At 41.2% G+C, this 120,883-nt stretch overlaps 2 protein-coding genes across 2 annotated transcripts; one reads left to right on the top strand and one right to left on the bottom strand.

The window, feature by feature from the left end:
* Positions 1-8,165: 8,165 nt before the first annotated feature.
* THEMIS (thymocyte selection associated) lies at positions 8,166-92,679 on the top strand. The gene is made up of 7 exons (XM_037392992.1): positions 8,166-8,302; positions 23,871-24,029; positions 32,898-33,356; positions 36,753-37,798; positions 77,667-77,820; positions 85,974-86,128; positions 90,555-92,679. Exons 1-6 carry the CDS (start codon positions 8,212-8,214, stop codon positions 86,117-86,119), a joined length of 2,055 nt encoding a protein of 684 aa, XP_037248889.1. The 5' UTR covers positions 8,166-8,211; the 3' UTR covers positions 86,120-86,128; positions 90,555-92,679.
* Positions 92,680-100,797: 8,118 nt separating this feature from the next.
* On the bottom strand, positions 100,798-114,259 carry C6H6orf58 (chromosome 6 C6orf58 homolog). The gene is given in 7 exon segments (XM_037391779.1): positions 100,798-100,857; positions 100,860-100,981; positions 103,485-103,723; positions 104,147-104,280; positions 105,476-105,660; positions 109,727-109,813; positions 113,938-114,259. Coding segments are annotated over 7 exon segments (1,149 nt in total).
* Between the last annotated feature and the right edge of the window lie 6,624 nt (positions 114,260-120,883).

Raw genomic sequence — 120,883 nt, 5'->3', positions numbered from 1 at the left:
CAATTAAGTTTGTTCTCAAACTTTCTGAAGCTGTTTCTGAAAATCAGGCCAATTGGATTGTGTGCTTGGCAGACTATCTTTCTGTGTACCTTTTTAGAAAGGTTCCTATTAATGGTTTTAAAAAAAGCAACAAAAAAAAAAAAAAAAAAGAGAGGAATGCTTGGTTCTGTATGTATTTTAAAATGACAGCTGATATTTCAGTTGCAATAAGAACAGGAAAACATATTCAGTGCCACTGCTTTATCATTAATTTGAAAGTCAGACAACATATCTGTCATTTAAAATAAATATTAAGGATGACAAAAAAATTCAAGGTAACCATTATTAAAATAAATGTTTTGTTGATTTCTTTTCCCAGCTGCTTAGACTAAACTCTGGGTTCTAATGCTCACATAAAAAGGGATTATTAGTGCTCGTTCTTCTGGTAACGTAGACATTAGAGAGTTAAGGAGTGCAAGATGCCAGTTTTAATTCTAGTTCTGTTAAAGCTCTTTGCTGTCAGGGAAAGTCAAACTGTTTTGCTTCTCTTATGTAGAAAATTGTGAGTTGATAGGTGAAACTTCAGGAATAATTAGTGAAAGTAGATGTGTAAATTCCATTGGGGGAATCAATCTTTCCAAAATATATTTAAATTAATTCAGTGTCCTATTCTTTGAACAGTGGCATGGTGCAAAAAAAAATTATTTTGGATTCCTTTAACAGCATCTAGAAACCTACATTGCCTCTTTAAAAATAAATTACAGCACACCCCACTCAAGAAATCACAAAGGGAGAAAGTGATATTTAAAATTAATTCAAAAAAAATCTGCAACATGTCTTCAACTGTCAAAAATGCACTGAAGATATGCCAACCATATTTCAAAACACTTTTTGTAATTTGAAGATATCTCAAGTAATTTTGACTCCCAAAGTAAATCTTTAATGGACCTGTACTTCTCCCTAAAACTGTGGGATTTCTTTTTTTTTTTTTTTTTTTTTTGTGTCCCTGCCTTCCTTTCTTTTACCTCCTCAAAGAAACCAACAACCCACAGAAACTAGGTATTTAATGAAATCTGCAGAGATGGTTAGGTTTGACTTTTTTCTTTTACTTTTTCTTTTTTTTTTTCAGAGAGAGTAGATAGTTCTGTGCTAGGAGTAGTCAAGTTGGGCTTTGGAGATTTGGACCTAAGCCAGGGCTTTGCCATAGATAATCCATGTAGCCCTGGATAAATTGTAAATTCTCTGCTTTCAGTCTGCTTTGGCAAAATGATGGAAGATAGAGACCGAAATTGCTTAATATTCGCTTAGCTATTGGAATGCTCCAGGTTGGTCAACTGCCTGGATTGACTTTACAGTGTGACACCATGTACAGAGATATTAATATTCTCATGGGAATACTGAATTCATGTTCTGTGCTGTTAAATTAAAAGCCTTAACACCAGCTGAGGATCACCAGGATGGCTCATTTTGTATAAGCACCCATTTTGACAGGTTCCTCTTTGTATTGTAAAGGCCCAGAGCTCCTACTGTATTAAACATTTGCAACTGGCTTTACTTTCAAAATATTTTATAAACATTTAAGGATCAATCATCTTAATATATTTATAAAGATAGGTGCCATTAATTAATACCTGTCAACAGACGGAGGAATTTTTAGCTTGAGCTTTTGAGTCTATACTAGTGCAGAACTTAGAAATCTCAGATCATGTCCTTTTCTCTGTGGTTGAACAAAACAGCAGCACTTGAACCTTTCAGGGCTTTGAATGTCCAATTCATACACAGTACCAAAACTTTAAATGTATTTATTAAGGCCATGGTGTTAATCCCACTTACCGGCAGCTGGAGAGAGAGTTCTGGAAATACATTTCCTATAGTTTACTGCTGTATGTAAACCTATTACTCTTTCTTGAAGAAGTTTGGGAAAGATGCATGTCAATATTCTTTGCAAGACTGTAACTTAAAATGCCATTATCAGCACAGTGTTTATATGGGAAGCCACAACCAACCGAAAGCCATAACTCTTCCTTATTAAAAGCCTACTCCAACCCCTGTTAAAATCAATGGAGGGACCTTTCTGACTCCAACAGGTACAGAACTGCTCAATAAAATGTAGAAAATCCCCACAGGTTATTGTTTAGTCCATAAAAAGTCAGCCAAAAACTTACTGTTTTTCAAAATCTGATGTGTGTACATATGCTTCGGTTCTTTTAAAAGCACTAGGGGATCCTGGTTCTTCAATAGACCATTCACTCGAGTCAAACACTGGCAAACAACCCTCTGGGCTCAGGAGCTTTTTACTAACAGCCTTTTGTTCACACCTGCTAAGCCATTTAAATTTCATATGAAGAGCACGTCTAAGATCTCTCTGCCGAGCTGTAACGAAATGTCAAAGAACCCAAAACGTAGTTCCTGGAAACGTAAAGGAAAGTTCACAGTACAATCACAGGGCATTAAAATGTTCCAAGATTTTAAAGCCAGGAGCTATCACAATTCACTGGGGTGAGCGCCTGCTTTGTGAGGGTGTTAGGATTTTCAACCCAATCATTTTTGTACCAGGTCCAAAAACTTGGAGCTGAGCAAGATAATATCTTTAGAAGGGCAGATTTTATCTTTATCTATGGGCTTCAGCGGATGGTGAAATAGTATAAATATCTGTGGGTAATCATCCTTACTTTTTAACACAGCTCCTTATTTTAAATTTCAGCAGAATCTTGCTATGCTTTTGTCTGCAGGATTAAAAAGTCGTCTAACCACACTGACTCATACTAGGGGGAGTTTGAGCAGAGGCTGCCCATGGAAGCCAGAATGCTAAAAAAACCCCATCTTTAGGGGGTTATTGAAATATGCTGTGCAATTAGTGCTTTCTATTTTCAGGTGACATTAGAAGAAATTGTTGCAGGTGCTGGAGGATAAGTTATGCAAATATTAGGCTAACAAAGCTAGGTTCCTTTGGAAGGAATGATTTCAATGTTTAAGAGGTGATCATTTTGGCTTTACTGGGCAATTGATCCCATCCACCTATAGCAGTAAAACAAGCTTTTACACAAAGATCTACCCATCACATTGCAACTCATGTTTTGTTTCATTTAGGTCTTTGGCCAATTGAAACCCTGTCTCTGTGGAGATAAATCCAGGGGTACTATTGTAGGGGTTGGATTTTTTTGCTCGTGATGGGACAACTTGTTCAAGCTGCTGAGACCATCAGTTTACATCCCAAAGGCCAATGAAAATGCATGGTTGTCAGCAGAGGGTCAGGTGCTTCTTGAGTGAGTTGTCCAAAACCTGAGTGACGCTACTACAGGGGTCCTCAAACTTTTTAACCAGGGGGCCGGCGCGCGGATGCAGTGGCAGGCAGCCATCTGCGGCTGCTTGGTTTTCCCCCCCCCCCAACCCCCGGCGGGGGGATCTGTAAATACCGGGGGCCAGATTGAGGACCCTGGGGGGCCGTATCCGGCCCGTGGGCCATAGTTTGAGGACCCCTGCGCTACTAGAACTGGTGCTGACTAGGAGAGGAAGATCCCAGCTCCTGAAGTCTTCACAGCTTCTTTTCATGCTAGGGTTCACCTCTGGAGCAGTTTCAGTATAACACTGTTCACCTGACTTAGTTATTGAGCCAGTAGATTCCTATAATGAAGGGTGACATTACAGCCCATCACCTATAGGAATAGATGACCTATCTCCCTTTCTTTATCATAATTGTTCTTGATGTGTCCTATAGTCCTATATTTATTCAGAGCCTAAACATCCCAAGTGTCCACTTGTTCCCCTGGGAGATTATTTCACAGCTCAATGCACCTGTGTCAGGGAGGATTCCCTACAGTTTAGCCTGACTTTATTTTTAATGACAGGTGGAGTTCCCACCTTACACTGGAAAAAATATGTAAGTGAATTGAACTTCCTGCAGTACCTTGAGTTTGATTCAAAGACAGCATAACCATTCAATATAAACCTCACTCACACCCGCCTTCCAGGGCTTCATTGTTCCCAGTTTCCCTAAAGCATCTTCCTCTCTGGAATTACAGTTCTGCCAGCTCAAGCATCAAATATATTTCCCTTGTGTATATAAGCTCAATAAATGGGGCGTGTCTTCCTGTAGACATAATGCTTGGTTTCATATTTACAAGATCGTTTTAAAAAGTCCCTTCAACCAGCGCAACTAATGGCTGCATTTATCTGGAGAATGGTCTGAGCTTAAAAAAAACCCAACAAACCTTCACAGGCTTATTTGGAAACTTGAAACACTTTATTGGCTTCCTGAAAACCAGTGAGTAAAACAAGTGAGTATTCATCAGCATGGTAGAAAAATATTCTTAGAAATAGTTTTCAGAATTCTCTGTTTTGCCATTCATCCATTCTTCTGAATTAGCTGATGTCACTTTTCAGGCACATTCCCCTACAGCTGCTCCCTGGCCACCCCCGTGGGGGAATGCGCAGGGGCTTTTCCACGTGGGGAGATGTGGGTCCCTGTTTGTGCACGTCTTTCAGAGCAGCTGGAGCTGCTGGCACCATGGCTGCATGAGGGCTTATGGCCGCTTTGGCTTTTGCAGATTTCCCTGCCTGGCTTCACCTTCAGCCCGTTGTTGGCGGTAGGAGGTGCGGTGGCCAAACCAAATGCTGCCTGCAGACTCCTGCAGGGCATAGGTAATGTGGAGGTCCCGGTAAGCTCTCTGTCAATAACACAGTAACTCAGAAATGGAGGTGTGGTAAGGAGAGGTTTGTGGTCTCTGGTGTTTCAGTATGGGAAGAACAAGCTCAGATACCGCATCCTTTTAGTACAGTATACATGCATTTTTCAGCAGCTTGTCTTCATCTTCAATACTGAAACTTGGAGGAAGCAAAGGGAATTTTTCCAAGTCAAGATCCTCCTGAGGATTTAATCTCCAATAGAATAATCCCCGCAAATGGTCCCTTATTACCAGCAGTCCATGATGGGGTGTGTTAATCTTCCATTACGGGATTAAGGATGGTTTGGAGATGGCAAATTATTTTTCTCTGCACTTAGCATTGCACATCAAACTGGAAAAAGCTCCTGCAGAGCATTTGGGAGAACAAATCAGTGGTTCTCACTTACCAGTCTAGGTGCTAGCAGAGACACGGATGGCTCTGATAACATGTGAGCAGCGGGTAGCATTCCTGATTTGGACTGCAATTTCAGACAACTGCATATAATGCTCCTTCATTGCACCTAAGACGACTGGTTTTGCTGGGTTGTGTGATAAAAAGCTGATCTCTGCACACACAGAGGGGCTCAAAGGAACAACAGCAGGTGGGGGAACCCCAGAGGTACCCTGCCCAGGGTACTTCCAGGCACGTTACAGGAGAGCCATCAGCCCATTAATGGCTCATCTGAGGAAGCACAGAGGCATGGCACCAGCAGGGCACCCCGATAACCCATCAGAGAAAGGGGCCCTTCCCAGAGCCCCCCAGGGCATTGCAGAAGGGTGATCACATCTTGAGCTGGCCATGACACCCAGCACATGAGTTGAGGGGAGAGGCTTTCCAGAGCACCTTACAGACTGACAGGGACTATACTTAGAGTTATGGGACTCATTATGGGATGCAGGGCTATAGCCAAGTATAAGACTTGCTATGGGATGTTTGGGAGATGAACCAAAGATGGGAAAAGGGAGGGATGATGATAGTTTTGGGAGGAACGAGGGTGGGAAAATACCTTAAGGGCTTAAGGGGATAAAAGGAGCTTGTCACACATAAGCAGGCTGGGGGTCAGTACGCTTGTCTGGCCATGCCCTGTGCCACATCAGCACAGCCCACCCTGGCTTCTTATTCAGCTCCATTCCTGATTATTTTCCTGTGTGCACATGCACGCTGTGTGTATGGGGGTCTGAGTGCCAGCAGCTGGAGTGGGATGATGGGTCACAGGGCCATGTGGGTGCCAGCAGGGCAAGTGGCTTGGGAGCCAGGGGGTGTGGGGTGGGGAAGGGTGCTTACGTGTGCTAGGGGACTTTGTACCAGCCACGGTCATGGGGCTCTGGGCCCTGAGGGCTGCTGACATGCCCAGTGGCAGGAGGATGAGAGGCCAGTTACCAGGTGCACTGTGCCTAAGCCCAGCTCCTGGAAGGATCCCCACCGCATCTATACATATGTGTATGTTTCCCACTAACAGACTCATCCAGATCAGCCAGAGGGGGGCACAGGATGAGGCTGTTGGTGGTTGTGTAAGTGCTGTGGTTTCTCCATAGGTTGAGCTGATTTATGTGTATAGGTGCTGTATACGTGCGTGTGCATCCGTGCCTATAGGGAACACATGCTGCTGGTTGACCCTGGGAACATGGAGCTGCAGCTGCCTTCTCCATGCTGTTGGGCTGCTGCATTCAGCAACATAAAACAAGTTTTGTTCTGATTTTTCTTGTATGAAATCCACGCCTGGTTGGATTCAAGCAAATTTGAAAGCAGTTATTAATTTTTATGTGTGTTTGCAGTTTATGTTAAATGTTTTTTGTGGTACTGTTCCTGGCAACCTTATCAAAGTGAAGAGCCAAATACAAGTGAATTCAGGAGCAGTAGAAATGGGCTTAAAGGCTTTTTATCCATAGGCCAAAATGACCAAACCAATGTGGACAGGTAAAGTCCAGCTGCCATCACCAACACAATACCTGATAATTTGGGGAGCTGGTACATGAAGAAAATTTGCTGTGATTTCCTAGAGTAACACACATCATTTTAAAATGTATAAAGATGTCCCACTGAAATAGCTGGAACCACTCACACATTTCAATGCTCTGTGCCCTGTAAGAACCAGCTTTTTACAATATGGCTCTTTTGATTACCACTGAATGCATGTGATTTCCCCAGCTCTCTCCCAGATCAATCATATTTGCTTAGTTTCAAGTATGTGTTGTTGGGAGTAGAGAAGGAAGGATCTTTTATATTAAAATACTTGATGAGTCGTTGGCTGTGCATGTTCTCTAGTATGGCTTTCAATAACACCTGTCACACTGAGACCCAAAGTCCTGTTATTCAGCTTGCCTGCAGCACCTGCAACATTAACAAAAGGTAATAGTGAGCTCTGCACCTGCAGGCTCCCCCCTTATAAAACCTATTTCACATTCCCTAGAGCAATATTTGTTAAGCCCAAGCTAACAAACTCTTCAAACCCCATAGCTAGCCTGGCACCTCAAAAGCCTGGACACCCACTCCATTTTGAATTTTAATATGTGAGTTATATTGTCTCCTGTAAATTAATAAATACAGATGAAATGCAGCTACCATGCTTTTTGAAAACAAACACTTGGTTATCTCACTCACTGTTTTGTCCCAGCATCATGCTTCCTACTTTTCCTGACACCTTAGGGAAGCACAAGACCAGTGTAAGGGAACATGAAATCACAGTCACTTCAGTTTTCCTGGTGATCTGAGTCTGCTGCTTGTTTGCTCTTTGGTCTTGCTTTTCAGAAGACTGCTGCTGCAATAACAGCACTTGATCAGGCTCAGAACAGCAGAGTTGGGACCAGTGCTGGGGATCTGCCCTCAGCACAATCTGATTTTCACTTGGTACCATGCAGTAGCCTCTTGAAATTCATTCCCAGTTGCAGCATCTCAAATTCAAATCTCCACTGGTGACATTAACAGATCTTGGCCGTTTTGCATAACACCATGGTGGTTTAATGTCCATTTACATGATGAAGTAATTTGTATTCTATTTCTATGTCTTAAATCCAGGTACAATTTTTAAGACAGCAAAAAACATCAGAACAAAATGGTTTAATTTCTTTTCTTCCAAGGTTGTTTGTGGTTTTGAAGAGAACAGACACCAAACTATTTTGCTGTGCTCCAAGGGAAAAAAAGAAAAACCCACCCCCCACCCAGACATAATGTCTTCCCCCTCTTTAGGCAGGGCTGATATTCATGAAATATCTTCTTTTCACAGGGTCAATAACCATCACCAATGAGATGGAGTTTTGTGACAGATCCTCTGGCCCCCTCCGAAGCCCAGCACCACAGCACCCCCTACACCTCTCCCAGCTTGGCACAGACCCTCAGCGGGTACGGGTACCCCAACCTGGTGGCAGGGCCACCTGCTCAGCATCCCCCTGCCTCACCCCACTCCAGCTGCAGCCGTGGGAGGAAGTGGCCATTAAGGGGAAAAAGCAGAAGTACCGCCCCGTGCCACTCCCCCCGGGTGCAGCATGCACCAGGCTGCAAGAGTTGCTGCTTCGAAAGCTTTTCACTCGTCTTTATGTGCCAAACCCACATGCTGCCTTGCTGCAGACCATGGCATCTACTCTGGAGAAGTTCATTCATTCTCTGGACCCCAGAGCCCTTCCCAGGGTCCTCCAAATCCAGGCAGGCATCTATTTCCAAGGTGAGCATTGGGTACTTTCTGGCAGGGCTTTGCAAGTCCCTCTGACAACAGGTCTCCATTGGGACTGGGATGGGGGGGGCAGCAGGAGGATGGTGACAGAGCTGTCTCCCAGCAGTTTCCCACCAGCTGCAATTTTCCCTGTGAAGAACTAGCATAATGATCAATGGCTTTGAAAATATCTTTGGTATGGTGTGCATCTGGTTTTGTCACAGGCAGTGAGCAAGGAGCTGTAATTAGTCCTCATCATATCCTGGAAAGAATACTGGAATGAGTCATGAATTTGGTTTGCACTCATGCAGAGCCATCAGTCCAGCAATCACAAATCACCTCACAGAGGTTAATTGCTTAAGCCTAGCTCTGCTCTTCTGGGGTTGGCATGGAGAGGTGCTGTCTCAGAAATAAAGAACCAGGGAGTCTGGAAAGTGACTGTGAGGGACCATAACGTTTTCCTGAAGTTCTGCCCTGCATTTGGGGATACTTCAAGCGGTGCAACAATACAAAGGGATGGGTATGAGCCAGACAGGGTTTTCCTGCTGTGAATCTTTTTCTGATGTTTTTAGTTCTAGGCTTTCCTTGTGCTCAAAACACAGTGGAAGGGTGGTAAAGAGGCTTGCACTGGAGGGAAAAGTTCTGCACTCGGTCAGGGCATGGACTTTGTTTAATGACAGTGAAAACAGCATGTCAAGCCCATGTACCAACCTATGAAAAGAAAGTTACCTCCCTGCCATGGCAAGGGAAAATGTGGGGTCACATTAAATAAAACAGAGAGGGCTTCATGAAATGAACTGAAGCCTGTTTCAGCTTCAGCCAAATACCCACTTCAGGATCCACAATATCTATCTTTACATTAGTCTAAAAATCCCCATAGTGCCTCATAGTAGGAAAAGAGAGGAGGTGGCCGCTGTTCGCTGTGGCCGTGGAAGGTTTGAGCTGTGATCAGCAGCTGTGGCCGGAGTGGGTGATTCTTCCCTGTATAAGAACAACCTCTTGGGATGGAAAGAAAATGGGAATGGGCAGAATTAAGCTGAGATGGTAGCGTACTGTCCATGTTCTCCTGATTGCCCATCCTGGCTGCTCTGGAAACTGCCTAGGATGCACGAATAGTACTGATACACAAAAATACATTCTGGGAAATAAACAGCCAAAATTACCAAAAACTTTTGAAAATATGCTTTTCCCAACCTTTGACATGTGGCCTGTCTAAATTTTACATTTTAAACTGGCCCGAGAACTTGAACAGAATTAAGTTCTTGGTAAGGAGGCTATTACCTCAGTGATGAAGAGGGGAATTTAAAAAATAGGAAGATCACCTCCTTAAGTTAGAGTAGCCACCATATTTGTCTCTTTCCACACACCTAGGAAGCAGAGGTAATATAAATAGAGACTGTATGTATATGTACATGTATATATGTGTATATGTGTACACAAAATACTGTGAGATATATATGTATATACAAAATGCTATGACAAAATTATGGTAGCCCAGCTGTCGTCAGGTTTCTGAGTTCCTACAGTCTGCATCCTACTGCTAGTGGATGGTAAAACTCATACCAGTGCATCTGTGGAGCCAGGGTATTCAGCTTGTGGTTCAATTTACTGTGTAAACCCTTACACACAAGCCAAAAAAAACCCCCAGTGAAGACAGCCCACAGATCATTCTGCAGCAATGTCCTTGCATGTGAGAGACAGCTGATGAATGTCTACAATAAAAGAGCCTGCACAGCCCTGGGAGGGGGTGGTATGTGCTCTAGAGCCAGGAAAGTTTGCACTAAAAGCCAGAGCCATTGTGCTGCCCCGATGCTTCTTCAGTCTTCAGCAGCACACCTCTTCCTGTCCTCTGCTCCTGGTGGCTTCCTCTCAGCTGTGCTCCTAGGTGTTTTCACCAGCAGGCTAGATGCAGCACTAACATACATGCAAGTGTTTCTTGCTTATACAACGAGTAAGGCTGAATCAGACATGTCACTTGGGCCTTTGCCCTCACAGTCTGTGTATCCCCAGAATGCTTGCAAGTACCTAGAAACACCAACATCCACTAGCAGGTTGTGTTGGTTCCTCTCTCTTCTTCTTTGCTTCAGAGGAAGCTTGAGATGCTTGAGGCACTGTGCCTGATAAGTTTGCAGGATCTAGGGCTGCAGAAGACCTTCTCAGGCCAAACTCTCCCTTTTCCTCCCTTCCTCCTTCCCTGAGATCTCTGTCCATGTCAGACCTCTCCCGAACACTTTTCTCCCCTCCATACCTGGCAGCAGGGGTGAACACACTGTTCTGTGATTGCATTATGATTTATGTTGCATTTGCTGAAGCGAGAGTAGTACTTCAGACAGAGTCTGAGGTAACTCCTGTTATATTGCTAAACAGCAGAGTGGACCACTTTGTGCACTTTGAATTTCCATTAGGACCATTCTTTGGTCCTTCCTCAGGCAGATCCTCCTGTGCCCCCAACAACCCTTTTGATTTCTCTTACCACATGCAGTACACCGGCAATCACATTGCGGGTAATGGCAGGTCTATTGACAGAGAACACAGGTTTATTGCTATGGTTGCAGGGACCAAATCAGAGCATTTGTGCACTGATTGTAGTAGCTCCCACACAGCTACAAAGTCAGCCTTGTCAGCTGAGTCCTACTTGGATTAGTGGTTTTATCAAGTTGGATTTCATAGGAATCTTTAACCATTCTTAGCACAACAGGCAGATAGTGAGGGAGAATATTCATTTTTAAAGCATTACATGGGATTTTTTGAAACTGGTCAGTCACAAGAGATAATTAATTTTCTGGTGTAAGAATTTAAAATAGCGAGAATTTTTACATATGTACATGCTATGTATATTCCCCTCTCAACAACCCCAGAAAAAAAGTGCTAGGTTTCTTAATGTCAGCTTAACCAGGTCCATAGAATGGCTAATGGAGTAAATAACGGTCTACTAAATCCATTAGAGCTGTCACGTCAAAGTTGTACAGCCAACCAAAGAAAGCTATAGTAATTATGTGGTAAGATGACAGCAGTGTAATTCATTCACTGGTCTTCTGTGGTGGACTATGTCCTGTGGGGATGAAACTCTTCATTTACTCTATCTGGAAGCAACATTTTGCACACGCTGCACTTAGGTCTAAATGAATTTGCAAATATAGGACCTGCAAATTAGCCACACTTTTCTTGACAGTTTTTCAGTACCTCTGGAAGCATAAGGAAAGCATAATGCTGGAAGTCTTTGTAAGGATGGATGCATCTTTTTCCGTGTGGTGAGGTATTTTTATTAGAAGCTGCAAAGTCAAGCTCTAGGGAAAGAGTGGGAATTTGCTTGCTTTGGGCAAGGTGAAAGGTCTAAAAGATCCTATTCTTCCTTCATACCCATGTTACACCAAATGTAATCCAGGACTCTGTTTTGAGACCCAAGTCTTCCTGATGCAGTTCCTGGTGGAGAGTAAGTTGAAAACATATTGCTGCATGCACCCATTCCACCATTAATCTACTGGCCAACAAAAAATTATGTTCCTGCTGCTATTAATGGAATTGTGATATATTTAACTGTAGCTCCCCAAACTGCAAATGCACAGGACTTGTTTCCATTCAAAACACTTTCAGCTAGAGAAGCTGCAGGCAATTGACCTTTTGCTGTTGGTAGTGAATACTATGACCAAGACACCTTCCTGAGGAAGTTCTGTTCCTGTTCACCTCGCTGTTCCTGCCCTGAAACAGAGGAAAGGGTTTCTCTAGGATGACATCAGTGTTTTTCAAGCTATGCCTGGACTTTGGGGGTTGGTTAAATCCTTATCCTTGTCTCAGGCAGGATAGTCAAGGTTTGAGAAGCTTCTTCATACTCCCATGTTCCTCCTCCCCTTTCCATCCAGCGGTGTGTGGCTGCATAGTCAGTGCCCCAGCCTGCAGTCACCACCTACAACTGTCTGACACTATGCAGAGTCAGGAGCATGGAAGGTTAGTAATAGCCCCAAGTTCTTCTGAAGTGCTTTTCATTCATCACACTCAAAGGACCATACAGAAGTAGAGAAATTATTGTCATCTCTGGTTTGAAAGCAGAAACATGGGTGAAAGAATAGGGTGGTTCTGCAAACACCAGGGATGCCTCTCAGAGCAGTTGTTTAGGACTTTGCAGTCATAACATCATTGCTACAGAAACTGGACTGTTGAATTTCTGGAGGGAATAGGGAGTCTGATTATAAAATGAGAGCTAGTTTGCCAGATACAAATATCTTGGTAATCAGCACTGATTAGAAAAGAACTACAGTGCAGACTGAAGTACGTGACAATTTAATAGCTCATTAGAATATATTATTAAAAAAATTAAACTACTGAAAATCCATTGGAAACTGATTTGATTGATTGAATATCTTTCTTTGAACATTTTAGTAAATATTGATGCTTAGTGAGCTGAGTACTGTATGACCACTGATTTTTACAGATAGCATGCAAATATAGGCTTTCATCTTTATGTTGCAAAAATTATGTCTGTTTTAATACTGATATAATTATTTTATGGGTAATTGAATTTAATATTATGCAGGCTTAATTTAACCAGTGGCAGGACAGTAAAGAGTGTCAGATTTTAATCGTGAAAAATGCAAAACTGCTCAAGGTACCTATTCTGTTGGTGTTTCTTGCCATTAGCCATGTTCCCTACCCACAGCCTTCCCATTTTTGCTCCACCTAAATAGAAATCCCACATTGCCTTTTTTTATTCCCCTAAAGCTAAATGCACACATCAGCAATGGGATTAGGGCCCCAAGGACTGGGGCTTGCCAGAGTACAGCAAGATTTGGTAGCTCCTCTCTGCAGTTCAGCTGTTCAAAACCAGCATGTGTTGTGTAAATCCCAGTGCCAGGACATGTCCTTATGACAGCCCCGTGAAGCACATCAGGAAGGCGTACGCTCTGCCCTCGTTCTCTGAGGAGAAGGGAACTCTAAGCCAGCATGCTCCACCTCTGCAGGTTGGGAGTGCAGTGAAGCAGCATGCTGCGAATGTGGTGTTCCCCTCTCTGCTGCATCTCCTGGGGCTCTGGAAAGTGCCAGGTCTCTCCACACAGGGAGAAAATGGTGGGAAGAGGCAACAGTGGGGTCACATGCACACCTCTGGTTAATGACCTTCCAGACCTAAGGGAGTTAAAGATGCTTAGTATTGCCAGGTGGGGATCCCCCCTCTGGGCAGCTGCTTGGTGCTCTCTGACAGCTGCGTGAGGGGCAATGCCAAACAAAACCGCTTGGTATTTTCTCCTTCTTTGGTAACAATGAACAGTTCCATTTCAAAACTCCCTTTGGTGAACCATAAAGAACATGAACATGCTTAGGCTCGTGGTTCCTCTTGACTCTCCTTTGCTGGCTGTGTATCCATGTCTGCTCACCCTCTCTGCAGTTTCAATTTCACTCTTTCTGCTTCTGTTACTGGGAAATGGCATCTTTCCAGCATGTGCTTCTGTGAGCCTTTCAGGGGAGTGATGGGTTCTGCTGGCCATCAGCAGACTGCAGGAACCACTTGCGAAAGTCCTGTTAACCCTGTGACTGCAGCTAGGCAAACTGAATAGAAGAACACTTGTATATCAGGTCCCAGCTGCCCAAGTCCTAATTTAGACAAGAATAGCTCTCAACACTAGAAAACGATCATGTACGATTGTTGCGACGGAGGGAAGACACAGTCACTCAATATGAGTGATCAGCAGACTTCGTTTATTGTCTCTTACAGTCACCTTTTATGCCTTGTTATAATTAGCTCATACATATTACAAAAGTTAAGCTCATTATTGGTTAGTTGCCTAAATACCAAGACCGCCCCTAGTTTCTCTTCTGTAGTTATCTGTTCCCACCTGCAACATTCTTTTCCCACCGCAATCTTCCTGTTACTGTGTAACAAGAACAGCCAGGGATAGTGTATTTTTGCTTTACTTCAGATAAGCTGAGAGCGATGTGCATTTTTGCCCAGCCAGCTGGACTATGTCTATGTGACCCTTTTCAGCTAGCCAGTTACCCACATACGATGGAATGATGTTTTACTGTTTTTAAGACAACCTGAAGGGAACAAATTCTGCTCCCTTATCAGTGTGAAAAGCCAGTGAGTCAATGACAGCTAGAATATGCACTCTGTAATACATACGAATATAACAAGCAAGCTGCCTCTTTAGGATTAATAAAGGCACTTTTACTTATAAAAAGCAACAAGATAATTTAAATATAGGCTAAGGCATGGACAACTTTGAATGGCTTTGATGAAGATAGTTAGGGTTATATTCCTTAGAGGTGGAAGATCAGTAAAAATGACCTATGCATTTACTGGGGGAACTCTCAGCTGAATGCATGCCAAAGGGAGAATTGCACATGAAATTGGTGACATTTGTGATACAATGTTTGCACTTGCTAATTTGTCTCATTTTTTTAGAGACAGAAGCCAAATGTGTCTGTAAAAATGAAAGGGTTTTTCCCTTGAACATAGTTGTTTCCCTTCCTCTTGATTGAGCAGTTAGGAGCAAGAGTTCTAGGTACAGTCAGAGTAACAGATAGTTTGGATTCTTTTTTGCGGTCAGCAGCTGGAACATATTGGTAAATTTTCTCTATTAATATGTACCACTGAAACTCTCCTGCACTTTTTCAGGCTGATTCAAAAACATGTTTTATTCTGAACAAGAAGGAAAGTGCCCTTCAGTGAATGCAATATGAGAACAAAACCTGACTTTTATGGGTCAAATATTGCTCGTTTTATTCATGCCGCTGCCCTCAATGGATGACTCATCCAGACACAGTGAGAAAAATCTGACCCTGGGTAGCTGGTGCTGAGGGCAAAGCTGTTTCGAGGATCTCCTTGTGGGGATTTCCTTTCTGTGACATTAAACTTTGGGCCTTTCTGTGGATAGCATAGGAGATGGGCAGAATACCCAAACTGCCTGGCTTGCCTCAAAGCAGGGGTCAATCCTCTGCCTTGGCTTACTGAAGCTGCCCTCAATGTCCTGGGTTCCTGCAGTGCAGACGGCTCCCCAGCTGTTGCACTTTGGCCTCCAGGGATGCAAGGAAGAGGTCTGCAGCAGGAGGAGCCATGTTTTCCTACACATGAACCTGCTATTCTATAAAACCACCAAGACAATTTTCACAGACTTGGGCTCTAGGAAGATAAGGGGACAACTATATCAAATGACAGAGTAGGGAAGATCCTGGGATAAACATCTCATGATACACAAGCCTATGACCATGCACCATTTCTGAGTCTCAGGGCTTTTTGTAGGGTATTTTTTTCTTCCGTTACCTGGAGATCTATGCACATTGGAACATGGCATTAATCCAGGTTCACTGTTTCTGGTTAGCTCTGTTGGACGCACAGTAATGGTACAAGAGGCAGCATGCTGTGACCTCAGAAGGGCAAGATGCTTAAATATATTTCCAGTTCTGGGCTTCACGTGTGAAGTGCTCAACACTCTGGTCTGATCCTGCAACTTAATTTAAGCAGTCTTCTTAAACCTAGTACAACAAATCACAGATTTTCTGTTAAACATATACTTCAATAAACATCCTTTAGGTCAAAGTAATCAACGCTGCAATGAAAATGAAGAAAACTAAATAAATCACAAACAGTGAAAACAGTGACTAATGCTGTTCAAAATCAGCTTTTAGCATTCTCTTGTCTGCTGCAGTAATTCTGACTTGTGTGGGTAAACCCAAACAAAAGGTCAAGGGTGTTGCATTTGGAGTTGTGGTTTCACTTGCTCTTTCTATTATAGTGGGTGCTGCACGCACAGAGTTCTGCTGCCACATGCAGAGTGTGAGCCCTCTGGATAGATGAGAATCAGAAGGAAGTATAAAAAAAAAAAAGCATAAACCTATCAGGAAAGCAATAAATCAGAAACTGCAGAAGTAATTTTTTAAAAAATTCCATTATGATTGAAATGGCTTAAAGCACTTGACATTTAAAGTTTGACTCTATATGGCTAAAGATAAATCTTACAGCTTTTGTTTTTTGATGGTTTCGTGCTGGCAAAAATCAGACCCTCTGCAGCCTAATTAGATATGATCAAGACAAGATGCCTTCTTTGCGCAGAGCCTTTTGAAGGGAGTTTACCCCCATGGCAATTCAGCAGCTGAACTCCTCGGAGGATTTGTGTCCCAGACTGACCAAACCTGCACATTTTTGTTGCTTAGGACATGTTAGAGAGAGGAGAGCTGTTACAAACCCCAGTAAGTTGCTCTGTCACTTGATCGAGGATCTTGACGCAGATTCCTACCGACTTCATGACCACTGCTAGCCCTGGGCCTCTGGAGCACCATGTGGGCATGGGGCAGCTGGGCTTACTGGGGTCTGGATGGGTGCACCTTCTAGGAGTAGGGAGGAAGGGGTGGATAAGAGCCATACACGTACTTTATACTATTTGCAGCCACCCTCACAGCCTGGAATTGGAGAAAGAAGCTAGGGCATGCTTCCTGCTTTGCCTGCCTTGTGCGTGTGATAGTCAGCTTCTTTGTATCTTCCCCACAAGGTGTTAGTTCATTCAAGTTTAGTGGGGAAAGGCCAGTGTGCTGATTAGCATCTTTGGTTCGCAGGAGGTATCTGACTGAAAAACAAGGACACCTAACTTCTCACCATCAGACATCGGTTGCTTTTCCCTACTGCTTAATCACAGGATAATATGATTAAAGTTATTAAGCAAAACTCTCCTCCCTGAAACTTTAAAATAGGTCTCTCTTCTTGCCAAAGAGCATAAACTCTGAACAACTGGCTAACCCCCAAATAATGTCCATAAAGAATGATATCTTTTTTATTGACGCTAATTATAGATACATTATGCCCTTCATATTACTTTGGGAGCCTGCAGCAGCCTCAATAAAACTGTGATTTCAGCTGAGCTACGTCGTAGGGGAAAGCATGCTATTGCAATTCTGGCTGAATGGCTGCACCAGTGGGTCGTGCCTTTATGCCAAAGCAGAACCATTTCACCAGCCCCTGAAACAAAGCCATCTCTGATCTGGGAATACAGCACCCATATGGGCAACCGATGACAACTTAATAGTGGAGAAAGGAGCACTGGGAAACGGATGTTGGGACAAAGTTCTACTCTTTCAGGACACAGAGGGAGATCTTTCATCTCCCTGCAAAGCAGCCAGGTTCCCGATTCTTTGGATCTTTTTTCAAAGACCGCTCAGCCTGCCAGCTGCAATGAATTCAGTGGGTGCTACCGAGAGATGAAAGGGAGAATTTTCTCCTTCAAGGATTCAAGCTCACGGGGCTAGGGAGTCAATGCCTAGTGTTTGGCCTGCAAAGTCATTTGTTTTTGTTAGGAGAAAAGCTTGGTCTTTGTTAAAAAAGAAAAAGAGAACGGGGGATATTTGGAAGTGATTAGCAGTACCCTGTAGCAGACAGATGGTTAGACTGGGAGTCAGCCAGCCTGGGCTTGAGCTGCTCCAGCCCTGCTGAATGATCCTCTGTGCCACCTTAGTCAAGCCTTTTGTCTTGTTTGCATTGCTCTCCCCAGCCCTCCTCGCTAAACTGCCCAGAGGCGTGCAGCGCGAGAGGGATATATTATTGCTGTTTAGTCATGGGCCTGATTTTGAGCCATACTTGCTATCAGCATCAGTGAAGCGTTCACTCTGAGAGCAGTCACCGAATGGGCCTCTAAGCTTCTGCAAAGGAAAAGGGCCATATGACTGATATATTTGCTGTTCTATCAACCATTATAAAATATTTCTTTCAATGGTACTGTCATCCGCCCTGACATGAAGAATGACATTCTCCATCTCAGGCTTTCACTGTATTTTTGTTTTATATTGTTGTTTTTAATACAGAAAGACCCTTCTCGTACCTATAATGAGAAATAAAGGCTCATGTTAGGGCTCATGTTAGGGAGCATGGTGGTATGGCTGCTTAGCATTTTAGGAAAGATGGAGGAAAAAAGTATTGAACAAATTGTTATGGTTGCTTTGATGTGATCACAGCAGTTGCTAATATGGATTGTCAAAGTAGAGATGAGCTTATGAAGGGATAGAAATGTGTTTTTTATTGAACAAAGTAGCAATCCAGAAAAGGTGGTTTCAAAGGCAACAAACTCTTTAATTACAGCCTTCAGGGGCATTGCTTGATCATTGTAAATAAGCTGCTTTATTCTGGGTTCTGCTAAGATGTTTTTTTTGCATTACATTGCATACCTCTTTCTCAAATCAAAAAGATTCAGTCCTTAAGGTTACTCGATTTACATTTTCAACATCTTACACTTTCTTTGTGGCTTGAGTGGGAAAAACAACAGTTACCATTGTGCAACAACAAATATATGTGCTAAAAGGTCCGTTTTGATTTTAATTTTATTTTTCATTATATTGTGTTTATCAGTCCACGTCACACAGCTGAAGTAAAATCTTTCAGGGTCACATTGTCACACAGTGGGTATTTTCACAATGTTTTAAGACTAATTATCATGGTTCTTAAAGGAAAAAGAATTTTTATTGTCTCTTTTGAAAATCATGCAATTTCCCTCCTTCTCTTTTATCAGCAGAAATATCTGCTGCAAATGCCTAGATGACAAATCACACAGGTAACATTTTTCTTGTCTGAATGTAATCTTCATTGTACTATTCCAGGCAAACCGCCAAGCAATGGCTAAAATAAGGGCTAAGACAAGCTAGCTGCAGAAAAATACATAATTACAATCAATAATGTAAGTGAAATTGCACCCCAAAAAATGAATCTGTTCTAGTATGGCTAGCAGAGTTTCATTTTTTAATGGGGGGGGTGTGTGTGTGTTGGTTTTTTTTGTCATTGTTGTTTTGTTATCCTGGTATGGTTAAAAATGAGGCTTCTGCAGTCACGGTCTCAGGCCATTAGCCATCCTCCTCCCAATCTCGCACCCTCATAATCTTTCAAACTTTTGGTCTATTTCAAATGAATCTAATAAAGGAGGAGGTAATTAAAACACTACAAATTGCCCATGAAAATGGTCATCTAGGTAGATATCTATCTACGTGTATATATATATACATCTATCTGTCTGTCTGTCCACTCATATGTATGTTTTACTTCTGATAAGCTGTTGGAGGTTGGTCTCTGACTCCTTTAATTGGATGAAAAATGTGGTGGCATACCTCTGTTACTCAGTGGTTATATGAATAATTTGTCCAATTTCTCTTCTGGGATGAAAATTACCATCCTATGGCCATGAGTCCTGGGATTCTTGGGCACTCTCCGTTTGTATTCTGCTAAAAGCTTTCCTCTCTGCTAGAAGACTTAAAACATCCTTCCTAGCTGCTTAATACCATTTCCCTTCTTGATGATGCCAAAATATGCATATTTTTTTTCTTTCTTCTTCTTCTTTTAATTCTAGAAGGCGTTCACTTTCCTTGGTATTATTACAAAGCATTATCTCAGCCAGTGCATTATGTACCCATATAATAGTTTGCAATGTAATTTCTTTGACGGTAAGACAACCAGCTCCCTCGATTTACTTTTTTTGTTTCATTTTAATCAAAACCATGACTTTCTTTTGTAAGTTCTAATTTTATCTCACTTTTTCCTAGAACTGATACTTTTAGATATATGATCCATTTGTTTTCCTCAACAATGTTATGTTTTGTTCTCATGAAAGACCCTGAGAGTTAAGGTGCTGTGACAGCCTTGTGTGTCTATTCTGTGCACACTCTTCTGTGGCTTGCAGTGTGGCATTTATAATCCATCTTTTTTCTGAATGCATTATCTTGGCCCTTGATGTTTCAAACAGAGCCTGCAGCTCCATGTAATGCTTTTTGTAGACTCCAGCTTGCACTCCATATGCTTGCCTGCCTCAGGTACTTTCTCTCTTTTATGAGTGCAGATTTTCTTTTCTTGTGTATTTTACCCTTTTCTTGTAGTGTTTTAGATTCCCCATCATCTGTACAGTGCTAGGCTACTGTTTACCCTGTGTAGGTTGTTACCTGCATTTCTCATGGTTCGCAAATTTGGATTGCTTTGTCAAAAGCTAATTTTGGTGTCATCCAATCATCTATTTTTGAGCGTTTAGCAGAGCTAGTCTCTTCTCATGTGTATTGCCAGGCTGGATCTTCAGTCTTGGACCTGTCACTAACTGATCAGTGTTTTTACTTTTCTGCAAACTCCATTTATACTTTTTAATTTGCAATGGAGAGCAGGACTACTCAAACTCTCTGCCGTACAATTTGTAGTTAAGCTATTGTGTCTGAGGAAAAGTAAATCTGATAGAAGCAGTAAGTCCTTCAGAACCATCCATGATCAGAGACAGGGTACTCCTCTGATTTCTCTATTTAGAGGAGTCTATATAGAGATGACCACTCTGCTGCAGGTATAGACTGAAGTAGTGGCTAAGTATTCTTCAATCACACCATTGTTTTGAGTGGTGCAGCCTCTTAACTGCTCCCTTCTTCCCCTCGGGGCCGTTGCTTGGGTTGCTCTGCTCCAATTACCATGTTATTTGGAAATCAGCCAGAGCAGGGAGGTGGGGAACCCGCCTGGCTCAGTGCCTGTGTGGTATGGAGCAGCACCGCCTGCACCCAGCTGCATCAAGGGGAAAGCTTGCAAAGTCTGTCTAGCAGAGATGAAAGCAAACGTGCCCAAAACCCATAATTAGCGTAGCTACTGTCACATGTTAAATGATTTCTAGGGGTCTATTTTCAAGTGAGGTGATCTGGAGAAACTGCATCTAAACCTGCACTGAAGAAAAAAAGCCTCTAGAAGCCATGAGCTCCCATTTTGACTAGATTTTCACAAATGTTTTTTCAGAGGTGAGAATATTGGAATTCTTTGCTCATCTCTCCATGTTTCTATAATGCAGAGCTCATTGCGCTGGGTCCTCTGGGATTCCCTAATAATATGGTTGCTTGTGATCTCTACTGTGTCTGATGTGAGGAGCGAGGTGGTTCAGCACAAAAGGAATATTACCCTCTTCACGGCTGCTCAATCTTTATCTCCCTCTCACTCTAATATGAAATCAGTATTGCACATACACTTTTCTGACTGTCATAAAATATCCTACAGAGCTCAGCTAAAGCAATGAGAGCTATGATAATTCCTCATGTGTTTATTAGAGCAGCAGCCAGCCTACTGATGGGAGCTGCAGCAATATCCAGTGGAGACATCTGAGTTACTCAATGTTGAATTGCTCAGGGACCAAAGGGAGAGCAAACAACTATGCACTATCTTTACAATAAGAAAACCAGGCTGTTCTTTTTTAGTTAAAGGGAAGCAGCAATCTTGTCTTCTGCTGAGGTACCAGATTGGTTGGAAGCATGGATAAACAGCGTATTTCTTCACCTGGCTGTGGTTAATATTTGCGTGGCACTATAATCCAGAATACCTCTGTGCTAATCATCATCCTGCTGTGCAACAGAAAGTCAGTAGCCTGGTGTGGGAGTTCAGAGCCTAAGTACAGAAGTCCCCTTGATCCTATGTAGGGTTCTCAGCAAGTGAAACCAGGCAATGTTGTCACATCCAGCCTGCCAAAAGCATCTGCCACACGATATTTAAAAAAAAAAAAAATTAACTGGGATTCCTTCGACACAGGGTTTCAAACCTACATCAGTACCTGTCTTCTACAGGGGAGCAGCTGGGGATTTCCTGGCATCCGTCTCATTTGTGAGAGCATCGCACAAGTAACAGACAGGTTTGCCTTGGCATGTCTTCACAACAGACTACACAACCTGTTGATCATTGTTACCCTCCTTCACCTTCCTGTCCTGACACAAACCCATTGTTCTGTGGTGCCCTACTGATGCTTTGAGTTTAGCCTAAAACCAGAGCAACTTATGCTCAGGTCAGACTCCCAGTGACTTCCAGTGAGGCTGAGATGGTAACCAAGTGGTTGTCACCTGCAAGTGCTGCAGCAGAATTGATAAATATATCCCAGACTCAGTAGGAGATGCTTATTAGCCCAAGCTGTGGTCATGAGTGGAATTGATCTAATCTTGAGTAAGCATTAGGAAAATCATTCAGCTATTAGTTGCATTTCTGATATGACACTTGGAAAAAAAAAAAAAAAAAGGTGCCTTTTTTTTTCTCCCCACCAACTCAAGGAGAGCTGTGAGGTAAAGAATGTTACTTTCTGTGGGAAGTGAGTTCTGCAGGCAGTGGCAATACTTCAGTACAGGCCATCTCAACTATTAGTTGCTACTACACAACCAGAGGTCAGGTTTTAAATATTTCATTGCCTGAGACTGTTCTGGTTACTTACGTTAAAAGGAAAATAATAAGAAAAGACTTCAAACTGAACAAGATTTGAGAGAGGACTACTAAAGGTATTGTGAGAAGGGAAATTGGTCTTCTTAGCAGGTGAAAGGAATACGTTTCTTCTAAATTTTTGTCAAAAATGTGACCAGAGAAGGGCAAAACTAACCTTGCAAACCCTTTGGGAAAGGGAGAAATGAAAATGAGAAAAAGAGCATTTTCAGTAGCAGAGCAACATTAGTAGCAGAGCAAATGAATACACCCACCAATACACTGGGAGAGGAAATGAGAATAAGGTTTCTCACCACAAGGGAAATGAAATTCTGAGACGGGATTCCAGAAAGGGTACTTCTGTACTTCCACGTCACTTCAGGACCAGGCTCGATAAGTTCTTGGAATGAACTGCACGGTATTGCAAGAGCAGCAGCTATCATTAAAATCAACATTCTGATTTTCTGGGCTCAATGCAATTCTACCTACAAATGGAACACCATTTGTAGGCTGCTCTGCCTTTATATATAGTTAGTTGATCCCATGCCTCAAAGCTGCTGCTAACCTCCTGCAGCAACCAGGATGCATTTTCCTTCTGCACAGCTTGGCTTTTGGTTTGGTTTTGCTTTGTTCTTCTCCCCCTGCCCCCACTTCCGAAACAGCAGAGACTAACCACAGCTAGAATGGAGAAGGGAGAGTTCTTTTTGGCAGGGCAAGCTGCAGTCCCAGGTTTTGCTGGGGAAGCTCTGAAATACTTGATTGGATTGCCTTGTTCCTGCTCTCAAACTTCTGAACATCACAGACAAAACCCAAATTTTTTTGCTGCTGGGTCAGAATCAGTAGGCTTGTTTCAGTATGGGGCAGGGATTACCACTGTTAATTTGCCAGTTTTCCAATTTCTTATTCTTCAGGTTTTCAATTCTTCAGGTTTTCTGTTCCTACAGAAAGCTCAAATGCTGGTTGCACTTTGATGCCTCCTGGCTTCTCCCTGGGCACCTTCTAAGGTCTATTGGTTTTTGTCTTCTGATACAGTCTGTTGTTTCCTATGGGATATATTATGCCCTGCACCTTTCCTGCCCAAGTTCCACTGCCTGCTGATTTCAGGAGGCAGCTCCTGATGACCCAGGTGAACCTATGCTCTACCTCATTCTGTTTTGGTCTAAAGCTTGGAAATGCAGGTTTTTCAGACTTTCTCCTTACATGAATCAAAGAACAGTGTACACACAGAGCTGACCTAGAGATCACTGAAGCCACAAGATGGATTTTCTCATGACACTAAGGAAGAAATGAAAATTAGGTTAGTTATCACAGATAAATATTATTTCACATAACTTATTTTAAGTATTTTTTGCTTTCATTCAAAGAGGTAAAGACACTTGACAAAGTGAGAAAAAGCCAAATAATGCTTTTCTTTCCTTTTGTATTCCTTTTCAGGCTCCATCTATGAAATGTTTGGAAATGAATGCTGCCTGTCAACAGGAGAAGTCATTAAAGTTATTGGCTTCAAAATTAATAAGCTCATAGCAAGTATCTGTGAGAATAATGAAGTCAGCCGGTTTTCAGCCAAAGTGGAATTACCACTAAATTTTCCTGGTACAGTATTTCATCAATACATGTTTTTGAGGAATCATAACCCTGAGTAATCACCTTTGTTAATTATACTGATTTGCTGTCTTGATTTATATTTTTTCGACGTTACAACTCAGCTGTCAAGGATACAACTTTATCAGATGGCACAGGACACAATGAACTCATTCGTAAATTTCAACTTTTACGGTTCTTTTCAAGCCTGGATAGAAATTATTAATGTTATAGTGTTTGGTAGTAATGCTTTCTATATTTGAGGTCACTGTGTAAGAATTACTACAAAAATCTTCTTTTCAGTTCTTACGACTTTGCAGAACCTTGTCTGAGCTGAAATCTTCCTTTCTGTGTGCACAGACTAAAATTTCTTTATTATTACTATATTTTTATTTTATTATTTTGGTTATAAAACATTTTTAATGCTTTCTTACATTTTGTTTTTATTTTAATGATTTATTTTCATTCCAGTGGCCAAAGTGGCTGCTCTGTGCCTGGAAGAAGTATTAGAGGAAAATGGATGTGGTTTTCTGATTAAAAAACACTTCAGTTGTTCCACAGAGAAGTCCAAAAATATTCTTATATTGGTCTTGAAACCTGGCGTGTGGTACTGACTTGTTATTTGAAACAGATCTTCCTCTGTTCGTGTGGCCTTGTTAGGGAGAGCTTACCAAGCACTGTACCTAGTTCATCACATGTCATATTTATTCATTTTTCAGTTCTGCTCTCATCTCAATTCCTCTGCTGTTAGGGCCCAGCTGTGTTAAATAGGGAAGTGATTGGAGTGCAGAGGGAAAAGTGCTGGACTGTGATTATCCATGTCTAGGTTAGGAAACTGATAGAAAAAGACTGGACCTCAGAGCAGGGCAGAAGCATGAAGATTTGACATGCAAAGATCAGGGACTGGAGTTGTTGGTGGAGGTGGTTACTGGCACCAGAGCAGGACTACACTCACACAGAAATAAATACGTAGGGCAATTCCTATGCTGGGATTCTTGCAGGCAGCAGAGGTAATGGGAGCCCCTCAGGGAAAGGAGAGGAGCGGGCTGGAAAATAGCATGAGGAGGCCAGTGGGATGTGGGAGGGAGCCTGTACAGTAGGAAACACTGGGACAGAGCACACACAGGACACAGCAGCCCTCAAGAGACTGCATCCAGAACTCACTTTGGCCAGCAGTCTAGCTAATGCACTGAATGAGACTACAGTTTTGTAGATAAAGCAGAATGTAAACACTTAATTGACACTGTATTGTACTGTAAGCACATGGGAGGTTAAAATGACACTGCACAGGGAAACATAATATGAGTGTTTTCTAGTGTTTGAGTGCTTGACTTAGTAACCTCATAGATGTTCTTCTAACATATTGCTGGGCATGTGAGAATCTGTGCACATGCATAAAATATATATTAGGTTATACCACTGCCCAAACTGGTACGTGCTTTTTCTGCAGAGGGAGACAAGACACACTTCTTGAAGCAAATAAAATGTCAAAGCACATGGGAATGCGATGTTTCATCTGAATTCCACAGGAAAATACCTTCTACCATGCCTTCATTTTCCATCTCCAAAATACAGATTTCTCTCTGAAACAGTCCTATATATCTTTTTCTTTTCCCCAGAAGATCCTCAATTTACTTTCATGTTTTTCTTACTCACTGAATCAGAACCATTTGTATGACCACTTATTAAAAGACTTTTTTGGAATGCCATTTTCAAGTGCTAGTAGGGCCCAAATGTAGCGATCAAAGACATTTTAATTATCTATGGCTATCTAGAGATATTGAAGTACTGCTGTACTGTGAACTCTCAAGATACTTGGTATTTTTCTTGAAATCCAAGCTTCTTTGCTATTATTAAAATTTCTTCTACCTCTAAAATATTTACACATATAGGAAGTAATATTCTAAATCTTGATTGGCAGATGACTTAACATTTTAAGCCTAAAATATCCAACACAACTGAGTGATAAAAATAATCCTATATTTATTAATGTTGAATCTCCTGATTTTTAAAACACAATGACTTGTGATTTCGGGTGCTTGAATCTGGATTTGTTTGTATTCAAGTGATCAGTTTTACAACCTGGCACGTGAATGTTGTTGCCCTACTGAACACATTTTCAAATTCGGTCTAATTGCTACAATTTGTATGCATTCTTATGAACTTTCCCAACCACTGTTCTAGAAAACTAGGGTTTTTTCACTAGAAAAATAAACTCGGAGTTCATTTCACTGAAATTTATCATTATCATCCTCTATATGACATGTATTACTGCACATCAGCACTGAAAAGGGGCATAACAACACTTCTTATTAGCCCAACAGGGACCACTACTCTCGTTTCTCTCTTTTTATGTACTCTTACACATTCCAGAGCTTTTTTGTAAGATGTAAATGTCATTTCTCTAATTCAGTTCTTAGCAAAGAATGATTCTGCTTTACAAAAAGTCAAGATGTCCCTGTCTGCTTTTTCTCAACCTTCTTCCTTTTCACTTTATTACATACACTTGCTAAGCTCTGAATGAAACATCATATTAGAGCATTGCTGGTTTGCCCCTGTCTCCAGAACAAAGCACAGAACCAAACCGCAGATGATCTTTTTCACACTGCCATTGACTTACTTCAATAAAAATATTCACAGGTCTCTAGGAGGCTGGCACTGTATTTACATTGCATGTACAGCACTCTCTTGTCAGCATTGATGCAAAGAAATCTGTTGCTTTGATGTTATTTTCCATTTTCTCTCTTGTGAGTTATCATTTGCATGTGATGGGCTCATGTATCCTTTCACCATGTGCATACTGGCATAAGTAAGTAACGCTTCTATTTAGGTTACTCTGGGGACAGCATCTCTGCAAGTGAAGAACTGGGCTCACTGGCTTTAAATGAGCCTTACCCTTTGTCTTTTTGAATGCATTTGCAGTCTACAGAATTCTTTTTTTTCCTGCTCTGGCAAATCACATCCTTGATAAAAGCCTAATCTGCCCTTTGCATTAGAGAAACCACTGCAACCGCAAGTTCACTGTATTATTTCATTTGATCCTCATTCTAATTTGTTCTTTTTCATGCCTCGGAGGGCCAGGCTGTTCTTTCTATGCTCATACACTGGGTAAAATGGCTACGTGTAACAGCCTTTTGAACCACAATTTTCACTAACAAGTTAGCAGACAGATAATTTGCACAACACCTGAACTGTGTGCCAGCACAGTTTTTCATGTTGCTCTGTTATATTCCTTCTTCTGCCAAAGTATTGCTGGACTGTCCCTGTTCTCAGGGGGTCCCTGGCAGCTGCTGCTGCTCATTCCTACATGGTCTGACAGACACATAGCTGAGCACAACTGTCCCTTTGAGATCTCAGCCTCTGCGAGCCACAAGACAAGACACTTGCCTGTGGCCATGCAGCACATACATGGAGGAATAGGGGTTAAGTGCTAGAAGGCTCATCAGGATAGGAGATGGAGAGAGGGCCTTTGGGGCAGGGTGGGGAGAGGAGGATGCTGGAGCAGAGGAGGTAGCAGAGTGCATGGTACAGGTAAGGGAAAAAGAAGAGTAGCAATCTAGTCAGCTCCAAAGAAGTTGGGAACTGAGCTCTTCCCAGTCTTTTGCATTACTTTGGGGAACAGAAACTGCTAGTCAGGGACAGAAGGTTGTCATGGTTTAACCCCAGCTGGTAACTAAGTACCATGCAGCTGCTTGTTTACTCTCCCCAGCCCCCTCAGTGGGCTGGGGAGGAGAATCAGGGAAAAAGGTAAGACTCATGCATTAAGATAAGACCAATTTAATAATTGAAAAAATATAACAGTAATAATAACAAAAGTAATTGTAATGAAAAGGGAAGAGAAAGAGATAGGAATAAAACCCAAGGGGAAAAGACCCAAGGGATGTACAATACAGTTTCTCACCACCTGCTGACCAATGCCCAGCCAGTCACCCAAGAAGCAATCAGCAGCTCCCGGCTGTCACAGCACTATCAAAACTACCCAGCTACAACAAGGCTTTTACCATCCCACACCAGGTTAACTTCAATAAGTAGCTCCCACACCTTGCCTCAGTGCAGCCACCAATACCCCATAAGGTTTCAAAAGTTCATCTACTGTCCATGCTGTTTCTTCATCCTCTTCAGGCCAGTCCACCCTGCTTCTTGCCTCTGTTGCATCTGGATTCTTCTTCTCCAGGCTCCTCTTCCAGCCAGCCTCTCCTCATCCAGGCCTCCTTCTTCTCCCACAGCCTCTCCTTCGTCCAGGGTGTGGGCTCCCTCTGCTTCCCCCAGGCCTTTCTTCATCCAGTGCTCCTTTTTCATGCCCCTTAGAGCCATTTAACTACTTAGCAGGAACCAGCCACAGCTGCACCTTATCCACGTCAGCCAACCCACTGCCCCTGATGCCAGCCCACAGCTGTATATTATCACTGTTAATTAACCTGCCTTCAGTCCTCTACAATTCCTCTACACCTGGCAAACTCCCCCAGATTATATACTGAGCATGACATTCTGTGGTATGGAATATCCCTTTGGTAGTTGAGGTCAGCTGTCCTGGATCTGTTCCCTCCCTTCTCACTGGCAGAGCATGGGAAACTGAAAAGTCCTTGATCTAGAGTAAGTACTACTTAGCAACAACTAAAATGTCAGTGTGTTATCAATATTATTCTTGTACTAAATCCAAAACACAGCATTGTACCAGCTACTGAGAAGAAAATTAACTCTATCTCAGCTGTAAACCAGGACAAGATCTTTCTGCTGTTTTTCTTCCTTGAAGGCTACTTGCTGGTATACTAGGTGAGCCTAACTACCGGCTTTCTCAGTTTTCTGTGGGGAAAAGAGGAAAAAAATAATAATGAAAAGGATACTCCTTTCCTTCAGGACTCTTAAGACTAACAATGCACAGTTTATAAAGCTACAGGGAAGTATACTTTATCAGTCCATAACCGTTAAAAAAAGAGAGCTGAATATACTGTTCTGTAAAAAGGTGGTAAAAACATCTGTCAAAACATGCTTTCCTCAGCATTAAATGGGTGATCCTTGGGCTATATTTTTTCGCCCATAACGATTCAGAGTCCCAAATCCTCTCTCTCTAGCAATGTGTATGTCAATGCCTCAAACTTTTCTTGGAAATGATGGGCTGATTAGGCTTGGGGCTTACTAATTACCAAATTATGGCTAGGTAGACACTTCACCTAGAGATATACCCCTAGGTGCAGAGGGTTCATTGAGTGTGACAAGTATTATACATTCCTGTAATAATTATGTATGCATAGTTATTCTTGTCTCTATCTGAAATTTTCCCCAAAACTATTGGGCATCAGTGCCCTTTGGTTGTAGACCAGATTACACTTAGAAAGTGCATCTATGAGCCATAATGCCAGCTCTCAGTAAACCAGATGGACTTTTTTCCAGGTTTGCTATTGCCATCTGTCTTTCTCCCCAGTAGTCCATCAAGCTCTTTTAGAGAAGTCTGAGTGAATTTAAATCAGTCACTTTATGATTTATGAAAAAGTACAAAAATATTTGTGTTTGACCTCAAAATGTCCAAACTTTAGCATCTCAAACTTACCATACGTCTCCTACTCTAGATATTTCCTTGCTGTCTTAGGTTTGGAAAACATTTGGGTTTGTAACTTGATTCATATTGATTTTAGTAAGGTTCTGAATGGTTCCAGAAAATATTGTTTGGGGTTTGTGTTTTGGGTTTTCTTTTTTGGGTTCTTTTAAATATATATCATAGCAAGGAGACCATTTATGAGAAAATACCATGGCAGATTATGGCAGTTAAATAGGACCCACAGTGGTTTTCACCCATCATACCAAAACAACTTTTTATATATTCACCTATTTTCTGTATAGAAAGAAGCATATGGAACTTAACATACTCATAAGCATGCCCCTGCTTCGAGTATCATCAATACAGAAGCTAAGCACGCAAGGCCACATGGCTTTTTAGTTGGCTATGCAAGCATTCTGTTACCGAAATTAAGAAAACCAGCAGAATGGAAGGTGAAGACTTTTCTGCTCCCAACTCCGACAAAATCAGTCTGCCTGGGCCCATGGGGAAAATCAGTTGTCTCATTTTGTATGAGATCTTGTAATTATGCTTCCATGTAAAACCTGCTTTCCAACACAGGATGCTCATCAGTTTGTTGCCGCAATAACTGGCTTTCAGATAGCTCCATAGTCCCAACAAAATTAGTAGAGCCTGAGTCTACTGTCAAACTCATAGAAGAGAAGAATATTTATCATAGCTGTACATTGCCATTTTGTTGTATTTTCAACTAAGAAGGCTTTTTTGACATAGTTTATGAAGGCTTTTTAATGCAGTTCTGGATGTTTTCTAGGGGCAGTACATGTGCTCCTGTGTCACAGATGGGTAAACATAGTTATTGCCCTTGGGATACATCATATGTAGTTTGAATACATTTTTTAATGAAGAATATTCCTATTTGCTTTTTCCCAGCACTGCCAGAAGACGATGCCCATCTTGTGCTTGCAAAGCATGACACCAGAATGCTGTTTGGGGGATGCTGTCTTTTCCGCAATTTCAGTTTGTCGTTGCTGCCTTGTCACTGTGATGTTTTCTAAATGCTGGTGAACCAGTTTGTCTTGATCTGCACTGACAGCTCCAGTGGTGATTAGGACTGCGGTAGCTAACTTCCTTAATAATTGTGTTAGAAAGGGCTGTGAGGAACATTGTAAATACTAGTAAATAAGAGGTGCGTTGAAATTGTACTTTGTACTTGAGCAGCTACATTCATGGATGTGGCTTCCTTGCAGACAAGAAAAAAAGCCTGGAGACTTTCCCACAGTGCTGCAGTGAGGACATAATACATAGAGGATGTATTTGCAAAAAGGTACTAATTTCACAGAGGAAAAGCTAGCTGTCATATGCACAACTGTGAAGGAACAGACTGCAGAAAGCAGTTACATAGGCACAACTAGTGACTATTTCTGCAGTAGATCAAATAGACTATTACTGTTTAGGCTGCTGACAAGCCCTCAGAGCTGTTAGTTCCCACAGTTACTAGTGGCATTACAGGATACCTAGAACCAAACATGCATAATCTGGTGATAAATTCAGTAAAAAGCTACTCAACAGACAGAATCTTAATAATATCTCCTGTAACAAGAAGGGTGTTAAAGCTGTGAAGTTAAAGCAGCAGGTTGTGTTACAGTGAAGCCAGAACCACAGTAATCTGTGGCCAAAAAAAATATGGCTTTGTGGAGAGGGGAATGCTTTGATATATACTTTTTAAAGGATACAATCTTAAGGAACCCCTGCTTCCATGCAGGCCCCTCCGTTGTGTTGATTGTGGTCAGTGGTGAAAGTTAGTAAGGGAAAAGGTATAGGAGAAAATAAGCAATTTGGAGGTTATTTTTAATGGAAGCAATCCCCCACTCTAATTTGTTAAACAATCCCACAGTCAGGGGAGGCCTAGAGAAGGGAGTGAGTGTCTTTTCAGCATCCAGCAGGAACTGTGTTCTGGCAGAATCCCACCTTCCTGAGAGCCGGGTATCTGCTGGGTCTTCCTTACAGTCTGGTTCCCACAAGAAGAGAGCCATAGCCAGTGTGGGCTTGGTTCCCACACTGAATCACTGGGGGAAGTTGAATGGGACACATAAACCCCTGCAGACATGGCAGGAACCACTCATGGGAAGCGGAGCTGCCATGAAAGAGTTTCTAGTGCTGCCAAGCAGCACTCCTTGCGTGTCTATCCCGTGCCTTCTCCATAACTGGCAAGGTGGGAGTATTCCTTTACCACAGAGACACAGTGCCCTTTGTGTGGGCCAGGGGAGGCAGGAGTGTGGGACAGCAGGGACGTAGGATTTCTGCTAGTTGGCTTCAGGGGAAGGAAGGCGAAAAGGCATTGTATCTCCCAGGGAGCTTGGCTTCTTTGCCACTGTAGCTACTGATTAATTTGTGGCTAGCAAACCTGGCCTAAAAATAACCTCTACATTCAGTTACGTTCACTGGGAAGCAAGCCTTAGTCAATGCCTATCCCAGGAAACTGCGCGTAATTCCTTGAGGCAGCATTCACACTGCTGTGCCTTGGGAAGAAGACAGCTGAATCACACAGTTCAGCTAAACCCTACTGTTTAGTCCTCTAAACCATCCACTTCATCTTCTGCTATGAAAACACTTACGCAAACGTAGAAATGTACACGTTTTTCTTGTGATGTGAACTCCTAATGAGACAGCTCCAAGGGGCATGATTAACATGAAATAATCATGTCCCTAGGGGATAGGGAAGCTCAGATGCAGCTTCTGCCTTGTAGAACTTGACCACCTTAATTGCCTTGCGATGGCCAGAGTGCTACAACACCCAAACTTTGAATTACTCCATCTGGTGGTCTGGACTATCAGATATGCTAAAAACTACTTCTTTTGCTCATTCTTATCTGTAGGTGCTACTTTTTCTTTTGTGGTGTATATTTAAATATACTTGGTCTAGGAATCCCCAGTCTTGTGTGTGGAAGATATATAGCACTGATGTTTAGGCAGAAACATCCTGCATTTCACTGATAACAGTAGTCTTGCTCTTCTTCATACCATGTCTGCAATTATTTCTTAAGGGTTGTTTTCCTGAGAGGAACAGGTAAGAATTTAAGATGATTTTTCTTTTTTGTGTGGTAAAGAAAAATGTTAACGTGGACATAAAAGTGTTGGATGTCAGAAATTAGATGCAGAGTAGAAAGGGCTAATTCCAGCCACCTATACATTGTATCACATAGTTGATTTTATCTTCGTAGAGTCACATTTCTAGCAACCAAACTATCAGCTATGAATTGTTTGATGTGCTTTGCTCCCCATTTTTATTGCATTCACAGTCTAAAAATTTGTCATGGCTTGCTTTGTATGTTTCCCTTTTTATAATGCAAGTTTTCTGTTCTTAGGTCTTTATAAAGTTGTGGCAGATAAAACTCCATATGTCAGCATTGAAGAAATTACAACAAAAGTCTTTATTGGGCCAACAAGATTTGGCCATCCGTGTTTCTACAGCCCTGAGGATATAAAACTGACAAACCTCACTATCAAACACGGTGAGCAGATCACCTTCAACTCAGTGGAAGAGGTCAATGGAACGATGTCTGTGAACTGTGGCATAGTCAGAAATAACCAGTCTCATTCATTTACTTTGCCCCTTTCACAAGAAGGAAAATTCTATGAGTGTGAAGATGACCAGATATACACCCTAAAAGAGATTGCAGAATGGAAAATCCCTAAGTCCAGAGACCGGATTGTCAAACTTTCCAATACTTTACACATATGGGACTCCTCTAATCCACTTCCTGAGAATTTTGATGGCTGCTTGATTCTCACACCTGTCTATGAAGTGCAGGCAGTAATGAAATGTAAGTAGGAATCAAAGTCAATGTTCTGTTAAACTCAGTATAACAAAGTCCCCTTAAAGACACAAAACTTGCTTAAAATAGTCAGGAAGGATTCGGTTTGGTCAAGGATTCCTGATCTGTATTTGCCACTGATGCTAGTTTCAAGATGAAGAAAAAGAAAAATAATATTCCCTTTTTTATTCCTTTATCATCTGTTAATTCATATAGTTACCTTGCATTTCTTTCTGTTGCCATTTTATTAACCACTACATTTAAGTCATTATTGCAAATAAAATATATTGCATAGTGAAAAAGTGCAGCTTAGGAATTCTGTTCAGTTCTCAGATTCTGTTTCTCAGACTTTGGCCACAGAAAAGCCACTTGATCATTTATGGTTATGGCTAGGAGGTAGAAAAAGCATATAGATATACATGTTGTAACACACTCAACTACTGTTTATTTTTCAGGAGAAAGCAAACTCATATTTTTTTTACTCTATTGCAGAAAAAAATAGCGATAGAATATAAACAGAAAAGACTCATGGATAATTTCTGAAACTCCTAGGTTTGAGGAAACAGGAAGATATTAGAAAACCAATATATTTAAAAGGTGTAATTTGTGTTATCGGTTTTGATTAATATGTAAATAAATTATTTTTTCCATGTCACATTAACACTGTTCTGGTTGTTCCACCAAAACATTGAACCTGCTGGATACTGTTCTTAACAATGTCTATAACTATGTCTTACTTTAAACCTGGTTGTGAAATTAGTCATGGGAATAAAATTAGAAGGTGTGCAAGAGTAAAGATACACAGTGGAAGGCTCCTGAGTTATGGTGGCTTGAATAGCCGAGCTGCAGTAATAACCCGTGTGTGCATGTGTAGCATAACCCTCTCTGAACTGAGATATCTACCTAAGCAAAAAAACTTAAGCTAAAATGTTTGACCTTGCTTGAGGACAGCCTAGGCAGTAGCTGGAAATGTGATGCAATTCTACTTGTGATGCAACCATCCTGTTAAAAGTTTGCAGGATAGGAGCTTAACTCTTGGGAAGGTTTTGTTGTCTGTTACATTTACTAGAAGCAAACCAATGAGCTCCATAGAAGTGAAATCCTAACAGAAATATGCCATTCATGGGGATATCAAGCAAGAAATCTTTTCACAGTCGAGCTTTCTCTGATGATTGTTGTAAGTAAATGGATAAAAGAGAAAGAAGTAAAAGTGGATAAAGACTGTTAGCACAATACACTATAGCTGTTAAATGCTTATCATGAGACATTCAGCTGTGCTTGCTATGCGATTTAATGTATGAGTTCGGAAAGTATACCTTGCAAGATAAAATACTTTGTTTTCTACAACACTAGCTACATTCAGGAATCTAGCCCATCTCCTGAAGCTGGGTTCACTTAGGTGTGTATTCCTATGCCTACTTAGATATCTGTGTAGAATCAATAAGAATTCAATGTTTCTAAAAAGCTTTCTGAAGGTTCAGAAATGTTTGGTATTCACTTGTCTTCCAGATATTCCAGTAAAAGTTGCATTTGTTGATTTCATTTTCTGTTTCACAGTGCGTTCAACATTTAAGCAGCATTAAATATGTCCTAAATAATTATTTAATGCAAACTTGAAAAGTAGGCTTCATGGTACATCATTAACTATTTTCTTGTGGACCATGAAAAACAGATTTTCACCATTTTTAGAAGACCTATAAATAGACACAAGCAAAAGTATAAGAAATACTATCCATGATTCAATAAAAAAGATTCCTGATAAGAGGGATAGCAAACTACATTTTCACAGGCTGTGTGCAGGAAGCCTCTATACTTCTCATTCTTAATAATGCACAAATTATGTGTGTGAAACTCCCTCAAACACCCATAGAAAACTTTCATTTTCACTAGTTATTCCTCCTTTATTGGCTTCCCTTGTGTACTAAAGATGCTTGTCACCTGAAGGTGTCCAATAGGATAAAAGCAGAGCTGGAATAAACAGATCCTGAATCACTTATAAAAATCTGTCATAAAATACAACTGATACTGACTTTTAAGCGTAAAATATTGGTATGTCCTGCTACAAAGAAGTGTGAATCCAGGATATACTATCCTTGTGCGCGGGTCTATGCAGAATAAGTCTAACTGAAGAGAGTCCTTAAATATTATTTGCTTGTTAAATCTTACTGCCCTGGTCAGTGATCTGTGATGTCACTGATTTGGAGCCAGATTCTTAAACAAGTCTTAATTGCATAGTCAGATTTGTGCTTGGAAGTTTTACATACAAAATTTTGCAGGTTTGGTTGTGATAAAAAAGTTGTTGCTCCCTGTCAGACTGTTAAATGCAATGGCATGGTTCTGATAGTGAATAAAACCAGGTGCCACAGAAAAAGATGTAAGACTTCCACAGAGGGCCATCATAGCAGAAATTTCTTCATTCATTAACAATAAGCTTATGCTTTGTTATACAAAGGTTTTGCCTTTTTTTCTAAAGTGATATTATTTCCTCTTTCTTATGAGGAAAGGCTGAGAGAGCAGGGCCTGTTTAGCCTGGAGAATAAAAGGCTCAGGGGGACCTTATCAATGCATACCAGTATCTTAAGGACAAGTATATCAAGAGGACGGGGCTGGGCTCTTTTCAGTGGTGCCCAGTGACAGGACAAGGGGCAACGGGCACAAACTGCAGCACATGAAGTTCCACCTGAACAGGAGGAAAAACTTCTTTACTTTGAGGGTGACAGAGAGTCTGTGGAGCCTCCTCTGGAGATATTCAAAACCCACCTGGACATAACTCTATTCAACCTGCTGCAGGTGAATCTGCTTTTGCAGGAGGTTGGACTAGATGATCTCCAGAGGTGCCTTCCAACCCTGACTGATCTGTGACTCTGTGACATTAATAATTATAAATGTTTTCATTATTAGATATCAGAATAACTTATTTCTCCCAGACTGGCCACAGCAACAACATCTGTTAACAACCGGTTCAAAAGCTATTTATTTGTTAAAAATGTTCCCCCCCCCCATTTCTTTGGAGAAACCATAAATTACTGTGAAATAAAGGAACAGAACTACATCTTGTACTCAAGTAAAAGTTGATACAATAAACAGCTGATTAAACTTGGAGGTGCTGTGAGAAAGATAGTGAACTTGATATTTTACCCTCTCCTCTTTTTTTAAATTTTATTCACTTGCACACATTATTCTTATCTTGTTTCTCCTTTCCTTTGTGAGGTCTCCTGCATATCTGATAGCCATATATCTCAAGTTAAAAATTATATTTTGATTGGCCCTATTAATTGTGCTGGTTTACATATGAACGTGCATGCCCCAGGGAAGGTATTTTTAGTATCTGGCCAACAGGCCATGTGTATTTTATTCCAACGTCAGTTTGAAAATAAAAATTCATGTATTTCTTTTTCTTTTCAGTTCGAAAGGACATAGTTCATATCCTCTCAGATCTAGATATCGAGGTCAAGGATATAACAGACTGTTATGATATTAGCTCTTTCCTTCAGCCACTGTCTTTGGAAGATGTATTTGAGAGAACAAGCAAGGAATTTCCTATGACTGCTGAAATAATGGACGGGCCTTCAGGAAGCCAAAAACCTTGTAACTTACTGCATACAGGGAAAGAGATCGTCATCTACAAAAAGTACCAGGCAACAAGAGTCCTAGCCTCTGAGATCAGAAGCAATTCCCCGAAAAGACATTTTTTAATCCCTATGAGCTACAAAGGAAAGTTTAAGAGAAGACCTCGGGAGTTTCCAACAGCCTATGACTTAGAGATAGCAAAAAGTGAAAAGGAACAGCTTCATGTTGTAGCAACTAAAGCCTTTGATTCCCCTCATAAAGAGCTTTATTCTGTTTCTGTTGGAGATCAATTTTTAGTCCAGCAATGCCAGACTAGTGAAGTTCTGTATGAAGGAAGAAAGAAACTCATAGATGTTTTAGCTTGTGAACAAATACTGAGTGATACATACAAGAAAGTGCTCCTCCCTATGTACATGGAAGGTGGCTTTGTGGAAGTGATTCATGACAAGAAACGGTACCAGCTTTCTGAGATTTGCAAAGAATTTCGTCTGCCTTTTAATGTCAAAGTGTCCGTGAGGGACCTTTCTGTTGAGGAAGATATCTTGGCTGCCGTGCCGGGTCTGCAGTTAGAAGAAGAAATCACAGACTCTTATCTGCTGATCAGTAGTGCCAGCAGTCCGGTGGAAAGCTGGGAGATTCCTGTATATCGTTTAAACATGTCAGTCCATTTGCTCAGCAAAGATGTCCAGACAGTCGTCCCACCTGTGACTAAGACAACAGTGGAAGAAATCAGCGACGAGCAATACTATATGGTGCGAAGATATGAAAACCAAACCCTTCATCCACCACCCAGGCCTCCCAAAAAGCCAACAACACTTGCACCAAAACCTGTTTTTGCAGTGCCTAGGCAAGGTGTGTCTGATGTACTACAGGCTCCAAAGGTAAGGTATCACACCTTGTCTTCAAATGTCTTACAAGCATAGGTCATGTTCTGTGGGTTTACAGTCTCCATTTCACTGGCGTATCCCTATGGCATGTACACAGATGGCTCTCAGTTCTCTTTAATAGGCAAATTAGCCATTATAGACAACAATGGCTAAAATCTCCAGTGTGTGTTAATTGATCCATGAAAAACAACGGAACCATGCCAACTCACAGCAGAAAGCTTGGCCGTATAGTTTTGTGTGGATAATCCTTTACTGCACCAACGCAAAAGTGAAGGGGAGAGACTTGAAGTGGCCATGTTCAAATCTTTATTAAGAGAAAGCATATGTTTTCATATTGTAAAGATAATATTGCTCAGCTGGAAACAGTAGAATTAAATTCACAGAAAGTCAGGTTGTATAGATATTTTTGACTATATGGTTTTGCACTTACCCAAGTGGCAAACAGATCGGAAGCAAAAAGGGCAGCTGTTTTAGAATAGCACTTGATGTGAAGAAAGAAGTGCCCCTTCTAGGACAATTTTCTTTGTGGTTAACCTAACACAATGCATTTGTTCATAAATTTTTGTGTTGGATCTGGCTGAGATGGAGTTGATTTTCTTCACAGCAACCTGTAAGATATTGTGTTTTGGATTTGTGGCTAAACCAGCTTTGATAACAGAGTAGTGTTTTGGCTGTTGCACAGCAGCTTACTCACAGTGTCAGGGCCTCCTCTTTTTCCCAGGCTGCCCCACTCCTAGCCAGTAGGCTAGGGGTGGAAAAGGGGTTGGGAAGGGACATAGATGGGACAGTTGACCCCAGCAGAACAAAAGGATATTCCATGATGTACCATGCCATGCTCAGCAATAAAAACTGAGGGGGTGGTTGGTATGGGAAGGTGGCCATAGCTCAGAGGCTGGCTGGACATCAGTCTGTTTGTGGGAGGTGGTGACTGACTGCCCTTGCATCACTGGGGCGGGGGGGGTCCCCTTTTTCCTTCATTTACTAAACTGCCTTTATCTCAACCCATGAGTTTTCTGGCTTTTGCTTTTACTATTTTCACTCTGAAGAGATCATCAACTTGATGTCAAGGGGGAGTGAGCAAACACCTGGATGGGTGCTTAGCTGCTGACTGGGGTCAACCCACCACAATTTTCTTGCATACATTGAAAGAATCAAAGAAAAGCATCTTGATGGACTTTAATGAGAGATCAGGAGATATTTAATTTGGGTTGCAGTTGCGGTCATGTGCAAATACAAATTCCCTACAGGGGAAGAAGGAAAAACATTGGAAATACTTTCAGGTCTCTGTACTGTGATTTTGCTGCACTTTAATTGCAATGTAAGTAATGGAATTATATTTTGGGGAGTTCAGGAAAAGTTATTTTTTTGTGTTGCTATCAAATTAAGTTCCAGTTGTAGCTACCCTGGAAGGGGAGCTTTTGTGAGTACCCCTCCTTGCCTGCTGAAGGTGTTCCTCCCCTGAGTGCCAATTCCAAGCCTACACGTGGGCCCGCAGCTCCACATAGTCTGGGAGATGGTTACAATAGACCATAGGAGGAGTGAATGGGTAAGGCAGGTCACTCAGATAAGGGTAATACAGCAAAAAGCTGCATAATTTTCTTGTGTCTTTACGTGTACTGTGGAAACTTCTTTTCTGCTAATTTGTACAGTGAACTTTGCGGCAGCTTTTAAGCCATCCTGTTAGGCTAGGGAGGATATGCAATAAACTGGCTCCTGGAGCTAACAGGCAAGCTGTCAGCCTGGTACTGGCCTGGGGTACAGAACTGGGGAAGAATTCCCTAAAGTTGTGTTTCAGGTGAACCCATACCCTAGTCAGGAGGACTCAGACCTCCTGCAGTTACTGATAGCTGTGTGGAGAACAACAGGTAGATGCTCACTCTAGACTAGACATGCAAAAGATATTATTTTCCTGAAGTGAGGAGGGAACAATAAGGGCAGAAGAGGGATGATCTGAGGTTCCTTTGCACATCAATGAGCCAGAGCAACCTTAGACTGCAGCTGTCCAGACAAGAAGCACATTTAAGTAGCCTGTTCCAGAAGACATTTTTTTTGTCACATGCTTGTTATAAATAAGTAATAAACTGCTTAGTTACACAGATTTGTAAATCTCCTTCCCTGGAAAGGTGACACAAGTAGAGATCCCTTATTCATAAGATTAAACATCCTGAGCTGTAACATAACAGGTTTAAAGTTGCACAGAACGCATTATCTTTTCTAGCCCAAGCACCATGAATCCTCTGAGAGGATGTGGATGGTAGCAGATAGGCTTTGCCTTGGCCTCTTTGCCAGCAGTAGTGACAGGGAAGACTGCATTTTCTTCTACATGTATCAGGGATGTCTGAAGGGTTCAGAAAATTGGAAATTGTGCCAAAATGATAAATGGTCCTCTTTGCGTATTTTGTGACTATGCATAGACTTATTTGCATAAATAACAGACGAATGTCCTAATGAGCTGAACTTAAGCCTGACAAGGTGGCAGCCTGGAATAAGCTTTAGTGCTGCATGAATGCCCATGCTCCTCCTGCAGGCAGCTCCCTGCCTGGTGCTTAGGGACTCTGGCTGCTTGCTGGAGGATGGTGAATGTCTTCCTTGCCCAATACTTGGGAAGCTCTGCTTGGCTTGGTGCTCCAGGATTAAATGCTGCTGCTGCTGCATGAGTCCACAGAGGGCTAAGATCTGGCTGGTTTATGCCAATACCTGAGGATGCTCTGCAAGGGTGGGTCACCTCTAGCTACAGCTTGTGCTTTGATCGCCTCTTTGCTCACAGCAAGGCTGTGAGGGCAGAGAGGCTCCAGCTGTCTCTGCCTGCTGTTCTCTGACCTTGGTAAAAGGGAACGCTAGGGCCAGGAGCAAGACTTATGTTCCACTGTGTACTTCTGGTCATGTTAGTCACTGAATTGTATGAGATTAGCAGCCAGCACGGACTGGAACCTCAGATGAGTGTAAGAATGGCCTCCGCTTGCATGCAAGGTGCAATGCTGCAGAGACATGGATATTTGCACAGTTCAGCAAAGTCCAGAGACAACAGATGAATTCTCAAATATAATATAGCTGCATGAACCAAGCACTCTGCCCAGTCTCTTCACAGGGCTAATTAAGTTGTCTTGGCTCCTGCTGACACAGCTTTCACTTCCACAGCCTGGGGATCTCTCCTCTTTCCTCCACAGTACACTGTAGACTTTCCCTCTCATCTGATCATTTTGTTTGGGTAAGAAACCTCCAGACCACATATGTTTGCAATTTTGTATTATTTACTAATTAAATAAACAAAGACAAACCCCAAGAAACTATATGCAAACTAAACAAATAAAACAAAATAGTATGTATCAAATGATGAAATTAATCTGCTATTTCAGATATCAGATATCTATCTAATATCAAGACCAGATGGCAGATATCTGTCTAATAACCAATACCACCTGTACCCACAGGCACCCTCAGCTGAGGACAGTAATGACAAAACAATTGTACCCTTTGTCTAATGGTAAAATGTAGGATAAAAGCAGTCATTCACAAGAAATCCACATTTTCCTCACTGGAATCATTGGAATAAAGTCCTCAGGGGGCTCTAACTGCCATGTTGAATTAAATAGCTTAAGCCATTCAGTTTCTGATTTGTGAGCTTAGCTAGAAAGTGAGAAAGACCTAATAAAACCCTAGAAGTTAATGCTACTGACTTGATAATGGAGCGCCTCACTCTCTTGCCAAATTGTTCCTGGAGAGAAGCTCGGGTGGGAGGAACCAGTCAGGACCTTCTTGAAATTAAAATTATTTTTAAAACAAGCCAGAAGTGCCTGTTCTTTCCACAGTTAGAACCACCATGGTGAATATAACAAACTAAGTTTCCACTTAGTAACTCCAGAGTAATGTTTCAGGTGGGACCCTGAACGAGAGAGGCATGAAATTTTTTTTCTAAAATTTCCTTAGGCTTTTTAACTGCTATCTACTGTTTCTTACCCTTCCAGGGGAATAAAGCAGCAAAAGTTTTCTAGCTTTATTTTTGCCTATCACTTCAAGCAGTAAATATCCTACAGATTTAAGGTAATATATGTCCCTCGATGGCTTTGCTTTAAATTGAAACAATCAAACAAGGGCTCGTGCCAAATATTGCTCAGTGCATGTTAATACTGGGGGGACCGTAATCAAGGCATGGAAGGCCACAGTTCAGTCCTGCTACTCCTAATACCCTGAGGGCACTAAGTGCACTGCTTAAGGAATGAAAAAAAGGCAGGTTTTGGCTCCTGATCAACAGGAAAACAGGTTAGCTCCCTCCAATGCTATTTTCAGTGGCCTGCTTAGGCACGTATCCAGCCTGAGCAACAGTAGAATCAGTAAAATACTCACCAGCTTCAAGTTAGGATTGCTGCTAAATATCTTTATGAATGTGGAACTAGGAAAGTCAGTCACAGACAGTAACCTGCTCGGCGCTGGCAAGAAAGCTGAGAGAATTCCAGCCAGGGAAACAGGAATTCAATAAAATGGCAAGTATCAGAGCATGATAGTTAATAGTCATTCTGTGCTAAGGTCTATTATCCTTCAAAAAGTCATTACAGTGTTACGATATCAGGAACTTTCTTGCTTTCTTGCTTTGTATTTCAAAATTAAAATGAAAGAAAAATTATCACTTCCATCTGGCTTTGCAATTCTACAAACTGAACTATCGAAATCTTCCATTAACATATTTATCGCATCTGTCTTCACAGCAAAATGAAGACTTATCTGGAATTAAATTGATAAGACATAAGCTGCATTTTTCAGCAAATGAGTTTTCCTGCAGTGCCTCCTTTCCTTCCTCCTATTTCTTTTCTGCTTCCAGAGCATTTTTCATGTTTTTAGGGCCTTCATAGGGTAGATTTAACACAACTATTTCTGCTGTGTAGCAAGAAACTAACCTTCCTAAATAAATACATATTAGAAAATGCATATAGGACAGCCAGGAAGAAATAGGTAAGAGCAAGACTTCAGGAATTAATAATCTTTGGCACTGGAAATGAGGGAGGAAAGTGTGGTTCATTAGCAGATGCAAAAATGTGCATATGCAAATGTAAGAAAAGGGTTCTCTCTGACAGGTGCAGCACTGTGGATGCTGAGGTTGCAGCTGTGTTTCTTCCTGTCTCTTTTTCTTTGTCCTCACTGAAGAGGTTTCCTCTCTCCCTGGAGTCTCACCTCCCACCCCCCTCTGTCCCGCTCCTTCCTCACATCCCATGTACTCTTTCTCCCTGTTACTTCCCAATAGATTTGTAAGCCCCTAATAAACAGCATGGCAAGGCTGGAAGTGCAGCCCTTACAGATTAATGACCACCTCATGTTACCATTTTCTTGAAGTCTTTCAAAATCCCATCCCCACCACTGCCTCACCCAGGAGTCAGGCCCCCAAACCCTCCAAATTCTTGTGCTGCAGCTTCTTGCTCTCTGACCACCACATCCACACTGTGCCATAGGGTCCTTTTCATCCTAACACCTATCCTGTGCCACCTGTGCCTGATTTCCCCCAAACCCATGTGCCCTGGGTACCCCAACACTACGTTTGTCCTGTGCCCTTCAGCCTCCCCCAGCTTATATGACCTTGGTTCTCCAGTCTTCTCTATTGCTTTCCAACAGGCTTTTCTTTTCCTCTTCCTTGTTTCTTCCCAGCACATCTCCCCTGCTTGCTCTTCTCTCATGCAGTGAGATGAAGCCAAAGACACAGGCATCATCAGGTAGTAGCTGCAGGGACATCCCAAGTTGCACATCGATTTTCATCTCTTTCCCCAGCAGCACCTGTTCCAAACCTCAGCAGAGCATCAGTCTTCATCTGGGTTTTGGGGAGTAAAACTGGAGCAGGCTGTAGGTGCTGACAAGTGTCAAGCCATTTAATTCTCTTGTAGGCTGGACAGTCAGAGCTGAAGGACTTTGTATTGATGCTTTGTTGCAGAGATCCTTATAGTTATGTCCATAGCTGGGGGCCATATTCTGGCAACCTTTTATGCATCCAGATACTGTGCTGGGCTGAAGCCTGCATGTGTGCCATCCCACCTCATGTCCTGGGTTTTTCTGTGGCAGAAACTGAGCAGTGCTGGCTGAAGAAGCACTCTAACCTGGATGATGGGGGACCAGTACTGCTGGCTACCCTATGGACTCTGTATGAACCAAGTGGGAAAAGCAGGAAGCACTAAAGCCCCAGCTAATAAATGACTGGAGTTTTCCTGATATTCTCAGCATGGAGAGCAGGCATTAAGACCTCCTTCTCTCTTAAACAATATGACAAGCTTAAAATTTCCATAGAGAAGTCTGTATTAGGCACTTACTGTGGGTTGATGTTTCTCTCAAAACCATAATACAGTGAAGATAGCAATGTGCCTGCCAGAAGGACAGGCAGTAGATAATTGCCTGAAAAACCAGCAGGGCAATCTGAGGTGTAAGTCTCATTGCAGAAAGCCATTACTGTTACAGGAAATGCTGATATAGTACATGAAATTAAGGAAGGTACAGATGAACATTTGGATATGCTGACTGATGAAAATGCCAACTGGTTAAAAGCAAATTGCTTAATTTAGAGGTAAAAATGAATTACTCTGAGAGCAAAGAGAAAGGAAATATCAAAATAAAAAGGATGCCCAGAAGAAATAAAAAATTGGACTGTGTGAAAATATGGAACCCTTGATAAGAAGAAAGAAAACCCTGCACAGAGTGTGTGAGCCAAAACCCATTGATGTCAGTAAGAACAGAACTGGCTGGTACATTTTTTTCTCTCTTGCAGAAAGTACATATTATAACAAAACACATAACACAACAAAATAACATCATTATGTTTAATTATGAAGCAGGCTAAAAAAGTAAAAAAATAAATCAAAAATTCTAGGAAGCACTGCAGGAGAATAACGCCTCAAAAACATTATTTGGGGGAGGACCCGAAATGGCTTTTTATCAGCTGGGGTTCCAAGCAGCCTGACTTCCCATGAGACTATTCTCCAGGCTGCATTCTATCACTTGCCCTTCTCCTGATGGCAAGAAGGTTGTAAAATTAAGTTTGTGGATAGCTGATCAGTGAAGCGCTTCCTATTATGGCCTGTATTTTGGTCTGCTTGGAAGTTGTCAAAGAGTTTTCCAGTTTAAACTGGCCAGAGATAATCTAGACCACAATGGATTTCCAGCAGGAAGCACAGTCCCTGCAGTGCGATGCCCACCCGCAGCAGCAGCAGTGACCTGCCCGGCAGCTCCCGAGGCTCCCACAGAGCCAAATGCTGGAACTCCAGGCAGCTCCCGGGCTCTCTGACTCCATCCCTGCCCAAACACCTCCCTCCAGGGACTTTTCTGGGCTCTGGAGGCCAACTAGCATGAGGTGGCTGATGTCTCTGCTAGTAACCCTTTTGGTCTCCTTACTTGTGGACCTGCTTGCAAACTGTGTACGGGGAATGGGCCTTGAGGTGCTCCAACCCCCAGATCACGCCTAGGAGCTGTTTGGGAAAGCACTAGTTGGCACAGGCTGCAACTGAGCCCAGGGGTGTTTACAGGCGCTGTGTAATCAGCTAATGTTTCCACAGCCTCTGCTAAAAAAGAAAAAAGAAAAAAAAAGAAGGATGCTCATCAGAGTCAGCAGTGTTGTATGTGGTCAATGTAAAAGAAAGCACTGACAATGCCCATTTATGTTATGCCTTCCCTCATGAAATTCAAACTTTTGCAGCAGTCAGCCAGGCATCCTGGAAGTGAAAGCATCCCAGAAGGCTGGGATTATGCTTTGAAATATATTGTTCCATGAAATGAAATAAGGAAGTTTCTGTCAGTGTGACAGCAGGGTCAAATCCCAAAGGACCTGAAGGCATGACTCACATTTTCCAGAGAGTCCTTGCAGTGAGGAATTGAGTGATTATGAAGAAACAGAGAGTATTGTGGAGGGGCTCATTAAATCCATTAAAATTTGTAAAGACAGCGTGAGCCCTGGGAATTCCCTCTCTGCTTTTTTAATGTATTAGTCCATAGCCATGACATGAGAAAGCATGTTGATAATGAAATGAATACTGAAGTTTATCAATTATTGTATGAGGGAGCTTTTAAAGGCTGAAAAATAATGTATATCGTTTCTATACTGAGAAAATTAATTGCCCTTCTTTATGGATATAGAGGTGTATAATTCACACTGAACTTTGTCAAGGTACTTCACAGCATTATGTTCTTGTTCTATCTCAGGACATGAAATCATTTTACCGATAAATATTTTAAATGGCAAGATGTGATGCTGTTGTTTAGGTTTTCCTACCATAGGGTTCTTTTTCTTTTTCTTTTTTCTTTCTCTTTCTCTTTTTTCAATAACAAGTAACAAGGGATTTGAGGAGACACTGGGTATTCAATTATATTGTGATTCCCATGGTGCCACTGAAAAATCAGAGCAATGATCCCAGGCTTGCAATGACTGTAGGCAGTCTTGTATCAATGGTCCACCTGAACTAGTGTGATGGAGTCTTAGTAGAGTATCACTTGATAGAGGTCACTGGAGAAAAAAAAGGAAAAAAAACCTCTTTTCTAGCTGGTGTCATGCCAACTCTGGCTGTAAACCGCTTACACTCCGCACTAATTTGGACTCTAGATTAGCTAGAGTTGAAATCTGATGAATAAAACTAGATAAAGCTATTCCCAAAGCATCGCTTTCTTTTAAACTTTAAATTTAAGTGTCTTAGAAAAAGTAAATAATATTTTATGTGTGAAATGAGGAAACCGTATCTGGAAGCTATTTTTACTGACCCATCTGTTTTGCATAAGTGGTATATGCATGCTCTGCAGTATTAATGAGGAAAAGAGTAGCTGAGTTTGCTTGTGAGTTGCTCTCATTTGAAGGTAGATGTGCCAAGCAGTTGAACAGTAGCTCTAAAAGAAAATTCTGACCGTGCAAGGAGTGGGGTTTGCTGGAGCTCAGTGGGTCTGGTTTACATTCCCACTTCTGTCACATGCTGCTTCAATGATGCCAGACAAATCACATAAATATCACTGTCTCCAGAAACATGAAGAAACTGCTGTGTGTGAAGACAGAGTGTGGATTTACAGCTCATTAGTTACTTTATATGGATGCTTAAATCTCAGGTAAATGCAAGATACATTGCCTCACTTTCAGTAAGGGTCAGAGCTACCTCACATTTACTCTGGTGCAATAATCACACAGACAGTTGCCATGGAGTAGTTAATGAGCTGTAAATCCATGCTCATTTACTTGGTGGCAACTTGTTCATGTAGCTGTCTCCTCTGTATGAAACGGGACACAACGCTTCATTTTCCTATCTTGGATATTTCTAGAGACAAGCATCATTTTTGCATGCACGCAGCATTTTGTGCACTGGCTACTGCAATAGGAACAAAGGTATCAACATACAAAAAAAATATCAACAATGAAATTCCTGGACACTAGTACATTTTAACCGTGTTTAAAAGTTTTCAGCTGAATGTTAATGTACAGAAGAGGTGCAAAAAGCAAGTGACTTGTCTAGGACAGCTGGATTCTGAAGTGTGGATATTTGAAAGAGGAAGAAACAAGAGAAAAGAACTTGTGCCTTTTAACATTGAAAGATGTTAACCTTGAGGCTCACTAATGCCTTTGTAAGCCTGGTCTTTTGTTAACCACTTCACAGTTTATTCTTATAGTAGACATCAGCCTTTGTGCTTGCCTTCTGCACCTGCTGTGGTATATCCAGTGTCTTAAGCCTTGCCTTCACCTGTTGGCTTACAGAAGGTAGCAGTTAGTTTCAAGACATAAAGGGTTATGGATGGAAACTCCGACGCTTCTCAGAATGACTCCATAAATTTACCCAGTCTGTGGAACTTAGACAGATGATAACATTAAGCTAAAAGGTGTATGTTAAAGGTTAGTTTGTGCAAGCATGCAAGGTGTCAGCAAGGGAAGAAAATAAGGAAAGAGACTACTACAGTATGGGTTATATATGTGGTTTTTTATATTGATAGATTATATTTGGGTAAAAAGTAAAAAGTAGTGGGACATAACTGATGATGTATAAAGGAATGCTGGACTAAAAGGCCATTTTTCGAAGTCAACCCTAGCATACAGCTTTTACAGCCAAATCATTTATACTGCTTGCGGTGATGGAGCAGCACCACCATTTGGATGGAAGAGTGGATTAAGGAGGTAGGCTAGGAAGGTAAAATTGAGAACTAGTGAAACAGAAAAATGGAATATCCAGTTATCTTCTATCAAACTGTGAAATGGGATGGGAAAGCAGAATTTATGTAAGATGGAGGGAATTGCATTTTTGTTATAGAAAGCCTTCTCTGAGGGGAACAATTTTTCTTTCTAAGTATGTTCTTTTTCCTTTGTGAATATCCTAATTCACAACTATCTTGCCCTCATTGTCTCTCACATAAAAATGAAAATTAGTGTACTGTAAAAAATATCTGCTCTGCTTGAACCACACAAAGTTATTTTAAATTGCATATGGCAGTGGTGGTGCATTCCCATGCAAGCCACAGTTTGTTAAGGACACAAAAGCCACAGGGCAAGTATAACTTAGACTCAATTTAAAATGCATACATACATGGTGGTTAATGTGAAATACCAGCTGTTTATCTGCTGCTTTGCACCTTGCTGAACACAGATGCACTGGAGAGGTTTGCCTCCTACTTGTACTCTATACGGTCAACATCTGATGATTTGGACACCCAGGCTGCTAGCCTTCTAACACCACTGATATTCCCTCACTGTTCTCATGGTTCAAGGTTCAATAGGAATGTGGATGCAAAAATATGGAAGCTAGAAGGAAAATAGAAACTAAATCCTTAAACAGCAGGGCTTAGATTTTGCATAAGGCTTTTTGTTAGTTTACAACTTCAGAAAACACAGAGATAAAATCCTCTCGTGAAATATTGAAGCCCTTGCTGCCCCATACAAATAGCTGAATGTGAGAGATCTCCCTCTACCCTCCAAAATGGGAAGCAAACCTTCTTATGAATGTTATGAGTTATTGAATAATAATATGGCAGTGGTCTGATGCTGCTATTGTTGAGCCTAAATGAAAAACCTTATTAATCATGGATTTGACAGCTCATTCAGTTATAATAATGTTTCCTGTCAATCCAAGCTCTCATTATAATTGGATCTTACTTAGACAGGAAGATGCTCCATTGACTGCTCGAATGGAGGAAAATACAGGTTTGAAAATGAAAATATCAGTCTGAATGCTGTTTCCAGGGAGCCTGCTTATGCATGTACAAGTTGGATAACACTTTAATCCTTGCTGTGTGTCACATTTGGACGTTGCTATAATAAGATTCTCTCATTGACTAGACACTAGCTCTAGAGTCATGACAGTGAAAGTGAAAGGAGGAAGAGTAAATGAAACTTCTCAGGGATGCTGGTATATCATCACTATGACCTAGTTGCAAAGAATTAACTGAAATAGATGGCTTGTCTACATAAAGAACTGTGCTAGGCTGTGAAATTACAGTTAATTTGGTTTTCTGCATGGCCTCTTTTGTGGTTACTCAGTATGCAGAAAGTATTAGATATTTCATGTGGCATTGAGAGAGGATTAAGTTGCTTCAAACCAAAGCAATTTAGTGTGCTGTAGGAGTGTTTACAAAGAGAGTTAGTGGCAAGGAGCTGTCAATTCTTACCCTAACTTACAGCACCCTATCTTTATAAACGAGGCCAGAGACAGGACAAGCAGCTGAGAAAGTTATAAAGGCAGATGAACATTCAGGCTGAGACTGAAAGCACTTGGAAAAGCATCTCAACCAAATGTCATTTAGAAAAGACTCTGGGCAAAATCTATAAACCGCATCTTGGAGGGGCAGATTCCATGGGTGTAAGAGGGAGGTGGTGCATTCCCATGCAAGCCATGGTTTGTTAAGGCCACAGAGCAAGTATAACTTAGACCAGAGGTCCTCAAACTGTTTAACCAGGGGGCCGGCGCGCGGATGCAGTGGCAGGCAGCCATCTGCGGCTGCTTGGTTTCCCGCCCCAACCCCCGGCGGGGGGGTCTGTAAGTACCGGGGGCCAGACTGAGGACCCTGGGGGGCCGTATCCGGCCCGCGGGCCATAGTTGGAGGACCCCTGACTTAGACTCAACTTAAAAAATAAAGATTTTACAGAAAAAACTTTTCAAGGCCAGCTGAAATTATAAGTCCCAGAAAGTGTTCTTGTTAACTGATAAACTAATGTCATTACAATAAATGGGAGCTTAAGTAGCTTTCTAATGAGTAGTATAATGCCAGCAAACATAGAGATACCAAACTATTTTCACTGTCTAGCAGGACAAGAAGCAAACAGTCTGGTAACATCAAGCATATGTACAGATCAGAAAATGGTTACGAACTAGGAAAGAAACTTGTTTATAGATATGAATAGTAAGCACTCTCTACAAGAAATCATAGAGGGACCTGAAAAGGTAATTTTTGATGCAGCTTCTTTTGAGGAAAACAGAAGTTGGAAAAAGTCACCAATCTGCTACAGCAGAAAATAGAGAGGCAAAGTAGCCGATGGGAAGCTGTTGCAGATGGTGTAATGAGTATGGCAAGTCCTTTTTCAGCTCTCATTTGGGCATGCATGTGTCTGACTAATTAACTGAGGAGAAGCAAATTTCTGTCAGCTTCAAGCAGCCCTCATCTCTCCTTCAAAACACACAGTTTAGGGTCACCAGTGTGCTAGGATATAAAAGCCATTTGAGTATTTGAAGTAATGGCAATGAAAGCTTTCTTATTATGTCCCAAGAGCTTTTTACTCATGACATGACATACAAGTGTAGTGGGGCTAGAAGGCAAGTGGTCCTAACTGCAGCAAAACCAGTCTTCCTCAATATACTTGTTGAGAAAGGTTTTCCTAAGAAACCAAATGATAAGAAGTAGTATTCTGATGCAGAATTAGAATGATTTTGTAATAAACATTCAATAATGCTGTTAACATCTAGTAGGCTTTGCATGTGAAAAAGAAATCATTAAATTAATTACTTAATTCTCAATTTTCACCTATATCCTGGTTTCAGCTGGGCTAGAGTTAATTTTCTTCTCAATAGCTGGTACAATGCTGTGTTTTGGTATTAGTATGAGAATAATGTTGGTAACAACTTTAGCTGTTGCTAAGTAGTGCTCAGTCGAAATGAAGGACTTTTCAGTTTCCCCATGCTCTGCCAGTGAGGAGGTGCACAAGAAGCCAGGAGGGAGCAGAGCCAGGGCAGCTGACCCCAACTAGCCAAAGGGATATTCCATACCACAGAACAGTATATAAACTGGGGGAAGTTGGCTGGGAGCCACTGATCGCTGCTCAGGGACTGACTGGGAATCAGTCAGCGGATGGTGAGAAATTGTATTGGGCATCGCTTATTTTTTTTGTTTTAATTTTTCCCTTGAATTTTATTCCTGTCCCTCCCTCTCCTCTTTGCTACAATTATTATTGTTGCTGTTGTTGTTATTATATTTTAGTTCAATTAATAAACTGGTTTTATCTCAACACATGAGTTTTACCTTTTCCAATTCTCCTTCCCATCCCACAGTGGGGTGGGGGGGGTGGGGGAGGTGGGCAGTGGGAGCGAGTGTCTGTGTGGTACTTAGTTGCTGGCTGGGGTTAAAGCATGACAGTCCTTTCTGACATTCCACATTGGGTGCCAAAAAGGAATGTCATGGTTTAACCCCAGCAGGCAACTAAGCACCACCCAGCTGCTCACTCACTCCCGCTCCAGTGGGATGGGGGAGAGAATCAGAAGGGTAAATGTGAGAAAAGTCATGGGCTGAGATAAAGACAGTTTAATAGGTAAAGCCAAAGCCGTGCACGCAAGCAAAGCAAAAGAAGGAATTGATTCACCACTTCCCATGGGCAGGCAGGTGTTCAGCCATCCCCAGGAAGGCAGGGCTCCGTCATGTGTAACGGTTACTTGGGAAGGCAAAAGGCTGTAACTCTAAATGTGTCCCACTTCCTTCTTCTTCCCCCAGATTTATATGCTGAGCATGACATCATAGGGTACGGAATATCCCTTTGGCCGGTCGGGGTCAGCTGTCCCGGCTGTGTCCCCTCCCCACCTCTTGTGCACCCCCAGCCTCCTCGCTGGCGGGGTGGGGTGAGGAGCAGAAAAGCCCTTGGCCCTGCGTAAGCGCTGCCCAGCAACAGCTAAAACATCCCTGTGTTATCAGCACTGTTTTCAGCACAAATCCAAAACATAGCCCCATACCAGCTACTATGAAGAAAATTAACTTTACCCCAACCAAAACTAGCACAACCTAAAACCTAGCCAAAATTCTGAAATATCTAGCATTTTGTGAATTAATATGCCATTCTTGGAGATTCATTTGCAGTGGTGGATATCTGTTTTTCAGAGTACATAGGAACTTTATCTTGTAAGACTTACGTAAGTTTAATTTAATGTAATTCTTTGCATGAGTGTAAGGGCTTACTGTTTGTGTGCTTGATCCTATGGCAGATATAAGCACTGGGAAGAAAACAGTAAGCAATCTTTTCTCCCTCAGTGACCCAATCAGTTGAGACACAGAAGACAGAATAAGCTGCAACCCATACCAGAATTTAGTAGCCATACTGAGACAATATGCTTTCTTCCATTATTTGTCTTTAATCATTGCACCTCAGCACTATCTCTTACTGTACTTTATGCCAAGCAGAGACAACTTAGTCTTCACTGATATTGCGGTGCCTGAGAGAAATAAGGCCAAGGCTAAGAGTGAAATGCTGCAAATGTGAACAGGAATAAAATTGCAAGGGAAAGTCAAAGGTGCTTATTTTGATTTTGTTGTGCATTAATTTTTAAAGTTTTATGCATGAATAGCTTACTGATTTCTCATCTCTGAATGAATAAATAAAAGTCAGGATTTGTTTTGGGTGAAAAGTTGATATCAAAGGGGATTTCTTGTATCATTGAAGTGCAAAGATCATCCAGTCATAGACCAGAAGTTGTCATACGCCTCTACAACCACTCATGTAGTGTAAATTTGTGGAGGTTATGCAATGGTTTGTAGAGTGCTTATTAACATAAAAAAACATAAGATTTGCCACGGCAATATGTAATTTGTATGGTGGCATAATATTTCAAACAATGCGTTTCACAATATGTAACTTGATCAGCAGCTGTTGAATACATAAAATTAATATTTATATTGATGGCATATCTGTGAAAAGGTCAAGCAGGTGACGTTTTAATTCATGATTTCAATTTGTAGCTATGTTTTTAGGGTAATAAATCATAGTAGCTTTCAAAAATAACAGCAGCAACAATAATATATGACTCTAAAATTTCTATGGACTGTAAATTAAACTACTTTGCTTTTCCTGAGCACCTAAACACATTTTATTTATTTGTTGGTTGTGAACTCTTATGTAATTACAAAAAGAGATTTGATACTTAGTGGCAAAAACATTATACTAACCATTTCAGATTAATGGGAACTCCCAGTTTATTTCAAGGGACACATTGTCAAGTACTGCCGTCATATTTTTCGTAACTTTTTAAAATGTAAATAAATTTTCAAATGTAGAAATGTAATTTGTGTTTACAATTTTCAGTTTAAGTGTTTTTACCCTGACTGCAGGTACAGCACAGTTGTAATCACACTGCAGTATGCAACACAAATTCATTGATTTAAAAAATTCTTTACAAATGTTTTACATGCTTACACATTGTACGCACCCCTAACCAATATGTCGCGCTTGTGTTTGTCTCAATATATAGTGTCATTCAGATGTAACCACAAAAACCTCTGCTCCAATATGAAAATGCTTGTCAGAGCATTTGGTTTTTCTAGCTGACACCATTCATTAGGCAGCACCAAATGGTTTCCTTTCCAAAACCTGCACTGCAAGTGCTCCTTCAGTTGCTCTGCCGTTTGCCTAGCTGCTCAGCTGTGACTATGTTTTGATGCCTATGTTCTGTCTTAGGCTGTCTGTGCTTGGATAGATGGACCTCACAGGACACATGCAGACGTGGTTTAAGGAAATACAGCTCCATTCACTTTAATGGAACTGAAACTTCTTCCAAGAATTTGGAAGATTTGTTCCGGGAGAGGAAGGTGGCATGTGTCTTCCTTCAGAGCTTGGCCAGCATGCTGCAGCAACTGACGGGCTGGGACAGCTCTGCTCCAGAGAAAGGCACCTTTGCTTAGGTGGCCATGTGTGCTGTATCTCTAAGCTCCTGTTATGGCCTGTACCGTCAGCAGTACCTCAAAAGACAAGTAGACACTGTGGTTAGCTGAATCACTTTTTAACTGTATTGATGAGGTTTTCTGACTGCAGTCAGAGCGAGCACATGTGGAGCATGCAGAGAGGTACATGTAGTTACATCTGGTTTTGTGACTCCCAGAGCTGAACTCAATCCATGGTGTAGTAATTAACCCAAACTGAATGATTGGTGTCTTTTTTTATGATAGAGCTGTGACTAGTACATTTACATAGAGAAAAGCTCACCACATGATGGCTGCTGGTACGCACAAAGCCCATCAGCGGTTCAAGCGAAGCCCTGATGCCATGGCTGTGTTGACTGGAACACTGCAGTGTTGTGTGAGTACAAGGCCTGAGGGATGAGGTGCAACCCTGGTTCAGAAGAAAGCACTCTGGCAGGGAAGGATGAGGTTTAGGAGTCCCTGTTTCATCCAGGAACTTACAACACAGCCATCTGTAGAGGAAAAATCACATTCTCAGGGAACTGTTTTCATCCCCAGCCTACAAGCTTGCCTTTTGGCTCTCCTGAGTACGTGGCATGTGTCTTTCAGCCTTGTTCAGGAGTCTAGAAGTTTGACCATATGCATATTGAGGATGAAGTTCATTCCTGAACAGAAACAAGCATAAACACAATTTAATTTACAAGTAGATCCTCAAAATAAAGGTTTGAGGAGCCATGCTTTCCTGTTGTGCACATTTCATTCCTACCAAAGTGTGAAGCTGTTCAGAGAAAATGCATAAGTAAGCATTTAACAGAATTACGCAGTAGGGTTGGAAACATTTTGGGTTTCTCAGATTTGTTTCTCTTACAATCCTTCCTGAACAAAGAGATAAAGTAAGAATTCAGATGTAAGCTAGTCCTCCTGTTCCCACAGCTCTTGCAGTGCCACAAATTGAAGGGCACACTGGATTGTGGGATGCCTAACAGATCCTTGTTTTCATCCACCACTTTGCTTTAGTAGTATTTTTTATAACAGGAACAGATGAGAAGACCCATGCATGTTTCAAAGGCATAAGAAACACTGACCACTCAGAAGTGACAGCTGTGGCTTTTTTCCTTCAAACTCTTGTTTGTTTTTGCTTAGTGGTCACATCTTTGAAGTATTGAAATTCTTGAAAAGCGTCCTTTGCCCTCTGCAAACATGCAAGCACACAGTAAGTCAGAAAAGATGACAAGTGTTTATTCTGACAATCTAAGCCTATAGCATGCCCCACGCTTTTCTTACAACAAGGTGAGAAATGGCGAGTTCTGAAGACTTCATCTTCACTGTTGGTGGAGGTGTAAAAGTACCAGCTTGAATTAAAAAAAAAACAATCAACATAATTCCAGAAAGTTTTAACACCTTTATTGTGACAAAGAAAACTTTAATTACATGACTTTACATTTAAAAAATCAATTTAAATTGGAAGAAATGTGTATGGTTTATACTCTTGCCATAAATTTTGACTCATATACTGAAACATTGCACTTGTCAATGTGTCTGTTCAGCTTCTATTTCAGGTGTAAGAGAGTGCCCATGTGCCATGGTTTTCCTTTCCTCAACGGTACAAAAACTGTAACCATTTGCTAAAATTCTGCCCCACACATATAGGGCTGTATAATTGAATATGTCCTCTCCCTCTCCCTCTACTTCTCCTTCCTCACTGGATATTGTCAAATGCATGAAAGAAGTACACAATTTTTGAGCTTTCCTTTTCTTTCTGAACCGTTTCATTCATGCTTATTACACAAGCATCTCACTGTACTGAACTTCTGTCCTAGATAATTTTCAATGGCAGATAAAAGGAATCATCCACAGAATAATTTTGTACTGAAATTCTTTTTTTCTTCAGTATTTAATAAATGTGTCCCCAGCTACTAGTCACACAGGGTCCATATTTTCATTAATAGGTGCAATAAAGCAAATTTATATCTCTTTCATGTTACTTTCTGATCTTTATTTCACTAAAATTTCTCTTTCATCTGGAAGATGTATGTGAATAGATTTAATTTATAGAGAATTACAATTTACAAAACACCACACCATATTGCGAGCCCTCACCTAAAGCCTAATAAGTTAGGGTTTTCTATTAATTTATCTGAAATGGTCATAATTTACAGACTGAGACAGACTTGGACAAGGTTTTTTTTCAAATCTGAAAGGATTATCTACTGATACACAACTACTAAGAGCATTTTTGTGCAGCTACCATTATATTACATTTTAAAGCTTGTTCAGTTAAGGAAAGATTCCATCTCTACTGTTTCAAACAACACTTTTGTGGAGAAAGAAATCAAACCAAGAAAAAGCAGACTTTTTCACATTAGAGTTTGATTCACTTCTGCCTAGTCTAATAATAAATGAATATTCATCTGCAAAAAAAAATTTTAGTCACTTAGCCTGTGTTCCACACTTTACAATAAATGGGGTGATATAAAATCCCTATTTTGTAAATTGATCAGTCTGAGAAAACATTGCTGTCCTTCAACTTGCAGAACATGACTGATGAGTAAAATGTTCATAGCGAAGTGTATTCAGTAGAAGTTCAGAGGATGAAGCACTTGCTAATGCCTCTGTTCACACCATTACCTAGTCTCCTGCCCACAAATTTTTTTCTCTTTAAACAATTAAAGGTATATTTTTAACATCACATGCTTCTTGCTTTTTTGATTTGCTTTTTGTGGACCCGTTTGGATATATTCCTTGAGAAGACAGGATGCATCATCAGTATTTTGAAATAAATGAAATTAGTGCTGAGAAAATAGGAGCATAGCCGTCGGCTTCCTAATATTCCACAAGTGAACTGTCTTGATGCATGTCAGCAGGTAAAAGTACCATTACTTAATGTCTCCTGAGAAGAAAAAAAAAACCAAACAAAAACACAAAAAAACAAATCAGCAATATTACATCAGTTTTGAAGGACCATCAATGTATCACTGAAAGATGAATAGCCCAGTTGTCCCTTTGTTTGAAGGGATCATAACTGGTTGTAATAAAGTACAAATGCTTTGGCTCCAAGGCAATGCTGAATGCAGCCACGTCATTGAGTTCAGTGATCTTGGCGGACAGTATCTCAGATCCTCTTCTCAGAGTTTAGGGGCACAAATCTTTCTGGCTGTAATTTGTACCACTTTAAATTTATTTTTGACAAGGCTTTACATTCCATTACAGCAAAAATTTATTTTTTACCACTCTTTTGTGACTGATACACATTCAGGCAGGAGATTACTTCCCATGTGTGGATGTTAACAGCATGTACTGTACCAGTGACATGAGGAGTGTGCTCATGCCTACCCTACTGCTTGTTACTTCTCTTCAGAAAGATCTAAGTTCTCCACCCAGGGACCTGAAAGCCCAGAGAATACACTGGCTCTGACAATATTTAATAGTCAAGGAATATTTTTGCTTTAAATGTGAGCATATCTAAAGTCTATGACCATTTTCCTTGCTGGTGTTCGTGGTCTTTAAAGTCGAAATTACAGGAGTTTTACATAAGCAGCCTAGAAGCCTTGGTTACAGAATTCCCTCATTCTTCATGGTTCATCCCTCTGTTTCCACTTCTTCAGAGCTGAAAGGACTGTTCCTATCGCTTTATGAATCTATATATGGATTCTCCAGATGTACAAATGTAAAATCATTGAGTCACTGGAGATTCCCAGAGGATTAATAATTTAAATAAAAACAATCAGGACTGACTTGGTGTTTTACAGTCAAAAAATGTCTTTTCCCCATACTATTTCCTGTTCTGGTGCATAAATAATTCCTCTAGCATTAGCGGAGCTATGCTAATTTATACCCACAGAGGACTTAGTTTCAAAAGTCTGATTTAGATGACAACACTGAACTGCAGGGACTTGCCATTTTTATTTGTATGTAAAGTACCAGGCACTTAAGCAGTCATATGTCATTAAATTATTTCTAGAAAATAAACTGTCATTTGGAAGGCTTGCTCTTAGGTGAAATTACATCTTTTTGTATGACTTAAGACAGATGCAATGAGTTAATTTGAACCACCCCTCTTCACTTTCCTAATTTTGTTCTCTTTCCTATCTCCTGTCTCTCCTCTGCTAAGCATGCCTTCTTCACTACATCTGACTGGAACAAATACATCCTTGGGTGGTAGCTCGTGTACTTCATTGCAATGTTCCCTTTGTTCTGAATGGCCTTGTGAAAAATGAAGTAGTAGGGCATAAAAGTGGTCGATGTCAGCTATAGCTCCTGGGGCAGCTAAAAGTTGGATGATAAGAAGACTGTTTTAAGCCATCAAAGCTCCCTCTTCCTCAGCTGTAAGTTTTTTGTTGCACAGCACAGAATTTCACCCTAGGGTTTTTGACTGAATAGTGATGGATTTGACAACAGTCTCACCTGCACACTGGACATGTAATCATTAATGGGGCACTTCACTTCAGAAGAACCATGCAATTAAGATAGCTGATGTGCTTCTACTCTTCAAGTCTCATGTTAGTAATTTCATAAAGGTTGTATTCTGGTTTTGGCAGTCAGTTTTCTCCTCAGCATAAATTGCTGGAGTATTTGCCTTAGCTGTACCTGAGGCATGCTTCTGTGTAGCCCTGGTTGAGCTCTGATGCTGCCATTCTTGCACATTAGTCTTTCCTTCTGACAAAATTAATTTGGAGTCAGCAGGACAGCCACGTACATAGGTAAACACTGCTAAACATGAGAAAGGGCTGCTTTGTTTGCAAACGGAGATGAGATGATCTTTGCCGAAAGAGCTTGCCATCCAAAAAAACCAAATATATGCAAAAAACCTGTGTCAAGGTTAAGGCTGATGTTACATTTGATGTAATTAACATGGAAAGCTTATGTGACCTGTAAAGAGATTACAGGCAGTGGGGTAAGCTATGAACTGATCCTATTGCTTACTGGTATATGATTCTGTGCCTGTCATTTAATCTCAATAGTCATCGATGCTTACCTGCCTCGTGTATTCCTAGTGGAATACAGTGTACTGCATTCTGCTTTCAATTTCGTGTAAGACAGGTCCCCATGGTGTCTCAGATAACCTTGTAAGCCAGCTGGTAATTATTGTCATGGTGACCAGGATATACGGTGAACTCTCACAAAAGGCAACTCTTTGTCTTGAGGAACCAGTTTGACATTTTCTCAGAGGTTTTAATATATTTGGGTTCAGATAAGCACACTTTTGCAAGAACACTGTTTTTTGATGATAGACCAGTAGGTTGCTGGAGACAGAAGTCTTTCAATAGTATATGTAGATAAAAATAGTTTCCTTTATTGACAGACTATATTTAAATCAACTCATCTTTGCATCCTTAACCATAACTTCACGGAATTTTTCTGACCTCAGACCTCCGCTTCATTTAGACAGTTTCCGGCTTTCTATATTCAAAAAATATATATATTATAAATATAAAAATATTTGTGTGTGTGTGTGTCTGTTTGGTCAAGACTAAGGCAAGCTTGATTTTTTTCACATTTTTCATGTTAGTATTGGCTATACAAGAGGACTGTATAAGGGTAGTATGAAAAGAGACAAGAACAAAAGGCTACTGCTAGCTGTAAGGATCCTGGGGAGGTATTTAATGCTATTGTAACTGTCTGTATCTTCAGTTTCTAGGCAGCTGGAGGGCTTCTTACACCTGGGGACATGCCTTGGCCAATCACTGGAAAATAAGAGTAGGATATTTGGATGAAGTGAAATACCACTAGGAAATGGTGTGCTGGTAAAGATCCCTTCACTGATATTTACAGTCATTGTATCACCTACAGGCCCATGTGGAAGGAGGGTCTTGGGGTCTCCGAGCGCTGCAGAAACATGCACTGAGTGGCAGTCCCAGCAGACACGCTTATGCACTAAATAGATGGAGAACGCATGGCAGAGGGAACAGACAGCAGACGACTTGCCGGCAGTCACTCAGCAGGTTAGCAGCTAGGTTTCTTGGCTAGCAGACCTGTTTTGTCCTGAACTAAATCCCTTGACAGGAATTTTTCTCTCCAGTTTTTGGGGAGAAAAATAAACTGAGATCCCAGATACAAAGTTTGTCAAATCATCAGCCTACAAACTGCATTCATAACAATTGCGTAGTATTTTTTATGTCAATAGTTTGTTGCTCAGGTTGAATTGATGCTGTCCTTGGAAGGATGCACTTGTCACAAGGGTGTAATGTGTCCCTATACATCTACATCAAAGCCTAGCAAGAAGTTCTGTGTTAGAATAACCTTGTAAAACACTGTTAGGTGTTATTTTTGTAAAATGATTCTAAAGTAGTTGGAGATCATCACCAGACAGCTTGTTCTTGAAAGACACCCATTTTTGTAGTTGTAGCAGGAATAAATTTTCCACCTTACTCTTCTGGAAGCCACTCCTCTTCCTCTCTTTACAGTGGAAGGATGAAATATAGGCAGGTAAAGAAGAAATCCTGGAGCAAGTGACTACTGCATTCAGTTCTCCTCTGGAGCAAAACCCTCAAGGGACCCTTTTGTAACAAGTGTGTGTTACAACTGTTTTCCTGGCCCAGAACATTGAAATCCACCATGGCCATGAGAGAGCTGAAGTCAGAGGACTACCTAAAATGAAGGATTTTGGTCAGGAATGCAATAAATGTTTTGGAAAGGCTAATTTTAAAAGGAAATATTTGAGATGGGCAAAAAACTTTGTTTTAACAAAGGGTAAAGTCTACTCTCCTGTACTACTGCTTTAAATCTTTAAATGACTTTGCAGCCATTGATAATGAGCTGCAGTGACAAAGCGTGTGGCTCCATTCCTCACTCCATGTGTTATCTGCTAAAATCTGATCAATTATTGAGGAACAGTGTCGGGGCTTGACCAGCCGCTTGATTTTATGGCTCTGTAACGCTACCATGCTCAGTAAAGTAACACCTGCCTACAAAGGAAATCCACTACAGACCTTTGGTTTTGCTTTGTTTTCCACTTAGGGCTGTGACCTAATAATTACCAAGTAAAAGCAGAAAGAAACTGGTTGATTTTATTAAATACCCATGTGATACATTTCTAACAAATAATAAATAATCAAACCTTTTCATCTATGAAAAGGAAAGCATCACTGATCTTAATGTATTTACTGGAACCTGGATTGATCGTCCTACTTTTATCACTAGCAAGACAAAAGTAGCCATCAGGAGGAAGAGATGTGCAAGATTCTAGCAGAAAACAGAGTATATTAATGAAATGTACTCAGCAGAGAGCCTATTATGATATCTGTCCTCTCTCCTGTGCCACTGCAGAGCTAAAAGTGATTGATAATAACCTTGTAGTTACTGTACAATTTGCCTACAATTTTATAGTTGCAGTCATGGCATTGATCTACAGTTAAATGAGATAATTCCTGTGTGCTATCTTGCCAGTCTGCCAGGAGCAATGTACCAATTGTACCTGTAAAGTCATAAAAAATGAATACCTGCTTGAATCCAGGGCTTAATATAGAAGTTTTAGATAGCTACATTAGGAAATTGCTATAAAGAATATTCTCAAGTTTGTAAGAGAAATGTGATGAGGACTATTTAAACCTAGAAATTTCTATCCGTAATACTGCTTTTATCAGCAGAGTCTTTTATAGCCTCTGCTTTCTTCTTCTCACTATATGAATGTTGCAAACCATTTTTTCGGGGAGTGGGGGTGTGGGGTAAAAAAAAAAAGAAAAAAGAAAGTAAACTTTGCAACTGTAGTCTTACTGATATTAAGTTCTAAGACATTAGAAAATGCTTATGCAGCATTTAATAAATTAATCTGGAAGACTGGTAGACTACTACAAATACTGAGATAAACTGGTTTAAAATACAAGATCTTTTCCTTCTGCTTTTTCTTTAATCTCACACTTGCATACAATGGATCAAAAGTCAACCTCTTAGAAATTTTACTGGAAAATTCCATGGAAATCCTACTTTGGACTAGAAACCAGGCAGTTCAATGAACACTTCCTGAAGCTTTCAAATACATATGTACATCTTTCACCTGATTTCTTCCAAAATGCCTTATTTCACCCAACCCCCAAAACTTAAAATGAAACTTTTGGGTCATAAAACCACACAGATCACCTCCTGCAAAGGTTTGCTGAAAACAGAGCATGGTGAAACTCAGTGGCTTCACAGAGCTCTACACCGCAAACGTGACTTCTTACTCCTCCCTGGGTCTAGCTCTTGGCTTGCACTGAAGCCTCTTTGAGCTATGCCGATATAAAACAGGGCCTCAAAAGGGAGCTGGTTACTGTCATGGGGAGTATGTTTCCCTGTTGCTAACATGCTGGTTACACAGGTGGCCAAATGGGCTATTAGGAGTCAGAAGTTGCTGACCCAATAAATTCTGACTCAGAAAGAGGCACTGGGGGTAACCTCAGGTTGCCTGTGACAGCTTTTTAATCCACGGCACTTTGTTTCTATGATTTCAGTCAGGAATGCAGAATTTGGGACTGTATGTCTTAGGAGCGCTGAAGGGAAGGCTTCTGCTGGCAAGCAGGGTTGTGTCATCCACAAACTGCTGCTACCTTACAGATGCTCCCGAATGATCCATGCGAAATTAATGAGAGACTTTAGTCCAACTACAGGTAGATTAGGGAATTTTCTCCCAAAAGCCATTGTCACAGGCAGTGTCGCCTGCTGCTGATCTTATTAGTTATCCAAGAAGCTGAAATAAGTGTTGGAGGGTGAGGCTAACCTGAGATCTGCATTACTTACATAAGCTTTCAAATGTCACCAGGCACTCAAAACATAGATTTGTTAGTTTTGAAGTTTTATACACCTAAGTAAATAAAAGACTGTTAAACCACAGACCTAAAGATAACAAGCTGTACATTCGTATTTTATTCTTGTTAACCTTCTTCTAAATCCCCAGAGAAGCAAATAAATAAATTATGCCAAATTATTTTCTCTATTTATTATTTGAATTTCGGTAGCACCCACAATATGTTTAACACTGACTCCATCTGTGGAAAAATATAGTTCCTTCCCTGAATACTTTTCAGCTTAAGAAATACAGGATTTGTGTATCTGATAGATTATTTGGCTACATTTTGTCATTTTCTTAGTGCCAAAAATATGCTTTGCTGTAAAAAACATTGAGTCCAAGGTCCTGATCTTGCCAACTGTTAGGCTTGTACAATACCATGGTGAGATTTCCCGTGTGCCAAATGGGATTGTTCACTATAGTAAACTTAAGTATGTGTGAACGTATTGGCAGGGTCAAAGCCTCTAAGGCTCTGCTCCTGTAAACACTTAATGCATGTTCATAGCTGTACTCACATGAGGATGCACACTGATTTTAATAGTCTAATTTACTCCAGCTGATTAGATATTTTTCTTGCATTAAGCTGTTTCTCACTGGGTCGAGAAGACAACAATGGCCAAAACCAGCCAAACACTATTGAGAATTTGTGTTGCTTTCATTAAACTCTCAGCAAGCCGTTTTTCAACCAACTTGCAACAGCACCGGCCACCTCATCTTTCTGTGACTTGGCTGGGGTCATTTCAGGTTTGCCATTTTATTTCAGCTCAGACAACTTCTGCCACATGCCTCTTTGTATGCATGATCTACAGCAGTCCTGATCTGCTCATGGATGCTGGCTGAAGGCACAGCTGGGAGACAGCCCAGTCTTTCTGGTACTGGAACATTTTTGTATGTGCTCTGTGCCATGCCTCTCTGCAGCACTGTACTTCCACAAACTGTGTTTCTGGTGAAAGACATAGAAAAGAACAGCTCTGGAGGGAGAAATACCTCCTCACAGCTGGCTGTGGTGAGTGTCTTTTCCTCAAGCCCCACATTTCTGGCTGGCTGCACCGGGGAGTTTCCTGAGGCAGCAACAACTAACTCCTGCCACCTCAGCCAAGAGCTCAGCCTCCTCCTCTCCTGCTTGCCGCCATTTTGCAAACCAGAGGAAGGAAATGAGGGGAAGTTGGAGATCAGCAGTCATTTCAGCTGAGGAAGAAAAGTCCTGCTGCTGTTAACACTGTCAGTTGGAACAGACACACTCTCCTTTCTGCTCCTGGAGCTAAAGCATGAGAGCAGTGTTGGTAGATCTGGGAGACCAGCCTGTGATACTGCTTGTAAGATCCTCTGCCATGTGGGGCATGAAAGCTCTAATAATGTGACACGTGACATATACCATTGAGGGAAGATGTAGTCTGCATGTTTGAACTACTTGCTATTGGTAAGAGTGAGAAAGTTGTCTTTCTTGTGCAGGTGATAGGAGGACATGTATTACCTCTCAAGACTGGCACAAGATTAATTCATAATAATATTTTTTAAAACCTTCTGTGACTTGCTTGGGGTCATCTCAATTTCCATGTCCTTAGAAGAAAGTATTCACACCAGAAAAAAAGACCCAGCTGGCCATCTGAATGTTGAGCACGAAGCCTCAGGAGAAGACAGAATTATATTTTTAAAGGCTGGCTGCTGAACTGAAAAGCAAATGAACAATTAAGCTTGGTTCAAAGGTTGAATAAGATCAAACTTTAGGCTGCAGAAATAAAACGTTTTCTGAATTCCCAAGGTAATCCAGTGGACTGAGGAAACCAAAGGAGTCCTGTGTGATTAAACTCATGAGAGTTACACAGGTTTTTGTCCTCAGAGCAAACTGAAAAGCACTTTCTTGTCAATAGTTTGAAGCATTGTCTACCAAACAATTATTTATTTGCTCAAAGAATCTTCTATATGGTATATATCTGTGATCATCATGGCAAAGCCCTCTGAAGATGCATGTAGTTGCACTGACAGCTCAGAATTTAACAGCTGTGTGTCTATACCTAGACACAGGACACAGCAGGACTATCCATGCCAACAGCTATTTAATGCATTGGTCCACTGCAACAGTGCTTAAATACCCACCAATGTGGATGTCTTCTTGGGCTTTGTAAATGTAGTATGGGAATCATTTAATTCATTATTTTGGTTAGGAAATGCAGATATTTATAATTTTGACTATCTTCTGCACATAGGTCTTCCAGAAAAATCTTAAAGTGATTTAAAAGGCCTGGTTTAGTACACTGAGACTATATGCAAAGTTCAGACAATATTTCATGAAGTTGGACATACTCTGTACATAAATGAATGTGTACTGGGGAGCAGCAACATCCACTATCAGGGCTGCATAATCATTAGTGTCATCTGCAGAACGGCAGAACTAACAACTGAGGTTCTGTCATGGTATCATTAGTTTTTCAGACAAATGCATACTTAACATAGCTGAAATTTCATGCTCTCCTTTTGAGCTACTACACTCAATGAACAGATGTGAGAAAAAACCTTCAGTGAGATTACTGTAATCTTGATTCTCCTATTTTTAACCCAAGCAAGCCAACCACTACTATAGCTGAAGTATTATTATATAACAAAGAGATTGCCCTATATCAGAAAAAGATAACCAGTGAAAGGAAAGGAGACTTATTTGTCAAGCATGCTGTCTGAATAAGGGTAAAATCTGTCATAAAGGTCTAAAAATTACCTAAACATTTAAATACCTTAAACCACAGGTGCTTGCTCCTGTAAAAACATGATTGTCTTAATTATACTTGCAAAACATCAATATTTACTTAACAGACTGTTCACATTCAATCTTCCATAGCTGTAATAAGAACATCATCATGGATAGGTGAGCTACAAAGAAACTATGCTCAAGACAGGTGACTGGGAACATGACTGTGCCTGTAAAGCAGGCAGTGGTAACCAGTTTGCTGAAATATGCTTGATTTGAACACATTTTTGTCAGCTTCACCATCAGTGCCAGAGGAGCTCACCAGGAGTCAAGGGGGGTCCTGATAACGCCACGAACTGAGAACATAAGAGGTTGCCCCAGGGACCAAGAATGAAAGAGATCTTTTGGTCCTTCCTGTAGGCTTGATGACTGGTATTTCCCCCGGAATGTGTGAGAACATTAACAAGATCATTAAACACAGACCATATATTCACCATGTAACTCACCCAGGCCTTTTGTCACAGCTGGGAGTACTTGCCCGCCCTGCGTGACACATCCAAAAGATGAAAGCAATTAAGACACACTGTTTATATTTTCAAGCTTCCCTTAATTTCCTTGGTGGTCTGCAGGAGCTGACCTGTTTCCACTGACCAGCCAGGGGCACCCTCCCCTGTCTCACCACAGGGCATGCTATCTTGAGGCTGGCAGTCTTGACAAATGAAGTGATCCATGCTGAAGGCTGGCTACAGCTCAAAGCTCCTCAGACGGCTTGTTACCTGCTTGCAAAAGACTGTACCATTACCGATCCCCTCCACAGTCCTGCAGAGGTGTAGAGGAATGAAGGCAGTGGGGTGATTAGCATTGATAACATGCAGTTGTGGCCTGTGGAGCAGGAGCAGGAGCAGGAGCAGGATGGTCTGACCTCGGAGGAAGGAGATACAGCACAGACAGTAGAATCTGACCAATGGTAAAGCCTTGTTGCAGTCTACTAGTTTGTGCTGCAACACAGAGGGAGTTTGAACTGAGGTTCAGCAGTAGCTATGAAGGCTTGAGGTGTCATTGCCCAACATTCACGATCGGATGCTTCCACACCCCAGTTCCAATAGTTCCAAGAGCTTAAAACATTGGTCCCTGATCCTCTCCAAGAGCAGTAGTATGATAGCTTGGAGTAACAGGCTACAAAATGGCCACACGGCTTTAGCCAGGCCACTTGAGCTGCTGGCCTGTGTCCTCATAGACTTGCTGAAGAGATCTGCTTGCTGTAGGTCCCATGTTGGCAGCTCCTCAAGAGATCTGCTTGCTGTAGGTCCCATGTTGGCAGCTCCTCACAGCACACACAGCCTTTGCTTTTCACCATGAGCTCGGGGAGGGACTGTGGTGCTTCTGACAAGCCACTGTGCTGTCTCCTTGTTAGGCATGCTGTTTGCTGATCGTGCAACACAATTAATATGTAGCATCTGCAGGGGATGGAGGGAGGAGGAGGTGGTGAGCAGTTTGGAGGTCCATTTTCCGCTCCCTTTTTGAAATGTTCAGTTCCAAACATGGAATAGTATGCATGTTTGGTTAACAAAAGAGCATTCCCGTTCACAAAAATGTGATCTATTTCCAGTTGAAACAACTTTGAGGAATTGTGTAAAAGCAAAAACTTTTCTTTCCTAACTTCTTCTTTCTTCTCTCCTGTATAGTTTTTCCATTGTTTTATGTGCTTTGTTGTGAAACAATTTTGATTTAGATTGGGCTTAATCCTTTGTCACCTGATTTATCTCCAGTTTAAGTGCAAAAGCCAGTATAATTTTAAGAGGCAATACTGGGAGAATTTTAGTTTACCTGTATTTTACTTTAGCTATAACTTAAACCACAGTTCTTCAGTACAGATGGTAGGTACATTTTTATGCTCGTATTTTTAACAGTATACCAAATAAATTGAATACATTGAAAATTAGTAACTACTGTCTCCAGAACAGTTCCTTTGGAAGCAACAGAAATGCGTGTCAAGGATACCATCACAGTCACGCAAGGCAAGAAAATTGCCACGTAATCTCCAGGAAGAAGATACAGGAAACAAAGCACAGTGGTGCTGTGTTGGAAGAAGCCTGTGGTATGGCATATCCATCTGTCCTATGAACTAACCCACTATGTATAAATATGAGCACATGCATTACAGGCCTTGACTTCCACAATACAATGTGAAATGGCAACGTCATATGAACCTTCTTCTGCTACTCAATATTTCTTAGTGTACGAGCGAAGTACCACCACCACTGTTTTCCACATTGCTTACTGAGATGACTTCTGCAAGCCAAGAAATAACAGGTTGGGATTTGTACAGATCCTGTCTTCTCAGCTGTCTTCTTTTGATTGGGCTTTAAAGGCCTTATAAATGCCACGGAGGCATAGCTCTGAAGACCACCAGAGTGTCAGGTCTGTCCTACCAACCCAGCTCTCTGGAGAGGAGCTAGAAAAGGAACGATGTAATAAAAGTGCTGGAAAACAGTTATAAGCAGAGGAGGACGTTTAACTGTCATCCTCACAGCTTGGTATTGAGGCAGCTCATGGTTTGAATCTATAGCCTGGCTCTGAAGTGAGCTGGTGACCAGGGTCTGCCATTTGCCGTAGAGAGAACTCAGGGAGACACCTCAGACCTCCCGCAGCCTCAGCCTGCTCCAGTGCCCAGGAGGGAGCATGGATCAGGGTGGGAGGCAGGAGGCAGGAGTGGGCGCATTGTATTAAACAGTTTCATTTTGCTACTGGGGAGCAAATGCCCTTGCATGCCTTCCCTACCCTTATTTTTTGTTCCCTGCACTGAATTGAGGAATTTCAAAATCTAAAAGGCCAACAAACCGAAACAGACCAAGAAGTCCACTTTTAATAGTTTTGTAAGTACTTGTAATTAGAAGTGAAGCTTTTCTCGGAGGTAGGTACTTCCCAGTTTGCCAGAAGTTCTTGGATGCAAACATCCTTTCTGATGAGGAAGAATGCAGCTCCTCCCCAGGACATTTTTCAGTATTGCCAACAAACCAAAACCCCCTGTGACTTGACCAGTTTTGCTAACCACTGGTGTGCAGTTTAACACAGCTGTGAGTGAATTTAGTGTCAGAGGTTCAAAATTATGTCAGAGAAAAAGAACAAAGAGGGAAGTGAAAAATGGGGCAGAATAGTTTCTTTCTGCCAAAACAGACCAGCTTCTAGTGGGCAAGCTGAAATATTTATACACTCATACCTCTGTGTACTTTTATATGTGTATATGTGTGTGTGAAGGCAAAATTCTTGACGGGATCCAAACGTTGCAGAAATACCTGTTAAAGCAGGAATGCATTTTACTAATGAAATAACCCATTTTTTCTTTTACTCCTGCTGTTACATTCCCCACTATGGCCTGGAAACCAGATGATTTTGAAAAACAAGAAGCCTGATGCTGAGCTCAGGCATGACTGAGTAAATCCAGAATAATGCTTCCAAACTGCAGGGAGTGACTCCAGATTTACACCAGGTTTCTGAGATCTGAATCTGGTCTGAAGTATTTAATTCCTACCAATGCGGTGTCCTGCTGCTTTCCTGAGGCTGCTGTCTGCCACGCAGAGCGTTTGCTGTCATGCAGTAAGAGGAAGCGCAGCGTGAGCTCTGCAGCTGGACTTGCAGACTCATGCTAGGAAGGGCAGCACAGCAGTAAGAACTTGAAAACAATTCATTTTAAACATCTTGCCCCCACCCCCTCCCCCCTCTCTGCAGGACCACAATTAGAGGAAATGGGGCAGGATGCAGTCAGACCAAGGGGAGCCAGGACAAGGCTGGGAGTGGACCAGGAGTTCAAGGGGACACTGGACAACTACTTGGAAGAGAGGCATTTTGAGGGTCACTAATAGGCAAACCACGTCAAACTCAGGAAATTCCACAAGATGAAAATAGTAAGAGGCTGAGAGTGTATTCAGAAGTAGCAGATCGCCTTGCTCTGTTCTTATTCTTCCTTGGTGTCTGCTTAGGGCAATGGTGAAGAAAAAGGACTGACTGAGATGCATTTTGACCTGACACAGTGTGGCAGTTATTTCATTTTTTAGGGGCAGAGAAGTCCTGAGGACTGAGTGAGGGACAGCCAGGGGAACGGTGCAGCAAGGGGTGCTTTGCTTGAGGTTCTGCATCAGGAGTTACAGGAAATTTCGTTCCTCTCTTCATTTGGTTTCAATTCAAATTTTCCCCACGGTAAACTGCACTTATGTTCACATTCAGCTTCAACATTCAGATTTCATTCTGTTGAGTAGATTCCATCTGCAGTTTGGCAAACCCGCAGATAATTAGCTCTCCCTTGTAATTATATTTCCAGTTAATGTCCCATTAAGATAAATGAGAAGAATTCGCATCTTCTGCTTAAGTGGTGATTTCAGAAAACGCAACATTTCATAGTCTTTGAACAAACAATCCCCTCCATTTGTTGTGGTGAGGTGTGTTTGTAGTACAGAAGCAGATCTTAATAATTTACATCTTCAGATGTACACCTTTTTTCTCCTGAGAACTTCGGTGCTTAGTGGGTGAATAGCCCAGGAGAAGAGCAAAGCCTGCCTTGGGGTTAAGGCATCAGACTCTCCCTCAGACAACGGGGTCCACTTCTCGCTTCCTTTTGCGGTTGCCTTCTCACACCGTGAGTACCATGCAAACCAGGCTTTTCACAGGTTGCTACTAACTGTGTTTCATTGCCCAAAGTGAGACAGCTCATGCCTAATTCCTGTAGCTGCACACTCATGAGCATGACTGCAGTCACCGAGCAGGGTGGGCTGGCAGCGAAGGCAGTGTGGCGAGGAGTCAGGGTACATGGAAAGGTGACAGCTGGGGGCACCTCGCCGGTTCCTACCCACTTCCTGAAGCTACATGGAAAAGAGCACATTTCAGTTTGCCAGCTCGTAAAATGCAGAAAACAATACTTACCTTTCACTGCACAGTGTGTTGAATAAAGAAAGTGCTGTTTAAGACCAAGTCCTCAGAAAAAGGCAGGCCTTAAGATAAAGGCATATCTGCAAAAATAAATGTAATGCTAACTTCATATAGATTACAGTGAAGATGAAAAAACTGTTCTCTGCTCTGAGGCTCTGGGGATCAAGTGCTCCCCGGGGAAGAGATGGGGCTGGAAGGACACTGTGCAGTTCCGTATTTTGCATTTGAACTATTGCTAAAAAGATTTTAAAATACCCTTTTTGATTTGCAACACCAATATCTGAAGGCGTAACCCTGGTGATTTTGCGCTGGCTAATACAGCATTGTTTTGTCCCAGGGCGCTCAGGGGTGCCCAACATCATTTTCTGTTCTCTTTTGCTTGTACACACAGGAACAGGAGAAAAATGTCTGGGAAAAGAGGCTGACAGCTCTGGTTACCCATTGACATAAAAGACCCTTTGGTAGCAAAGCTTCATTTTAAAGTCTCTTGAGACGTACTCTGCATTATTCTGGGGCAGATTTTGGAAAAGAAAAAGATCTCATTCAACAAGAAATGATTAAATGAGTACTGTGAGCAGTGAATAAGTGCACAAAAGTCATTGGATTAAGAACAAAAAGCTCGGGGCTCTGAATTTCTGGAGCAAGCAAAGAATTTTAGCTGAATGTAATGGCAGTACATTCTTGCATGTATTTATTGATAACATAAGGCAGCCCGTTTTGTCTCCATCAGCTGTAGAAGATTTACCTGAACTGTGGGAACAGTCAGTGCAGTGGCTGCGTTTCATTACCTCCCCAAAGCCCCCATGAAATTGCATTGAAAAGCCCGTAACCGCGGCCGCACGGCAGCCCCTCCTCAAAGGTCACCGCGGCGGCCGCCCCCCTTCTGCCCCCCGTTTGCTACGTCCCCCACGTCAACCTCACGCCGCTCACGCGGCAGATTCTAGCATTTCACCCCGCAGAGCCGCCCCGAGAAGCCAGCAGGCCCGCCCCGGGGCACCTGCCCTCGGCCCGGCCGCGGGCACCACCGCGGCGCTCGCTGCGCTGCTGGTTACGCGCGGGGGCAGGGGCGGCCCGGCAGGCGCGACCCCCGCTCGCCGCTCCCGCCCCCCGCCCCGCCCCCGCCGCGCGGGCTGCACGGCGCATCCGGCGGGGCAGGCAGCCCCCTAGCGGCAGCCGCGCGCCGCCCGCCGCCCGAGCCCCCGCCGCCCGCCCGCGGGCCGCTCCCGCCGCCGCCTGCGCTCGGTCACCCGCCGTGTCCCCGGGACGTTTGCGCCCGTCGGGCAGAAGGCCGGGCCGCCCGCGTGCCGCTGAGTGCTCGGGGGCCGCCATTTGCTGTCACTGTTGGGGAAAGGGCCGTAGCTAGCGCACGGCTTGCTGCGCGGCTCGCTAGCTTCAATCCAAATACTCTTCCTCGGGCTCCGAACAAGGATGAATTAATTCTGCCCCTACCGCAGGGAAAATACCGCTTTTTAAATACGTTATCTGAACCCGACGAATGAGCCTACCGTGGGGTCTGCCTGCCATCTGTCCCGACTCTCTCATGACACAGCCATCTGCTTTTTAACCCTTGAGAAATCCCAGACTAATGACGACGAAAGTCAAATTAATTGTCTTACTGGCGGCATGTACAGAAAGTACCTTGTGAGGGGGGAACCCGTTAAGAGTTTGAACCTTGATCAAAAAAACTTAATTTGATCAGATGTTTCGTGTCCCTTTTAGGCAAAGGCTAATGTGATTTTGTTCCTGTCTTTGAAATGATATAACCTTGACCCCTTCTTCGGCAAAAAATAATTCATCTGTAGTTTATAGTACCTGAAAAGTTCTGCAGGCAAATAGTAATTCTCCAAAGTGCTCCCATCCGGTATGTTAATGAGGCTAAATGAGGATCCTCTTTATTGCCCATGGCCTTTCTGAAGCATCTTCTAACTAGCTCTTCTACTTTTCCACACTCCAATGGACTGTGGAAAATGAAGGCTTGGTATCATCTACGGGAATCAGCGCAATGGGGAAGACCGTTAAAATTCTTTACTACAAAATCATAGGCCCTTGTCAGTATCCTTAGCTGTGGGTATTCTGTGCCCTTGCAAAAATCACCCTGACGTGCAAGATAAGTTGGCTTGCCCATAGATCATACAAGAAGCCTATCCTGGGATACCGATGAGTAATAATCTAAAGGTAATTGTTTCCTTTCAAGTGGAATGAATCAGTCCTAACTTTCTGCCACAGTGATGCAAATTTCCTGAGAGGTGTCAGCAGTTTCCATGTGTGTGTTCCCATTACTTAAATTTGTGTTCCCCATCTGTTAGGTGGAAGTACCCGTTTCTACTTCTAATCATACAGTGGGTGAAATTCTGCTTTGACTAACACCGGTCTAAATCTGGCCGACATAGCCCAGAACGTAGTAAAAGAAATTTTACTTTTACTGACTCCAAAAGCATTACTTTTGCTGACTCCAAAGTAATTCAGATCTGTGTTTCGGTGTGGCCTGTGGCTCTGATTGTCATAGCACTTACCCTGCTTCTGTATTGATACAATACAGAAATTAAAACCTGTGATTCTTCACTGATTCGCTGCAGTTCCAAACTGTCCCTGCAGAAAGGCACGCACGTATAAGGAAGGTTGGGACAAAATTATATAGGTAGGTTGTCATTCTATAGGTTGCTCTGAAACTCATGAAGTTTTCTCTATAAAGCAGCAACTACAATACACTGTCTCACTTAGACAGATACATATCCATCTCTACCTGTCTCATAATTTCCTTAAAATATTCTTCAAAATATTAAAAGCTAAAAGCTTTATTCAGCTTTGTTTGGGAAGTTTGGGCTTCCCCATGATACAGTGCTGTGTGAATATCAGTTTGGGCTTCCCCATGATACAGTGCTGTGCGAATATCTTGAAGAATCTTCATCTGTAACTTGCGGGGATAAATTGCCTTTTTTGTCTGGAAACAGTGAAGTGTGTTTGGACTGCAAAATCATTCATCACACTTTCATTCTATGTATACAGGCTTTTTTCTGGTGGAAAGATGCATGCAGCAATTAAGCATTTTACAGATAAATATACCTGTGCAGTATATGTCAAAGCAAAGATATGTATCTAGAGCTTTGGCTTGGGTTTCTGAAAGCAGCAAAGAGTGCCACTCCAAGCTGTCTTCGAAGATTGCAGTAAAAGGTTTATGATCTGTATCTACTAGCATGGGTGACTCATAATAAATGTACTCCAAAGGTGTAGTGCCATGTCCAGCACTGATTGCTCTGACAAATGAGTACTCCTCTTCACTAGAGTAATTTGTAATCATATAACAGCTTGACTTTCTGTCTCCAAAAGCATAGTTTTGTCAGATTGGTTTATGCCACTACATCTCTCACAGCATTTTCAGAGACTATGACAGCTTTTGGTTTCATATTTACTCCCACATTTTTCTGTACTTTAAACAAATGTTATTTCACCTTCTTTACTCTGAATGTTCTAGATGCCGTTGAAGTTTTCTTTCCTTAAATAAAAAAAAAGTAAAGAAAAAAGAAAAGCAACTGAAACAATAATGTGTATTATGAAACATGTATTAGCTTCTCTTTTTTTTTTTTTTAGCAGTCTTTTTTTTTACTCGCTTCTTTAAGAGCTTCTTTCTGCTGTTCTATCTCAGAGGTTACGCTACTTTTGCTGGGCAGCTCCGAAGTGGTGGTGGTTGTTTTAATTGTAAGAACTCCTGTGCTATTTTGGCTTAATGAGTAGTTGTGACCAAATGCTGCTGTCTGAAGTCCGTGTGGTATATGGACTGCCTTCAGTAGTTTTGGATTCTATCCTGCAAAGAAGCAAGAATTTCAAGAGCTGGTGCATCATGGATTACTTATTTGAATCCTGTAAGAGGAAAGATTAAATAGACCAGAAACGCTTCAGCCTGAAGAAGAAGTGACTCAGCAAAAAGAGTAAAAACCGGAATGCAAGGAGAAAATTAACTGTGAGGAATTATAGCGGCAGCATGAAATTCTGAGGTAGGGCAGTAAAAAAAAAAAAAAAAAAAAAAAAAAAAACAACACCAAAGGAGATGGAGATTTTACACAATGAAGAAGTAAACTCTAGAACTCATTGACACATGATGTTGATAACAGAAATATAAATGAGTTCCAAAAGCAATTAGACACAGAAAGGAAAGAAATATTCACAGGGAGACAACTGTTAATAACCCAAATTTCTGAAGGCAGAGGAGAATGCACCTTGGAACTGTGAGAAGGGGAAGCTAGCATACACTTAAATTGCAGGGGTAGTTGGCACTTTTGGAACAGGTTTTGTGTAGCCGGGGCTGAAGACAGGAAAACCGTTACTATTTGTGCAGTGCCATTCGTAAGAATAAAAACTGCTGTCGGATTTCACTGCTTCTGGAGCCGACAAATGGAGGGAAGGAAGCCTTGCTTGCAGAAGAGAGCTCAGGCACACATGCACACAAATGCAGTGCATTAAGCTCTTCAGGTAATCAAAGGAAATAAATTCAAACCGTTCACTCTGAAACTCAGTTTGCTACTGCAGTGTTTTCAGTTCGTGCATCTTCGATAAACTCTGCACTCACTCAAACTTCTGCAGAATGCTGAAACTTCTGTTCTTACTAGAGTGATTTTTCTCACCTTAGCTCTCACACTTTTTTGCATCCTGTTTGATGTAACTCCTGCTATTTCCTGAGAGGGACTGTGCAGACTTAGGCTACCTTACCTCTTACAGCTTTGTGCTTGGTCTTCTGAGTTGTTTCTGGCCAATAAGTGAACCTAGAGATGTGATGGACAATGCTTAGACATGAGGTAAAATTTCAAGTTCATGCACCTGTAGCTGTTGGTTGGATTTTCCATATGCTGAGATTTGGGGTTTTCTCATTAGTAGTCTGTTATAACAAATTACTGTAGTTCAGATCATGAGTTTTTACCTGAATTAGCGTTTGTTGTGGCCTTAACTGAAAACCATGGCTGATATCTTGACGTCTTTAAATTAGTGGAACAATGACTCCATGTAGATGGAAACCCTATGCTCTTAAGCCTGCCAATTATTTGAAAGACAGCTGTAAGACTTCACTCATATAGTTTAACAAAGCATCTTATCTCTGTTGGTGTCTAGTATAATTGTTATTGATAGTGGTATTAAGAATGTTAAAGTGATACCAGATTTCAGCATATAGTGAAGTGACAGTTCAGTTTCTGTAATCCTGTTTCGTTTTAAATATTTGAGTTCTGCATATTTTAATTTGTTTGCAAGGTGCCCCAGGTAACCACTGTATCACAGTGTGTGATTTTGCTGATGACTCTTAAGATTAGCACAAATTTCAGCTGCCTTCTTCATAACGAGGGGATCTTTCTGTTTTGATACCAAGGCTTGGTTTTAGTTAGTTAAGGCAATGCAAAATAAACAATCTCAACATGCTTGTTCATTATATCGATTGCTATGATTAATATATTAAATAATAAACTGACCAGAAAATAAGAGAATTCATTATATTAAAAAAAAAACTTTTTTATATCAACCATTTAAATTAAGGTTCCCTTGTTACCTGAAATCTGACTTTTAAGTAAAAGCTTTCTGTGTGCTAAGTGTGCCACGTAACCTGGAGACAGGAAGAATTTGCTTATGAATAATAATGCTTCCCTGCCCTTCCCAAGACCTTTCATTTGTGATAAACAGGTATGACTGGTACTGAGGATAGGACAAGTTTAGTGACAGCTTTGAAAAATGGTTATTTAAGCATGTATTTTCCTTGAGCAGAAGTGGACATTTCTCAGTAACTATCTGTAAAGTGTGTGTTCATATTACCGGGCCAGAATGGCAACAAACAGGTGGTGCACAGGGGCATGTTTAGGTGCAGATGATCGAGAAAAGAACTGGAGAAGAAAGAAAGGCCACGCTGAGCTGGTGGAAGAAAGGAAACGGTCCTGTAACCTCAGTGAAGCTATTCCACAACACACCAGCCGAGTATCGTCCTAGTTTGAACTGTGCCTTTTCCATTGGGTTATTTTAATTCTCTTCTGTGAAGAACTTCTTCTGACATTTCTGCCCTCATTGCAAAATGTTTGTCAGCTGTGTTTCTTTTTGTACAAATCCCTGAGGTTTTGTGAATGACATCACTGCTTAAAGCTTTGCTTGACCTCAGAGGCTTTTCTGCAATCAAGAGCGCTAGCCAGCATTGCACAACCTGTACTGCACAAACATGCATTGAACACTCAGTCAACCCCTGCGATCGAGCTTGCAGTGTTCATGTCAGAAAACAGAGAAAACTACCATAGATTCTTCTAACTGAAAAATGAGGGTCTTCTGCTTACATCACATTGTGACCCACCCACTGAGGAAAATTGTCCATCCATTTTACAGATTTCGTCCTCATCTGTTCTTAACATACTCTCTCAAATTTTCTATTTCAATTACCAGTGACTTTCTTGTTGCTCACTGATCTTTTTTCAAAGGGGGCAGATTTTCATAACATGTGGGCTTGTGCTGTGCTTTTGCAAATTGTGGGTTGATTCTGAAAAGATCAGGCACTATTACTGCGTAGCTACTGTCAGTTTTACCAACACGACCTCTCTCTGAATACGATGTTCTTTGTCATTGCTGAAGAAAATCTACATTTGATTTTGAATGGAAAATCTATACTGATTATTTTTTAAAATATATACTTTCTGGTATAATTATGGTAATTGGACTGTACCTGCACTGCAGCTACTATATAGCTTCACTGAAGGTATACTTTTTGACACTTCAATTGACTCTTATTTATCAGTTGAAAAATATGTATTTGATGGAAAGTAATTATGACATAAATACCTCAGAATTAAAAAAAACCACAGAATTATGGAAATGTATGTATCAACCCTGAATTTCAAGGGGTGCAAGTATTGCAGCCATATAACTTACTTTCTGCAATGTAATAACTCTATAGTTAATTATTGCATAATTGTCTGTTCATATCATCTAACTATACTCACTATGCTGTGAATGCTACTGGATAAATGTAATTGAAATGTCAGACTTTATATGAATTTGTGATGTAATATGTAGCAGAACTCATTAAATGAACAATTGATACAATAAAAATAGTTAATTGGAAAGAAATCTGTATCGACCAAAAGGGATACATAAATCTCCCTCCTTGTGTTTGCATGACTCCATATACCCAGAAAAAGAAAAAGAAAAGAAAGACTGGAGACATGTTTTAAAGGTAATTTCTTCACCTAGAGTGCCTTCTGGTCATGTTGGTTTGTGAGGTACCTACCTGAAAAAGAAGCACTATGGTAAACATGATTAATGACTTTGTCAAACAGAAGATTTGTGGTTAAAATGCACAGAGGTAACCCAAAGAATGTTGCTTTTGAGTGTTACATTTCTGAAAGCATCCAGTTTGGAGTAAAAATTTACATGTAAAGTCAATGTGCTTTTCTATGTAATTTCAGAATTTCGGTGTAGACACCACCAAGAAATTGTGCTCAAATCAAGCTGCCGATGTTTCAGAATTACAATTTAGTTGTCAAAATGATTTGGTGCATCGTGAGAATAAGAAGGACATGACTGGGAAAGCTACATTAGTGGAAACCAGTGTGATTAAAGGTCAGTTAAGCCTTATGATTTGAGTTATTAATATAACAAAGCTTAACCCCAGCCCTGATAAATAATTTACATACAGGATTATCTTGTGTGATTTCACTTGGAATCTGTGGCTTGATCAAAAGAGATGAAAAGTGAACATTTCTGTTCTTCCTCCATAAGTGCCTAAGGCAAATTCACCCAAGCTCTCAAGAGCAGCGTGGTATTAAACTTTGTTTGACATTGCAGTATGAATATTCAGTAGTTTTTTGGAACAGATTTGTGGAAAAGATGTGCTTCCCTTTTACTTTAGGATGATGCTTACACATCATCTGTTATAAAAAACACTGATTCCAACAGGTTTTAACGATGAACAAGCAATTTACATTAAAGATATGAAGATGTCGTCAACTCAGATTTTTGTATTTTGAAGAAAAAAGTAATATTGAGCAAATTACTTGACAGATAATTGTTTTTAAAGTCACCATTTGTTTGGATTCCCCAAGCATTTTTGATAGCTGGTTAGTTTTTCTACTTATCTTTCAAGTTTTTTCCTTTTTCAGAAATGAAACATACTGAAGCTGAGAAGCTAGATGATAAAAGGACAAATCCAAAAGACTTTGCAGTTAATATAAAAAATTCAATTGATTTTATTAATCTGTCAGTCATGGGCTATATCTGAAATATGAACACATCACATCAATTACAACACTGGAAAATTTGGAAGACTGAAGCACAAATACTCATCCTCACAGCATTTGTTAACAGATAACTGATACCCATATAAGAACATCCTATAAAGTTTCCCTTTATTGTCTTGTCATTCAGTGTGTGAGACTCCTAAAAAGGACTGCCTATTTGAAACTATACATATTGAAACTTCCAAATGCAACATACACAATGTTTATAGTGAAGAATTACTGTGGCATGTTGAATATTCACTAATCCTTATTGCTGTGGAAATTATTCTTTGGGAACTGGTTTTTGAAAGGCATTTTGGTATCTGGCTGCTTTGAAAGATAATTCCAAATTTGTTATTTTGTGGCTTTGAAAAATATCCCTGCAGGCTCCATTTTGTCACTGTTTAATGATTTTATTAGATTTTATAGGGTTAAATGGTGAAGCTTCCATATTGGCAGCTACAAAGTATGGTATCCTCTGTTTAAACCCCAGAAAAAAGAAAAAAAAAAGAAAAAAAAAAAAGAATACGAAGATGGGTTAGTGTTATACTCTTTTGTACCAAGGGAACTACCAGCAAATCACTGCGGTCTGACTTTGAAAACCTCTGTCCACACTACAGGGATCAGTTGGATCACTTGCATGGGTTACTGTCTGTGGGGTGAGGCAGGCAGAGGAAGCAGGGGGGATGCTCCTGAAGAAAACATGACTAAGGTACCCTTGCTGAAGTAACCCAGGCATAAAATTTATGCTGAGCACTGGTTCACTCACATGCACAGGAGTCAATGCCTGTGTAGGTGCTTTACTTAATGGATCTAGACTCCTCACACACAGGGAAAGCCACACGGGTTAAAGTCATATAATAGTTTTACAGCCAAGTTTTTTCAATTATTATTTTCTAAACACAGCCACTCTGTGCAGCAAGAAGTGGAGTCATACTGTGTCGTCCTGTGCCTTTTACAGGAACTGTGCAGTAGCTTCTGAAGTGAGATCCTTGGCTGAGAAAAGAAGTTTGCAGCTGCTGTTACTAAAGCTTCAGCTCAATAACAGAATCGGGGCATCACCCAGTCTCTCCATTCTTTGTGTTGGAACCATTTTCCTACTGTGAGAGTATTTGCTCCTGCTTGTGTTTCTTTTGTCACTGGGCACCACTGAGAAGAGTCTGGCTCCATCTTCTTCACATCATCCCATCAGGAGCTTATACCTAGTGATAAGATCCTCCCTGAGCCTTCTCTTCAGCAGGCTGAACAGTCCCAGCCCTCTCAGCCTCCCCTTCTATTTCAGATGCTCCAGTCCCTTGATCACCTTCATGGCCCTATGCTGGACTCATTCCAGAATGTCCATGTCCTTCTTGTACTGGGGAGCCCAGATGTGGACTCAGCACTCTAGGTGTGCTCTCACCAGTGCTGAGTAGAGGGGGAAGAATCTCTGCTGGCACCAGCTTCCCTAATGAAGCCTAGGAGGTTGCTGGACTTCTTTACCACAAGGACACATTGCTGGCTCATGGTCAACTTCTTTACCAGGACCCCCATGTTTTTATCTGCAAAGCTCCTTTCCAGGCAGTCAGCCCCAGCCTGTACTAGTGCGTGGGATTATTCTTCTCCAAGTGCAGGACCTTGTGTTTTCTTTCACTGAATTTCATAACATTCCTCTGCCGAGTCCTCGAGCCTGTCCTGGTCCCTCTGAATGGCAACACAACTATCTCAGCCATTCCTCCCAGTTTTGTATCATTTGCAGACTTATTGAGGGTACACTCTGCCCCATCACCCATGCCATTAATGAATCCCTGTGTTCTTAACAGACACCCACAAAAACATCACCCATGTTGATCTGTCCACTAAACCCTGACTCAGAAGTTCTCAGTGGGCTCTTCACCTGTCCCTAGGTAGAGGGCTGCCTCTGTTAGCTGTGCTACCAGCAAAGTTTCTGCCTTCTCCTTCACACTGTTGTTAACTCATGCAGTTTGCAGTTCTGGACACTAGAAAACAGACTTGGACTTCTTGCAACTGTTCTTGATTTGGACCTTCTGCTGAACATGTTTTGGCACTGCTGTGAAACAAGGCAATGTTGCTGACTGTCTCATCTGCTCCAGTTGGAGTGTGCTTGCCTTCTCTCCCTTTATTCATTCCAAGCCAGAAGCAATATTTTATCCACCTCATTATGCCTTATTTTTATGTCCTTGATAAACCTTTTTCGGCATCTCCAGGAGCACTTGATTTTCATTTGCTATTTTTTCACTTTCTATCACAAGTCTATTTTTCTCAGCCAATTCTTCATTTGCTTTTAATTCTGAAACACTCTAATTGAGGAGAAAGCTTTCTCTAGGGACTTTTTCAAGTTTTAAATTATCTTCTCTTAGCTATTCTTGCTCTATTTCCTTTGGCCTTCATTCCATTAAGATCTTAACCTTTGTTGTGGTATCCCTTCTGTGAAAGTAGAGTTTTCTTTTCTGCTGGTTGAGAGCCACACATCAATCACAATGGTAGATTACTGATCTAATTCTTCCTGCTTCCAGTAGATGCATTTCTTTTAAACTTCAGGTATCCATCAGGCTTGGTTTTTTCCCATCTGTTTCCCTGAGTTTATGGCTAGAGATCTGTGCTTTGCAGGTAGCCCTAGGTGTATGGCCAAGAGTATTAGAGTATTTTGGAGAAAAAATGGTGTTAGGGCTGCTGAGGGCTTGCCTGCCTCTGGTCCTTCAAAGATTCACAGCACTAACTTCCCAGCTATCCCAGCTCTTAGCCATGTTTCTGATTTATAAGCTCATTGATCACATATCTCCTGCCTCATTTCTCATGAAAGCTGCAATTAGTTAATTTGAAGTTCATCCTACGTACTGCTAAACTTAGACTACTCACAGATGAGATAAAGAATAGACTTTGTTACTGAGCGTTTCAAACAAACTCTGTTCAGTACACACGTGGAAAATCAAAAGGTCGTATCATGTTTCTTCCTTTGCAAGGCTAAGAAATTGCTTCATGTTTAATTGCCTTGCACTATATCCTTGTATAAACTCTGTCTAAATTTGAGTATAGTGTGAGTTTGACCCAGGCAGATTTGACCTAGACCAAAGAACAGTGATGGATTGTATGCCGACATACCCAAATCAAAGCTAAAGGTTTTTCTGAAAGATGTGTGTTAGTATAGTCCAGAATTATTTGGCTTAATTCAAAGATAACTGCAGAATTATACAGAAGATTGGATTAGATGATATAGCAGTTCTTCCTGGCCAGCCAAGGGATCCCCATGAGTCCACTGTTGCGTGCAGCAAGCTTGTCTGTTCCAGAGAGTATACTCTGCTCTGCTAATTCACAAGATAACGGATTAGAAAATATGTCAAGACTAATAACACAGACACACTCCTGTGGGTTTTGAGTGGGAGGAAATGCACCATTCACTGACTAATCTTTAAACTTCCACTGATGAATGTTAAGCCACCCTCCAAAGCACAAACCTGTTTCAAATTCCTAATAAGGTTGTTGAATCTGTGCTTTCAAAAAAACCGGTTACAGAGACAACTACTATTTCTTACCAAAGGCCAGATAGTTCTGAAAAGAAAAACAACATGTTTTTATTTCATTTTTAAAGCCTCTATTGTCTTTCCTTACAGTGTTCATGTTAATAAAGATAGGATTTATTATCTTTGTTTCTAAAGAAATTGAACCTTTTTCCTCTGTTGCAATTAAATCTGAATTGGCCACTGAAAATATTATCTTATTTTCTTATATTTGACTGAGTTTGAATTCAGTAGAAACAGCAGCAATATCTGCAGGATAATAAGTTTCATCAGAAATTTGCTGCATGGGTTTTTCTTTAACCTTGAAATTTGTTTTAAGTGCAGTTTCTAACACATTACCTAATCTTGTTGCTTATGGCTTAGGTTTCTGGAATTGTTACAATCTGCAATAAAAGTGTTTATGTTGATTTTGTTTATTAATGTCAGGACATTTTAAGGAAGATATTTATATATTCTGACTTCAGGCACTTGATTTAGCAGGCTAGTGGGCTGGAGAAATAAAAAAAGGAGTGGGCCTTCTGACTGCAATTTAGGATGCATGTATAATGTCTACAAAATTTGGCAAGGGGGATGCTTTAAGAAATTTCCACCCCTGTGTTGTAGCTTGCTGTCCCATCAGTTAGGGCAACACATTTGGTTACAGGGCTGTGCTCTAAACCAAATATTAAAATGAATTAAACATAATACCCCCAAAAAATTAAAGCAAAACGTAGAATTCTGAATTATTTTTGGAAAAAAACCCTGTTTATTCTTTGGTGACATCACAGGGCTTTCATATTAGTGTTCTGAATTAGATGCATAGGGATAAGCAATATGAATTAGGAATCCTTTACTGTATGCATGTATGAAAACTCTCCAGCTTCCACACTTTATCTCGGTCTTTGATTAGGGCAAAACTATTATTAGAACCTTTGGCCTCTATGGTCCTGTAACTATCTTTAAAAAAAAAAAATGGACTTTTTTGGGCTGTGAACAGAAAACTTACTCTTCACTGACACATCTCCAGAGATAAGTTTAAAAAAAGAGAAGAAAATTATTTAAAATGTGGAGATCACATCATTTCATAGGACAGACAGTACACTTTAGTAAATGATATTAAAACATTTTCAGCCAGCTTTGTTCTTAACCAAACTCTAACTTGTTGCATGGCAGGGGAAAGAAAGCATAGCTCTGAATCTTTACATATTTTGCTCGCTTATTAGGTGTGACTGATTCTAATTGCAGTAATATGCAGAGGATCCAGGCAGGAGTTTGTGGAAGTGGTTGTAAGGAGGAGGCATTACAGTGGTATATTTAGGGTAATTAAAGGGAACTTCAAATGAGTCACCTCTCTTGCTCTCTGGCAGCTCTGCCCCACCAGCCCTGTGCAGAGCCGCACCTGGGAGCCTGGGGGGTGCGTAGCGGTGCCCTGAGCCTTTCTTCTTGCCCCCTTGCAGGAAGGTATGATGGGGCCTGAAATATGTGATTGCTTAAAACTTGTGGCAACCATTTCTCATCTGGAAGAGCTGTTAATACACTGAGGATTTATTTTACAAAAAGGAGTAGTGCAACAGCAGAATTCATTGTCTCTAAGAATTTAATAAACCCAGCAAGATAGACTGGAAAAGAAGTGTCAAAGAAGATTTTTTTTAAAAAAAAGGACAGTGAAAGAGGTCAACAGATGTCTGTCTCAAATTTAAGATTAAACATTTCCCAACAATGTCTTAGTAGATTGCAGAGGGAGACAAACATTACCCATACATTAATTTGTAACCCTACAGTGCATATGAAATATTTTGATTGTGGCACTTAACAGTTTTTAAAGATATGCTACATCATCATGCGAAGGAATGGTTGATGGATACCAGCTCAAGGAACAGTCCATTAGTTTTATGGACCCTGATTGTGCTATCACTGAATAGTTTTCGGTGGCACTCCCTAAGGAACTGGTTCTCATTAACACTGAGGAGCATCAGAACCAGGCCCACAGCAAAGAGAATGCTACTGTTCATAAAACCACTTTGGCTTATGCATATGCCTTCAGCTCTGTGCATTTTTGCTTAAGTGACGCAGAAATAAAGATGTGGTTCTACCATGTTTAGTTCGCAATATTATTGCACATAATTCACAACTATTGTTTTCAAGTTAGGCATAAATAAATACTAAATGTTAGTATGTGGTTGAATGTTAATTTATGTAGCATAAATCCTGAACTATTTACGACAACTATAAAACTGTGTTATGGTCATGGCCAGGGGCCTTTAAGTATGCAGCCTTGTATGTATGTGAGCCAGGGTTTCTAGCACTGGTTTCCTTCAAGCAAGGGTCCTGATGGATTGGGTTAGTTCTGTTGCCTACATTTTGAAGGAGGGCAGAATGGAGAGTTACGACACCTGTTTGTGACCTTGAAATTTGTACAAAACCAGCAAGTATATTCCAAGGAAAAAAAAAAAATCCTACTCACTCGAGAATACAAGTGAGATAAATGGAAATTTTTAGTCTGCAGAGCACTACCCTTCCACTCTAAAGGCAAATGTAATTATACAAATTGTTCCAGGAAGCACAGAATTAATGAAATTTGGTTTAAGTATTCAGGTCTGTTGTCCCCTACTGCTCCTCTTCCCTTTCCCTGATAATAACCAAAACTCTCCTTATGGCACTCCTATCAAATAAAAAAGAGCAGGTCTGGAGCTACGTGTGTGTTGAGTGGCCAGCCAATATGCACATGCTGATTTATCCTGCTGTCTGCTGCCAAATGGAGTGTATAACAGCTGTGTTCTGCATGCTTTTCTTTCAGTAGAGGAACTAATTCAACTCTCGCTTTTGTAACCACGTTGAGACTTCTGCCCCTTTTCAAATCTAACTGAAACTGGCAAAAAAACTTTTAAAAGTACTGGACAGATTGACAGATGGATGGATAGACAGCACGATGACATAAACCTTGTTTTCTTAGCAGGCTGAGATGGCATATCTGATTCAGTAATTCAGTGTTGAGACTAATAGATATTTTTTTTCAAACAGGGAAGCAAATTGCATTGATTTCATTGTTCAGAATCCCCTTGGGATTGTTCAGCTTGTCCCATTCATTGCTTAATGCTTTATTGAAGTGTAAATATATACATTTCGGAAGGAATCCTACACAGGTTTGGGACTGGGGACAGCTGTGATTTAGTCTGGCCTGATGACATTAGTTTCCTTTCTCCTTGAGTGTCTTCCTTAGAAGTGTATCATTTTGTTTGCATGTGTTTGGTAAAGAAGAAAGTCTAGCTATGCCATCCATGAGCAACCTGTACTTTATAGCCGCATTAGCAAATCTGAGCACACAAACATTATTTCCTTTGCCAAATCACAAGGATTAGCTTATTCTTTCAGTGCCTGTTTTATTTATTAGTTTACTTTTACTAACATGAAACACAGCCAACTTGCAAATTAACTACAAACCTGAAAATGCTTATTAACATGATAGTGGCCACAGGTGTGAGTAAGATCTTCATTAAATAACTCATCATAGGTTTGGGTTTTAGGGTTTGGGGTTTTTTTTTTCATTTTGATGCTTAGATGTTGAAATAGCTTGCTAATTTACTCATTCCTAAAAAGTAGCAGGGGGGGGCTTGTAGGTAAATCAGTTTATGATAAACCTCTGTACTAGTATGGCCAGACAGCTGCTTGATTAACAATGGTTATTTCTGGCCTTTAAAAATCTGTAAAGGAAAAGATCACAACTTCAGAAAAAAAATGAGTCCTACTCAGTTTTTCAGGGAGAGACACCTCAGGCATGGAGAGTCTCAGGAGGAACACAAGTGGGGTTTGGAGACTGCCAGGGGGCAGTCAAGTTCAGGAACTTGAGCAAGTCATTTAAAATCTCTGTGAAAATCAGAACAGTGAGAAGAATGTTGCTTTCTTTGCTTTTTGCTTTTGTGGTTGTCTGTATGAACTGTATATTTTTTCACAGCAAGGATAGAGTCTTCCATTTCCTTACAGTTATTTTTTGCTAATTGCTCAGGTCTAACAAACAAGGCACTTGGAAAGTGTGAGGCAGAAAAGGAAGAGGAAGAAGAGCATGACTACAACTATGTGGATGAACACATAATTGAAAACATAACAAAAATATTTCAAGGCACCACTGTTAGAAATAAGCATGCACTCTGAAGGAAGAAGGTGAGTGTGACCTATGATCACTTGTGAATGCAAACAAGGGCTGGCAGAGTGATTTTTCAGACTGGCCGGTAACCTTCACTCCCCAAAATGAGGGAGGGTGTCTCCTGGGAGCTGCTGCTGTTGCCCCAAGTGTTCTGTGAATAGTGCAGGAGGGGCACCTCTGAGCTGCTGCCTGTGACCCCCTGTCACTCTTAGGGATGCCACCTTTGTCAAAGCCATACCTATCATCGTTCTGGTGATAAAGTTCACAGGCAAGCTCAGGTTTACAGATAGAGACAAAACCTTGATTAGACCAACAGTCATCCTTACAAAAACACACAGCAACCCAGAGAAAGGCTTTGTATTCTGAAAGCCTGTCTAATTTTTCTGATTTGTGCCAGTGTGCTGGAACAAATTATAGTACTCTAAATGCAATTCTTTTCCTCTTTTTAGAAGTGGATGCCTTGTTGTGCATGACTAAGGTTTGTCTCTTAAAAAGCTTTCAGGAATTATCTGTGTTTTCACTAAATCCTTGAGGTTCTGCTCTGGCAGTCTGCAGACACTTAAAGTGCTGGTGAAGAGGGCCTTTGCTTCTAAAAAGCTCCAAGCATCATTTCCAGCTAAACACAGATTAGACTTTTTTTTTCTATATCTGAGTGAAGCTGTGTAGTCCCAGATCTTTTCACTCACAGCTGAACCTTCTATGAACTTCACTTGAGTTGGCTGAATTGCTTCTTTTGTTAAGAGAAACCCCTGAAAACCCAGAAAAACTTGAAATGTTGTGTTTTAAAGATTTTTTAAAAAAAATCTATTATGAAGTGGTATTTTATTTTCAAATGCATTTTGTATTTATTTTAAAATGGCGTGCAACACTTCTATTTGAGTTAAGCAGGCACTGAATCTGAAACAAGTGGTGTTTTTCTGAAATGCTCAGACTCCTCAGAAACATGACATCCACAGCAGTGTGTGGTATCACTGCAGCCATCTCCTCCCCCGCTCACAGCCACAGAAATTCAAAAGTTACAGAAAAAACTGAAAAATGAAACAAAGTAGGGCGTTTCACATAATGCATTACTTCCTCAATCCACTTGCCAAGGAGGATGGGAACTTGCTCTATTGCAATAAAGAGAGAATGAATCTCTCTCTTGATTAAAATAGTCCTTTTGACTATAGGCATTAAGGGTAAAACCTAGTTTCAAGAAGCAATGCCAGCCTAGAGGATCTACATCTAATTTTACTACTTACTGTTGTGGCATCAGTGCGCTTAAGTCTTTATCCACCTGCCTTTTAAACTCCCTATTAGTAAAGGCAAGGTTTCACCTTATTAGTTGTTGTCTTTGAGGGCTCTAGCAAAACATGAAAGGACAGACCTTTGCCACCTTGAGGGAGATCACTGTCTGTCTTGGATTATGAAGCAATACCATAAATTATCATCCTCAGTGGATGACAGAGGTATCCACCCTCGTAAATCATTAGCTAGCCAAGGAGTACATAGCTCCTTCAGCCTGCTGGTGTCTCCCCAGCCATTAGAAATCGTCCATTATGGCTTTTATCTAGCACTTAAAACTTCTGTCAAGCTTCTATGCTTGCACTTGTGAGCATTTTGAGAAATGTGGATTTGATGTGGGTACATGAAATTAACCTTTAATGTGGGCAAAAACCCTATAAAATATCTTGCCAGGTAAAATGATTGATGAAACTTAATCAGCTTTTGAGCATGTATGCTACATAACTCGTTGAAGAGGCTATTAAAAATAACCAAGTAGCTGTTTTAGGCTTACTTAAAAGCAAATAATGTACAAAAATGTGTTGCCTCTTGCATCTGTGCCAAAAAAAGCCTAACATCTGATCTTGTTAGTTCTACTTCAAGAATTCATCACTCAACTATTTCCCACCCATGGTCCCTCCCTTTGTCAGGACATGTATGGTATTTATGAATATCCACTTTTAATTATTTACTATATATGGCCTATCAAAATTAAGTCTATTAATCCAAATTACTTTTAAATGGAGTCGTTAAGGGGAAAAAATAGTTTCCATGAAATACAGAAGTAAGCCTTAACAGTCAGGTGTACTTTGAGAAAATCAGTATTTATTTTTTGCAGTGTTCACCAGTACACCCCAAAAAAGTCTTTCCACAACCAGGGTCAAAGCATGCCAGGAAGATACTAGTAAGAGCAAGTCCTCACCCTAAGCAGAAGGGAGAAAGAACAGAGATTTGCCTCAGGTCATTGCTATGTTAATTTTGACAGAATAAATGTGCCCAGAGGGTCAATGATGTTAACATGACCTCATCACTCCAGAACAATAAGCAATTAAACAAAAGACTTCACTACAGATGCCTGGAGCTTGCTATAGCAACAACTATCATTAACATATTTTAACCTTTCATTAAAGATTCACAGAAAGTAGGAAAAAACCCTGAAAACATTTAAAATGTATGGCTTTCTTTTTAACAACACAAGTTTCTTTCCTTTTACTGCCATGAGCTGGTTTTGGGGGGATTTTTTTTTTTTTTGAAGGAGAAAAGCCCTCAGTTTGACAGTCTTTTAGAAGACATTAAAGATGTAAATAGTGCTTTTTCTTAGCTGTGAAAAAAAAGAGGAGAGAGAAGGTTCATTGCAATGAACTGGAGTACCTCTGGTGCTGCTATAATGTCTTACCCCACATCCATGCAAACCAAAATGAGATGGAAGCATGCAGAAGCAGCAACATCAAAAAAATACCAACAGCAAAACCAGAGAAGGCAGCTTCTGTTTCCAGTGCTGAGAGCTGCTTGTAACCTCCTGGCTGGAAAATGACGGAAACAACATGGTCCAGACACCTGGAGAGCTGAAAACGACTACTGGTGTCAGGCTCTTTGAGGACATTGCTTTCTGGGCTTGAACTTCACACAAGTGCTGGAAAAGCAATGGTCTCAGCTGACTAAGCCTGTGTGCTTATTAAACGGGAGCCAAAAAAAGGAAAAGTAGACGAGAGAGAGAGATGCTGTAGGGAATGAAAAACATACGCAGCTGTGTTTTCCTCTTGTCACAAACTCAACAGCTAAGGTGGGTTTTTTTGGACAAAGTAGTTTGCTTTGTTTTCGGTTTGCACCATTTTTTTTTAATGTATTTGGATGAAACAGATTGAGGTGCAACTTTTCCTTTTTTTTTTTTATTTTACCTTGGCTGTGCTGAGATACAGATTCCTGCATGACTGAAAGCTAGAGACAGTGCTACAAATGAAAACCAACCTTTCTGACCCACCACATCTTCATTAATCCTTTTGTACTGTTTTTCTAAGACATCTCACTGGAGCTTTCATACCACTGACCCTCTAAGCTAGCTGTTCCTTTCATAGCTCCCCTTGCCTCCTGCTGAGGCAAACTTTGTAGCCTCAGGGATATTGGAGTAAGGAACCCAAATCCATGACTGGAGTTGTATATTCTCAGCACTTTTGAAAGTTCCCCTCCTCTTAAGTATTTTTCAATGCAGATTTGGAGGTATCGCCTACTTTGCCAATTTTCATCGTTAGATAATTTTTCTACTGCCTGGTGTTTTCACTTTTCCCTAATGTGCAAACTGAAGCTTTTTTCCCAGGATGCAATCAATAGTGATTACTGAAGGAAGGAAGAGTCAAGAGGGAGCAAATGAATTGTGTGCTGCTCTGAGAGCTATGATTCAGTTCTTAGCTTTGACACAGGCAGGACTTCAGACAGCCTGTCTCAAAGCAGTTGCAGGTTCAGAGACCCTAAGGGCAGGGAAGAGTACCAAACCACCATGGTTATCTAGATATTCTTCCTATATGCACAGGTCTTGTCATTGCCCTAAAGGGCAGATTAAAACGTAGTTTTGTGGGGTGGCAAAGCTGGGAACAGAGCCTGCTGGTGAAGTATCAGCATGATGGCATACTGCCATTAAATATTAACTAAATTATTAATTAACTTCCCTCCAGGCCTGTAACTCTGTTACCCCAGCCCCAGGGAACACCCATTAGAAGATTGTCTCCAAGAGGAGGGTATCTGTTCTCCCACATCTGCCAGATCAGCAACACAGCACAGACATCATGGGCATAATCACACTGGAGAACCAACAAGAAAAACTTTTTGCTGGAGTCATACCTTACACTGACTAAATGAGTTCTTTCACCCTGTATAGGTCAAACTTTTCCCTAAACTGCATGAACTATACTAGTAAATGAAAAATTTACTGGTATGAATTTCACACACTTAGGCAAAGTTGCTGGCACAGCTGTGTTGGAGTCATATATTAACTGTATTTTTGCTGTAGTCTTGGGGTTGCTGGTATAATTGTACTGACAAACCATTTTATGGCACAGACAAGCCCCGACTCACAGCCGTTAATTTGACTCAAGACCTCCTTCAGCTGCACTCTCTGTGTAATTTTTAAATCCAAATGTAAAGGTTTCCTGTTTCACCCTATCATTTTGTTTTGTTTGTTTTCAGAGACATCTGAAGCAAAAGAATTCTGAAATTAACTGGAATGAAATAGGAAACTGTGTCCTTCACACATTAAGAAGAAAAAGCTGCTCAGGAAAATGTCCTTCTTGTCTCATGAAGAGCATATGAGGCTGTAATTTAACTATAATAATCCCCTGAGAAACTAAACTGCTTACTTGTCCTAAATAAGAAGTCAAACCAGCTAATGTCTTGTGACCCTTTGGAGGGACAAAGTTCTTCTGTACATATTTATTCATGAGTTTAGATAATGATGCCAAGTCTAATCCTTCATTCATATTGCACTGAAATTCCAGTTGATTTTCTCAACCGCTGTAGGGCATACGCAAAAGGAATACCCCTTCCTGAAACAGCTGCATGGTAGTTTCCTTTGTTTTTGGAGAAGGGAAGGGTAGGGAGGGGAATGAAGGGTTGTCTAAGGCGAACGTCCATTTTTTAACCAGTCTCATATGCTTCAGGTTAAGGCTTAAAACTGGAAACAGCCAGATTATGCCACTCTTTCAGGCAACGATCAATGCTTTATTGCACAAGTAGTACTGTTGCACAAGTCATTCACCCTGGAAAGCAATGCCACTCCTCCCATAGGGAAGTGCTACTTAGAAAAATTGGGAGCACCTAAATTAGATAGCATTGCCATCTCCATAACCCCTTGCACAGCTTAAGTTATGTAGACTCATGCTAGAGCTGTATATTTTGCTATTATGTTTGGCAATTTGCTGCAAACGCAACCAGGAAAGGACAGAAGCTGGAGCTGAAAGAGTAGTGTTTGTGCTAGCCCTCCTCATTGGGAAAAAGGCACATGCTGCCCTCTTTAAGACGTCTGGGGAAAGCAGTGTTGAAGAACTTCACCTGCAACTTGTGGTACCTCGTATTCCCACACAAGCGTCTGGGGGCAGAGGCAGCCTCAGGTGCCTCTCCGCATCACACATGAATGGCCAACTCTACCCCACTGGAGAGAGGGCACGGGAAGGGCAGCACAATCTCTTCTCCTTTTTTAAAGAAAACAAGTGTTTGCTTTGAAGGATTTTCTTTTACTTTATGCTTCTGAAAATGAAAAATGAGAGCTAAATGCTTACATGGTATCTGAAAGGACACAAGACCTCCTTGGCCTTGAAGGAGGGACCTCCTTTGTGCCCTGCTCCTTGTCTGTGAGTGCCGAGCAGCGGCAGGGAGAGCCTCTGCTCACACAGAAAAACATCTCAGTGGGCTTGGCAGTGAGCATGCAATTGGTGCTGATATTAGAGCTGCCATATTCCTGTCTGGGATCGCTGTATGCAATCACACAAGGTGCACAGGTGAAGTGTGCTCAACATCTTTGGGTGGCACTGGACCTAGTCCTCATGTTCTGGTCTGATACTGGTCATTTATGGCATATAAGAATAAGAAGTGGGCAGCACATGCATAGTGAGCACTGTGTGTCTAAAAGTGTTGGATCTAGGGCAACTGCATGTCCCTCTGGCAGTGGTTTGACTCTCAGGGAAAACTGAGAACTGATGTGTAAACAGACAGTTTGTGTGCCAAGAGTTTACAGACTCAACAGCAGCTTGATCAGAGTGGCATATCCAGAAATCCCAGACAGCAGGATGGAGAAAGGGAACATGTCTAGAAAGCCTAGACATACCATATTTTCAGTCCTACTGAGGACTTAAAAAGCAAATGCTCACAAAAATGCCTTAATATACTTTAAAGAAAAAGTCTTTTCATACATACAGTACAGTGTCTTCAGACTTCCCTATTAAAATTCTACTGAATGATTAATTTTCACTAATTAATTTAGAAGTTCTCAATATTGTCTCACATTAATTTATTCAAGATAAATGTTCATCCTCATTAAAATCAGTTGCAATTTAAGTATTAAGAATGTAGCTCAGAGTGCTTTGATTCCATGCATATGTAGCATGCAGCATTTTGCATATCACTAGTTAATACGGAGGCTTGCAGGCATGTACAAAACTTGTAACTAGCTGACATGACTTGTGGGTATTTGAAATATGTTTTAAGCCTTTTACACAAAAATCCTTATTTCTTTTTGTGGCATCTCAAAACTGTCCCATTCATTATGGTAGCAAATGCAATCTGGTATTTGAATAAAAGGAATTTGTTGTGTATTTTATTGACTTCTTTTTCTACTGAATGTGATGTTGTCCTCTGCTGGATGTCTGAAAGATATGATATGTTACTACCACAATTTTCTTTCACAAAGGTACCAGAAGCCTGACTTCTGCAGCTAGAAAGGAGGAGAGGAAAGCCTACAGCCTCCTGGGCTGCGTTGGGAGAGCGCTGCCAGAAGGTGGAGGGAGTCTGCTCAGCACTGGGGAGGCCACATTCGGACTGCTGTGCCCAGTTCTGGACTCCCCAGTACAAGAAGGACATGGACACACTGGAGTGAGTCCAATAAAGGGCATAAAGATGACTGAGCACTTGGAGCATCTGGCATACAAGGAGAGAGCTAGAAAAAACAAGGCACTCGTTAGTTGCTCTAGGTGTTAGGATGGGTGTAAACAGGGTGGAATGCAGTTACTTTCCCAAAAAAAACAAGCTTCTTTCAGACATTCTATAAAAAAAACAAACCTTGGATTTAGTTTGTGAACAAAACCAAGACTTAACATCCTTTTTTTCATGTTCTTCCCTTTAAAATGCTTCCAAAGAAGCAATTTCTCTTCTCTGCATAGATCCTGTCACATAAGGAATCGGGTTCTGCCACCCTTGTCATGCGCAACAATCCTGTCTTGTACATTCAGCCTCATTGAATTCAATGAGTTTTATGCATCTGAGTAAAAGTGGCAGATTTTATGAACCCTGTAAATATATTAGTAGCAGAGATGTCTCTGGTATCTTTTCCTCAGGCACATGAGCCAACATCATATCCTATCACAGACATGAGAGCTAGCCTGGCTGTTCAGTTTACATGATGCAGAAGGACAGTGGCATTTGCATTCAGTTCTTGGCATGGAAGGGAGGCCATGGTGCTCTTCTGTGAGGACAGGACATCCAGTCTTGCTGGGGAAAGTGAAGGGGAGGGAGGAGGCATGAAGTAAGAGCCTAGTAAAAGGTTTGTGTTTGATGTTTAAGACTTTGTAAGTATTGTGACTCCCTTATGTCATACAGATGACCACAGTGATTTCGCACTGTTTGCTAATACATGTTTGACAAAGCTATAATGTCATCACAATCCTTGAGGGATCTGGTTATCGTTCCCAGACATTAATGCTCAGGAAGACGATGTTTCAGAGGGGAAAGCCATTTTCAGCTGAACACAGACTGCAATTGCTATGCCAAGAGAATACAAGTGTATTTCAATAATAAGATATTTGCTTTGCAAAAGACTGGCACAGCAAAAGCTTTTGCACAGACTTGTTAGCTTAAAGGCTTATCTCTTTTAATGCTAAGAAGTATTTCCAGAGAGTTCTCACTGAAGGCCTGCTCAGGAGCAGCTGCTTCCGCAGCACTCCATGTGTGCATAAGCCCTTAGTGAGATGGCATTTTCTGTTTGAATGATCAACATGCACATTTTTTATATATCCAGCCTTTGTGCCTGGGAAGATAAGAAGAATCTTCTCCCTGCATTCTTCTTTAAATGCCAAAAGCTCTTTTGTTTAAATACAAAGTGTCAAACAAATGCTTATCTATCCCACTCCTCCCAATAAGAAGCCACTGTTTATTCTTGTTATCTTTTCACTTAACGTGTATGATACTTCTCCTACCTCTGCTAAGACTGCCCAAGTGTTTTGCTAACATTTTTTCACTTTGATGCGCCTGTACCATGTTAACTTTCAACTTCTTGACACCATATTAAAACTGATAGTACAGTCTCCAAAGAGAAAGATTTTTCTTGCTTCGACTTCATGTATTAGTGGCAGGTTGTTGCTGCTGTTTTCTTTAATTTTCCTCTCCTCTCTTTTTTTTTTAATGTGCCTGTGTGCTGGGAGTCTTCCTGTGCTTTGCAGTAATACACCTCTTTGATGAGCTTCCTCTGTCTCTTTTCTTGGGTTTCTGTATTTTCTAGGATAGCCTTTTACTCTGAAGTAAAGATAGACTCTTTCTCTGGGACTGATGAACCATGTGGGTCTGGTCTAAGCGCAGGCTGCCAGCTGCCAGCAGGCTGGGTGGGAGGAGGGGGTACCCTGCCTTTGCCTGGCTGCTGCTGCTGCTCTTGCCCCAGTCCACTGCTGCCAGCCACCGCCAGGGAGGGGGTACCAGGACGGATAGCTCAGTCCAGCCATTTTTATGTTCTCATGTAACTTTAAATCCCTCCTGTATGTTTAGATTTGGGAGTATGTGGAAGTGGCTACATGGTGTTTCGAGGGCTTGAATCTGCCAGGATTTAAGAAATGCCTGTACGTACAAGTGCCTTATCCACAAGTTCTCAGTGACGCTGTCCTTGAGGCTCTGGGCACAGCAGTGCTGGCAGCTGGTGGCTCAGGCCAGCCTCAGAAAGCAGTAGCTCTTCCTAGGGCAGCCTCAGAAGTTACAATCTTTCTTTCTTGCAAGTACACTGCTCCTCCATCACCTCCCTGGTCCCCATGGTGCAGAGGAAGGGTGTGAGTGGGGCTCAGGGGGTTGCCCCATGGGGTACATTCTCAGCAAAAAGACTTTTCTCCTTTTTCTGCCTTATTCCAGGTGCCTGTTCTCCTTAGGTTCAGTGATCACTTCTGTTAGTATTTTGGGGCCTAACATCACACATTTCTAAACTGCTGCTTTTTCCCAGTTTGCAGTCCTTCCCTGCAAACGTACACAAAAAGCAGTTCATTCAACTCTTGCACAGCTACAAACGATTTGCGAAGGAAGTGAAAGACATAAAGGATTTTATTTCATTGCATTTTATGTCCTGGAGAGTTTGGTTAGGCATGAATCAGTTAAAAAACATTTTAAAATTATCATGGGTTTTCTAGATAAACATGTGACATGAGTCATATTTTAAGTAGGTATAAACACCTCGTAACAAATCTTTATCTGATACTGCCTCCATTCCTTGTCTTCCAAACCCTATTTTGAGTTTGACTAACCTGATCTCCTTCTATGGCAAGGTGACCTGCTTAGTAGATATGAAGGAAAGGCTGTGGATATTTTTTACTTAGACTTTAATAAAGCCTTTGACACTGCTTTCCCACAGCATTCTTCTGGAGAAACTGGTTGCTCATGGCTTGGACAGGTGTAGTCCTCACTAGGTAAAAAACTGGCTGGATGGCTGAGCCTAAAGAGTGGTTGGGGATGGAGTTAGATCTAGTTGGTGGCCAATCACAAGTGGTGTTCCCTGGGGCTCAGTACTGAGTCCAGTCCTGTTTAATATCTGTGTCAGTGATCTGGATGAGGGGATCAAGTGCACCCTCAGTAAGTTTGCAGATGACACCTGTGGTATAAGAAGGCACAGACCTCAAGTGAGATCCTTTATTGCATACATAATTGCTGGTTATATACAATCACTTATCCACCCAGGTTCTGCCCCAGAATGTGCTTATGTGTAGTGAAATACCTTTCCAGCCAGTTCACACCCCACTGAACTGTTCACTTTCTCCATGCTCATTTGACAATATCTCTTCTTCCCAGATCAGGATTTAAGGTGTGGGAGGCTTTGGGCACACCCTCATTGCAGACAGGTGTGCACAGAATTGATTTGCAGGTGAGTTCAGAGAGCCAGATTTAGTGCCAGTTGTTTCCTCACTACATTTTAAGGTATAATCACTCTGCAGCCTGGCACCCAGACAATGAACAAAGCCTTTTCTTTATCTCCACATCCAAGGCTTGGGAGCAAGCCGGAAAAGCCTGCACAGGTTTAAGAAAGAGCCCTTATAGACACCAAGCTGGAGAGGAGCGCTGATCTACTTGAAGGTAGGAAGGCTCTGCAGAGGGATCTGGAGAGGCTGGACTGATGGCCCGAGGCCAGTTGTATGAGGTTCAACAAGGAGAAGTGCCAGGCCCTGCACTTGGGGCACAACAACCCCACGCAGCGCTACAGGCTTGGGGAAGAACTGGCTGGAAAGCTGCTGAGTGGAAAAGGACCTGGGGGTGCTGGTCAACAGCTGGCTGAGTATGAGCCAGCAGTGTGCCCAGGTGGCCAAGGGGGCCAAAAGCACCCTGGCTTGTGTCAGACACAGTGTGGCCAGCAGGACTAGGGAAGGGATTGTCTGTCTGTACTCAGCACTGGTGAGGCTGCACCTCAAACACTGTGTTCAGTTTTGGGCCCCTCGCTGCAAGACAGACATTGAGGTGCTGGAGCATGCCCACAGAAGGCCACAGAGCTGGGGAAGGGTCTGGAGCACAAGTCTGATGAGAAGCAGCTGAGGGAACTGGAGCTGTTTAGCCTGGAGAGGAGGAGACTCAGGGGAGACCTTACTGCTCTCTACAGCTGCCTGAAAAGAGGTTGGAGCAAGGCAGATGTTGGTCTCTTCTCCCAAATAACAAGTGATAGGACGCGAGGAAACAGCCTCAAGTTGCACCAGGGGAGGTTTAGATTGGATATTAGGAAAAATTTCTTCACTGGAAGAGTTTTCAAACATTGGAAGAGGCTGCCCAGGGAAGTGGTTAAGTCACCATTCCTGGAGGTATTTAAAGTATGTGTAGATGTGGTACTTAGGGATATGGTTTAGTGGTGGACTTGGCAGTGCTGGGTTAATGTTTGGAGTTAATGATATTAAAGGTCTTTTCCAACCTAAATGATTCTAAGATTCTACTGTTCTACAATTCTATGACGTCCATACCTGTAGGCCCTGTAAGTTCTATGTATTGATAACTAAGAAAGCTAAAGAAGTGACTGCTGATACCTGCTTGCAGCTCTGTGAAGACAGAGGCATGTTTCCTAGAGAAAGGGAAGGGTGCCATTCCTCTTATGGAAAAAAAGAGAGATTGCTGAAGAAGTCAGCCCTTACATGTCTATTAATATGACAGTGTAGGACAGTGTTTGGTAAAGCACAGGTCCATTTTACAGTGGCTGCACTGCCAGTTGCAAACATGTAGACAAGGACAAGAACCTCACTTCTGACCGTTCCTCATAAACGTGATTATCTCAGAAATAAGGAGCTGACGTGCCTAAAATAATCGTGGATGAACTTGGGTGTGAGTAGAGTAGACTGAAGAGGGGAAGGCCATGGTTCCCCCATCAGCCCTGCAGAGCTGTGGGAGGAGCATGGGGTTCAGTACCATTGCCCAAGCTTTCAGGATGGACAGGCTCCTTCCTGAGATTGTTATTCTCCCAAGTTCTTTCTTCATTGTGTACTACATTTCATTTCTAACTTTCCCTCCCAAATGCTGTTTGTTTTAATTCCCTTAGCCTTGCAATTTGCAAACATGTACAGAAGTTTAATTTCTTGGCTTTCCAGAGCTGCAGCCAGTTGTATTTATGCTTTCTTCTAACAGCACCTCTGTCAAACAGGACCTGGCCCTGCTTAAGGCTAAGCAGCCCTCAGCAAAGAGATTACACGTGTAAAAGGCATGAGAACAGGACTGCAAACCCCAGACTAATGCTGAATAGGAAATACCCTTCTGTTTTGTGAGTCCTCCTTGCTGGACAAACCCCTGCTTTGGTAGATATCTTTTGTTAGCTCTAACTAATAAGCAGACTCCTCCAGTGCTTTCCGATCCTTCTCCAGAGACATCCTGCCATACCTGCTCAGCCTCCTGTTGATAATTTTCTCTCTGCTTAGTTTCTGATACCTGCATGTTTTCTTACGAGGATGCATCTATTCTGTTTCAAGATACCTGGCTCTGCTCTACTTGTAAGAACCTACCATCCTGTGTTTTGCCTGAGCATTTATATGTCCTTCAACATCCAAAGCACAATTGCTGGCCAGTTTCTAAAGCCTTTACCTGGCTGGCTGGCATGCTGGATTAGGACAAAGTGGCAATACATAAATGATCAGTGCTGTGTTAAGAAAGATGGTTCTTTATCAAATTATTGAAGTATTTCCTAATATTGTCATAAATTCAGGTAAGGAGATACTTGCTTTTTGAAAATGTGTTTTACAAATATCCCCTCAAATGCAGCAGTTTACAGTTTATAAATTTGTTTTCCCTATTTGTGTTAATGGCTCTTCTTTTTTTCTCAAAGTGTGTCTTAGATTAAATCCAAGTTAACCACAGAAAAGGTCAAAAAAAATTTCAAACTTTTCTGGAGCACAACTAACTTAATATTTTAACAGCTGGCAGCTGTTGTAATTACTTCTAGATTATACCTAAAGTCTGTTGGAATCTAATTACTCTGATCTATGAACCAGGTAATTAAGGTAAAACCTCCCATATTTTCTTAGACCTCATTAATGCATTTCCTTTGAAAATTATTAGCTAATGATGGTACATTAAGAGTTTATCCATAAAATGACAATGAGTAATTAAAACCTTTGTCCTGGGACAAAATAGTGTTTAACTATTAAATAGTGTTTAAGGACAGAATAGTGTTTAACTGCTCAAGGTGTTGATAATTATTTCTTAATTTGCCATGCAAATACTATGCAAGTTCAGGGAGAAAGGACCAGTCAAACTGGGAAAGTGGCACGGGAAAACACACATCACTTTCTTTTCCTTCGTTTTCTTGGTTAATGGGTCAGGAGGCGTGGGGGCTCCCGAGGAGCTGATGTTCCTCGGCTGCCTGGAGCTGCGGAGCTGCACTTGCAGCACAGAGACGCCGCGGGCTGGTGCCCGGCGGGCGCGCAGCGGCGGAACGCTGCACACGGAAAGCGCTACCGGCGGCAGCAGCCCCTTCCCGGCTGCCTGGGCACAGCCGCCCCGGCACGGCCGCCCCGAGAGCTGCTCTGGGGGCCGCTCCCCCGACCCGGGGTGCGCCCTGCCAGGGGCCTTGCTGGAAGTGCCATCGCGCAGCTGCTAACAAGGCTGAGGGAGCTTCTATCAGCCATTCTGGCGCTGGAGGAAGAGTCTAAATCTCACCCCTGACGTCTGTGGGAAACCTTTGACTGCTGTACGCGTTTCAGAAGAGCTGTTGCTACAATGGCTACAGATGTACGTGAGCACAACAGGGCGGAACCGTGTGCTCCAGCAGAAGAGCGAGTGGCACTTGCCTTTCTCCTTCCAAGCGAGGTGTGTGGGGCACAGTTACCAACAGAGATGCTAGGTGCAACAGAAAATGTGGGGCAGACCTAAACTGGTGGCTGAGTGCTTTCCTCTATTTTGACTTATGAGTCTAAGGCTTGTGTTATTTTTAACTATGCTGTACTGCAGGATATAATGTGATAGGATGCAGAGGCAGAGGCCATCCACTGCTCACCACAGAAAGGGAGCTCCAGCCATGCCTGGTCTCTAGGGGAAGTTTTCATAAGGATGGATGATCAAAGTCAGCAGATTTCCTAAGAATTTTCAACCCCTGTCTGCCTGCAGGACTCCTGTCCTTCTTCCCCACAACCTCTGATGCCAAGTTATTACAATAAACTCCCAATATGTCTTATCACCCAGAAGACTGGGATCAGCACTTGGGTCTGAGTGTGCCAGGTGCTGGGAGTGCGAACAGTATGAATGCGTCTCTTCCTCAGTAATCAAATGTAACATATGACACGCTGCAAGAAGAAGGTATAGATATGGGGAATGGAAAAACAGCCCCTGGCTATACAGACTATGTAATCACATAAATTGATAGATCAATGCTTTCTTGAGGTAAGGGAAATTAATCAAATACCAGAAATCTCTGTTGGTCATGTCCGAGCTGCTACAGAACAAGCTCGTTTGCTTCAGGACTTCTCAAGGCTGGCTCCACAGTACCACAGGAGGCACACACTTGTTGCAAATCAGCATACCGAGAGGATCCATCTATACTCTAGTACTTGATCTGAACAGCCCAAAACCTTCAAATTTGATTGCCGCTGGTCTGCAAAATAACAGCTGTGGTAGGAAACAGTCAAGGCATTGGTCTGGGATCAGAACTTCAAAGAAAAGTTTCTGATGTTCATCTGTTAGACCATCAAGGACCTGAGTAATTACGTATCTGGTGTGATCCTTGTATACAAGGGGCAAACCAGTCTGAAACAGAATATAAGTTGCCTTTATTTAATTTTGTCTCCAATAACGATACATTATATAGAAAGTCAAAAAAAGTAATAAAGTAAGATTTTCTGTGAGGTCTTTTATTTATAAGGAATTGATTTAAAGAAATAAGTTAATTAGAAAAATTAAGGATAAAAATATTGATTCAGTGTGAGAGAGATGCGCGCATGGCTACTCAGGAAATCCTGCTGTAAGGAATTACCAAGGCCAGATTACCAGACACATATCTGCTAAAAGATTAAATCAATCAATGTTGGAACTGCTTTTCCTCAAGAAGCTGGGCACTGTCAAATCGGCTCCTTTCAAATCATTATGTATTCCCACTAGGTCAAACTTCTGGCTCATAGCCAATTCTTCAATCAGTTTGCGGCCCATTTTTCTTCCTGCTTCGGTAGACATAGCCTTTTGCCAGAGCTTCAACAGCAGTCCTCCTTGGAAAGAAACACAACATGACATTGTCAAATTAACATGGAGCACACACAGCTCGCGGCACACCAGGGACGAAGCGCATGTCTGGCAACAAACACCCAATGCTCTCCTGTAGACAGTGAAATGTAGACAAAGCTGGAGCATGCCGATGGGGTAAGAACTATCTACAAATGTGTAGGGAGAAGCAGGCCATTCATTTCGCTTAGGATGCTTTGTATTGACAGACAACCGGGCTTGTTCCCTTGTCAACAGTGTTGCAAGTCAAAATGATTGAAGATGTGTGTTAAGGTCTTGGTCTGCAATTGTACATAGCTTCATGTCTTATGAAGCAGTAGCCTGGTAGTTATAATCACACACATCTTTTTTTTCACTCTAAAGCAACCAAGAATTTGCACTTTCTGCCAGCTAAGGCCTCAAGCTAAAGAAGCAAATGATCCTAATACTTTCATCCAAGAAATAAGCAGTGGGTCTCTAGGAAGCATGCCTGACCAGTCCAGCATTAGCACCCGTTCACAGGGTAGTTATTACTGGCTCCCCACTCCTCTCAGTGCTGACCTTTATGGTAGATAAAGGGCCCACAGAGGAAATCTGAAAGTAAAAAACGGCCTGCTGGAAAAGCAAGAGGAGTTTATTCTCCTGCACAGTATACTTTTATATAAAATTGGCAACAATGAAGAACTGAATTTGCACAGTATTGTACTGCGGAGATGAGGAGTTAAGAGGAGGCAACAAACAGCCCTCTTGCCTAGGCAAGATGGACCACAGGAAAGATGACAACAGCGGGAAAGGTCTTGAATAGCAAGGCATCTGCTGTTCTGCCTGTGGATGTCAGTGAGGGGCAGAGCATAAAAAGTAAAGCTTCTGACTGCCCTTAAGTTGAGAAGCTTTAGAGGTAGCACAGCACTCTCTCAGTACTGGTCCCTGCAGGACTGGCAGAAGCATCTAGATGAAAAAGGAGAGTAATTAAACTCTGAATCAAGAGATTAATCTCACTCTGGTTTGGACAGGGTCCCATCCTATGAGGTACTGAGATGCTCTATCTGCTGTTGAAGTTTGTAGTACCAGAAGAGCACTTCACATGTCACAGGATATATTTAAAAGTTTGAGGGATCCAACTCTACAAAAATGGTATGTCACGTTACATGAGTTTTTGTAGCAATAGGAACTAGTGTTTCAGGTCCCCGCTGAAGCTGTGGATCCAGACTTAAGTAAAATTTACTTTAAAGCTCCTTTTCTGATCTGCAAATCAGTCACCAGGTCAAGTTAGCTGGCATTTGACTCTCAGCTGAATGCAAAGCCCATCCCTTCAGAGTAAGGGAAACCTCCCACCTGCAAAGCAAGGTATTTCAGCTACGGACATCATTATTATGGCGGCACCTGCATGAAACTTCTTCATCCCTCTGTTTGCTTCCCTCTACCGTGTTCAGCATCATGTCTCTTTTCCTTTCTCCCTCCAGTGCTGCTCTCATCTGCTTTGCTGCTTTGGAGCTCTGCTTGCTCCGCGGAACCCACAGGTTGGGGTTTTCCTTGCTGTGTCCCCCTCCCCCCCGGAGGCAGGTCAGGAAGCCCTGACTGTGGCATAGACTGCCAGGCATGGGACAGAGGTGTTAAGGCCCCTATTCAAACTGCGAGAAATAATGCTGTGTGGAGGGTATGAGGTATGTTCTCACTGTGATGCTCTTTTGTAAGGCTGAATAGCTTCATTACGTGTCTTTTCCAGCTACAAATACAGTTAGTGAGGGAATTTTCACTGAAACGTATGGACAGGAGAGGATCACCCAAACAAATTGCATAGCTCAGGATACTAGTTTTTCAGTGTATTTTTGTATTGTATTTTCATTTAAAGGTTCAAAATAACTTTCCTTCATAAAGGACAGACAAAAGTATCGACCCCAGCAGTACCGACGACTGAACTGAAACCTCAGAAGAGTGTCATTCTGTGTGTCACCGCTGGATGGTGATGCACAACTTATTTTAGTGAACGCGATGAAGCCAGTATTGTTTAAGGACACAGTTTTGCCGGGACAGGTGCTATTCTCTGTTAAACAACAGGCTGAGACAAAACAAAACAAAAACAAAAAACCCACAACCCCCAGGACACACACAAACTGTTTTCATGATTATTTGCCCATTTGTTTGCAAAGACCTCAACTGATCTAATAACTTAATTTACAGCTTTTATGGTTTCAGATTTAACTGGCAAAACACAAACTGGTGTCTGTGTCCTGTGAAAACTACAGGAAAAAAAGTAAGATCATCTGCTCCAGCAAACGATGCATTTGCCTCGTGTGAAATCCTCACTGTGCATCATCAGTGTTATCCCATTGCTGCATTTGCTCTCTCCTGTGGTGTTTACTTATGGTTGTATTCTTACTGTTAGTCTCTAGGAAGTGTTTATACTATTTTATATCAAAAATCCCTGTGTTTGTATGGAGAAACTATAGGAAGAGAGAGCAAGATATTGAATATTTACAGACTACAGACATTTGTAAGTGAGGCTCGTACCTGTTAATCGATTTGCTTTGTGAAGAGCTCTCAGCGAAAGCAGGACACTATTTTGCTGTGGACTGAAGTCACTAATGGATGGGAGGGCATCCCCTTCAATGAGCATCCTCTGGGGCAGGAAGGCCTGGAAGCTGTGTGTAGTCAGTAAATCTGTAGAGAAGTGTGTGGCTGCAATGAAATCTACAGCATTAGCCCAGTCTTCACCGAAATTTGCTTCTGGATCAGAGAGATATTTTAAGCTGAAAGAGATCAGAATAAAGATGTAATAGGTAATTGAAACCCTTTGTAGAACACATTAGTCGATCTTTTATCCCAAGTGTATTTTGTTCAGTATAAAATCCTGAGTGGTTTCAGTGCCACAGTGACTTAAAGTCTCCTTCAGCACTTCACACCTAATTTCTCCTGGCATCGCTGCCCCTGCCCAGACTAAACAGAGCTCCTGGCTCCCCGAGAGGAATCAGCATCTCATTTTAAGCCCACGAAGCCTGGGCAGCCACCTCTCACTGGTCATCCCGTGTTCCCAGAGCATGGAAGGAAGAGCAGAGCCTGAAGAGTAGAGGCCTAACGTAAGAAAGCTCATGCAGGCTTTGTTGTGGTACAGTCCTTCCAAAGAGGCATGTAGGTGGGAAGATCCCCCTTGGCCACCTCTCTTGTAGCCGTACCTGTCCTGAAACTTGGGCAGTGCATAAGCAATGGAGGCAACATGCGCCTTCCACATGAGATGGAGGGCACCATCCAGGCTGAAGGAGGAGAAGGTTGCAGAGCTCACGGCTTTGTGTTCTGTAGATAACAGGTACTGCAGCAACAGGGAGGAAACAAGGTAGAGAAGTGGGGGGAGGTTTAGACACAATGAATTTTTTAGACTTATGTACATACCTCATAAAATAGTAAGTTTGCAAGCTAAAGGAAAATGTTTTTGAGTAGTTAGAATGTGCTGCTTTGTAAGTAACTGTAATGTCTGACATAGGGACAAATAGATGATAAGCACAGATTATTTATCAAGTGAATACATATCCCCACTGAAGTTAACGGGAGTTGCTGTTCTTTGACTTCAACAGAGCAAGGGCTTTATCCACATAGTTTAGGTATTCTGTCACAATAATTCAGTGGACTTTTGTATCTCAGTGCTGTGGATGCTTCCATGCTGAAACACTAGATTCCTTGAAAACATGTTTATACTGTTTTTTGCCACAGTTTTCTGAGGGTTTTCAAAAAATAAGAAAATGGTCCTTAATGTTTATCATTATGGCTATTTAAGGAGTGGGTCTTTTATAATGACTTCTGAAACATACTGCTTAGGAAAAATCTTAGAGAAAACAAATCCAGTCTTGCACCTGAAACCTCTACCTTCACTCACAGTTGCCAAGAGTTGCTTATGGTTTAAACTTTCTAATCATTATCAATTATTTAAATACTAACAAAAACATTGAATATAGAAGTCTACCTATGAAAATAGTATTGAATCTATGAAGTTACAAATCTTGTCATCTTTGGGATAGGGAATGGCTGAATGAGGAGGAAAGAGAGTATCTACTTGCATATATAAGTGTCCTTCTGAATGAAGCTTCCACATTCTCAGTTTTTCAGATGTTCAAAGGAATAAATGGACCCTATAAAACCAACACAAGGCCTTTCTCAAAGGTAGTGTTCTATCTCACATGCTTATTTTGCATTTCTAACATAAGCAGTATAGGAAGAATACAAATATAACTGTTAACAAAACACTCTCTTGGGAAAGAGTCCAAAATACAGAATTATCTTAAAGGAAGGAAATAAAAAGCCATAACCTGTAAAAATCCTGGCCTTCTAATCCCTGACTCACTTTATGTTATGCTTTTCATTTTTTCCTGCTTGTTACTTTTATACCAAGCTGTTATTGAAAGGAAACCAAGCCGTCTGAATCTTACAAATAACAGTAATAATAGTTGTAAAAGGTAATATTCTGGTATCTTTTCTTACAAAATATGAAAAAAAAAAGTAAAATTATGTACTTCAAAATAGGCCTTCCAGTCATCCATGAGCTTGGGAATGTGAGACCGGCAGTCAGCAACACTGTAACAGAAATCAGCTCTTCGCTCCTCTGGTGGCAATATTTCTATCTCGTAGGGCAGCTGCCCAAACAGGCCAGCCTCCACTGCCCCCAGAAAGGGGATGACAGCCAGGTAGTAATTCATACCTGAAAGAATAATTGAAAAGGAGGAGGTGTTAACCACAAGCAAATGAAAAATTCCCGCAGAGAAAAATGAACACCCTCCCAAGCCAAATACAACCTTGCACTGATTGCCACTGATACAACTGCATTCAGCAGTGGGACGTGTACTGAAACACATTAATGATGATCTCTGTATCGACTGAGATATGATCTGTAATATTAATTTATATATTTTCTGTTAATAGCCTTGTATGAGCTGGCAGTGTGCTATACTGAGCTGGCAGTGTGCTATACTTTGCAGGAAATGACAAACAACTGACAGAAGTTAGATCTTTATAGGTTGTCACGGACAGGACATCAGAAGTCTCTCAAATATTAGTTGCAAACTAAGTACAGAAAGACTAAGGGGTACTCCATGAGTATTGGTTTCCTACAAAACCCTCTTCTATGTATCCTAGGCATATAAGAAAGGAAAAGGCTATACTAAAATACTAGTGATGTTTTACTGTAAAATAGTAATTTTCCTTTGAAAAAAGTTTTTTCTCACTGAAAAGTGTTTGGAAGTTACCCCTGTGTGTTTGTTTACATTTATTTTAGGATGATGGCTTCCTTTGGTCTGGTCCGTAAGTTGGAGCACTCAGACCCAGCACGTAGGAACCCAGGTTCAGTTCTCACCTGTGGCAGACCACATCTCCAGTGAGAGTGCCCATAGGGTTATTTGATATTCCTCATTTGAAAGGAGGGTTTTAAATTCTCCTCTTAATTTTGCTTGTTTCATAGAAATAAAGTTTAATAACTATAAGTGAAGAAGGTCTTGGAAATGAGCTGCTCTCCCTCTTGAGTGGGTACTCCTGACCTGTCGTGCTGAGAAGTCATTTGCTCACGTTTGGTCTCAGGGCCACGGACTGCCTAGGTATTTTGTATACAGTCCCAGCAGTGAGGACCAAAATCAACAAAACCTGACCATCTACCATGTATCTCTGTCCTTACTCATGGGAAACCGTTGTTCCACCTCCTGTAAGTGGCCCTGGCTGGGAATTCAGTAGGAAACGTGTGGCCAGTCAGAAGTGCAAAGGAGAAGTCTCAAGTGATGAGAAGTGTCATGCTGGGAGTCGTTGCTAAGGTGGGGCTTACTTCTTCACTGTTTTCATGAGAAGTGTTGAAACCTGGATTTCACATCAGAAAGTACGTACATTCTTTTAAGTGGGCTTGCATATATTACTTATTTGTACCTGCTTGGGTGACTCAGAGGGCAAAAAACAATGCAGGAGAGGACTATACTGAATATGATTCTAGGCAAAAAGGACAGCAGGTCTTAAGCACAGAGTGTCTCATACACCTTGGGGCATATTAAATGTGAGTTACTGGTCAAGCTCATTCCTGGCCTCACAAAACTACTCATGCCATAGAGGGCTGCCCTGAAGGCCAGCCAAAACTCCTTACATGCTCAGAACAGAACGACTTTTTTGTGCACTCTGAAAGGCTTTTTGCACATTGCTGCTGCAATAGGGTAAATCAAGGCTGAGTTTATACATATTCTGGAGGCAACAAAATAAGTATCAAGCAAATGTGCAGTGTTTAGAAGTAAGTGAGGAGCAGGAATGCAAACACCGAGAAAGTAGGGGTGGTGGTTTGCATTCCAGGAAGGTCCCCTGCTTGCACAGGGCTATGCAATGACCCTTGTTACTCATCACTGCTTGGGACACCTTCGCACAGAGCACCTAGTGCTAGCCACCCAGAGACTGGAAACTGAAGTTGGAGTATCACAGTGAGCTTTCATTTTACTTTACATTTACATTTTAAATTTAATCTATGCTTACGCTTTTGTTTGCTTGAAGATGTATACATTTAATTGCTGACTCACAGCCAGAAGCTTCATTCAGAGGGCCTCTACAACAAAGTGCTTATGTCACAGGGAAGGAACGGAGCAGGTCTGGTGGAAAGGGGGACTTGTTACAGGACAGCAGGGAAGCTGATGGAGCGAGGGACAGAAGTGATGGAGGGAAAATATGCTATAAGAAGAAGGACATGAGGCTTTCCCTTCCCTAGGAAGGGAAAGAATATTTAAACTAAAAAAATCCATCATTTTATTGCCTTTAGATGTAAGTAGGGATTGTAATCTATAGGTTGGTCTTGTCTTTCTTCCCCCCATCCTATCTATCAGTTCCATTTCTTTAAAAATAAACCTTCTAAAATAGTCAGAGTTCCAGTTTCAGAAAAAAGTCTGAAATTGAGTCTCTAAAAATACTGACTTTGATGCAAATCAGAGAAAAAGGGTGTGTTGTTTTTTGTAATAATGTGTTCATTCAGCTTTTGAAAAACGGAAACAAAAACATCGTTTGGAAGATTCTATTTGGACTGGTTAGGATAGGTTGTTCAATTTGTGTAGGCAAATTAATCAAATATTTTTGATTAATCAAATGAGAAAATTTAACACTTTTTTATGTTTTTTCATGGGCTCAGAAAAAATTTGCCTTGTAAGATGAACTCTGTGGAAATCTAGGTATGCATTGTTGTTTGAGGAGCCTGTTTCCATATCAACAGTAGCTGTAAAAATACCAGAGGGAAATAGGCTACACATGTTCTTGCAGTTGAGACAAAGAGCATTGTAGTATCAGTCCTTTTTCTATTAATGTTACAAGTGTTATTCATTGGATTGCTCTGTGCGACAATAAATGGATACCCTTGAGTTGCATGTAGCATTCCAGATTCCTTCCTTTCCTCTTCTGCAAAGCTCTTAGCTAGAAGTGGATGTAAATGTTTTTTTCCTTTCTGTTTAAAAACCTGGTTATAGTATCCTGTCTTACACACTGTTATTTCTCCCATCATCCTGGCAGTGGACCTACCCTCACGTCCCACAGGAGGATAAGGTGCTCTGCCACATCTACCAGGAGTGATGCCAACAGCACCTATGGCTGAGTTAGTTCACAGCTGGTCCTTCAGCAGGCTTTGTCACTTTGCCTTTTCTCTGCACTGCCTAGTGCAAAAGTGGTTCCAAATCTGATACCACTGTGATTGAGATGGCACTGCTTCCTGCAATGTATATTTGCTTTGGTGTAATGGATAGACCCTTTCTCCTGTTACACCTGTGATACGCATTTTCACAAATGAAATTCTAGTGTCTCTCAGGCTAAGAGAAATCATGTATTAACTGGAGGGATCCAGTTCAACAGAGTAGCATATGAGTGGCCTGAATTGGCAAAATTAACAGGAATTTTGGATGTTTCCATTTTGGGGAAGACTGAGTTTTCTGGAAGTGTATTTTTAGAGATATTGAGGAAAACACTGAAAATGTCAGGGGCATTGACACTGGAAACTCAAATCTTTACACTTCTCTCTCTTTCTGCCATTGTCTTCGGTTTGTTGTTACTTACTAGAATAATGAAAAAAAAATTAAACAACATTTTAACCTACCAGAACTCCAGTGCCAGTACTGAAGTGAACAGAAATTGCCTCATAGCTCATGTACACCAGGCCAAAGGATTAACTAAGTTCTAGCTGAATATTGAAGGCCTGATGGGTAAATGTCAGTGTAATGAAGGTAGTGAATTTATTTGGACATCATGGGCACAGCCTCCCTTTATTTCATTCTGTGTAGCCTACCGACCACAGTGAAGTTGTGGAGGTGCAACTGAAGGCAGAAAGATCCTGTCAGATTTGTATTACCAAGTGTGATGCAAGAACCACAAAGATTCCTGCTTGATATTCTCACACTTAAGTTTTAGTTTGAAGTACCAGCATCTAAACCAAATAAATCTGCTCTGGAGTAATTCAAAACTAATTTCTACTAATGTCTACCCATATAAACACTCATCATGGTGTTTCCCACACATTATTACATGTATTTTTGCAGTGTAAACATTTTTAAGGCTGCAAATTTGCATTTCAATCCTTCCTCAAATAAGTTATTGAAGTCAATTAACTTTCATTTACTCACACTTAAGTGTCTTGCTGCAAGTTTTTGATGGAGAATTATGTAGCACTGAAATTACTTTGTAATACTGAAGTCTAAGGGGAAGAAAGATTCTAAATTGCCTTCTAGGACACTAATCATATCTTGGAGAAGAACATTGTAATAGCACATACTTACAGGACCACCAGCTTCTTACAGATATGCACAAGAGGTCTCCATCTTCATAGCCACAGGAAGTCACGCTGGAAGGATCTGCTAATCTGCCTGAATCAAATGAAATAATACACCAAATACTTCTCAGTCTTTTTCACACAAGAAATCCCAATGTGGTAAAAAAAATGTATAGGAGTAAAGCATGCAGAATTTTGCTCAGAGAAGCAGAACAATTACTGTTGCTTTGCTTCATGAACTACTGTTCCTAGAGCAGTTGAATTTCTCAGTCAATACTTCATGCAGTGCATAGTAATTTGATTGTGTTTTACAGTTCAATTTATTCCTCACTGTAAATGTATTCTAAGAATTTATGGAACTGTCTGAAAGTAGGACATTGCAGTGATATTTTTATGGAGATATAAATATACATGCACATACGGACATGAACACATGCACAGCTGATGCAACATTCTCAATAGATGCAAGGCTGCTGGTGTAGGAGAGCTGCGTAATGAGCAGAATAGCACAAATTAAATGTGCTAGTAATTGTGTCTCACCTAGCTGGGTTGTGTGGTACAGAATCCCTTCCTGTTCAATGACGCATACAGACATGCCTTACTGTGAAGCTAAGCATGTAAACGTTGTTGTATCTCATTAGCAGGGTTCTCAAGCATGTGTGCTTTAGCAAACATGCAAGACATTTCACAATTATTCATGACAGCATGTAAGGCATATTTTACTTTAAGCACGTGACCTGGAGAAACAGCCTAATTCCTGAAAGCATAATGTACATGTACATTATGTGGTAAGTAATCATGTAGTGAGTCAGAAAGTCTGCTCTAAGTGTATGACATGAAATTACCATGGTCAGGTCCAATGACCTGAGTTACTCCAGAAGTTTCCAAGCTCGGCACTGCAGAACACACTCTCTGATGAGTCAGCTGAATAACGACTGTGTCGTTTCTGACATCTAAACCTCATTACAGTCTTTAAAAGCCAAACCAAATTTTCTGATACTTTTTACTTGACAAGAAGAGATGATCATGAAGCATGTGCATACAGATTATCCTAATTATCTTCTCTAGCTGACTGGACAGAGCTTGTTCTTTGGGGTATGCCAGCTGCTCAAGGCTGTATCTTTCAGTGGCAGAATGCTGAGAACATGAACTTGCAGTGGTGAGGAATGCAGTTCAACAGGATGGGGTTTTTAAATGAAAAATGGTATTTTTTAGTATTTACAGAAAGACAATTTTTTTTTCCAAGATCCTGCTTCCACAAAAGGAGTCAGAAATAGGCAGCAGTAGTTCACTGGTGTACAAAGGAGATGAATGGGAAGGATAAAGGAAAAGAAGAAAAAGACGAAATGTTGCAGAAGAATTGTATGCGAGATTTACCAAAAACTGTTAGCATACGTGTTTTGGGAAAATGAGGAGTCCCAGGCAGTATTAGTGATAATTATAAGACATGTATGAATTACTTGGAGCTGAGAGCACTAACTCCAGTTTCAGGTCTACACTCCAGTTTTGCTCTCTCCTCCCTCCTATTCCCTGTGCTTACACAATCGTTAACTTCAGCCTTCAGGTACACCAAAGCTATTTGTGTCTTTCTTTATACTGACAGTCCCTCCCAGCTGTATGTTCTTAGCAACTATGTGCAACGTCATCAGCAAGATTTCTGTGCTTTTTTTTTTGTGGCAAGGTTGTAATGAGAAAGCTAAACGCAGCTGTTGTGCTTTGATTTTACAAAGGGAGGAAATGCATTTCTGGACTTTGATAAAAAACCACTTATATCATAAAAGAAGATATCAAGTTAGTCTGACACAACCTACCTTTGATTCACATAAGCTATGCTTTATCCCTTTTTCTCCATTTAGCTCCATTTCTTTAAATATTCTTTCCTCTATAGTTGTTCTAATGTATCATCTACTGCTGACGCAAGAGAAAAAATGTTTTTATGTCCTTATCCCTTTTTTCCTTTTTCTTAAATATAGGTACAACCTTTCCCACTCTTCAGACATACAATATGACCTGAGTCTTTCTTAAAGTTCTTGCTCCTGGATTTGCACTTCTGTATGTCAATTCTTCCAAGTGGGGATACAGACTATCCAGTCTCCTCAGTCTGTACTCTCACACTCCTAAGTGACAATTTCTACTTCCACAGTCTCATTTCTGTCAGCCATAGGTGTCTCAACATTATTCTCTATTGTAAATTTAGGAAAATTACTGATTTAATTTTATTTCCATGAGTGGATTATCAAAAATCTTTGCACCACTCTTATTAAATAGCAGCTTCACTTGCTCTTTATGGTTTACATAGGGCCATATCCCTAAAAATATTTTCTCAGCACCATAACTGACAGACATAACCAGACAGAATTGTTAATTCAACAGCTTTTGTAGTATTTTGAAGGACCTTTTGTCTTGCACCATGAATTCAAATCCTGCTTTTGTTTGCCAAAGTTTATTATGTCAATATACAAGTGCTTTGTTCATTCCTCACTAATCTAGTCCAGCTGCCTATTTGTATTAGGTTTAGCTAGTTGCTAACCTCATTACTGTATGCACCAAAATTACGTCTTCCTTTCCCCCTTGCCCATTTATCTTTCAACTTCTCATATTTTTTACTGTAAAACTCTTTCCAACCATGTGATATTTTTCCTTCTACTAATTTTTTAACCTTCTGATCACGTAATTTCAAAAATATATCTCCTTGTCTAAGGACCAGCCCTATGACTCTTTGGCAGGTCACAGTAAGTTTTTACCTGTCTGTGCAAACAGGTGCAGATCTTCCTGTCACCTACCGTATCCCTCATCTCTATTTGGGAACCGTCACTGCCACCAGGCATATCTTCGCTTTGTGGATGAGTCTATGCTACATAACTAGACCCTTTCCAGCAGGTCACCACTCAAGTGTAGTTCTGCATCCAGTCATCTTTGCCTCTGCCACACATTGGGTCAACTCTCCTGCTGCACCAGCCATCCTCTTCATCTCCTTTCTTTTCCTGTACATAAAGGAGGGAAAGAGGAAAAAGCTTGCCTAAACTCCACCAAATTCTTCTTGCTGCTATATGTTTGCCAGCTAGTTGCCTGCTTGGATTTTGCTTACTCTACCTCCTTTTCCTCCTTTTGACTTAGCAGTTAATTTTCCATTAGGTGTGACTAAATGCTGGCAGACTTCCTTCACCACCAGCTGTGGCACCTCTGTCTTCTTCCAAATGTACAGCTTCAGCCAAACCACCACCTCATGAAACTACAGATTACAACCAATAAAGAAAACAACAGGTGGACAGATGCATTTGCTCATGCTTCATTACCACCAGGCGCAAGTTCCTGAAAACATCATTGATTCTTATTCCCTTCTTCCCACCTCTCATGGTTGCTAGAACAAGGCAAGTCAACTCTAGCTTTGAATGGAAAGCTTCACTGGCTCCTGCATGTGAAGTAGCGTGTGGGAGAAATGTTCTCTGATAAAGTCCCTGATAAAATATTGCAGCCTTAGCCTCAAGGGACTTTTCACATGTGTTTCTGTTTCTGCTTGCCTGGCACGGCCAACAAGCAAACATGCATGACTGCCCCAGATAACAACTGGCTTTTGGGGGATGAGACATTAGAATTCAAACATCATTAAAAAGAAAAAAAAAAAAACACAAAAAACCCCCACAAAATCCAAACAAAACAACCCCCCAACAAACAGAACAAAATTTATTTTTTTGTAAAAAACATATTTTGAAAATAATGAGGCTCCTCCTAAACTGATCAAAAAGGGCAAATGGAAACAAATTGTCAGAGGGAGAGGTGGACTTCCAACAATCAAATCACCAATAGAAGATCATAACATTAACAATTTAATCAGTCAACAATTTAAAAACAGCACTGCAGAGTGCAGGCCCTGAAATATACCTACTATAAAGTGGAGCAACTGGGAATATCTTTTCAAAGATTTTTAGTTAAGCAAAATATTGCCATTCTAAACCACAGATCTTCTGGATTCTGACCAGTCCTATGTGGAGCAATACCTTTTCCTGTCAGGAAGTTTAATTGCTATTGCTCAACAAGGCAAGGGTGTTCCCTTCATTCAGAATTCCTTTTTCAAATAGGCGTCTTATCTCAGTATCCCAAAATTTACACTGTCTGAGACTATCCTGGGCTTGCAAGGCAGAACCCTTGGAAAGGATGACCCAAAGTGGGTCTGGTAAACACTTTGTTGTTTCAGCAGCATAAGGACATAACTCATACCTGTACGAAATTGCCACCCATGCTGCAACGGTAATCCCCAGAGAATATTGCCAAAATTTTGGGATCCAAAGGCAGTAAAATATTTGGTTGAAGAGTTTAGCAAATTCTTATACAGCCCCAGTCGTTCTTGATAGTTCCAAGCATTGATGACAATTTTGTTGTCCTTTACTAGGAAATTCAGCAGGCTTTCAGGGGCAAGGTCCCACAGAGGGGGATAGACATCTTCTCTGGTGGCATCATTTTTACTCTGTCCTGCAGCAGTCACTGGACTCAGGGTAACAGTCACTATAAGAAGAGCATGTATGCTGAAGTAGGGCTGCATTGCGGAGGTTTGTGAGCCAGCTGTTTGTGGCTGCAGGGCTTTTATCATGAAAGGTGAGGGCTGGGCAAAAAAGGGTGACTCAAATGCACAGGTCTTTGTTTCCCTTCCCTCTTTTCAGTGACCCTGAGGTGGAGCTGCCAGATTAGCAAACTGTGAGTAATGCTTTGTCCTCCCAGTTGGATGTGGGGAGCAGCAGCAGATGTCTAAGAGGGATCAATCTGACCAGAAAACGTCCAAGTCTATGCTGCCTGTGGCACATACCCACTCTCCCAAAAGGCTGAGGTGCTGCAGTAGGGATTATACAGTTGTGTTATCAACCTTTTTGTCCCTGTGTTTCTTACTAGCTGTCATCTTCCCTTTCCCTGCTTACTTCCTTTGGATAAAGAAGGGACAGCAATGCCACAGAGCTCACACCACAACAGGCACAGGCAGGGTTAGGTCAGGACTGAGGTACCCTGAGGAAGGCTCCAGGTTCTGACCAAGGGGCAGCAGTGACCATACCGCACCTTTGCTTTTTGGCCTTTGGACAGCTGCCTGCAAGCTTCAGGTCGTAAGAGTGCTGGAAGCAGCCAAATCGGGCTGGCTGCAGGCTGTGCAGCACCTGGCTGGCTAGCTGTATTTTTAGTGTTTGTTTGTCTTGTGTGGAAATGGTCATTATAAAGATCTAAAGTCTCCCACTAAACCTCCATGATCTTGTAGACTCCGAAGGGAATACAAAGGCCACCCCTTCACTGATAAAATCAGTGTCAAAGTTATACTCCAGCAAAAATAAAACTGTCCAGCTACCTTCACCTCACCTAATTCTAGGACTTTATAACCTTCAGCTGCTTTTTCTCAGATAAGCAATGGTTACAAAAGAGCACTTGGCAAACAAACACATCATTCATTATCTCTGTGGTCTCCCTTTCGCATGGGAAAAATCACAAGTGCCTGTTTTCTTTGAAGTGAGTGAGTTTTGGTTGTGCTTAAAGAACTTTAAACCCTGGATCAAAGCTAGTCCAAATTGGCTGCAAATATTTGACAGTAAATTTAAGATAAATGTATCAGCTCAGTTCAAACTGTTTCCATCTTCTCTATTTATTAAGGATACTTTCTAGTAAATAACAATTTTTCAATAGTTACTTTTTATTTTTGGCTCCACTCTGTTGAGAAACAAACCCAAAGGCTTTTAAAAAACAGTGTTCAACAGAGATTAGCACAGATCTGAAAACACTTTTCCTAATCATGCCGCCTCACAGAGGTTTCAAATAATCAAGTTGTTCTTTCATTAACTTCCTACAGATGGCATTTATCTAACCTAACCGTGGACATTTCAACATTAACCTAGCTGTGTAGATTCCTTTGATAGCTAAAGCAGAGAATCAGGCGTGTCCAGAATGTAACTCATTTAAAATACACCAAGATGTATTGCTCTTGGCTGACTGTAGAGGGAGTTGAAATTTCAAGTTTAGCTTTAGACACAGAAAAATACTTCTAAATAAAATCAGTATTATTTTTACCTACTTTTATATAATGATTTCTGAAATGTTTCCAAAGGTACTTGTTTTTTCTTGATCGAAGACATTCTATAAAATAATCCTGAGGATAAAAGCCAAGAATTGTGTTTATATATATATATATATATATATATATATATGGCTCTAATTGAGGTAATGGGCAGTAAGGCTCGCCTCAAAAGCAAAGATTCTGAAAGGCACTAGTTAGGGCACAAGGCATATAGAAGAAACCTGTGATTCTATGAAACAAGAGGCACAAAGGTCATAATCACACTAGGGCAGAAATTGGGGACACAAAGGAGTGAGTAAAGGTGGGGGTTATTTTTACCACCACTGAAAGAAGTGTCCAATTTGGAAGTCTAAACTCTCTCTGCCTTTCTATAATCAAGGAGGAGTGTTTGAATTCTCCTAGTGAGAAGTACCAGCCATTTGTGTTTCATGAGTGATTTCACTTTAGGTCCCTAAGGTAAAGAGACGTGAACAAACATCTTAATTTTTCACAGAGGTACTATACGTTTACATCCTCATGGCAGATTATATGTAATACATTGACTGGTTTCATGTTTGTGCGAAACTTCATCGTGCATGAAAAACTGTCCTCCTGCTCTGCCATCTAGAAAGGCAGACTCCTTTAACACCAGTCTGGGCAGGCATACAAATATGAATTACTAGTCTGGGTGCAAAAAGATACTTTCTCAAAAGACTTATAATAAAGAATTACGATAAATTAATGATATAATGCTTGCCTTATGTCATTTTTGAGCCATCTGATAAAAAAAAGGTTTGTGCTATATACCAAATGTTAAGTAATGCACGACAGACTCTGCTGAATTCTTTCACTTTTTGAAGTTTGAGCCTTTTGCCTTATTATGGTAACAAAAGGACTTCAGCATCTCAGATAATCTTTAAAGAGTCAAAATAACTCTTTAGATTAACATAATAAAAAAATATTCCTGCAAAATATTATAATTCATTTTATAGCTCTGACACCATTTCCCCACTTACCTGTATGGGCAAATAAGTTGAAGTTTTTGTAAGACTTTAAGGACAACAACTTTCCTTCAAGAAAGTTTGGCACTGGTGTTTCCAGCTTGGAATCCAGTCCTGTTAGTTTGCTGCCTTGAGCAGGGCAAGGGGAGAATTCATGTGAAGTCATCTGGACTTGAGTGGTGTTGGTGTCAGGTTTTGAGTCATAGCATTCCTTAAGGGATGTCAGCATTTTAAGTAAGTGGAAGATTAAGGAAGACAATTAGTGATGTCAGCATCACTATTCTGTTCACCACTCTCTTAGTAAGTGCTCTACTGATTACTCAGTACAGCTGTGCTCTTACAGACCAGCAAGTCCTGGAAAAGACTTTAGATAGTGACAGATCGTAAATTCAGGTCTCAATAGTTGTTGCCCAGTTTGAAGAGACAACACTAGCTGTCAGCTGGGTTGCAGAGTTTGCTTCAAGGTAACTGCAGAAAATCTAACAAACATCATATTAGTTGAGGTGGTTATAAGAAGAAATGGCAGCCAATGTTTAAGTCCCCAAACTATCAAAACATAAAGTTCCTTAGTTCTGATGGGACATGCTGAGGAAGGAACTGGCAAGCCACTGAGGAAGAGGCATCAGTACCCTCACTGGAATGAACTCAGAACAGACGCAGAGCTTTGCAGGTGAGAAACCTTCAGGTAGTCAGGGGTGTCACTATCCTACAGTCATGTAAAACAGCACTAAAAGGAAGGGTTTGTTACCGACATCTCAGAATGAAAAACTTATTGACACCAATGTGATGTAGATAAGCAGACACTTCTTTATTAACGGCCGGGTGCGTGAGCGAGTCCTCTCACGATCAACGCACACCAGGTCTCAAAATTAGACACCATATATAAAACGTATTCATACATATTCATTAAGTATTCATGCATAACCGTGATATTTCCCGTAAATCGTTAACAAATTCTCCTCCTATATCCGATTCTGTGCAGTACAGCTTAGAAAGGTCCAGAAATGGGTCTGGGGTACGATTTGGGTAGGTGGTATATGAGTCGGTGGTCGCGATCTCCCCCTGCCGGAATTACCTTTTACTAAAGTTCACGGTTTCTTGGCAGGTAACTACAAGCTGTTCCAGTCGACTCTCCCCAGTTTCCATTAATCTCATATTCTGACATTTCAATACACGTCTACATACAGAAGACTGGTCAAATACAAAGAAACCTTTCAAACCCTAAAGTTATTACCTAAGTTTTGACAATGGTTCCAGGCCCTTCTTCTAGCCTTGGTACAGGATGTACAGAAGATCTCATAGCAGCTTTTACTGTGCAACTATAAGTTTCATTAAAAATATTTCTTATCCTTCTATTTTTCAATTTTATAAAATTATTTTATAAAATCAATTAATCAAAGTCAGTCAATCTTAACTTATTAACAAATCAATAACAGGTTCACCCACTTTCTTTTAGGGCAAATGTCCTAAGGGGAAGAAGAATGAGTCTTCATTTAGATGGGATGTTGGTCTGAATGAGCCTCCCTGGCACCCCTTTTTTCATGCCCTGACACTTCCATCAGAGATTGTGAGCCATTCCAGAGTGAACAAGACCACACTGTAGCTTAAAGTTATTCTTCACGTATTGGACTGGATAAATTTGTAGCAGTGAATATATTTAGGTTGCTTACCAACCTCTGTTGCTATTGTCTGCAGCTTCTGCTTTGAACAGACTTTCTCTTTGTCACAGACCTTTCATATTTGTCAGGGAGGGTCTCTCTGGCTGCAGTATCCTCCAGCAAAACCACATGATGGGGCTATAAAAGGGACTTTAAACTGCTACTTCACCTCTTTTAGGTGTGGTTGGAAGTAAAGGTCATCAGCCAAAGCCCATGGCCACGTGAGTGGACTCTACCACTAATGCAGCAGCACATGTTGTGGTAAGAGCATCAGGCATCTGAGGGGAACCTACATTGTACGTGTGGTGGACCTAGCAGGAGGTGCTGTGACCTCATATCCTGGCTTCTCCATATATCCATGGACATAAAGTTTCTCCTTCTTTAGAAAACATCATTCTCATGTTAGCTACTAATCCTGTTCTCCTCACTGCAGAAGCCTTCCCATGTTATCTGCCAATCATGCCTCATCAGAAAGAGTAACTGAGTAACCTGCGCTGCAGATCCCAACAATGCAGGCTTTAAATTGTGCTAATTAAACTTGTTGATGAAGAATGTTCACAATAAAATATTTTTCTTTTGTTTTGTTTTTATCAACAGAAACAATCTACTGAATTGGGCATACAGCAGCACAAGAAATTATTACATTTAAATAAATTGATAATGAATAATGTTCCAAATCCAGTCCAATCGCTCCTATTTTAGGAAATATCAGATTCATAGCTGTGGGGGGATATTTACCATATACAGTTTTTCTTTCCTGGATGAAGCAGTCATTTCTGCATGAGGCTGACTGGATAAATGGCTGCAAAAACAAGTGTAGATCCAGTGTTTCCATGTCACAGCACTCTCCAAACTATCAAGCTACAACAAGGTCTTTTACCACCTCATACCAGCGTACTCTTCATGCCAGTCCCTCTGCTGCCTTCACCTCACCTTATCCAGGGCATGTGCTCTCCCTGCTTCTTCCTCTCTCTCCCCTTCTCTTCCTCAGCTGCTCTCTCTTCATTGGCTCTCAACCACTTAACTTAACCAGCCACACCTGCACCCCATCTACATCAGCCAACCTGCCGCCCCTGAGGCCAACCCACGGTTGTATATTATCAATGCTATATTAACCCAGCTTCATTCCATTACATTTCCAGAGTTCTGATTCCTAATATTAAAAGAAGATCAACTACCAGCAAGGTAAAGATACAGATTTAGGGGCAAGCCTACACATGAGATGTGTAATGAGTACCTGATGCTGTCCCAGATGTACTCTTTCAGACCAGAGTGCTCCAGAGCAGTAGTACAGGCAGCACTCAAATTTCCTGAGCAGGCTTGCTTGCAGGACCAGTGTTAAGGTATATACACATAAAACCAACCAACCAACCAACCAACCAAACAAGCTCCTCTCCATCAGTCCTGAAAGAGGAAAAACTGAATTAATGTATATTTTTCATTTTCACAGTGATATTATGGAGGTATATTTACCTTATAGGTTATTTCAAATGGTACTATAACCTTTTTGTTATCCTTAGCTCAGAAGGTGAAGGTGAACTGATCATGGAGTTGGATATCTTTAGTACTTATCACCTACAGATACATGATCTTCATCATCGCCTTTTTAACAACACTAACGACAAAAGACATCAACTTTATTTTCATAACATGATGGAATTCCTTCCTTTGAGGCAGACCACACAAAACCACCGCTCACTGAAACACATATTTAAAATTTGGTGAAACCAAAATAGGTAGATATATTCCTGAGAACATCAGGGTTGTAAACAATTGTCTAATGTAGGAAAAGGATAGTAAATTTTTAATATAATATGTCTATTTTCTCTTGGAGATAGTTACTCAAATACAGCCTTAAGTCTGCATGTAAATTCAAGGAAATCTTTTCGCTGTTTATTTGTATAACACTCAGGAAAGAGCAAACTGCAGAAAAAAGTACCAGAATCACATTATGAGTTGGCTTTTTTCAATCTTTCATTAATTATGCATCCATTTATAAGACAAATTAACTGAATCTTCACTTATATTTTTAGCATGGCATTTTAATTACATGAAAATGAGAATAAGTGGGAATAACTAATTATAAAAATCAGCATAATGGCAAAGATTCATTAGAAAAAAGGCACAAACATCCAAAGCAGTAAATCTGTAGCTAGATGCTAGCGCCCAGATTAACTGATGTGAAGTATGTAAAATGACAGCATCAACTAGGAATTTGGACCAAAACAGCTTTTTTGCCATTTGGAAGAAATAAACAATTAATTCTGAAATTTAAGTCAGGAGATATTTTCATCACTTGAAACTCAGAGACTGCAGAGAATATTTTCAGAGGACTGTGATCCACCTTCTTCCAGCTGCAGCCATTTTCCTTAGAATGAAAAAATAAAAGGGAGGGGGAGGGGAGAAGCTCCCTTGCAAGAAAGAAAAGGGGAGCTAGGAAAAATGCTTCTCAAAGAAGCAGATTTGTCTTTATTCTGTAA

Source organism: Falco rusticolus, chromosome 6 (genome assembly GCF_015220075.1).
Source record: "Falco rusticolus isolate bFalRus1 chromosome 6, bFalRus1.pri, whole genome shotgun sequence".
Classification (NCBI taxonomy): Eukaryota; Metazoa; Chordata; class Aves; order Falconiformes; family Falconidae; genus Falco; species Falco rusticolus.
Note: the sequence above shows the minus strand (reverse complement) of the source record. Positions and strands in the feature narration are given on the sequence as shown.

Bases quoted from the DNA above. Each gene is read 5' to 3' on its own strand.
- THEMIS (XM_037392992.1), top strand. From the start codon at position 8,212: ATGGCATCTACTCTGGAGAAGTTCATTCATTCTCTGGACCCCAGAGCC. The intron at 24,030-32,897 runs GTACAGTATTTC...TTCTGTTCTTAG, and splicing joins ATTACCACTAAATTTTCCTG to GTCTTTATAAAGTTGTGGCA. The intron at 37,799-77,666 runs GTAAGGTATCAC...ATGTAATTTCAG, and splicing joins ATGTACTACAGGCTCCAAAG to AATTTCGGTGTAGACACCAC.